Raw genomic sequence first — 144,179 nt, forward strand, 5'->3', positions numbered from 1 at the left:
CAGGTACTTTCAATAAATAAATGAATCATCAATACAATGATGACAGAGACAGTGGGACATATATTTATTATAGCTCTGTCGCCCAGGCTGGAGTGCAGTGGCCGGATCTCAGCTCACTGCAAGCTCCGCCTCCCGGGTTCACGCCATTCTCCTGCCTCAGCCTCCCAAGTAGCTGGGACTACAGGCGCCCGCCACCTCGCCCGGCTAGTTTTTTGTATTTTTTAGTAGAGACGGGGTTTCACCGTGTTAGCCAGGATGGTCTTGATCTCCTGACCTCGTGATCCGCCCGTCTCGGCCTCCCAAAGTGCTGGGATTACAGGCTTGAGCCACCGCGCCCGGCTAGAAACAAGCTTTAATCTTAGGATCTCAACTTTCTTTCAAAGAACAAATTCAAAAACAGGAAGTAAAATGCCTTTGCTGATGGGTAAAATTGTTCTTGAGGAAGTCGTTCATCGGTGAACCCTGTAAATGTAGCAGCTGTGACTTTTACCGCTGAGTTTTTGTATTAGGCCATTCTTGCATGGCTGTAAATAAATACCTGAGGCTGGGTAATTTATAAAGAAAAGAGGTTTAATTGGCTCACGGTTTTGCAGGCTTTCTAGGAAGCATGTGCTAATATCTGCTCGGCTTCTGGGGAGGCTTCAGGAAGTTTTCAACCATGGTGGAAGGCCAAAGAGGAGCAAGCACATCACATGGCGAAAGCAGTAGCAAGGTGGAGGGAGGCGCCACACGCTTTTAAACAACTGGATCTTGAGAGAACTCACTCACTGGAGGGTAGCATCAAGGGGATGGTGCTAAACCATTCAGGAGAAACCCGCTCCCATGATCCAATCTCCTCTCACCAGACCCTACCTCCAACACTGGGGATTACAATTTGACATGGTATCTGGGTGGGATAAATATCCAAACTATGTCAGCATTAATTTTCTTTTTTTTTTTTTTTTTTTTTTTTAATTTTAGGGACAGGGTGTTGCCATGTTACCCAGGCTGGTCTCAAACTCCTGAGTTCAAGCAATCCTCCTGCCTTGGCCTCCCAAAGTGCTAGGATTACAGGATGTGAGTCACCACATCCAGCCTATATCATCATTTGAGTTTTAGAATGATATAACGTTATCATTCTAAAACTACATAGGTTAGCAAAAACCTATGTAGCAGTTGACATGTGCCAGGGCTGATTTTAATGCTTTGCTGAGGTTAACTTATTCAAACTTCACAGCAACCATCTGAGATCAGGACTATTACTATTCTCATTTTAGAGATGAGAAAACTGAGGTATAGTTAGATCAAACAACTGGCCCAAGGTCACACAGCTAATAATCCAGGATTTCATCCCAGAGCTATCTAGCCCCAGAGTCCCTGCTGTCAATGATATATTTTAAATGTCCTCTCTGTAAATTTTTTCTCTCCATGTGATGACTTCTTTTAAGATTTCCTCTATCTGGCAGTAGGGTATTCAACCCCAGGCATTTTTGAGGTTCTTTCCTCATCTCCACAGGGTCAAATAATAATTTTCAGCTTGGGTCAAGGAGGTGGTTCTGAGTCCAAGATATTCCCACCTGGGCTGTGGCTTCCTGGTTCCGTAATGGTGGCCACACTCAGAGCTGTTTCTCCCCACTGGCTCCCAGCCCTCCAGAGAAGCATGCCCTCTTTGGAGCTGCATTGTGCGACAGACTCACCCTCCCCAGGACCCCCAATCCATTGGGGACTCTGTGGGCATGTAGGGCCTTGACTGTATGCCATGTGTAGACCCCAAACCCCATGGCAGGGGTAGAGTCTCAGGACATTTCCGTCTCCCTTCCCAGCCCCAGGTATCAGGCTTTGTCACCTCTTCCTGTGAACCCCCAACTGCATCCTCCTCTGTTGTGCCAAAACAAAGGACTTGTACTTAGTTCCTGGAGTTGACTGGAAGGGAGGTAAAGGCATCTTAGTGTTGAGCCCTCCTAGCAGGGTGGGGTTGTGGAAGAACATACTCATGTCATGTATGTGTTTATAAATCCATTATCCTATTGCCAAGTCTCATGAACCAACATGTGAAATGAATCAGTAGTGAAGGGAAGCAGAAGTTGGGGAATTTATGGACTAGAAAGTAAAAAAGACAAGACCTAGAATCACTTGGGGGTGATTTTTTTTTCTTTAAAAATGACATTTTTATTAAAAGTCTTAAAATGAAGAGACAATTATTAAATGCATGAAATGAAAAATTACAATTAGTTAGAATCAGTACATCACAACAGTAAAATTTTGCTCTTTGCTTCTAGAGGAACACCCTAAAACAGGTAATAAAAAATTTAAAAATAATATAAAAGGGGAGCTAAATACCCGAAAATTTAAACAAAGTGAAGCAAAAAGTAAAAGGGAAACAAATTCATTGCGAGAGATGGAAAACAAATAAAAATAAATAAATAAATAGATAAATATATGCGTGTGTGTGTGTGTATTTATTTATTTTATTTATTTATTTATTTTGAGACGGAGTCGTGCTCTGTCGCCCAGGCCGGAGTGCAGTGGCGCCATCTCGGCCCACTGCAAGCTCCGCCTCCCGGGTTCACGCCATTCTCCTGCTTCAGCCTCCCGAGTAGCTGGGACTACAGGTGCCCGCCACCACACCCGGCTAGTTTTTTGCATTTCTAGTAGAGACGGAGTTTCACCGTGTTAGCCAGGATGGTCTCAATCTCCTGATCTCGTGATCCGCCCGCCTCGGCCTCCCAAAGTGCTGGGATTGCAGGCGTGAGCTACTGCGCCCGGCTGGAAAATATATTTTAAAGGCTGAAAATAATAAAGAAATTAACTAAACAGCAGGCCCCATTGTCCTGGCTCCTTCAGAAAGATTACTGAAAGAAAACTGGGAAGTGGTTTGGGCAATAGCAGATTCTGGCACAAGGTGGAAAGTTCACAGGTTGGCACCAGCTGGAACAGCTGAGTTTTGAAGGCACTCTGCAGACAGAATCCCACTCCAAGTTTAAGGAATCAGAATTCCCCAGAGGATTTTATGCATACTAAGGTTTGCTATCCTTTGGTCTGCAGAATCCAAACATTTCTGCTTCATCCATGAACTGGTATCCTACCATTCATCAAGGAAAGCTAGGCCATCAAAGAGAGAGTTCATCAGGATGGCCAGAGAAAACCTTATGGATATGTCCCAGTTGCAATCCGTGTTTGTGGGAGGATGTTTCTGGGGTTTTACCCATGATGGTGGTGTCAGAGGGAAAGCGGGTCATGTGACTGAAGTTAAAAAATAGAAACGGTTTAGGAAAATTATCTAAAAGTTGGGAATGAAGCAAAAAGATCATTACCTGACATTTTAATACCATGCTAGAGCACTTTCTAATAAGCCTGCCTCAGGGTATTCTGACTCTTACAGAATGTAATTTTCTTTGACTGAATACTCAGAATTAATTAGCGCCCATTTGTTTTACAGCTCTGAAAAGTTAAAGATTAAGTTGCATTAAATTGAAAAGGGACTTCTTTTTGTCCAGTAGAGAAGATAATCCCAAAGATTCTCATTTTGTTGCCTTGTAGGAAATTAATTAGTGTTATATCTGACTTGTAACTCTTATTTCAGCATGCTTTTTCCACTGACCATATAAACCAGGTTTCTTTCATCCTCATAGAACTGGCTTTGTCTTTCTGCTAGTTCCTTCATTAATGAGTGGAGTAAAACTTTCCCTTGTGCTTATCTATTTGTGTGAATAATCTGGACATTATGCTTTCAGAAAGCATACCAAGTGTTTTTAGGTCTGAGGAGTAAGCTTAGTGAATTTTTCCCATTGCTGTAAAGAACTACCTGAAGCTGGATAATTTATAAAGAAAGGAGGTTTACTTTGGCTCACAGTTCTGCAGCTGTACATGCATGGCACCAACATCTGCCCAGCTTCTGGTAAGGGTTTCAGAAAGTCTGCACTCACTGTGGAGGGCAAAGGGAGAGCCCGCATAGTGAGTGGCGAGAGAGCTAGGGAGAGTTGCCACACTCTTCTTTTTCTGCTGCTGCTTCTTCCTTTTTTTTTTTTTTTTTTTTTTTTGATTCGAGACTGTCATCCAGGCTGGAGTATAGTGGCCCCATCTTGGCTCACTGCAACCTCTGCCTCCCAGGATCCAGTAATCCTCCTGCCTCAGCCTCCCAAGTAGCTGGGACTACAGGCATCAGCCACCATGCCTGGCTAATTTTCATATTTTTTGTAGAGACAGGGTTTTGCCATGTTGGCCACGCTGGTCTCAGACTCTTGGGCTCAAGTGATCCACCTGCCTTGGCCTCCCCAAGTGCTAGGATTACAGGCACGAATCACTGTGCCTGGCCCCTATGCACACTCTTAAACAACCAGCTCTTGTATGAACTCTGAGCGAAAACTCACCCATTACTCTGAGGAGGGCACCAAGCCACTCATGAAGAATCTGCCCCCATGACCCAAACGCCTCTCACTAGGTCCCACTTGCAACATTGGGGATCACATTTCAATATGAGATTTGGAGGGGACACACATGCAACCTTATCACTGAGGCAATAAACAGGAAACCAGTCAGGGGACAAGTGTCAAATTGACTAGCAACAGACTGAGAGGTGTTACTCTAGAAAGGCTGAGGTGAGCAGTTCAGACTGTTCAGTCTCATTCTGTCTGGAAATGGCCGTATCTGGGTGGACCAGGGTTGTTTTAAGCATCATTCTGGACCAACTACATAACTTGTTGTGTTTCTGTCTTGGTTGTTATTTTCCCCCTTTCTTGCTTTTTTGTTATTTGGTCTCTCCCTTTTTGTTTTGAGTTCATTATTTGAGGTATTATTGTACCTTCTTACTGTAAGCAATTTAAATTCCTCTTATAACTAGGCGGGGAAAAACAATCAAGAAAATAAAGACAGATGACTCGATATTGCAATCTGACCTAAGTTGATGTAGTTGTTCACAATTATTAGACTCTTTATTTTCATTCAAAACTAAGTTCTATGCTTAATTGCTATTTCTTTCCTTAGCCAACAGTTTTTTATTTTTTCCTCCTTTCTTGTTGCTTGGTCTCTCTTTTTGTTTTGGGTTTATTATTTGGGCTATTATTGTGCTGTCTTATTATAAGCTGTTTAAATTCCTGCTATAACAGGATTTTATAAGCAGGGAGAAACACTCAATAAAATAAAGATATATAATTCAGTATTGCAGCTTGACTTAAGTTGATGTGGTTGTTCACAATTATTAGGCTCTTTACTTTTATTTTATTTTAGTTTTTGGTTAGTATCTGTAGTGTCCAATAGTTAGTAGAGGGAGCTACAGGTCTGTTAGCTCACAATTTTGCTATCGTGTTACAATAAAGCAAGTCTCAGACTGAATTTAACCAGATGCTTACATTTAAGCCGTCGCAAACAGGCAGAGTAGGATTAGAATTAGAGTTAGTTTATAGATCATCTGTTCAGCAAGATTAAGAAAGTGTTAATAGGAGATCCGATAGTTCCCTGCCTGCATGAAATAAAGACTTGATAGAAGGCAATGAGACAATGTTCTAGGGATAAGATTTGGATCACCATCCGGGTAGAGCGAAGGGACCAAAATTCCTTCCAAATCAGGGGATGGACACAGAACCTTGGAGAATCAAGTCTTAGGCAATATTTCTAAAGTACACTGGGCTGGCCAAGTGCTTATATCCTGTTTGTGCAATGATAAGAGAGTTTCTCTAATATATCTAGCAAATCCACATATCTAGAACGTCACAGATTTCACTAAAGAAAATAAATTTCCAATGGCCATTAGGCTAATTGGAAAAAATGTTGGAGATAAAGATAGCTGTAGCACTGGTTGTAGCCATAGCTACTGTGTGGCCTTTTGATTAAATGCTGCTTGACTTTTCAGATTAAGGCAATCCACTTCTCCTAGGACACAGATGAAAGCTAAAGCCCACATACCATATTGTTTCTGGAGAAGTGTTTTAAAGAATTTATCCACCACATCGTATCCATGAAATGGGAAAATTTCACTGATGCTCTGTTCCTCTTGTGTAGGAATTAAATAATGAGTCATAAATTCTTTGAACTAACCTTGATTAAAATGAAAGTTGATTTCCATAGCAGTAAATTTGAAAAGGTGGCACTTTGTCAATGCCAGTGCTTTTGAGAAGGCAATACACTGCTTTACATAGATTAGGAAGATTGGAAAGTATTTACACACTAGTGGGAAAAAATGGGGTTAAAATTATTTTTAACCTGGATCTTGTCTAATAAAGTTGATTTTTGGGTTAAGTCAGTTTTATTAAAAGGCAACTTCTTGTGGTAGTCAAAAGTTTACTTAATATAAACCTCTGAAAGATCATTGACTAATAACCTTGAGATACTTTATTATAAGGAATTACATTGTTAGAATATTTATTATAGAGAGAAGTGTTTATTATTTTAAGTTGTAAACTATGTTTGTCATTGGAGGTTGACTTTATGGCTGACCTTGAGATCATTAATCTCCTGACATCGACCTCTTGATTTTGTTGTAATTAACTAATCATTGTATAAAAATTGAGCATTTTTTGGAGAGAGGAGTATTCATCCTTGCACAAATTCTATCTAAGTAAACATTAACTACTAAATTTAGCAGATAATGACATACAGCAAATTATCTTTTCCCCACAATGGGTTTGAAGACACACAGGAAATTATCTTTTCCCACACTGGGTTTGGACCTGTTTTCTAATGAAGTTGTGTAACAGATTACTGAACGTTCTGGGTATGGTTTTGAAAATAATGATATCATATGAATGACCATTTAAAAGCCCAGGCTTTGACTGTATAAAGTTAGCTATCTTTTATTATTGTCATTTATGTTTTGTTTCTCAGTCCTTTCTTGTTCTGCTCTTTGTCATGGGTGTGGAAACCTTGTCTCTCCAGTGAACATAGCTTTTGGATCTTGAATTCCCAGAGGCCAGTGAAGTGCCTCTTACACTGTGAATACTTAGCCAGTATTTGTTGGTGATAACTGGGGCTCTTCATTTTTCCAGGGATCCAGTTTTGGGGTGTAGGGATGGAGAAGAATGGTTTAAATGTCCTTGATGCCTTCCCCTCTGATCTAAAATGAGGAAGGACTTTATGTCTCTGTGATTTCAGGGGGTGAGGTTGGGGAACAAGACTGTATGGTCCTATGTATCTCTTTCAGCTTCCAGATCAAGAGGAATTTGAGAGGGTGACCAGGCTGATATTACCAACAGAATTTTATTCACTAATAAGCACGTCCTGGGTGGGGTCTCATATTGGCTCATGGAGTTGACAATTATCCTTCTTCTTTATGACTGCTAGTATCTTATCTCTCAAAGAGGTGCTCTGAATCACAGACTACGTTTATTGCATCATTTCTTCTTTTGCCATTTCTCACCCATGGAGTATTTGTGAGAGGTGGTACATCTTAAATTCTGCCATAGCCTGGTTTTTACACAGTTCTTATTGAATACATGATGTTACAAATTTGTGACTAGCATTGCTGGATTCATTCTATTAGGCACAAATGAAACGTAGAACTTTGTTTTAGAGCACTAGAACAGTAACCAAGTCTTAGGAATTCTTGAGTTTAGCACCAAGTCTTATCTTTCCAGCCTTAAAACTCCCTGGGTCCTCAATAATCTCTTGCCTTTTGGAGGTCACTGTGAACTTTATTTCTTGTATAAACTTCCAGGCTTTGGTAGGGTCTGGATAGTGTTAGTTTCTTGGGTAAATCTCATTATCTCTGCCCCTCTTTCCTGAGGTCAGTCCTTCATTCTCTACCCTCTGCCCTCCCATCATTGAAGATGAAAATGGAAACAGTTTTATTTGAGGCAGTTTTCAGATAAAAGAGCTGAGAGAATATAAAAAGAGCAAAGTGAGTAGTGATTTTCTTGGTCAGTTACCCAAGAAAATGACTGTTAATTGCTTATGTTTCCCTTGGGCAAATCATATCACCATTTTGGACATCAGTTTTCTCTTAAAAATAAGGGGTTTGACTAGATAATTTGTAAGATCCCTCCCAGGAATAAGTTCTGTGAATATACAGACATTTGAAGCAACTGGGTGTTGTAGTTGGCTCTAGGATTCCTGGTAGCAAAAGAAAATAGAAAATGTGGCTGAATTATATGGTGCTCATTGTCTGACAAAAAGAAGTGCAGGTTTGCATCTGCAGAGATGGAATAAAACTCAAGTAGGAGTTCCATTCAATATGGAACCCTGGAGAAAGTTTTAAATTGTGTCTATGCATAGTGATGATCCTGGATTACAATTGACCAAAATTCAAACGGAGCTAGTTTAAGCAAATAAGATAACGTCTTGATTCTCATAAACAACAATGACAACACTCCAACAAAACCAAAAACAAAACAACACAAAACAAAATTACAAGATCTACCAACATGTGGAAAGGGCAGGATACAGTTACTTGAATGTTCTCAGGATTTCATCTCTGCCTTCCTCAGTGTTTTGGGGTCAGGCTGGCTGCCCCACAAAGCTGAACAGGAAACTTCTGCACACATCTGTAAAGCTTCATAACTAGAGATGTTAGGAAAAAAACCTAAGGAAGAACTCTGATTGGCCAGTATTGGGTCAACTGTGATTCTTTATTCCTGGGTCAACTGTGGTATGTCGACTGATAGCTGAGGTTGGCAACTCCCACTGGAACTAAGGATGGAATTTTCCCATAAGCTGAGTAGTTACCATTTAAAGCATGCAAAGAATAAATGACTGTTTCACTGTTGCTGTCTTTCCTATACTCTAGGTTCAGGTCCACCACATACATTTGCCCTTTTCAAAAGTCTACCATACTCTTAAAGCCTCTTGGTCTTAAAAAATTCTGGCTTGGTTCCTGCTTGAAGCTTACCTGCCCAGCTTTCTCAGGGTCTATCTCTAAGTGCTTTTCATGGCAATGACTAGCAACTTCAATAGATTTATCTGTGTTATGAACAAATTGACTAGATGTGACGAAGTCCATCTGACGAAGACTACCAAGGACATATTTGCCATTCAACAATGTTAGGTTAACTTGCGATCAAGGGAGACCACACGTCAGAGAAACCAGCAGGCACCTCACTTGACAAAGGAAGACACAGGCTTGTTACTGTATTTGTGGGAGGGGTGGGGTTTAGGTAAATTTAAGCAAAGCAGTGTGTGCCAGCTCAAAGCAAAGCAGAGCAGCGTATAAAAGGCTTGACATCTAGCCTGGGCTGAGATGAAACTGTCCTGTTTCATCAGAAACTACAAAGTTAAGATAAATGTGGAGTGTTGTGTGCAAAACCTCTATCTGTAGCTCTGCATCTGGAAATTCAGGCTGTTTTTCTGTGTTAAAATGATTTAGCTCCTCCAGGCAAGAGTGAGATGTTTCATTCTCATTAAATGTGATTTCAAACAGTAAAGTTTCTGACGGTCTATGATTTTAGAAAACAAGTTTTCTCATGTCTTTTTGTTAATTAACAAAAGCAGTTTTTTTTTTCACAGCTTCACAAAGGAAATTCTTTTCCCTCTACAACTGTCAGATATGCTCTTGATCAGGGTCTCTCTTGAAATAATGGTGAGCTTTTGTAGTCTAACATCAAGAAGTAATTTAAGGTGGAAATGTGATGTCAATGTCAGTTACAAAGCAAAGCTGGAGAAGGTTTTTTTTTTTTTTTTTTTTTTTTTTTTTTTTTTTTTTCGAGATAGAGTCCTGCTCTGTAGCCTAGGCTGGACTGCAGTGGTAAAATCATGGCTCACTGCAACCTCCACCTGCTGGGTTCAAGTGATTTTGCTTTCTCAGCCTCCCGAGAAGCTGGGATTACAGATGCGTGCCACCACACCCAGCTAATTTTTGTATTTTTAGTAGAGACGGGGATTCACCATGTTGGCCAAGCTGGCCTTGAACTCCTGGCCTCAAGTAATCCACCCGCCTTAGCCTCCCAAAGTGCTGAGATTACAGGCATGAGCCACCATGCCCGGGCAAGAAGGCCATTTTTGAGTTTAAACATATGATTGAAGTTATTTGCTCATGGATTCACCCTGCGAATACTTGTTGAGATCCTACTATGTGCCCATGATTATAAAGAAGATATCATTTCTACCTTTGGGCAGCTCATAATCTAGTAAGGGAAACCGCAAAGGGGGAAACAAACCCAGTAAACCCTAATGAGGGCAGTAGTGGGTTTTGATTTAAATGTTTGCAAGAACGAAGAGGATGGAGTTGTGGACTCCAATCTGAGGAATTTGGTCCCACTCCTGGTGAAAATAGTCAGGGGGTGAGTGAGGTCTTGGGGTGTGGAGACATCATTTTGCGGAAGTTGGCAAGTGCGGTCGCTTCTGTTGGTCCAGGTCCCTACAGTGTGTCATTGAGCTCACCTCCTGAGGGCAGCTCCTGAGCATGCGCTCTGCCTCCCTCGGCGAGTGTCCAGGCTTCAGCGTCTCAGCCTGAGGGATTTTCCCATGGAGAAGGGAGCCTGCTTAGCCTCCTTCCTGGGCAGCTGGAATGTGCTGGGGTTTAATCCCTTCCCCGGCCCCAAAGGCAACCCTCAACCACTGAGGGATGTCAACTGTCTCTCATGGGGACGGTTCTGAGGGTCCTTCTACACAGTTTCTCCGAGGTTCCCAATGGTATTGAATCCCAGTTGTTTACAGAGGTAATACACTCATGAAAGCACACTTTTTTGGCTTTTCTTTCTTCAGGTCTTACTTTACCTATTCCTTTCTTGCTTCCTTGGATCACTTTCCAAATAAATCACCTACACCCAAGTTCTTGTCTCAGGATCAGCTTTGGGGGAGACCTAAACTGAACCAGCTAGCTTCTCCCCTGTGAGAGAATAGCACACCAGGAAGAGTAGAAAGATGTCTTGAGGGACAAAGAGAGGAGACAGAGTAGACAAAAGTGGTGAAAGTCCCGACATAATAGAAGAAATAAGGACCTTACTAATTAACCAGGATCAGTCTTAGACAGAGTTCAGGACCTTGAACCCAAGGTCATCTTGGTATCCAAGATACTCCAGATGGCCCTGGAAGAATAAAAGGGAGACTTGAGGAAGGGAATGTTATTGGGTGAAAGAGTCAGAGAAGAGAACACTGCTTCCTGAGAAGAAACGGGCAGAAGAATGAGTGCATGGCATTCAATATCTGAGCTTAACTGTTTTTGCTGGATAATTTTATGTATGATAACATTTCTTTGAGGAAATCAGAACATTTGGAGAACACACTGCTTCTTGGCTATATGCTAAGCAACGCTATTTCCAAGCAGAACAAAATTTTGCCCCTGTTATCTTTACATTATGGGTAAATTAAGGGTACATTGATGAAGAAAGAACTAGTCTATCATTTGGAAAGTTATTCTCTGAGTAGGAGGCTCTCTAGGTTTTCTGTATAAATTTAACAATCCTGGAAAAACCCAGAGAAGCATAAATTTAAACTCTGTTAATGACAGACTATCTTTCAGTGACAGTTTATTTCAGGAAACTTCATTTGACCCCATTTCCTCGAATGCTTATGCCAGAAACTAAACACCACTGCATTTCAAGTATCCATCCTCAGATTTTGAGATAGTGGTGATAAACATGTATACAAAATGTGATGGTGATGGTAGCTGACCCCCTCACTCCTAATCCATCCTCTCTCCCCTTCTTCTGTGGTAATAGAGTTGAACTGAGCATGGGCTGCCCAGCTGGAAACCAAATCTCAAGCCCTCCTTGCAGCTGGGCATGGCTGTGTGACCAAGCTCTGACTAATGAAATGGTAGTGGGAGTGATGTGAGCCACTTCTGCCTTCCTTATTTAGGAGGAAGCCTCTGGGCTTAGCCGTTTCACCCTTCCCACTGGCTACTCTGGTGATACTTGCAGGAATCTCAGATGCCATGTGTTGAATATGGCATGTCTGCATTAGCCTGGGTCTCTGGATGAATATGGAGAGAAAGCCTTCTGCTGAACTGGAATACCTACTTTTGACTAAATCATGTGAGAAAGAAACAGTTTTCTTTGTCCTTTAAGCCATACTATTGTTAGGTTTCTTGTTATAGCAGCTTAACTCTTACCCTAACTCATGCATATACATATATACCCTCAACTCTAATCTGATTGACTTGAGCTAGGTTAGAGTACCCAATATTTATGCAGACATTTGAGCTTCCCTGCCTAGGTAAAGCTTATCAATGCAGGGAACGTTTGTCATTGTTTAATTCATTAAGTTATTTCTTCATTCGTTCTTTCATCCATCAATCCATTCATCCATCAATCTATTCATCCATCAATCTATTCATCCATTATATATTGGTGTGTTGAGACTCAATATGTGCAAGACTGTTTACTCTGGGATACCTAGGGAATATGAATGACACAAAGATGAATGACACCCAGTTCCTGCTTTCAGGGGACTTACAGTCTAGAGACTTTAGATGAAAACTAAAACATTGAAATATGAATAAATATGATGAATTCTTGGGAATTTTAATTAAAATAGAATAAAGGTAGTTTCATTTATATTACTTTATTATTATTCTTTTGAACAATGCTGTCTCTTATGTTTTTGCATTCATTTTCAAGACCAGTGTTTACAGAGTGAATGACCATTTTTATTTAATGGCAATAAAGCATGTATGAGTGCGAGCAATGTGTTAGTTGCCATAAACACAGCCCTTGCTCCTCCCCTTGCTCTCCTTCCATGGTCCCGGGAGAGTATTAAACACTGGAAAAGCTGAAGTGTCATTGTGCCCTTCAGCCTTCCTGTGCTCTAGGGAAAATAGCTTCTTAAGGAATGAAGACAAGAAAGAGAAATTGAAAGGACCAGCCTGAAAGATTTTGACAGGTAAGAAGAATTTCCTTTTCCCAGGAATAGTTTTATGGGTGGGTGTTTTTTAGTTTATTTCTATTTATTTTTGCAAATGTATTTCTTATCTTTCATTCATATGCTGAAAGAGACAAAGCCATACAGAAGTATAAACAGACAGATGAGATAGAGAGTCTGAAAGAGACATCATTAATAGCAAAGAAATGGAGAGAAATTGAGATAAGGATAAAGATACAGAGAAACCACACCTCCCCCAACAAGAAAGAATATTTGTTAGATAGAAGAGAAAGAGTAATACCTAAAATGAAAACTATGGTAAAGGGGGTTTGCAACTCTTTGAACACTTATTGATCAGGAAGACATGAAATACTTGGAAATACATCCAGAATTTACCATCTGTACGGAAAGGGGAACTCGACTTATGTTATGGGGACTCATGCATGTTTTATGAGTTATTTCATTGATACAAAACCTTGGGAGACTTTAAAATTGGAGATTAGTTTACAATGATAAGGCCAAAGGAAGAAGAAAACATTAAAGATTTAATGACTAAACAGGCATAGTAGAGATATAAAACTCAGATAAAAAACTGACTCTCCTCTCAGAGTAGTCACAGAGGCTATGGGGGCAATTCTAAGTTAAAAGTGGATTTCCTCTGTTTAGTTTACCAAGATTCATATAATTTGACTACCATTCTCTTTACACTTGATTGTCAAATATCCTTTTCTTTTCTTTCTTTTCCCCTTCTTTCTTTCGTGACGGGCCTTGGATTTTTCTTCCTACAATCACTGCCTGATGTTGACTACTTCATTCCTCCTTCCTTCTTGTTTTTTCTTTCTTTTTTTTTCTTTCTTTCTTTTGTTTCCAATCCTTCCGCTCACTCGCCTCCCTCCTCCCTCCCTCCCTCCTCCTTCTTCTTTCTTCTTCTTTCTTTCTTCTTCTTCTTTCTTTCTTTCTTTCTTTCTTTCTTTCTTTCTTCTTTCTTTCTTTCTTTCTTTCTTTCTTTCTTTCTTCTCTCTCTCTCTCTCTCTCTCTCTCTCTCTCTCTCTCTCTCTCTCTTCCCCTTCCCTTCCCTCTCTGTCATCCAGGCTGGAGTGCAGTGGCATGATCACGGCTGATTGCAGCCTCGACTTCTGAACTCCATCAATTCTCCCACCTTTGCCTCCTGAGAAGCTGGGACAACAGGCACACACTACCACACCAGGCTATTTTTTATTTATTATTATTATTTTTTGTAGAGACAGGGTCTTCTTATTTTACTCAGGCTGGTTTCCAGCTCCTGGGCTCAGGCACTCCTCCTGCCTTGGTCTCCCAAAGTGCTAGGATTAATAGTCATGAGCCACCATGTCTAAAGAATGGTTTTTGAAATATGGTTCCTCAGACCAGCTCAGCAGGCAGATTCTAAGGTTGACACTACACTTACTAAATCAGAAACTCTGGAGGTAGGGTCCAACAAACTGGGTTTTAACAGGTCCTCTGGGTTACTCTGATGCAATACTGAAGTTTAAGAGTCACTGGCATAGGACGTTAGAGATGGAAACTTCATATTTTATAGTTGAGCATTCCACAGAGGAAGAACAAAAACCTTGAAGGAGACTGGTATATAAAGCATTGCTAATTTAATTAAATGAAGTTAAGAAGGTTTATTTTTGAAGACTGAGGAATTCTGCTCAGGTCCCCTCTTCTGTCCCACCTTTTAAGTTCAGTCATTTCAGAAAACCAAAGATCTCCATGAGACTTATCAAGCCTTAAGAGCTTGGACAGCATAGGTCATTAGCTCTAATGAAGGCCTAACCACATCCCCAGCACTCCTAAACCTGAGCTCCTGAATCTGTGGGTGGGCTGTATTTGGAGTGTCTAGTACCTCTCCAGTGTCCTTGCATGTACCCGCTGTTCTTCTTCCTGGAACTCCCTTTCTTCACATTCTCACTTGGAAATTTCTACTCATCCTTCAAGTCTTCACTCTGGCATCATCTGCTCTGTAAACTCTTCACCCAGGTGAACACAGGTGCTCACCCACCATATTCCTCAGCACTTTGTATAGCTTTCTATATTATTTTGCTTATCCCACAGTATTACAATTTATCCATCTCTCTTTCCACTAGTTCTCTGAGGAAAATAATGGTTTCTTTTAGTCTGTTGTTTTTAGTGCCTGAAGTTTTGTCTGGCAAACAATAAACACTCAGTAAAAAGTTGGAAATGTATTGCAATGCTTTATTCCTCTCTCTGTGAATCATTATAATTTTGCTGAGCATTTGAGAGTAAGTTGCTGATAGTACGGCCCTTTGCTCCACAACGCATTACTGTGCATTTTTAAATAAGAAGGACATTCTTTTACATGACTACAACACAATAATCAAAGTTATTAAATTTAACATTGATACAGTATATGTGTATATATATATTTTTGAGACAGGGCCTCACTCTGTTGCTCAGGCTGGAGTGCAGTGGCGCGACTACTACAGCCTCAGCCTCCTGGGCTCCAGCTGTTCTCTCACCTCAGCCTCCCGAGTAGCTGGGACTACAGGCCTATACCATCATGCCCAGCTAATATTTTTTGTATTTTTTTGTAGAAACCGGGTTTCACCATGACCTTGATACAATATTATTATATAATATTCTGCCCATATTAACATTTTGTCTACTGTCTCATTCAATGGCCTTTATAGCATTTTCCCCCCCAAATCAGGATTATGAATTGCCTTTATATGTCATGTCTCTTTAGACTCCTATAATCTGAATCAATTCCTTTGCTTTGTCTTTCATGACATTAATCTTTTTGAGACGCACATGCCAGTTATTTTTTAGACTGTCTTCAAGTTTTGGTTTATGTGATTATTTTCTCATTATCAGATTTAGGTCATGCATTTTAAGGAGAAATACTATGTAACTGGTGTTAAGTTTTCTCATGCATAACATCAGGAGGTAGATGATGTTGGTTTATCCTGCTATTATTGATGTAATTGATCACTTGGTTAAGTCATGTCCATCAGGTTTCTCCATTGTAATGGTACTTTTTGCCCTTTGTAATTTCTAGGTAGTTTTTCAGAAGATACTTTGAAAACATGTTCATATTCTGTTATGTAATAAACTTTTACCCGATGGTTTTAGCAATCTCTGATGATTCTTCCTGAGTCAATTGTTACTATGGCAGTTGTGAAGTAATTTTTAGACTGAATAAATGAAGCTTAAAAAATAGACTGTTTTAGTTAACTACTTGAGCAGTATATTTTTGAGAGAAATCCTTTCTATTGCGAAACTATTAAAGTTATTTCCAGAAAGAATCAGTATTCTATGCTATCCCTATCTAATTCCATTTAATTTAATGACTTTATTTCTTGCCTCCATAAGGAGTCCCAAGTGTTCAAATGCAAAATCTCTTTCGCAGCTTAAGATATAAAACATCTTAATGAAATAGTACGTATCATGTAGATATTAAATCCTTAATACACAGACACTTAACTCTTCATTGATATAACACAGACATGCACAGCTGTAAAATGTTTACAACTATTTATAAATGTTTATCATTTTGAGTTTCCCACTAGTTTCATAAACAGCTCTAGAGCTTTATTTGCAATTAGCTAAAAATACTTATTTTTTATGACTAATTGCATGAATAGTAATAATTGGGACATAATGGAAAATGAAAATGTAGACATAATATCTATATTTAGGTTTTATATAATAAAACCTTTACTTAAAGGTTTTATTTTTCCAGTAACTTTATTAATCCAAGTGTTTCAAACTTGGAAGTGTAATGTGTTGTTGCAATGATGATGGTGATCATGATGATGATCCATTAATTTATTTTGGATCATTTTTCACACCTTCAGACTCTCAAGCTCTTTACCCTCATACAGTTCTTAATTCACTAGGGCAATCTATTCTTTAAGATTCATGCATTTTTTTTTTTACCCTTGGGTAAAAGTTTATTGAAGGATCGGATATCTAAAGTCTTAAAGTATCTTTCCTTTAATTACTTATACACCTCCAGGAGGAGGCACTAGTGGGAGGTTATGTAGAAACTGAGGAACAGAGAAATCTAATTATAGCACATCTATTTCCTGGAAAAACACTGGACCAATTCCTAGGGACGTGTTTGTAATATAGTGGTCAATATAGTAGTTGGCTCAAATCAGTGCTAAGCCCTCTAGATTCATCACATAAAGCCTGAAAGGTGAAACAGCTTGCTCAGGTCTGCAGAGAAAATAGCCAAGCCCAAACCAGAATCAAGGCCTGTGGTCTTCCTTTAAAGTCAAGACTTCTCCCAGTATTTTCTCTTGGTGTAAATAATAAAGTGAATAAAATAAATGTGTTTATCTCAGATTTTTGAATCCCTCTTAAGGAGTAAGTTGAGCATGAACAGTAGAGATGTGTTTTTAGGGAGTTGGGGTGGTTGCACTTAACACTTTCTGGAAAGAGAAACGCAGTTTTTGGGTGCCTGCTATTCCTGGGTGTTGTGATGATCACTTCTACACAATATTCTATTTAAAGAACCCAAGACTAGAAAGTGATTTAGACATGCTAGAGATTCTTGCTTAAACTCTTTGATTTGTTTAGGAATGTGCTTTAACTATTCACAATAGCAAAGACATGGAGGAATTCTTTTGAACTTTTACAAAATATTGGGGCTCCAAGAAAGTTTACTTTATTTAACGAACACCCAAAGAGTGCTTTCTGTGTGCCAGGAATGGGTAAAGTGTTTTACAATAATGAACTCAATCCTGATAACACTGTAAGGTAGGTGCTATTATTGCCCCTATTTTACAAATGGGGAAACCAAGGCACAGAAAAGTGAAGCAATTTGGCTGAGATCCACTATTAAGTAATGGATCAAAGAGTCAAACCCAGGCAGTCTATCTCCAAGCGTCCTTGCTTTTTAACCACATGCATTCTGCAGAAGACAGCTGTGAGGTTGGCTGACCAAGATTATAAAGATGAGGTATTTCCTGTTCCACTTGGAACCGCTCATTCAATGAGATTATTACGTTCTTATTTTCAAACAAATGGACTTTCCTAGAGTAAAAAAAACAGAAATGGAATTGAGAGTAGACAATTTCCATGGACCCCTTTGGAAATGGATTTAAGCTTTGGGGAGGGAAGTCTGATGTTCTGCTATTTTTTTTTTTTTTTTTTTTTTTTTGAGAATGTATGAGTTATTTTCAGACCAGGCTTATCTGAGCAGGCAGATGTGCTCCTGAGATACTTGAATATTTTAGCATACCACAACTGTTTACCAGGTCATTCCACTCTTGCATAAATATATAAACAAAATCATTCAGAAATGTTTATGACCCACCAAATCAATGCAGTGTGTGAAATGGAAGTTCTATGCCATGTCCTGTATGCTTTCTCCTTTTATAGCCACATCTGGACAACTTTAAATAGTGAAGGCTGAGGTGTATACTCTGGGTGTTTACAAAATTCTTCCTGAGTTGGGTCAGCAAGACCATTTTCCTTGCACAATTGAAACAATGTGGGAACATTTCCCTCTTTATTTTGATAAAGCTTATGTTGATGTGGGGAAAGACATCCTTATGCTTTAAAAAAAATCAACTTCAAAAAAAATAAAAAAAATAAAAAAATCAACTTCATGAGGTATAATTTTTAGCCAATGTGATGGACACATTTTAAGCGCGTGAAGGCACATTTTTTAATTACAAGGTTTCTTCTTTTCCCTAGGTCCACATCTAGAATGGAGACTTGGAAGATATTTTGGGGGATCATCCTCCTTGAAACTGGTTTTGGCTTCATCAAGTCACAGAGTATTGGTAATACCTGGGTTTCTTTAAGCTGAAAACCATCTAGTGGTAGTGACCATCTTAAAAGGAAATATTACAGAAGCTTTGTAATTAATAAGAGGAAACCGATTCCTTGAAGGAGAATTTAGTGAGAATCTGAAAGCTTATAGTGAATGCTGGGCACTTGTTTTTTCAGTACTTAACCCCAAATGACAAAAAAATAGATATTAAAAAGTTCCATACTCTGAAATGTATTACCAGGTTCTCAAACGCTTTTGTAAACAGGAGCCTGTTCTGCATTCTGTCTTTTCTCTTTGGCAGAGATGTTCTGAGGAGTAATTATCATCACAAGATGGATAGCTTTACTGAGTGCTAGTGACACATCTGCAATTTTTTGCAGTTATTTTAATAGATTGTTGCGACTTTTCAAGATGAAAGTCTCATCAGGAGAAGATTGTTTGAGTAGCCTGAAGTCCCAGTGAGACAATATTGAGGTTTAAATATTCAAATATAATTACACAGGCTGTTATTTGTTGGGGGGAAAAACATGAAGCTCTCTCAGTTTTCCTTTTGGCTCTGGCTCCCTTCACTTGTGAACAGAAGCTGTGACAGTCTTTTCATGTTTCAAACACCTTCTAAAACTACAAAGAACTAGTGGAGGGGTTAAGAAAGTGACAATCTATGAAAGTATAGTACATCTCTCAAGTTGCATATGATGTAACTGAAACTTACTTGCCTGGAAAATATTCTACAGCTGTGTGGTTTCCTCTGATTTGAAAGATCAGGGGAACACTTCATGGTTTGCATTTGATCACCCCTGAAAGAGATGTTAAGGGGACAAGCCAGTCAGCCATCCCTGGAATGGTCATTGAATTCTCTCCTCCCAGTAAGACTGCACTTTGGAGGGTGGAAGGGAAATAAAACTTAAAGGACCTGAAGTTCATTTATTGTCTGCTTTTCCCATGATCAGGTTCCACTTGGCTTTATGGCCAACATTATGCATACTTCTGAGAGGTGGGGCCCAGGACTCCAGAAGTAACAAGTGGATTAAGTGTCCCTGGATTATACCAACCTCCCCAGACCCTCTCTGCCTAGACCCTCACTTGGTCTTTGCCTTTCTGTAGTATGGATTTCTAATTTAATCTTCATGGCAGTTCAGGGTGTGGACTAGATATGAGGAGACCTGGGTCTTAATTCTGGCTGTTTGAATGGATATACATGAGTTACTTTGCCTTTCCAGGTCTTATTTTCCTTCTCTGTGAGATAGCTGAATTGGATTCCTTATTTTATGCTTGTGTGGTTCAATACAGTGGCCACTAGCTGCATGTGACTCTCTAAATTAAAATAAATCAAAATTCAGTAAAATATGAAGTTCAGTTTCCGTTACACTAGCTACATTTCAAGTGCTCAGCTGCCACGTGTCTAGCAACTACAGTCTCACACAATTATTTCTAGCACTAAAATTTTAATTCCATTATTTGTTTTCATTAATGTTCAAGATTTCCATCCTTATAAGTGCTGTATCTTTCCTTTCTCTCTTTTCCTCTATTCTTTCCTTCCTCAGTATTTTTGGGTATCTATGCTAGATGCTCATGTGGTGAACAAACAAGCAAAATACATGGTTATCTGTTCTCATGGAGCTCACAGTCTAGTTGGGGAAATTGCCATTAATTAAATAAGCACAATCATGAACATTACATTACAAACAAAGATAAAAGAACACGATCCTATGAGAATTTACCAAAAATAAATAAAGAAATAAATAAGAGAGAGAGAGAGAAACTTGGAGGAAAGGGAGCATATTAAAGTCCAGTGGGAAGTGGGAAGATGGAAAATTGGAGACACTGGACTAGGGAGCCTGGAACTGATAGCAAGGTGGGGAGGGCAGAGAGATGAGGCTGCAAAGACAGTGCAGGGCCAGGCCAGGTAGGGAGGGCAGAGAGATGAGGCTGCAGGGACAGTGCAGGGTGAGGCCGGGTAGGGAGGGCAGAGAGCTGAGGCTGCAGGGACAGTGCAGGGTGAGGCCGGGTAGGGAGGGCAGAGAGCTGAGGCTGCAGGGACAGTGCAGGGCCAGCCTAGCTCAGTATTTTAGCCCTCCTGGCACAAAACCAAGTGCAAGACATTTTTAACCAATGTGGGAAAATAATTTTTTTGGCTTTTCAGCTACTTTGAACTAAAGCCATTTTTAGCTGGTTTCTGCTTTTGTTTTTATTCTCATTACTAATTTATATTCTCCTCCGACCATCATAGATAATCAAAGCGGGAGGTATAGGAGTGGGGAGAAATCATAGTGATTGTTGACAAATAGATTGATCATAATCACCTCTTCTTTTTATCTACACATGCACTGTACTTAATCCACATTGTACTTCTTATCATAGAAAAGCAAAGTTTGAGTTGGAAGACAGCAGGGCATCTGGTCAACTCTTTAGTCTAGAGAGACACAATTTGAGACACAGAGCATTAGAGATTTGCTCCAGTCCTGCAACCACTTGGTGTCTGATCTCTTCCATGCTGGAGGTCAGGATGGGCCCAGGTGGGGTACCAGTGGACCTGGCCACTGTTGAGATGGTGGTTTCCAGGCTTGTAGCTGGGGTTGGGGAGAAGTAGCTGCATAGTGCAGCTTGAGTTCAGGGAACCAAAAGACAAATGTGAACCATACCTACAGGAATGCCAAGGATCAAACTAAAAGGGGCTGGTGGGTGGCCAGGGAGTACAGAAATGAGAGCTGGAAAGTTGATGTCTTAGGTCAGGTTCCCTGGAAGCAGAGTTTGGAACAGGGATTTGAACGCATTATTTTGAGAAAGTACTCTTTAGGTAAAGAAGTCCGTAAAGGAGTACGAGAAGTGGGTTAGAGTAGGGGATGAAGATGACAGGTAAAGTCAAGCCTTGGCCTGAAGTCATGAGAGGTGGTGATGGAGTCTAAATAACACTGCAGGGTTGTTTCACTGAAGGCAAGTGGGCCAGGCATTTGTATCTCCATGTCGATTAGACATTGGCCACCCAGGGTGGTGGTAGTGGTGTAACTTCTCAGGTGTCTCCAATTGAGGTCACTCCCTTCAGCCAAGGTTAGGACTCTGGAGAAAGTCACAGGTAGCACTTGAAGCAGCTGGGGGATAGGTGTGCCAACGAGTAAAGGCGATCTAGGCTGGTACCAATAGCATCCACTACTGGTAGAAAATTGGGTTCTTTTGTTTAGGTCAAGGGATGAATGGAAAGCAGTATGGGTGATCTAACTGAGGGGCCACATGTCTATCAGAATGGAACAGAGAGTGGCAGGTGAGCAGGGGAAGATGGTAGCCATAGGAAGACAAGGGAAGATGATGGTGTGTCTAGGCTGCATGCTGTGCAGGCAGATCTGTGGGGAGTAAAGGCACAGAGTCTGGAGCGATGGGATTCCATCCAGTAACTGTCATTTGTGATGTTTTATCTGAAAGTGATTCTCTTTTCCAGTCTGCAGGGAGGCCTCTCTGGGAGATGTTGTGTTTCTGGTGGACGCCAACATCAAACCCCAACATGCACGCAGTATGCGGAACTTCTTATACATTCTGGTAAACAGCTTCAATGTCAGCAGCAAGACCATCCGTGTGGGTCTGGCCCAGTATAGCGATGTGCCCCATTCAGAGTTCTTGCTTTCCACCTACCACCGCAAAGCTGATGTGTTGAGACATATTCGGCAGTTTAAATTTAAGCCTGGGGGCAAGAAGATGGGCTTGGCCCTGAAGTTCATTCTAGACCACCACTTCCAGGAAGCATCAGGGAGCCGGGCAAGCCAAGGGGTACCTCAGATGGCTGTGGTGATCAGCAGTGGGCCAGTTGAGGACCATGCCCATGGACGTGCGGAGGCATTGAGGCGGGCAGGCATCCTGCTTTATGCTATTGGCGTCAGAGATGCAGTTTGGGCAGAGCTCTGGGAAATTGCCAGTAGTCCTCAGGAGAATTTTACCTCCTTTGTTCCTTACTTCTCTGGTCTCAGCAATCTCACCCAGAAGCTGCGGCAGGAGCTCTGTGATGTGTTGGCAAAGGCAGCTCCACGTGTTGACCACGTCTCTCCAGGTACAAAGGCTTTTTCTTTTTAATTTCTGATCTGGAAGTCATGAAACTCAAAGCTTGGTCTCTTATTCATCCCTCTGCCCATCCTTTTTATTTTTCATATGTGTGCATGTCTTAATTTTAAAATTAAAAGTTCATGAAGTCAACCCTATGCTCCTCTTCAATCACTGACCAAAGCCTCATCAACTCTTTTTATAAATCCTGTGGGCCTTATGCTGGTTCTATATACTGAATGAAGATTTATTTGTTTCTAGAATGACATTATTATTCCTAGGTTAACTTACCCATGTTGCCTGGATGAAGGACGAGAAGGGAGAGTCGCAGTAGTTCCCCTAGGATATTTGCTAATTTAACTGCAAATCTGTTGGTTTAATATACTGGTTAGGATGATTAATTTAGGGAAAATAAAGATCTGTGTTCAAATCTTACAAAGTAGAGAAAGGGTCACCTTAGACAAGTTATTTTACCTCTCTGAATCTAAATTTTCTCCCTAGGATGATAGTACCAGCCTCAGAGAGTTGTTAAAAGCATTAAACAAAATTGTGCAAGTAAAGTGCTTGGCACTATACCTAGCCAACCAGAGGGACTCATAAGCATTTCCTGTTATTACTTGTCATAACCTGTGATGATGATATACCTGTCATCAACCTTGTGCTTCTGTTCGTCACAGGGCATAAAATGGTGAAAATTCTTTGTAAATTAATTACTAAATTCCATAATAAAGCATACAACTTTGAGTAGAGAAAGAGAAGAATGCTTGTGGGTTCCATCAAAACCCACAAGAAGACAGACTCTTCATGATTTATTCATTATTTTGGTATTTCTATATAGGGTATGTTAATTGGAAGAAGTGCTAAAACTTTTGACCCATTGATGCAGCAGGTGTGTGGTATGTTATATATCTTCCTTTTGTACGGCACTTCAAGGTTTACAAAGAGGTTTTATATTCATAGTAATAATAGCTACCATTTGTCTGGCGCTGGATAGTTTTTAAAGCTTATTTACATTGCTCATCTGACTGATCATCTCAACTTTGTTAGATACATAGCGTAATTAGTATTATTGTTTGCATTTTTCAGATGAGAAAAACTGAGGCCAAAGGTACCTCAAGTGGATTGCAGAACTAGGGACTTGATCCCAGATCTTTTAGGGCAGACTCATTCCACTAGAGCAGGGATGTTTGGTTGTATTCCTGGGGAGCAGAGCCTGACACAAGAATTTGCATACACATGATTTGCTAAGGAAGAGCTCCCAGGGCAATGGTCAGTAAGGATGTGGGGTATTCAAGACAGAGCAGTAGAGAAAAGTAAGGAAGGGTATGATTTCAGGCAAAAATTCTGTAAAGCGTTTTAGCCTCATCCTGCAGGGGAACTTGGTGTACATTATGCCTCAACGTTGTCTTGACCCTGAATCTGGGTCAAGCAAGGATCTGGGCTTTTAAATATTGTGAGGAAAGTAGCTTCATTAGCTGGAGTGTAGTTTTCCAAAGAGCAGTGCATAGAATGGTAAAAAAGAAATCCAAAAGGACTGAGCAGAGCATGACGCTGTCTGCTATAGTAGATTATCTTATTTTATCTTCAAAACAACCTTGTGAGAGTATGAGGGTTGGTGTAAAGATTTCAGTGCTGCAGAGAAGAAAATTAAGTCCCAAAGAGGTGAGTGATAAATAGGTCATAGAGCTATTAAATGATAGAGCTGCAATAAGATGTTTCAAGGAACATGGGATATATTCTAGCTTTCTGACCTGCTGGTGCCAGCACACTCCTAGATATGAGATTTCTTTGTCAAAAGACAGGAGGCTGATGGCTTTTTCTGACTGGAAAGAATACATTCCCTTTCTTAGCATGTTGCTTAATTTACAGAGTGCTTTTCTTCTTAATAAAATTTAAGAGATTGTCTAAGTGGGTTTCAAGGTTGGAAGTATCAGTAGAGCAGGTCTGAAATCTCAGAAGGTGATGGAGCAGAGAGAAGGAAATGTATGGAGGGATGTTAATGTTATTGCTCTGAGCACACTGTCATTTGGGGTGAGGGTGGTGTCTGAGGACCACCGAGTATAGGCTGTCTGTCATTATTCTTTTCTGCATTGGTTCCAAGTAGTTTGAACCATTGGTTCAATGGTTCAAAGCATTTTGAGTGAAGATCCAGTAATCCAATCCCTTCTGCCATCTCTCTTATAGCTTGCAGAGAAGCAGCCCTGGCAGACATTGTGTTTCTAGTAGACAGTTCAACTAGCATTGGACCCCAAAACTTCCAGAAAGTCAAGAACTTCCTTTACTCCGTTGTCTTGGGGCTTGACATCAGCAGTGACCATGTCCGAGTGGGACTTGCCCAGTATAATGACAACATCTATCCAGCCTTCCAGCTGAACCAGCACCCTCTGAAGAGCATGGTCTTGGAACAGATCCAGAATCTGCCATACCGCACAGGAGGCACAAACACAGGGAGCGCCCTGGAGTTTATCAGGACCAACTATTTGACTGAGGAGTCTGGCAGTCGGGCCAAGGACAGAGTTCCTCAGATAGTTATCCTGGTGACAGACGGGGAGTCAAACGATGAGGTACAGGAGGTGGCTGACCAGTTGAAAGAAGATGGAGTTGTTGTGTATGTGGTAGGGGTCAATGTCCAGGATGTCCAAGAGTTGCAAAAAATAGCCAGTGAACCATTTGAGAAGTTTCTCTTCAACACCGAAAACTTCAATATCCTGCAGGATTTTTCAGAAAGTATTCTTCAGACTCTGTGCTCAGCAGTGGAGGGTAAGATAAAAGGTAAGAAGCTGTGTTAGAACCCAAGATTCCAACCATGCCAGCTCACTACAATATAACCCAGAATATGCTGGGTGTATGGGAGGGCAGGGAGTGCCCGGCATCACTGGAGAGCCTGGGAAGACTTCCTAGGAGAAGGCATTGAAGGCTGGATGGAGTTCTTGTGGGCGGAAAGGAACATCTTGCCATGTTGTTCAAAGGAAACAGCATGGGTTTTGAAAGCTGGAAGACCTGTTTTTTAATCCTGTCTTTTCCACTTTCTAGTTATGTGAGCAAGGACAAGTGGCTTCACTTTTTCACTTCAATTTCTTATCTGCACGAAGAAAATAATACTAGTCTAGAAGAATGGTTTATGAGGGTTGAATCAGATAAAGTGTATAAAAAGCTCTAGCATAAAGTGTGTCCTCAGTTAACTTCCCTTGCCTCCTCTGTTGTTTGAACAAGAGTAATTGAAAGGTACGTTAGTGTAATAAAACAGACAATAAGGCAGCAGGTTATACGAGAGTAAAAGCCTTGTGATAGAGTCCCACATAGAGGAAGTGAAGTACAACATACGGAGAGTTGTAGTACCTCTACCTCTCACATTGGGCACACAAAACCATCCTTGTATTCAATTTTCGTGAAAGTTTGATTTGATTCACTTTCTCCTTTTGTCTTTTTCTGGCGCCCTGGTCTCCTTTTCCCTTTACTTCCAGAATTCATCAAAGCCTATGCAGATGTGGTCTTTCTTGCTGACACATCACAGGACACATCACGGGCCAGTTTCCAGAGGATACAGAATTTCCTCTCCAGAGTGGTTGGCATGCTGGAGGTTGGCAGGGACAAGTACCAAATTGGGCTGGCTCAGTATGGTGATCAAGGTCATACTGAGTTTTTGCTCAATACCTACAAGAACCAGAATGAGATGATAGCTCACATTCATGAGCGTTTTGTGCCCCTGGGTGGCTCCAGGAGGACAGGCAAGGCACTGCAATACCTTCTTCAGACATTCTTCCAGGAGGAAGCAGGAAGCCGGTTTCTCCAGGGCATTCCCCAGTATGCAGTGGTCATTAACTCAGGCAAATCTAAGGATGAAGTCCAGGATGCTGCACAGAGACTAAGAGAGAAAGGCGTGAAAGTTATGTCTGTGGGTGTGCAGGACTTTGACAGGAGAGAACTGGAAGGGATGGGGTCTCCAGACCTTGTCTATGATATGCAGAGAGATGAAGTCAGACACATAGTAGAAGATATGAACGTGGTGATCCAAGGCACTGGACAGCAGCAGCACAGGATTACAGCCAACGAGGAGGCTGTAGGAGGTAAGGTTTCGTCTGAGGATATGTGAGTCACTGGGAGATCTCAGTGTAAGAGGAAAGTCTGGGGAAAGAACAGAGAAGGTGAGTATTCTGGATTCCTCAGTACTGGGACACTAGCACTAGGAGACAGGAAAGAGTAGGAAGCATGGGATGGCTCAGGTACAATTTTGTTTTACTTAACTATGGTCACAATGATGCTACATAACAAACCAGGTGAAAAGTCAGTGACTGAGAAAAATCATTTATTCTCACAGATGGTTGAGGAACAGCTGATATTGGCTGGGCCCAAACAAATGGCTCTACTGATATTGTCTGGGCCTCTTCACAGATTTGGGATTTGTCTGGGTGTTGGTTGATCTAGGTTTGGCTCTGCTCCACATATCTCTTATCTTATTCCTGGGATCAGCAGGCTAGTCTGGGTGTATTCTCCTGGTAATTGCAGAGGTACCAGAGAGAAAACCAATTGCATAAGCATTTCTCAAACCTCTGCTCCATCATCTGCTAACATTTCATCGACCCAAGCAAGTCATATGGCTATGTTGAAATGAGTAGAGTAGAAAAGTGTATCTTCTCATGGAATAAGGAGTAAGGAGATAATATTTCTGAGTAAGAATCTAAATTACCATATACTTTTTCCAGGAGAAGGAGCACTCAGGTTTCTCCTCATAGATTCGATAAAGTGCTTCCTTATGTTGGCATCCAAGACACCCAAGGGAGATACTGATGGCATTTTGGTTAGGACAATTCATAGTGTACAATTGTCCTGTGCATTGTCAGAGGTTTAATATCCCTAGTTTCTGCCAGCATCATCCCTGAATCATTATGGTAATCCAAAACATCCCCATACATTTCCAAAATGTCCCTTGTAGATAGGTACCACTCTTGGCTGAGAACCACTGAGACTTATCTCCTGCTAAGTCTTTGTACACATTCTATTCACCGACCAAGCTGAGCTACTCATCATTTGCTGTATGTATATCATGCTTTCCCACCTCTGTCTCTGCTCTTGAATACACTATAATATCAGCCTGTGATGCCCACAGTCAAAATTTACCCTTCAGTTCTTAAGTTACCCTCTTGATGAAGCATCCTTTGAGCCCTACAACTAGAAGTGGCCAATTTTTCCTTTCTCTGAATTGTCACACCTCTGCCCAGACCTATCAACATCTAGAGCTTGGGGTCCTTGGAAATTTATGGGCAGAAAAAAGACAAACACATATATGACAAGAAGAGGAAAATCCAAACAGAGGTAATAAGGAACTAAGAAGCATCTTATGGAGATACTACATTAAGTAGAGATAGTACAAAAGGAGGGCATACTAGAAGATGTGAGCTGGAAGGAATTGTGCTGGTCCCTGAATAACAGGTGTTATTTTAATACATAGGAGAAGGAAGGAGGGTACTCTGGACAAGGGGAAGAACCATGTAAGGGGTCTACGCTCCTGGTAAGGGTGTGGAAATGGGAATGGTCTGAATGAATGTGGAAGAAAGTTTAAAAATGGAGCCAATTTGGATCAGTGGAAGAGTATAGAATTAGTGAGATGAGATTGGATTAGGTATGATAGACCCTGACTACAGGATCCCAAAGACACTAGAAGTAATTGGAAATTACTTTTAAACAAGAAATATGACATGACCAAAGCAGTCTTTCAGGAAACCTTCAGCGGGCAGGCTGGGTTCCAAATGGCACCTCAGACTCAGAAGGACTTTAAGGCTGAGCTGTCATCTGGCCACGTGGAGAGGATGTCTGGGCCCAGCCCAAGGGTGACTCTGAAAATGAGGAAAAGGAAGGAATCCTGAAGACAATTTGAAAGGAGAATAACAGCACTTGGTACAAGAAGGTGAAGGAAGGGAGATGTCAAAGATGTCTGGAGTTTCTAGAGTCTGTGTTTTGGACTTGCTAAAATTGTGGACAACATCCTCTTTTAAAATCTAGGATTGAATTTTGATTCTTTATGAAAAAGGACCACAGGGGAAATTTCAGGACACCAAGAGACAAAAGAGAAAGTTAAAAGGTTATTCTATTGCCCCTAAACCTTGTTTCACTATATTCAGTTGTTTACACAGTGGTTTCAAGCTTCTGCATGAATGGTTTTGGCTCTCTGCTGGGGAGATTTCCTTTTTCACAGATCAAAGCAGATATGGACCTTGACACTATGTGGACACAGTGGGTTTCCCTGCAATAGGCACTGTTTCAAATAGAGAGAGTGGTGTTTGCATTCTTCTTGGCAGCAAGTTTATGTTTTATTCCTTCATATGAGGTAAGTGGAAGGGAAGGTTCTTCTGTAGCAAAATGAAACAGCCAGCTAGCCTAATATTTGGATAAAGATTTTTCATAGAAACTTGCAACATTTCAGGCTGCCTCTGTTAAAATGACATGACATTGATCAGAGAAACGTTTAGAAATTAACAGCCACAGTTAATTTTCATCTTTTGGGAGGTTTCAGGCCTATAAATGAGAATTTGACCCAGGGTCTCTTGAAACTAGAAAAATGAAGAAAAATTAGTCAAAACTCAGATTCTTCTGATGGACTTAGATAAATGGAAAAGCAATCTTGAAGCACTTTATTGTCAATATTCATATATTTAAATATTTTGCAAGTGATGTGAATACTCTTCCATGTGAGAATTTCTGAAATAAGTATGAACCCTGTGATGTTCTTTGACCGTCATGCCAAATAAAGGCTTCTATTGAATTCTAAAATGTAGAAATATAAGTTCATATGATATATATTATTATAATTATAGTAATAAATATATTACGTAACATATAAAATATATCATAATACAGCTTTTATATATTAATGTTGTCTTTATTATTCTGTTCTTATGCTAAAGCCCTTCTTTCTGATTTTGCTTGTTTGCAGCATGCACAACTGCTATCCGGGCTGACTTAGTATTCCTCATTGAGGAATTTAGCAGGGTTAGGCAACCCAATTTCCAACAAGTTGTCAATTTCCTAAAGACCATTGTCAGTTCTTTAATAAGCATTCATCCTGATACTGTGAGATTTGGCTTGGTCTTCTACAGTGAAGAACCACGACTCGAATTTTCACTGGACACATTTCAGAATCCAGCCAAAATCTTGGAGCATTTGGACAAATTAACCTACCGGGAAAGAAGAGGAAGGACGAAGACTGGTGCTGCATTAGATTTCCTGAGAAACGAGGTTTTCATTCAGGAGAAGGGTAGCCGGTCCAACCACGGTGTGCAGCAGATAGCTGTGGTCATCACGGAAGGCTTCTCCCAAGACAGTGTATCTAGACCTGCTTCTCACCTCCGAAGGGCCGGCGTCACCATCTATGCGGTGGGCACCCAGAATGTCTCAGAGAGTAAGGACCTGGAGAAGATAGCATCATATCCTCATTGGAAGTATTCACTCCCCCTGGAATCCTTTTTGCAGCTCTCTGTAGTACGAAGCAAACTTATAAACCAGCTCTGCTCTGAGATGGTGGACAGTAAAGTTTCCTTTAGAGGGATGAGCTATCCCCTACAAGAAGGTAGGAGGGTCTTTTCCAAATTTGATATTTTTAAATAAAAAACTTTTCTTAAGTTTTTAAAGTTGCTCCATGTACCCATCTCCTCTATCCTCCAACAAAGAAAAGATTTTGAAGTCAATTCATTAAAAAACCAGAAACAGAAACTTTGTTTATCTTGATGCCACACAATGCAGGAGAAAACGAAGTAAAAAGGCAACATTTCTAGCACCTCCTATCTTATCCTTCCTCCCTTTTAAAAAATATATAAATTTTGATCTCACACTGTCACTCAGACTGGAGTGCAGCGGCACAATCATAGCTTACTGTAACCTTGAACTCCTCCAGTTAAGTGATCCTCCAGCCTCACCCTCGTAAGTAGCTGAGACTATAGGCATGCACCCCCATGCCCAGCTAATTTCATAATTTTTTTTGCAGAGACAGGGTCTCATTATGTTGCCCAGGCTGGTCTCGAATTTCTGACCTCAAGTGATCCTTCATCTTGGCCTCCCAAAGCTCTGGGATTACAGGTGTGAGCCACTATGCCTGGCCCCCTTCTGCTTTAACAGTTTGATGAAGAGCTGTGTATATTTACAGTAGAAGCCCTAAGGAACCGAATGTGGACTGATCAAATCTTAAGTCATTGAAACAGGCAACTACTTTAAAAAGGATACAAACATACGTGAATTTTTAAAATGTTATTTTCTTTTTTACTTATTTTCTTCTCAGAAATTATTGTTTCTCACATACTTGAAATTTAAAAAATTAACTTAATATATATAAATGAATGTTAATTTGCCAATCTTTTGGTATAGGGCCAAGGCTTCTTTGAGTATGAGCCCTCCTGATTGGATTTCATGTATTTTCTTTATAAACTATCCAATATTATGTTATCAATAATTTCGTTTCAGTTTCTTTAAAGGAGAAAGACTTTTGAAACAATTCAAAACAGAAACAGAAATAGCTATTGATTTTTATAATCTTAAAAATGCCATCTTTTGTAATGCTATCTAGTACACTGGCAATTTTTTAAAAACAACTTTCTTTTATTGAGTCTTTTTTTAAGCAGTTAAACTGGTTTTCATAGATGCAATAAACCTCTTTTACTCACACTCAAATCCTGTTTATTTGCACAATATTTGATTAATTATGTAATTATAACAACAAGACTACCATAAACAAGCTGGGGACAAACCCGCTCATCTTGATGAGTAAGCTTGTTCTTTCACTGGGTGAAGCGGAACTTCAGGCACTCAGTGTTTTATGGGAGCATCACTCATGCTTTACAAAGGAAAGGGAGAACATTGGTTTATCTGGTGAGTCACTAAAGTGGAGGTTGCTCAGGAGAGTTCCTACTACATATGCAGTTAAACAAAAAAACACACACGCCAGAAAAAACATAGTGGTTAAGCATATGTACTTTGGCATATAAATGCCCAAATTTTAAATCCTAGATTTGGCACTTACTGGCTGTTATGAAAATCTTTGCGTCTGTCTGTCTTCTTATCTATTTTTATGTACCCATGCTAGTATTTCTTAGATTCAAATTAGAATCATAGATTTAAATTAGAGTCGTTGAAATGTACATAATTGAGGTAAAAATTCAAGGCTATAATCATGTCTTCAAGGGAAAATCACTGAGCTTTTTTCTTGTTAAACAAACACTGAGTGATCTGGTAATTTCTTGATTACTTGTGCTGAGGTCTAGAAATTTGAAACATCTAAGCAAATTTCTATCTTTCTCTTTGACCTATATTTTTAGTTCTTTTCTCTGTTCTGGGAATGAGAAACAAAATTGTTGAATGTGAGTTTCATTTCCGTATGCCTACCTGCCTATATTCTGTACATGAGAAGGACAGAAGAGGAGCACTAGTAGTTCACAGTATGAAGAGCTGAGAGTTGTTTTGTTTTGTTTTTGTTTGTTTGTTTGTTTGTTTTTTGATACTGCAGAGAAGCTAAAAAGAAACTTGCAACCAGAAAAAGCAGCCCAGAGTCTAGAAGGGTTGGGGAAAGGGATAGCCTAGAGGTAAATAGAAGCTATGATGATTTTACCAGAATTTTGTCTTGGATGATCACAATAATCATAATATCTATCATTTATTGGTCATTTGTCATGTGTCAGATACTCTGCTAAGCACTTTATGTGTATGATTGATGTGAATGTTCGGCAATCTCCAGACTGTAAGAAATATTCTCTTTCTCTTTTCCCCCGATCTGCTAAGACTGACAAGAATGTATAGTGAATGCAATATTTAGGGCCCTCAGCTCCTCTTGACAATCAAAGGGCCCTGGACTATAGTGAAGCCTCCTTGGGCTGCTCCTATAGGGGCTGGCTGCAGAGATGCCCTTTCCTGCACAGGGATCCTTTTCTCTGATGCTGGGCAGCCATCTTTGTGTCACCAGTGGATGCTGGGTCCCTGCAAAGTTTGGGTTTTTGCCTTATTTTTCCACAATTTCCCTCTACTCTCCATAATTCAGCAAACACTTACCATGGGGTAAATGACTCCTTTCTCTACCCGCTGTAAGCTATACTCCTTTCCAATGCATGCCCCTCTAGGATAACTACCAGATAAAATATAGGACACCCAATTACATTTGAATTTCATTCATATAAACAACAAGGGTTTTTAAAGTATGCCCCACATATTGCATGGATCCAGGTCCTCCCACAAGAAGACCTGAGCACGGGAGCCTAATTCTCACCTTTCAGCCAAGAAAATGAAAAGGCCCTTCCTGGGGTCAAGGGAATCCAGAGATTAACAACTCAAGCCTGGGCTGTCCTTATTGAGAGGGATTGGAGAAAAGATTTTTTTTTTTTTTAGAGGAATCTACTAGATGACAAAAATAAAACACCAGCTACTCTTAACTCTACATGTTTAATACTGAACTCTGCTCTGTTTACATGATATTACTGTCTCCTCTCAATAAGCTTATTGAGTAGCTGTCAACATTTTAATTTGATAGATCAGGAAACTGAGATGCAAGGGGGCCAAGTATGCTAGTAACAAAGGAGACAGGATTAAATGTAGAGCCACTTGCCCTGGAGGCTGGGCTTTAACACAAAGTGACTCATTTAATTCAGATCTTTTTTAAAACAATTTCTTCTAAAAAAAATGGGATACATGTGCAGAATGTGCAGGTTTGTTACATAGGTATATGTGTGCCATGGAGGTTTGCTACACCTATTGATCTGTCCTCTAACTTCCCTCCGCTCAACCCCCCACCCCTCAACAGGCCCTGGTGTGTGCTGTTTCCCTCTCAGTGTCCATCTGTTCTCAATGTTCAACTCCCACTTATGAATGAGAACATGCGGTGTTTGGTTTTCTGTTCCTGCATTAGTTTGCTGAGGATGATGGCTCCAGCCTCATCCATGTCCCTGCAAAGGACATGCTCTCTTTCCTTTTTATGGCTGCATAGTATTCCATGGTGTATATGTACCACATTTTTTTTATCCAGTCTATCATTGATGGGCATTTGGGTTGGTTCCATGTCATTGCTATTGTCAATAGTACTGCAATAAACATATGCGTGCACGTGTCTTTATAGCAGAATAATTTATATTCCTTTGGGTATATGCCCAGTAATGGGATTGCTGGGTCAAATGGTATTTCTGGCTCTAGATCTTTGAGAAATCGCCACACTCTCTTCCATAATTATTGAACTTATTTACATTCCCACCAGCAGTGTAAAATCATTCCTATCTCTCCACAACCTTGCCAGCATCTGTTGTTTCCTAATTCAGGTTCATTTAATAGAGAATGTTTTAAATTAACTTAAGTCAAGTTATTAAATTAAATTAAATTTTAGGATGTACACACTTTTGCCCATGTCCTTAAAAAGCACAACTTGGATGGGAGGCAGAGAATAATGGAATCTGAAACAATTCATAGCTTCAAATGTGCTCTGATTTTACTTTCATTTCCTTAACTTCCCCATTTGAGAAATGTCAAGTTATATTTCCTTCATGTCTTAAGTGGGGTTCATCAGAAACAGACTCTGAGACAACGATTTGGATGCAAATTATTTATCTGGGTGGTGATCCCAGGGGATGCTGACAGGAGAGTAGAGATTTAAGAACCAAGTCGGGGTGAGGAGTAACCTACATGCTATTGCTACAGGCAACTGGAGACTCAGGGAAACCATGCAGGACTTACCTTAGAGTGGTTCTATGCAAAGAACAAGGGAGCTGGGGTCTTTATCCACCAACATCTGCGAGTTATTGGGTGGTGGCTGCTTCTAGACTCACTCCCAGGCATTCTGGTCTTCCTAGTGTGCCGGCTGATCATGCTCTTAGCGAAAGAGTACCCGTAGGCGGAGTCACAGGTGCTGTCAAGGGAACAATGAGTACTGAGGAAAGATTGGGATCAATTGCTCCAGTTCTTCACCATCTCAGATTCTGTTATGATGGGTTCTTGCTTCTTTTTATTGCCTAGGTTGTGTGCACATCGAAAAGGCAGATATTTACTTCCTTATTGATGGGTCTGGCAGCATCAATCCAGAAGATTTTCTTGAGATGAAGGCGTTCATGAATGAAGTGATAAAAATGTTCCAGATTGGACCCAACAGAGTACAGTTTGGAGTCATTCAGTACTCAGACAAAATTCAAAGTCAATTTATCCTCAGCCAGCATCCCAGTGTGGCAGAGCTGAAGGTAGCCATTGATAACATCCAGCAGGGGGGAGGTGGCACCGCAACTGGTGAGGCCTTGAACAACATGACTCAGGTTTTTGCAGACACTGGCCGAATCAATGTTGCTCGGTATCTTATAGTCATCACTGACGGTAAATCTTCAGACCCGGTGCCTGAGGCTGCAGAGAGATTGAGGGAAAATGGAGTTATCATTTATGCCATTGGAGTAAGAGAAGCTAACATTGATGAGCTTAAGGAAATAGCTAAAGACAAGATATTTTTTGTGTATGAGTTTGATTTACTGAAGGACATCCAAAAAGAAGTGGTACGGGACATCTGCTCTTCAGAGGGTAAGACTTTTTCTTCTTCAATCTCCTTTCCCACCTCTCCAAGAATATGTACCTGATCTATTTAAATAAGCTTCATTCTTTTATGCATTTTTTTCCTCCAATACAGGATCTCACTGTGTTGTCCAGGCTGGTCTTGAACTCCTGGGCTCAAAGCAATCCTCCTGCCTTGGCCTCCCAAAGTGCTAGATTATAGGTGTGAGCCACCACGCCCAGACAGCTTCATTCTTTAATCATGGATTCACTGGTTGGCAGCTTAGTATTGGACACTCAAAGTGACCACAACCTAGAATGAAGCAAGATGGTCAAGTTTTATATATTTATCATACAGCTGCGTCTTATTTTGAGACTACTCTGAATTGCAGAGCAACTTTGCTGGGTTGCAGAATATTTGTTTCATTGAACTCCTCTTCCACTCCCTTCTAAAATATTTTCATGTTGTGTATATGCCATTCCAGACTGTCCCTGGGGACTTGTAACTAATTGGCTTCACATTCTTTTTTTTTTCTTCAGATTCCTAATGAATGCTCTGTTCTGTTTCCTTTTTCCCCAGCCTGTAAGACTACTAAAGCTGACATTATCTTCCTGATAGATGGTTCAGAATCTATCTCCTCAGAAGACTTTGAAAAGATGAAAAGATTTGTGGCGAGCATGGTGAACCAATCTAATATTGGTACTGATGGAATTCAAATTGGCCTTTTGCAGTTCAGCTCAATCCCCAAGGAAGAATTCAGGCTCAACCAATACTCCTCAAAGGTGGACATTTACAGTGCCATCTTTGATGTTCAGCAGATGAGGGATGGCACTCGCACTGGGAAAGCTCTGAATTTCACTCTGCCTTTTTTTGACAGTTCAAAAGGAGGGAGACCCAGTGTTCAACAATATTTGATTGTGATCACCGATGGGGTCGCCCAAGATAATGTAATCATACCAGCGAAAACCCTCAGGGACAAAAACATAATTATTTTTGCCATTGGGGTGGGAGAAGCCAAAAAATCACAGCTTTTGGAGATCACTAATGACGAGGACAAAGTGTACCATGATGTAAATTTTGAGGCCCTGCAGAACCTGGAGAAGGAAATTCTTTCTAAGGTCTGTGATCCACAAGGTGAGTGACAGAGAAATGCTCTTTGATCCACAAGCTCATTGTAGGTGTTAGAGATGCTATCGATTCTCTTAATAAAGTAAAACTATGATCCTTCTAACTAGGCAAGGAGGGGAGCAGGAGATCACCCTGTAGGGCCTGAGTTCCTGACGCTGTTGTTCACCTTCCCCTGGGGATTCTTTTAATCATTCCCATGGTTGTCATCACTTTGGCTTCTGAAGGCCTGAAGCTTCTTAGAACTCTGTCTCTAGGAAGTCCTCATAACTCCTCCTTTTGTACCTTATAGCATAGGCAAAATCAGATTGTAATGTGTAAACACAATGTGCTGAAGGTTTGGCCATGTCAAGAGGGAAATAGAAGCAGAGAATAATGTCAGTTAGACAGTCTCTCTTATGAAACAGAATACAGTGTCTTTTCTATGAGGCTCTGTACAGGGGTCTGTCTACTTTGTTGCCAATCTTCTTCCATATGACCAAGGTCATCCTTAATCCCGTTCCATCTCCTCAAGTTTTTATCCAAAGCTGCAAAGCGCAAAGACAGGGGTTGTTCCTTTTGATAGTCTGGGTCTGCTTTTCTTCCCCAAGACTTGCCTTTCAGTAGGTGATTGAAGGCATCCCAAACTTAAACACACATTTGAATCATCTAGGGATCTTGTTAAAATGCAGATTCTGAATTCAGCAGATCAGCATTCTGCATTTCTTTTTTTTTTTTTTTATTTTTTTTATTTTTTATTATACTTTAAGTTATAGGGTACATGTGCATAACGTGCAGGTTTGTTACATATGTATACTTATGCCATGTTGGTGTGCTGCACCCATCAACTCGTCAGCACCCATCAATTCATCATTTATATCTTGTATAACTCCCCAATGCAAGCCCTCCCTCCTCCCCCCTCCCCCCTCCCCATGATAGGCCCCAGTGCGTGATGTTCCCCTTCCCGAGTCCAAGTGATCTCATTGTTCAGTTCCCACCTATGAGTGAGAACATGCGGTGTTTGGTTTTCTGTTCTTGTGATAGTTTGCTAAGAATGATGGTTTCCAGCTGCATCCATGTCCCTACAAAGGACGCAAACTCATCCTTTTTTATGGCTGCATAGTATTCCATGGTGTATATGTGCCACATTTTCTTAATCCAGTCTGTCACAGATGGACATTTGGGTTGATTCCAAGTCTTTGCTATTGTGAATAGTGCCGCAATAAACATACGTGTACATGTGTCTTTGTAGTAGAATAATTTGTAATCCTTTGGGTATATACCCAGTAGTGGGATGGCTGGGTCATATGGTACATCTAGTTCTAGATCCTTGAGGAATTGCCATACTGTTTTCCATAATGGTTGAACTAGTTTACAATCCCACCAACAGTGTAAAAATGTTCCTATTTCTCCACATCCTCTCCAACACCTGTTGTTTCCTGACCTTTTTTTTTTTTTTTTTTTTTTTTTTTTTTTTTTTTTTTTATTATACTTTAAGTTCTAGGGTACATGTGCATAACGTGCAGGTTTGTTACATATGTATACCTATGCCATGTTGGTGTGCTGCACCCATCAACTCGTCAGCACCCATCAATTCATCATCTACATCATGTATAACTCCCCAATGCAATCCCTCCCTCCTCCCCCCTCCCCCCTCCCCACGATAGACCCCAGTGTGTGATGTTCCCCTTCCCGAGTCCAAGTGATCTCATTGTTCAGTTCCCACCTATGAGTGAGAACATGCGGTGTTTGGTTTTCTGTTCTTGTGATAGTTTGCTAAGAATGATGGTTTCCAGCTGCATCCATGTCCCTACAAAGGACGCAAACTCATCCTTTTTTATGGCTGCATAGTATTCCATGGTGTATATGTGCCACATTTTCTTAATCCAGTCTGTCACAGATGGACATTTGGGTTGATTCCAAGTCTTTGCTATTGTGAATAGTGCCGCAATAAACATACGTGTACATGTGTCTTTGTAGTAGAATAATTTATAATCCTTTGGGTATATACCCAGTAGTGGGATGGCTGGGTCATATGGTACATCTAGTTCTAGATCCTTGAGGAATTGCCATACTGTTTTCCATAATGGTTGAACTAGTTTACAATCCCACCAACAGTGTAAAAGTGTTCCTATTTCTCCACATCCTCTCCAACACCTGTTGTTTCCTGACTTCTTAATGATTGCCATTCTAACTGGTGTGAGATGGTATCTCATTGTGGTTTTGATTTGCATTTCTCTGATGGCGAGTGATGATGAGCATTTTTTCATGTGTCTGTTGGCTGTATGAATATCTTCTTTTGAGAAATGTCTGTTCATATCCTTTCCCCACTTTTTGATGGGGTTGTTTGTTTTTTTCTCGTATATTTGTTTGAGTTCTTTGTAGATTCTGGATATTAGCCCTTTGTCAGATGAGTAGGTTGCAAAAATTTTCTCCCATTCTGTAGGTTGCCTGTTCACTCTGATGGTAGTTTCTTTTGCTGTGCAAAAGCTCTTTAGTTTAATTAGATCCCATTTGTCAATTTTGGCTTTTGCTGCCGTTGCTTTTGGTGTTTTAGACATGAAGTCCTTGCCCATGCCTATGTCCTGAATGGTACTACCTAGATTTTCTTCTAGGGTTTTTATGGTATTAGGTCTAACATTTAAGTCTCTAATCCATCTTGAATTAATCTTCGTATAAGGGGTAAGGAAAGGATCCAGTTTCAGCTTTCTACTTATGGCTAGCCAATTTTCCCAGCACCATTTATTAAATAGGGAATCCTTTCCCCATTTCTTGTTTCTCTCAGGTTTGTCAAAGATCAGATGGCTGTAGATGTGTGGTATTATTTCTGAGGACTCTGTTCTGTTCCATTGATCTATATCTCTGTTTTGGTACCAGTACCATGCTGTTTTGGTTACTGTAGCCTTGTAGTATAGTTTGAAGTCAGGTAGCGTGACGCCTCCAGCTTTGTCCTTTTGACTTAGGATTGTCTTGGCAATGCGGGCCCTTTTTTGGTTCCATATGAACTTTAAAGGAGTTTTTTCCAATTCTGTGAAGAAACTCATTGGTAGCTTGATGGGGATGGCATTGAATCTATAAATAACCTTGGGGAGTATGGCCATTTTCACGATATTGATTCTTCCTATCCACGAGCATGGTATGTTCTTCCATTTGTTTGTGTCCTCTTTTATTTCACTGAGCAGTGGTTTGTAGTTCTCCTTGAAGAGGTCCTTTACATCCCTTGTAAGCTGGATTCCTAGGTATTTTATTCTCTTTGAAGCAATTGTGAATGGAAGTTCATTCCTGATTTGGCTCTCTGCTTGTCTGTTACTGGTGTATAAGAATGCTTGTGATTTTTGCACATTAATTTTGTATCCTGAGACTTTGCTGAAGTTGCTTATTAGCTTAAGGAGATTTTGGGCTGAGACGATGGGGTTTTCTAAATATACAATCATGTCATCTGCAAACAGGGACAATTTGACTTCTTCTTTTCCTAACTGGATACCCTTGATTTCTTTCTCTTGCCTGATTGCCCTAGCCAGAACTTCCAACACTATGTTGAATAGGAGTGGTGAGAGAGGGCATCCCTGTCTTGTGCCAGTTTTCAAAGGGAATTTTTCCAGTTTTTGCCCATTCAGTATGATATTAGCTGTGGGTTTGTCGTAAATAGCTCTTATTATTTTGAGGTACGTTCCATCAATACCGAATTTATTGAGCGTTTTTAGCATGAAGGGCTGTTGAATTTTGTCAAAAGCCTTTTCTGCATCTATTGAGACAATCATGTGGTTCTTGTCTTTGGTTCTGTTTATATGCTGGATTACGTTTATTGATTTGCGAATGTTGAACCAGCCTTGCATCCCAGGGATGAAGCCCACTTGATCATGGTGGATAAGCTTTTTGATGTGCTGCTGAATCCGGTTTGCCAGTATTTTATTGAGAATTTTTGCATCAATGTTCATCAGGGATATTGGTCTAAAATTCTCTTTTTTTGATGTGTCTCTGCCAGGCTTTGGTATCAGGATGATGTTGGCCTCATAAAATGAGTTAGGGAGGATTCCCTCTTTTTCTATTGATTGGAATAGTTTCAGAAGGAATGGTACCAGCTCCTCCTTGTACCTCTGGTAGAATTCAGCTGTGAATCCATCTGGTCCTGGACTTTTTTTGGTGGGTAGGCTATTAATTGTTGCCTCAATTTCAGAGCCTGCTATTGGTCTATTCAGGGATTCAACTTCTTCCTGGTTTAGCCTTGGGAGAGTGTAAGTGTCCAGGAATTTATCCATTTCTTCTAGATTTTCTAGTTGATTTGCGTAGAGGCGTTTATAGTATTCTCTGATGGTAGTTTGTATTTCTGTGGGGTCAGTGGTGATATCCCCTTTATCATTTTTTATTGCATCTATTTGATTCCTCTCTCTTTTCTTCTTTATTAGCCTTGCTAGCGGTCTGTCAATTTTGTTGATCTTTTCAAAAAACCAACTCCTGGATTCATTGATTTTTTGGAGGGTTTTTTGTGTCTCTATCTCCTTCAGTTCGGCTCTGATCTTAGTTATTTCTTGCCTTCTGCTAGCTTTTGAATGTGTTTGCTCTTGCCTCTCTAGTTCTTTTAATTGTGATGTTAGAGTGTCAATTTTAGATCTTTCCTGCTTTCTCTTGTGGGCATTTAGTGCTATAAATTTCCCTCTACACACTGCTTTAAATGTGTCCCAGAGATTCTGGTATGTTGTATCTTTGTTCTCATTGGTTTCAAAGAACATCTTTATTTCCGCTTTCATTTCGTTATGTACCCAGTAGTCATTCAGGAGCAGGTTGTTCAGTTTCCATGTAGTTGAGTGGTTTTGATTGAGTTTCTTAGTCCTGAGTTCTAGTTTGATTGCACTGTGGTCTGAGAGACAGTTTGTTATAATTTCTGTTCTTTTACATTTGCTGAGGAGTGCTTTACTTCCAATTATGTTGTCAATTTTGGAATAAGTGCGATGTGGTGCTGAGAAGAATGTATATTCTGTTGATTTGGGGTGGAGAGTTCTATAGATGTCTATTAGGTCCGCTTGGTGCAGAGATGAGTTCAATTCCTGGATATCCTTGTTAACTTTCTGTCTCGTTGATCTGTCTAATGTTGACAGCGGAGTGTTGAAGTCTCCCATTATTATTGTATGGGAGTCTAAGTCTCTTTGTAAGTCTCTAAGGACTTGCTTTATGAATCTGGGTGCTCCTGTATTGGGTGCATATATATTTAGGAGAGTTAGCTCTTCCTGTTGAATTGATCCCTTTACCATTATGTAATGGCCTTCTTTGTCTCTTTTGATCTTTGATGGTTTAAAGTCTGTTTTATCAGAGACAAGGATTGCAACCCCTGCTTTTTTTTGTTCTCCATTTGCTTGGTAGATCTTCCTCCATCCCTTTATTTTGAGCCTATGTATGTCTCTGCATGTGAGATGGGTCTCCTGAATACAGCAGACTGATGGGTCTTGACTCTTTATCCAGTTTGCCAGTCTGTGTCTTTTAATTGGAGCATTTAGTCCATTAACATTTAAGGTTAATATTGTTATGTGTGAACTTGATCCTGCCATTATGATATTAACTGGTTATTTTGCTCGTTAGTCGATGCAGTTTCTTCCTAGCCTCGATGGTCTTTACATTTTGGCATGTTTTTGTGATGGCTGGTACCGGTTGTTCCTTTCCATGTTTAGGGCTTCCTTCAGGGTCTCTTGTAAGGCAGGCCTGGTGGTGACAAAATCTCTAAGCATTTGCTTATCTGTAAAGGATTTTATTTCTCCTTCACTTATGAAACTTAGTTTGGCTGGATATGAAATTCTGGGTTTAAAATTCTTTTCTTTAAGAACGTTGAATATTGGCCCCCACTCTCTTCTGGCTTGTAGAGTTTCTGCCGAGAGATCTGCTGTTAGTCTGATGGGCTTCCCTTTGTGGGTTACCCGACCTTTCTCTCTGGCTGCCCTTAAGATTTTTTCCTTCATTTCAACTTTGGTGAATCTGGCAATTATGTGTCTTGGAGTTGCTCTTCTGGAGGAGTATCTTTGTGGCGTTCTCTGTATTTCCTGAATTTGAATGTTGTTCTGCCCTACTAGGTTGGGGAAGTTCTCCTGGATGATATCCTGAAGAGTGTTTTCCAACTTGGTTCCATTTTCCCCCTCACTTTCAGGCACCCCAATCAGACGTAGATTTGGTCTTTTTACGTAATCCCATACTTCTTGCAGGCTTTGCTCATTTCTTTTTCTTCTTTTTTCTTTTGGTTTCTCTTCTCGCTTCATTTCATTCATTTGATCTTCAATCGCTGATACTCTTTCTTCCAGTTGATCGAGTCGGTTACTGAAGCTTGTGCATTTGTCACGTATTTCTCGTGTCATGGTTTTCATCTCTGTCATTTCGTTTATGATCTTCTCTGCATTAATTAGTCTAGCTGTCAATTCTTCCACTCTTTTTTCAAGATTTTTAGTTTCTTTGCGCTGGGTACGTAATTCCTCCTTTAGCTCTGATAAGTTTGATGGACTGAAGCCTTCTTCTCTCCTCTCGTCCAAGTCATTCTCTGACCAGCTTTGATCCGTTGCTGGCGATGGGCTGCGCTCCTTTGCAGGGGGAGATGCGCTCTTATTTTTTGAATTTCCAGCTTTTCTGCCCTGCTTCTTCCCCATCTTTGTGGTTTTATCTGTCTCTGGTCTTTGATGGTGGTGACGTACTGATGGGGTTTTGGTATAGGTGTCCTTCCTGTTTGATAGTTTTCCTTCTGACAGTCAGAAGGACTGTCTGTTGGTCTGTTGGAGATTGCTTGAGGTCCACTTCAGACCCTGTTTGCCTGGGTATCAGCAGCAGAGGTTGCCGAAGATAGAATATTGCTGAACAGCGAGTGTACCTGTCTGATTCTTCCTTTGGAAGTTTCCTCTCAGGGGTGTACTCCACCCTGTGAGGTGTGGGGTGTCAGACTGCCCCTAGTGGGGGATTTCTCCCAGCTAGGCTACTCAGGGGTCAGAGACACACCTGAGCAGGCAGTCTGTCCGTTCTCAGATCTCAACCTCCGCGTTGGGAGATCCACGGCTCTCCCCAAAGCTGTCAGACAGAGTCGTTCGCGTCTGCACCGGCTCCGGCTACTTCCCCTGTTGGTCTTCAGCTGTGCGCTGTCCCCAGAGGTGGAGACTACAGAGACAGGCAGGCTTCCTTGAGCTGCTGTGAGCTCCACCCAGTTCGAGCTTCCCAGCGGCTTTGTTTACCTACTTAAGCCTCAGCAATGGCGGGCGCCCCTCCCCCAGCCTCGCTGCTGCCTTGCGGATAGATCGAGGCAGACTGCTGTGTTAGCAGTGAGGGAGGCTTCGTGGGCGTGGGACCCTCCCGGCCAGGATTGGGATATATTCTCCTGGTGTGCCTGTATGCTTACAGTGCAGTATTGGGGTGGGAGTTACCCGATTTTCCAGGTGTTGTGTGTCTCAGTTCCCCTGGCTAGGAAAACGGATCCCCTTCCCCCTTGCGCTTCCAGGTGAGGCGATGCCTCGCCCTGCTTCAGCTCTCGCTGGTCAGGCTGCAGCAGCTGACCAGCACCGATTGTCCGGCACTCCCTAGTGAGATGACCCCAGTACCTCAGTTGAAAATGCAGAAATCACCGGTCTTCTGTGTCGCTCGCGCTGGGAGTTGGAGACTGGAGCTGTTCCCATTCGGCCATCTTGCTCCGCCCCCCCCCCCCAGCATTCTGCATTTCTAACAAGCTCCCAGGTGATGCAGATTTTGCAGGTCCTCATCATACTTTGAGTAGTAGTATAGTATAGTATAGTATAGTATAGTATAGTATAGTATGGTATGGTATGGTACAATGAAGCACAATAAAGCATAGTATAGTGAAATACAATATGTATGGTATGGTATAGTACAGGATAGCACAGGATGTGATAGAATGGTATAACTTTGTATAATATAGCAAAGTATGGAAATATATAATGGAACCCATAAAGCCCGAAATTCCTTCAAGTGAACATGTGTACAAGGAAATCATTTTGTTGTTATGTCCCTAAATAGATGTGCATTTAATTGGATCTAGATTTTTTTTTGTGGTAGTTTTAGGCTGAAAAGAAGAGGCTGTTCACCTCTATGTTCTTACTTAACTGTGTGCCTCTGGATGAGGTCCTGCCACCTTCAGCCTTCGGCTGGGAGGCAGAATATGGACTTTTGACATTTACAGAGCACTTTCTCATCCTTTATTTTACTTGATTTCTCACAAGTCTGAGATAACAAGCAGTATTTTAAGAAAAATCCTCTTATCAGGTGGGATGCTTTTGCCTACAAGTAATAGAAAACTTAAGTAAGAAGGGCACATTTTTTTTTTTTGAGACGGAGTCTCGCTCTGTTGCCAAGGCTGGAGTGCGGTGGCGCGATCTCGGCTCACTGCAAGCTCCGCCTCCCGGGTTCACGCCATTCGCCCGGCTAATTTTTTGTATTTTTAGTAGAGGCGGGGTTTCACCGTGGTCTCGATCTTCTGACCTTGTGATCCGCCCGCCTCGGCCTCCCAAAGTGCTGGGATTACAGGCGTGAGCCACCGCGCCCGGCAAAGGACACATTTTATTCCATCTAACTGGCACACTAAAGGGCAGGCTCCAGGTGGGGCACAATTAAGATTCTTACTTGTTTTTTTCCATTATGTATGTAGCACTATCTTTTTCCTTTTTTTTTTAACTGAAGATTGAATGCAAAGCACTATTTCTAATGTGTTAGATGGTATACATTCATCTAACATGCACATCAAACCCATGTGAAGCAGGCGCTATCATTATGATACTCAATTTCAGATTAAGAAAATACAAGCAGGGAGAGATTAAGAAACATAGACAGGAAATAATAGAGGCAGGGTTTGAATTCCCCAGCAGTTTGGTGTCAAAAGTCCGACCACTAAGCATTATGTATGCCTATGAAGCTTCTCTATGAGAAACTAGGGCCATACTTGGGCCAAGATTTTTGTTGGTTTGTTTTGTTTTGTTTTTGAATTTTAAGACAGGATTTCACTCTGACTGGAGTGCAGTGGTATGATTCCAGTTCACTGCAGCCTCAACCTCCCAGGCTCAAGTGATCCTCTCACCTCTAGCTGGGACCACAGGCGAGTGGACATCGGCTCATTTTTTCTTTTAATTTTATGTAGAGACAGAGTCTCCCAGTGTTATCCAGGCTGGTTGAACTCCTAGACTCAAACAAACCATCGTCTTTGTCCTCCCAAAGTGTTGGGATTACAGGTTTGAGCCCCTGTGACTGGCCTGGGCCAGGTCTTATTTTGGAAACAGAGACTCAATTTTGGAGGACTAAGATGAGAACCCTGCATTCCACCAAATCTTTGAAGTCCAATTTTCTAGGACATTAAATTAATATCTTTGCTTATATTGACTAAAAAATATAACTACTTTGCAGTAGTCTAGCCAAATTTGAAAATCATTTGAAAAGAATGCACATAGACAATTATTTTTAAAAGAAGCATGAATTATGGTATGTCCTACATTAAGTAGTTCAGATTTTTTTAGTCATCAAAGTCCTATTTTTTGTTTATATGTGGGTAGCTATTACACTGGGGAGAAGAGATATAGGATTTAGCTTCTTTTTTCAGCTTATTTTGCCCCATATAGTAAGTTAGGATTTGTGTTTATCTTCAACTTTGTCTTTAACTTTTTTGATGAAATTAGCTAGATACTTTTATAAGGGCTAGACTCTAATTAATGATAGAATTCTAAAATCATAAACCTGAAAAAGACCTTAGAGATTACCTGGCAAGATTTAATCCTCTCCATTAAAAGGGAGGGAAATTGCTTCTTGCATTTGTCAATTACAGAACAGAGCCAGCTGGAAATGTTCCTGGTGAAAATGTGAATTAGAAATGTTGGAATAATATGCCATACTACAAAAAGGAAATTCCTTTTTTTCTGAAATTAGGTCCAATATAGAAATGGGATTTACATCTGTGAAAGCTCATTTTTATAAATTTGAATTACATATTTAAAAAACCAAACCAAACCAAGATATTTTATGTGAAATGAGGAGAGGAAGGCATTTTCTGTCTTGGCAATTACAGAAATATATCTTACCAGCTAGCGTGGAGTATGACATTTAGGGGATGGAATGCTCATGGCTCAGCTCTGATCTCAGGTTTTTGGGAAACTTTAAGCTAGTGTCCATGGTGAATGGTCTACTACATATTTATTTTTCCTCAAATTGTTCCTCCCCATCTGCAGTTCTGTTCTTGCAGATTCCGATACAGGTATACAGATTCTGTTACAGACACAGATCCTTACATCATCATATAATGTAGTGTGTGATGGTCTAAGGAGAAAATGTTTGAATGTCCTGGATTGCCTTGGACAGTCCTAAGTTATACTTGTTGTGCAGAAGTAATTAATAGGTGCCCTTTTATGATTGTTACATTTTAATTCATCCAACCAGATTCTAACTCAGATGCGTCTCTGACCATCAACTTTTGATCTTTAGTGGAATTTTGTGCATAATTTTATTATATACTGGTAAGTGTATAGGTACAGCCTGAAATATTAATGAGCCTTCAAATTCTAGAGAAAACCTTCCCAAGAGGGCTTAAATATTTTTAGACATAAGATACAGAAAATTGGGAGTGATTTTTTTCCTGACATTTTCTAATGTGCTCCCATGCTGCTGAAACAAGGTATAGGCATGGGTGGTGAATGAGGAAAAACACTTTCAGGGAAGAAGGAAATAATTCCAGTTATTGTTGAAAGAGACTCAAGGCTCGTTTATATTTTCTTTTTTGATTTTTCTTCATTGCTTTTCTTCATTGATTTATCAAACATTTAATGAACATCTGTATTGGACAATTGGAAAATTAGATGGCATAGTCCTTACTATCAAGGAATCCTTGTTTAGTAGTGAAGAAGGTCAAGTAAAGTAACAATGGACATGCAGGGGCATTTAATAACTTAGCATGAGGAGGTGGGGACAAGAACCAGAGAGTGCTTGGGGAGTGGGGTGGGGCAGGCACTTGAACTACTACTTGAAGGACGAGATTGGGGTGGGAAGATGGGAAAAGACACTTTAGGCAAAGGGAATAGGATCTGCAGAGGCATAAAACTATGTAACAGTATGTATTGTATCAGTTAGCTTTTGCTGTGTAACAAACAATCCCAAAACTGAAACGACCACTATTTAGCTTATACTACTGTGGGTTGGCAGGTTTGTCTTTTAGGGCTAGATTGGCTGATATCTTCTGGGCTCAGTTATGCACCTGCAGATGACTAATTTTATTTTCTTCACCTTCAAAGGATGCAACCTGGATTTGTCTGTAGGAATTGATATCTCAACTCATTCAAAGCAAGTTCAGCAGAAGCTTCAACGGTTACTGCCAGAGCTGATGCGACAGTTGGCTTTGCTTTCTAACATCAGCTGTGGCATTCCTGATCAGATCAACCCAAGATTCCGCTACTTGGTTCCTGGCTCAAATGGCAAACTTATCTTTGACTCAGGCTTTGAAAAATACAATGATGAGATCATCCAGAAATTCTTGGTTCATCAGGCTGCCAAGAATAACAATATGGATGTGAACTTTTTGCAGTCCTTGGGAGATAATGCTATTCATCTCTCTTCTGCTAAAGTAAAGGTAATAAATGCTGAGAACCCTTGCTATGGAGCCATCAAGTAGGGTAGAATGGACAAGGCTTTGTGACTGAGGCCAACTAAATTGTTCTTAATTGGTGATCTTACACAGAGGAAAACCATACTGTTACCCAATAAGAACCAACAAGAGATGTGTTTTCATTCAACAACAAATATTTTTTAAGCGCTAGAGATTCTATGCTCAATAATGCTAGTAGGAATATAAGAATAAAGTCCCTGCTCTCAAACTGCCCACAGTTTAGTGATTCATATTCTTCCATAACATAAATTCATTTCCAAGACAACTTGGATGGTGTTTTAAGACTCCTTAGCTTTTTATGGTCACTCATTACCATTTAGAGTAGGCTTGCTATTTTTCTAGTCAGCATCTTGAACTGTCTTCAGTGACAGCTATTTAGTACAGCTCACCCCTCAAGCCTCTCCCTCCCTTCTGCTGTCTCTGAACTATATACTCACAAAAGCCCACAGACATGGAAAGCTTTTATGTGATGTTTATTAGGAAATGACATCCCCAAACTTCATAACTTACATTTAGCTTTTCCTTTAGTCATGCATCTAATGGATGTATTTTTTGACTAGTACCATCCATGTTTTATTTTTTATTCCTGTTTTAAATTAAAAATTTCTTATGAGCAAATAAACACATTTCAATTGTAGAAAATACATTACAAAGTATAACAGAAAATAGCAATAACCAACCCCCACATCCCCTCCCCTCCACCCCCACCCACACTGCATACACCGCACATGCACACACATCTCTCTGCTAATATTTTGGTATTTTTGGTTGATAAGGATAAATATTGTAAGCATTTTTGGAAAGTATTTTTAAATAAGTTCAGCTGATTCAAATCCTCTTTTTTTTTTTCAGGGGGATGGGGAGGTTAAAATAAAGATGAATGTGTAATAAAAGAATAAGTAAAAAGGAACAGGGTGAAAGTCTAGGCATAACCAGAAAAACTCACTCTTGCATTTCAAATAAATGTACAATTTATAATATCCATTTTATGCATTCCTTCTCCCCTTCCCCTCTGTTCCCTCCCTTCTTCCTCCCTCCTTCCCTTTCTCCCTTCCCTTCCCTCCTCTTCCCTCCCTTCCCTTTTCCTGCCTGCTCTCACTCTCTTACTACCTTCCTTTTCTCTTCCTTTCCCACCCTTCCTCCTTCCTACTCCTTTTTTCTCCCTCCCTCCTTGTCTGGCTCTGCCAACCCCCTTTCTCATAAACAACAGGTTCTTTTAGTGTTTACAGATGGACTGGATGATGATTTAAAGAGACTGAAAAAAACATCAGAGTTTCTCCGCGGCAGAGGTAAGTGCATAGGGTTGCCCAGTGTGGGCCTCCCTCCTCCCACTGGAACTGAGGCACTCAGCTCTCCAGATGGCACTGGACTCTATGAAGCTTCCTGTGTGCTCACCCAGTGCGTGGGGCTCAGTGCTCATGAGGCTGATGCCCCGTCTCCTTCTTCGTATGGGCCAGAGGATGTTTTGGGGCTGAGACTCTCTGCCTTCTTCAACAGTGTCCCTGATACTGACCAGGGGTCTTCTGACTCAGACTGGTCTAGCTTTTGAGGGTGGAAGGTTGAACGTACACCTCCTACTTCAATGGTGAGAGGGGCTATTTGTTCTTTTAGGCCAATCTGGGGTCCATATGTCGTTTTCTCCTAACTCTGGAGTCAGTCTAAAGCTGGGCCCTGCTCTTTGCATTGTAGTTCCCCTCTCTGCTCTCAATTCTTCCTCCTTCTCCATCTCCAAGAGTTCCTGCTGCTAGTCTATATGGCATCTTTGTGCAATTAGAGAAAGACATCCAATACACTGCATGGATGCAAGTGTATTGGGCTCCTGGGTGGTGAGGGGTATGCTGGCTGGATTTGGCCATGCATCAGCTCTCTCAGATGGGTGTTCTTGCACAGCACAACTTGTTCAACTGTACACTATGGCTCTCACCATTCCCACTTTGTGCCATGTAAAGGCTCTAAAGCAATCTAAGGGTGAACGACCAGCAAATTGTTCAAGTTCCTTTCACCCCTTTTCCTCTTCAGTCGAGTGTATTCAACGTATTTTGCTGGGGATTATGTTTTCCATTGGTTAATCATGCGCTAGAATTTTTTTATGACAACTTACTCCCATCTTAATTCACTGCATAGATTGCCACTGGAAGTTTAAATTGTTGCATGTTTTCTGGAGGGGATTTGGGAGTATGCAACAAGAGACTAAACTTTGCTTACATGCTATGCTAGATCAAAAATTCCATTTCAAAGAATTTAGTTTTAAGGAATAATTAAGAATATGTACACAACTTTTAACCACACAATTTTCAAGCAGCTTGTTTACCACAGCAAAAAGCTGATTTGTGTGTATGTGCCAAGAACTTACTGTTCAAACTATTAACAGCAATATTTGTTTTGAAATTCGACGAACAAGGTGATTTCTAGTTGAATTTCCAAAATACCCTTGTTCATTTGTATTTTTGTTTTGTGGACAAATCCAGATGATCTCTTAATGCCTGCATTGTTAGGATAGGCTAGATTATACAGCAATAACAACCTCCAAATCTCAGTGACTTAAAGTAGCAAGAAGTGGTTCATCTTTGCCTCCTGCTCACTGTTCAAGAACCCAGACTGAAGGAGGGTATATCCCAACAGCTGTTTTTGTAATTTCTGTGGCAAGGGAAAGGAAATGGGGCAAATTGTGTACTACTCTTAAAATTTCTCCTGGGGATTAACATATGTCACTTCTGCTCACATTTAATTAGCTAGAGTGAGCCATATGGTCACTTCTAACTTTCATGAGATAGATAATATTTTACAGGTAAGGAATTGAGGCTCAATGAGTGTTGATAACCTGACTGAAGAAGTGCAGTCCTATCATGTGTCCTTAAGAAGGGGAGCCAACATATTTGTGAACAGTCACAGTGACTGCCACAATTCCTAAGTGTAAACCAAGAGTCAACTTCAGGGATAGGCTTAGAAGGAAGTAATTTAATACAATGAGGGCTGAAAACCATCTGTGAAATGACAAAATGGGGGCTATAAGAGAGCCATGGGAGTCCTTTGTGTTTCTGCTTAACTTTCAGCTGGTGGGATTGAAAGGTATCAGACCAATTCTTCAAGAAGGCATGCCACAAACTAGTTTTAATTGTAACAAAATGCAGTTTGAGGCAAGACAAGTGAAGGCTATGGGAATGGTGGAATGATGGATGAATATGTAGGGCTGAGACAAAGATAGGCCATTCAAAAGACATGAACGTAATCTCCTACCTGTTGAAATTGTGAAGGATTCTCTGGACTCCTAATCATTGGCCTGGAAGGTGTCCATAAATTAGAAGAGCTCCAGGAGCTGGAATTTGGCAGAGGGTTTGCATATAAGCAACCTCTGAGCATCACACTGCAATCCCTCCCAAGCGTCTTACTGAAGCAACTTGTAAGTACTTTTTAAAAACGCCATCCTTTGCTAAGTTCTATTAATTACAATAATTTTAAAAACATTGAGAGAATTTTGTCTTCTTAGTGTGTAATGTGATATAGACTAACACAGATGAGAAAATAGTATGTGATATGGATCTGTTTTTCAGGATACAATTGTGGAAAGAACATGCTGCAATATATATGCAAAATGTTTTGGAGAGGATGGGTACAGAGGTGATTATGGGAGTTCTGGGAGGAAGGTAAGAATTTGTCAGATGTGAATAGGGGAAAGGAGAGAGACGATATTTTAGTACCCACTACATACCAGACTGTGTTATGTACTTAACAGCATTTTCTAATTTTACCCCCCTAACAAACACTTTCAGGTAGATGTTATTTTACATGTGTGAAATTGAGGCTCAGAGAGGTGACATCACTTTCCCAAAATTGCATCATTGTGAAGATGCATTTGGGAGTTAAGCCCCTTTGTCTCCCTGACTCTTAAGTCTCACATGATTTCCACCATATTATGCTATCTTCTTGTGGTCATTTGACAAATAATGTCACAAATTCTGCCACTGTACAGGAGTTTTCACTTTTCTACCATATTTTCACTTGTCCAGCATCTGCTTTCTTTACAGTAGTAAATACCTCTTTCCCATCTAACATTCTTTTCTACAGCATCAAATTCTGAGAAAAGAGTTGCATCTCTGTTAACTCTAGGTTAATCAAGAGGAAAATTACTACTTAACACTTCTAAGGGAGAATATCTCGTTAGAAATGGTCCTCAGATATTCAGAGCTGGCAAGGTTCCATAATCACAGGGATTGAAGTTTTATGATGAGGGTATAATCACAAACACACAGGTAAGGTTAAATTACACCCGCTGGCTTTGTGTCATCTTTTTACATGTTTTCTTTGAAAGATTTTCCATGAGGTTGTTGGAATGAGCTCTTCAGGGTTTTGCAGATCAATCTTTTAAATTTAGAATAGTATAAAGTTTATAATTACTGTTTGAAAAATAAATTGTAATCATGCCTTAGCATTGGATTTTTCCCTGTCATGTTGTTATTCATTAACAGGGACAGATTGGAGAATCAGAAAATCGAGTTTGGGAAGCTTCTTGATGTGTTTCTTTGCAGCTTGTGCCTGTGCCTCTAAGGCCAAAGATGGGAGTACTTTAATTTTTTGACTTCTCTGCTGTTTCTCTTTGCAAGAATTCAGTAGATGGTCATAATGACTTTTATATCTTTGTTGATCACAAATAAAATATGCCTTCCAGGTCTTATTGACCAGCTTTTAGACTAAATAGACACATCTGACTGTAACATGGCAAGCCAAACTTCCTTGAGAGGAAATGGTTTGTGTGTTTTGGTGTATAAGAAGAAGTAAAAAACAAAACAAAACTGGACAGTTGAGTCACACAGAAATAAACAACCATTTCTCATGAATAAGATAGGCAGGAAGACCTTTGCTTACTGATGTTTTGTAAAACAAGGTTGAAAGCTTCTTTAAGAGTAACAGTTTTCCTTAAGCTTTTAACTAGAAACTAGTCTTGATTTGGATTTTTACAACAGAATGACTTAAGAAGGGATTTTGGAAAATAAGAATAGTTTGATATACTGACTATTAAGACAAACAGGTATGCATGTTTTCACTGTAACACTGGACAAGAATATTTGTTTCTGTACATCTCTGCACATTGTGCCTGATATTTAGTAGATTCTCTATAAAATGACAACTCTGTGAGACAAAGGTATCTATTAGTAACAATTTTTATTTCACATAGATTTGAGAAACAAATAATTTAGAGGTCAAGTTATTTATTTTGACTTCTTGTCTTTTCAGGGAGAGAAGGGTTTTGATGGGTTACCCGGTCATCCTGGTGAGGAAGGCAGATATGTAAGTGTTGAATGTTATTTCTTTACTTTGAAAGAACATGGCAAAATGAATCAAATATTAGCAATATTTAATTGCACCTAAGTCATTAAAGTTTTTCTCATCTATACCACTTAAAGTGGGTCTAAAAAATATATTATATATATCTATTTTTATATATCTATATATAGATATATATCTTATTATGTATAACATATATATCTATATATAGATATATATTTTATTATGTATAACATATATATATATCTATATATCTAATATATATATAAAACATTTATTATAATAAATGCCAGGCAGATCTGCTTTTTAAAGATATAGTTTCTGGAATGCATTAGTGATTCAGTATGTCTGTTTTATTTTTTAATCAGTGAATTTGAACTAACTGAAAATGTGGTCTGTGTCTAGTGTGCATGGATGTCAAAGTAATTGTTAATCATGAGCTAAATTGCAGATAATTTGTTACTATTACTAAGCTGTCTATTTTGTAAATGGTTAACAAAATAATTGGAGAGAATCTAAGACCATTCTTACTACAGGTCACTCAGATGCTTCCCTGTGTGGCTGAGAAGGTGGTGGAGTTATAGTTAGCTACCGATGGCTTGCATGTAACTCTGGACACACCCCTGGGGATATGCTTGGCAAACACAAGTTATCTATCAGTCATGTGATTGTCTGTGGAGAAAATGTATATTATAGAGAGAATTGTGAGCTAGGGGACTGGCATGTGATAGGGACCCTCTTTATTACATAATGTAAATGCCAGAAGTATTTTTAAATCCCATGGTTTTCAGTTAATTTTGAATTATGGAAAACCACTTTGCCACCGGTGCCTATTTTAAGGTTGATTCATGTATATACCACTGGTTCTCAAACATTTTGGCCTAAGGATGCCATTATATTCTTCCCCCCACCCTAACTTTATTGGGGTATGATTGACAAATAGAATTGTATAATTTAAGATGTACAATATAATGAGTTGATATATATGTATACATTGTGAAATGATACTGGAATCAAGTCAGTTAACATGTCCATCACCTCATATAGTTACCATTTTTTTTGTATGTGGCAAGAACATTTAACATCTACTCTTTTAGCAAATTTCTAGTATATTATATAGTATTATCAACTATAATTATCATCTTGTACGTTACAACCCCCAAACTTACTAACTTGTAACTGAAAGATTGTACCTTTTAACCAAAATCTCTCCATTTCCTGCACCCCTCAACCTTTACACTCTTAAAGATTGTTGGGAACCTTGAAGAGCTTTTGTTTATGTGGTTTCCATGTGTTATTATTTACCATATTAGAAATTAGAACTAAGAATGTTAAAAATTGTTTCTTATTTCAAAATAACAACAATAAACTCACTAAAGTTAACATTCATGACATATTTCTTTATGAAAAATAACTGTATTTTCCCAAACAAAAAATATTAGTGAGAAAGCAGCATTGTTTGGCATATTCAGCTTATTAGGAGGCAGCTGAATTTCTAATCTGTCTCTGTATTCAGTCTGTGGTGATGTCACTTGCCATGTGGCTTCTTGATAACTTTACCACATACTTGGGAGAGAATAAGAATGAACAAAAAAAAAAAAGGCATTTTAGTGTAATTGGAAAAATAACTTTAACTTTGTGACCCTCCCAAAAGTATCTTGGAAACAAAAGGGGCCCTTTGACCACACTTTCTGAACCACTGGTATCTACGTTGTCATTGCTCCACTTAGAGTGGCACATTGTTTTATTATTCTGAACATTTAGGGTGTTGGAAAATAAGCAGAAATCAGAGGAAAATGTAGCTGCTGAAACCCATGTAAGCTCATCCATTTCTTTTTTTTTTTTTTTTTTTGAGACGGAGTCACATTTCTTTATGTTTACAAGATAATTGTTCAACTTTTCTATTTATTTTTCCTAAGTAAGCATAGTCTTAGGTGTTAGAAATATATTCAGGAACGTGATTGATGGATTTTTGCTATTTTATTTAGAAATAATGAAAATATTCCTTCCCATTTTTATTATGTTTTAAAATGTCCTTTAAGTGTTATTTTTTTTTTCTGCCTGGTCTGTGGTTCAATGAGCCCAGTCAACTTTAGGAGAATGACGTAAGGTCCATCCCACCCATTAGGACCATTGACTCCAATTTCAGACAAACAGGATAAACCAAATTCTTGTCTGTCTAGAGTGAAAGATGGCTTAGTCCCCCTTCTTTACTGTGTCAACATTATAAAACCAAGATATTTTGTAAAGACCCTTTAGTACAGGGCTAGAAATATAATGCAAATGACATTTATAATTTAAAATTTTGTAGTAGCGGCCGGGCACGGTGGCTCAAGCCTGTAATCCCAGCACTTTGGGAGGCCGAGACGGGTGGATCACGAGGTCAGGAGATCGAGACCATCCTGGCTAACACGGTGAAACCCCGTCTCTACTAAAAAAATACAAAAAAAAAAAAAAAATTAGCCGGGTGAGGTGGCGGGCGCCTGTAGTCCCAGCTACTCGGGAGGCTGAGGCAGGGGAATGGCGTAAACCCCGGAGGCGGAGCTTGCAGTGAGCTGAGATCCGGCCACTGCACTCCAGCCTGGGCGACAGAGCGAGACTCCGTCTCAAAAAAAAAAAAAAAAAAAAAAAATTTTGTAGTAGCTATCTTAAAGAAAGTAAAAAGAAACAGGTGAAGTTAATTTTGATAATATATTTTATTTATCTCAATGTATCTAAAATATTATCATTTCATTAGTAATTAATATAAAAATTAATGAGACATCTTACTTTCTCTATACACTGTCTTCTAAATGTCACTTTACACTGAAGGCACATCTCAGTTTGGAACAGACACATTTCAAGTGCTCAATAGCCCCTGTATTTGACAGAACAACTCTAGTAGTTCTAGTTTCTTTTTAATGCATTTCTCACAAGATAAGGTGATTTCACAATGTGTTGTCCTCTGAATGGCTTTTAATGTTGTTGGCTTGAAAAGCTGGTCAGATTGGTTTACTCAACAGCAGAGACATCTCTGTGCAGGTGTAGACCAGTTTCAGAATGGGGCCCATAAATTTGTAGGTTCAAGTTGAAAGCGTACAAGGACAAATAACTAAATCATTGTTCCAGTTACCCATAACTTACAGTCCCACTGCCCCCCACAACCCTCACAACTTAGTGGTGTAAAATAATCATTTATTATGTTTATTATGTTCACAGACTCTGTGGGTGGGGACACTGGAAAAGAAGCAAAAGAGGGGCCTCTTTCCTCCATGCCTGAGGTCTCAGTTAGGTTGACTAGACCATCTGGGCTCTAGAAGCAGGAGTTGGAGAATCCACTGCCCCTTCTCTCACATGTCTGCTGCTCTGGCATCTTAGCTGGAACTGCACAAGGACAGGTGGAGCTGGAACGATAGGAAGCACTCCAGCAGGGAGGGTCTGTCCTGAGAGTGAGTGCTCCAAGAGACCAAGGCTGAAGCTGCAAGGCCTCTGACCCAGCCTCAGAAGTCAGGCTGTAACATGGCTTTCTCATGCTGTTGGTTGCAAGCCAGTCACTGAGTCCAGACCCTGTTCAAGAGGAGGAGACTTAGACTCCTCCCCAGCATGGAGGAGAGGCATGGTCACAGAGCATGTGGAATGGGAGATATTGTTGTCTGGCTTTAAAAATATATATGTTATGAATGGGTGATTTAAATAATAACTTATGCATTGGTTAAACAGCAAAACCTTACTTATAGAACAAAGTCAGATTTTCTAAGGTCACAAAAATATTTATGTAACTTTGTTGTAACAAAACATCTAACATTTGTTGACAGTTTTATATATGCCAGACACAGGGCTAAACATTCTTAGTTTCTTCTCTCTCTCTCTCTCTATGTCATATATATGTTATGTCTCTCTCTCTCTATATGTCATATATATGTTATATATGACATATATATTTATTATATATTATTATATATAATGTATAATATATTATATAATGTATTATATATAATATACAATATATTATTATATTTATATATGTTATATACAACATACATAAATATAACATATATACATATACACACATATGTATATATGCTATTATTATTATTCCCATTTGTCATAAAACCTTTTAGTGGTGTTAGTCTTTCCGTTAAATCATGGCTATTATTTATAGCTTTAAGCAAATACTGTGAGTAGATGAGAGACCAATTTTTAAACATTATAGAGTTTAGTATTTGAATTAGAAATACAATAAACTGAAAATTTGTTCTCCAAACCATTTAACATATAGGCCCATATATAAAATACAGTTCTCATTTCTTCATATGAACATCCTAAAAAATGTTTTTGCCCAATTAGAATGTATAAACTTTTAGGGATATAGGTAAAACAGGCAAATGTCTATTTTGATATAAATAAAATATTTATATTTTAATTTAATTATATGTAAGCATTTTAAAGTCTTTAATTAGGTGTAATTATATATTACATTAGAAAAACTGCTTTTCTCTCTTTCACACTGTATCAAATCAATTTATTACAAAATTTTCCCATGTAGTTTCTATATTAACTTCTTTATTATTACTAGCGCTGCATTTTGGAAACATCTCAGTTTTCTATAGTGTTTTGTGTTTACTTCTGCCTAAATTGTTTAAGATAAAATATTTTTAAGTCTATTTATGAAGTCTGTCACTGCAAATTTTATTTACAGCTCCAAAAACCCATTGCCTCATTTAGCTTGTAGAACTCTCTCTTTATGGTCGCCACAATATAATCATGAATTCAGTTGCCTATAAAAGTCACTTTTAAAAGTCCTATTTGCATGGCATTCAACATTTGCAATTGTAAGGTCTCACCCTGAAATATAATAAATACATTTCTGTTAGATATCTTTACCTCCTTTTTTTTGTAACTGACCTGAAGGGTGACCTTCATAGCATTTCATAAACATTTCAAATTGATACTGATGGTGCGTCAGTACCATGCTGTTCAAAGTAAAGTAATGGAGAGAGTACTCTGAAATACGAGAAATTGTGAAGGCTTTGTGGGGACTGTAATTTCAGACTGCTATATATATATATTTTTTCCTGAGGACTAATTTTGGGTAAACACATAATTATGTGTGTACAGCAACTGAAATTTTAGAAACTGGGAATAGAAGTCACAAGAGTGGGTTAATTTCTTTTTCTTCACAATGTTCTTTTTAATTAATTGTGGTCAAATACATATAACATAAAATTTACCATCTTAACAATTTTTAAGTGTACAGGTTAGTGGTATTAAGTACATTGACATGGTTGTATAACCATCACCATCATCCGTCTCCAGAAATCTTTTCATTTAGTAAAAGTAAAACTCTGTATACATCAGACACTTACTCCCTCTTCCTCCAGTCTCTGTCACCACCATTCTATTTTCTGTCTTTGTGAATCTGACTACTCTTGGTACTTCAGATAAGTGGAATCATACTGTATTTGTATTTTTGTGACTGGCTTACTTTACTTAGCACAATGTCTTCAAGATTCATCCATGTTCTAGCATGTGTCAGAATATCCCTCCTTTTTAAGGCTACATAATATTCAATTGTATTTATATACAGACACACCACATTTTGTTTATCCATTCATCTGTTGATGGACACTTGGGTTGCTTATGAATAATGCTACTATAAACATGGGTGTACAAATATCTCTACCAGACCTTGCTTTTAATTCTTTTGGATATATACCCAGAAGTAGAATTCCAGGACAACATGACAATTCTATTTTTAATTTTTGGAGGAACTGCCATACTGGTTTCCACAGCAGCTACACCATTTTACATTCCCACCAACAGTGGACAAAGGTTCCAATTTCTCCACATCCTTGTCAACACTTGTTATTTTCTGCTGTTTTTTCTTTTTTTAATAGTAGCCATGCTGAGTGGGTTTATTTTTAGTTTTGTTAAAAATAAATTTTTCCTTGATGTCTCTGTTTTTATCGAGAACATTTGTTTTGTATATATCAACTATTTTCTAATAAACACAACTGATAGCACTATATATTGCAATATAGTACAGTAGATATGTTAGGATCACATTTTCCAGATGAAGCTTAAACACCACACATTGAAGCTAAAAATACAGATAGACTAGGAAGAAGGGAGGAAAAGACATTTACTTAGCATCTACTGTGTGTGAAGCCCTGCATTAGGCATTTTGTATTTATTATCACATTTAATCTTCATCACAACCCTGCTAGTATGTGTTAATACTTTTGTTCTATAGATGTGAAAGTAGAAACTCAGAGAGAGTAAGTGCCTTGTTAAGGTTGGAGAGGGTTGGAGATGTGTCCAAAACTGTTTCCTGATGCCAGAAGCTGTGCTTTTCTCATTATCTATTGCTATCTAAGTATAAAACACCTCATTTGTTCAATCCATATACTTTGTGAAGTATTTCCAATACAGCATCTCGTACATTCAATGAATAATCCTATGAGATGACTGGAGTCAGTATTATCTAGATCCACATTTATAAATGGTGAAAATTGTGATTCATGACATCAGGTGCTTTTGTCTAACCTCACACAACAGGCTGGAAGCAGAACTGGAACTCAAATACACGCCCTTTCATTCTAGATCTGTAGTTCTTCTCATTTTATTGTGTGCCTTTTTACTGTCCTGAACAGCATATGTAGTTATCAACCTAATTAAGTCAAAGTTAGATATTACAAATGTAGACTGTCTTTTGATTAAAGCTCATGTGATGTGCAGTACTTTCCAGTTAATATTTAATCAACTTGGCAAAAGGCATGATATCTACCATTCCCTTCCTAATCTAATACCGAGATGAAAAGGTTATATTTATTAATATAATTCAGTAAGTAATTCTTCAAATCCTGGTTGAATATCTATTGTATGATAACAGATGCTGTGTTTGGGGCTACAAATGCAGCAATAAAGAAATGAGACATTGTCTTTGTCTCCATGAACCTCATAATATAGCAAGAGATTCTGATGTGTAAAACCACATTTCACTATGATATGTGCTGATTTGTATCTTCCAAATACTACAAGGAATCTGAAGGGACAGTTGGGTGGGGTCAACAGAAAAAGCTTCTCAGGAGAGCAGGTGACACAGGACCTATATCTTAGGAATAGGTAGGAATTCACCTGGAAGAGAAAGGGTCAAATAATGGTTTATTCCTTGAGGGACCACAATGAAACCTCCATCCAATTTCAGCTGCCTGAAGAAAATGTTCAGACAGACCTTCTGTTTTATCTGAATTCTGAAGTTTTGCCCATATGGCTTAACTGAATTGATTTAAAAATGCAGATAGCTTGAGTTTGTGTGGTTTGGAGTCATCTCTATGAGCAGATTAACAATCTGAGTGCCTTGGAGGTGTCCTGAGCAGGTCTTTGAGGTTGTAAAAGCAACTGTAAGAACCAAGTCTTTTTTTGGTCATTTTGAAGGTCCTTATTGCTGGCTTGAATTGGCTGGTGGTGACAGAGACAGTTGCTTATGTGCATTCATGTCTTCTTCTTCCACAGGGAGAACGAGGCCCCCGGGGTCTTCCTGGACTCCGAGGTGAGGAAGGATGCCCTGGTATGAGGGGACCTAAGGTGAGTGTGACCTTGAGCTGTGGGATTCTTTCTCTTTCTTGGCTTCATCCCTTGAGTTTGAGGAAAGCCATAATTCTTCAACATAGCTATGGAGTCTTAGCTCCTCCTCAGATTAAAGGTTTCCCGGAAGTAAAGCCTGAGAAAAAGAGTCAATTGCAAGTATTTTACTGGGAGATAATTCTAGTAAGCATTAGTAGGGAAGTAAGGAAGTGAGATAAGGAGGAAAGGAGACCTGAAAAGGGTACATTATCAATCAGATCATCTCTGTGGGTAGATGGAGCTTAATCCTACTGAAGAACTCTGGCAGCCAGAGTTGAACATGCATCTCAATGTACCCCAGTTAAGGGGTGAGGGAGCTGGGGTGTTTATACACCAAATCCCATCAGGAATTAGTTAATGGCAGCTTCCAGGGAGTATTAGTTCCTAGCACTTTTAGCCTGTCTTGCATGTCGGTAGAGCAGGCCCTTGTCCCTGAAAAAACCCTCGGAAAAGAGTGACAGGTGCTGGTGGTTGGAAGTAGGATTGAGAACACTAAAGGTTTCTTTGTTTTGTTTTTATTTTAATTTAAGTTCTGGGGTACAGGTTTGTTACATAGGTAAACATGTGCCATGGTGATTTGCTGCGCCTATCAACCCATCACCTAGGTATAGAGCCCAGCATGCATTAGCTATTTTTCCTGATACTCTCCCTCCCCTAACCCCATCCCCCGACAGAGGCCCCAGTGTGTGTTGTTCCCCACCCTGTGTCCATGTGAGAACACTAAAGTTTTAAAGCTTAAAGGGATACAGGTGTACTTTTTCGGCTGGTTGCATTAAATGTCCCTCAACTGCCCAGGATTGGAGAATCTTTCTTAATAAAGTAAAAAAAAAAAAATTCTACAATCTTTAAGAATCCTAAAGAGAGTTTTCCTAACCACAATGACCATGTTCTGTATACCTATCAAAAGACTCTTTCAATTAATTTTTCCTGTTGTTCCTTGAAGCCCTCTCATGCTTGCTAGCCAATGTATTTTCACTTTTGTTTGAAAAATATCATCATTTTAATAAGGGGCATTTAATAAGGGGTTGTTCCCTTTCATTCCTACTATGTGAGGAGTTGCAAAGTGCAATTTTCTCCAGGTTCCATGCAAAGGAGGGTAGTGGTAACCAGGATGCTGTAATGCCCACCACACTTGCCAGACAAGGCATCTTCATTTTGATCTAGTATTGTAATTGTATTTTCTTCAAACCAGGGAACATATGGTTTCCTAAATGAAACAAGCCTTAAAAATCTCATTCAAGCTTAATTCTTTTGATCTCTTTCTAACTTTAGGGAGCAAGAGGATTTTCAGGAGAGAAGGTAGGTTATCTCCTTTACCCTTCTTAAACTGGATAGCAGTTTCTTTGGGAAATGCAATACTTATTTCAATCACATTTCTTTGCCTGAGTGAGGTGAGGCTTCAGACTTTTAGACAAGAGAATTTGTCAGATGATATAAATAGCCAAACTTCCATGCTAATGAGTAACTATTTGTAAGACATGTATTTCAAGTTTAAGGCAGTGACATATTGTTTTCAAGCCTCGCTGACTCTGTATAAAAATTGGGCCACCGTATTCATCACATGATGGTCTAGAAGTGTTGGTCCTGAATCTAGCGTGTAGTGGGCTGGGTCTGGTCAAGATGGGTGTCAAATGGAAGAGGAGTGCTGGGATGAGGTTGTTAGGAAAGGAGTTGGCACAAGAAGGGAATGATTTACACTCAGATTCAGAACCATAGTATCCATTTGCTGATTCACTCACTTGAAAAGTATTTATTAGATACCCACTCTGTTCCCCACATTATCCTAGGGAGTGGTTACAAAATGATGCACAAGACAGACAAGGGCTCATGGAGCTTCCTTATTCATGTTTTCTGGTACCACCGATTAACCTCCTGTGGCCTGTGGCAAATATACCTTCCTTGTAATTCTAGTCCAAGAGTTTGGTGTACTTATTTTTATGTATAACTCAGCTGTGCTTTGGTTAAAAAAATGCCTGAAACTTGATTTTCTTTTGTAGACAGTAGGAGTAAATCAACTATTTCACACATGTAAATGTATTTTATTTTGTTTGTGAAACTCTGGCTTTTTCTTTAAAAGATTCTTTGTAATGAATATATTATTGGTCATTTTGGGATAGTTGGCAAAATGAAGGACCCACAATTTGAATATTTGACGAGATGTCACCATGCCACTGCCCAGTTTTACTCTCATCTCCTAATTAACCTCAGTTTTTCACTTCCTTTCTTTTTTTTAAATTTTATCTCCCAAAATGCACACACACCCATTTAGTTCCTCCTTAATCTGTGAACTACCAGGTTTCCATTAAATTAACTAATTCAGGCATATTTGCTGTCTTTTTAAAGAAGGTCAATGACAAAAAGACCGTTTTTAGCATTTGACAATCAGTGTTGCATTTGGTCTTGTGAAACAGCTACTTGCTCCAAGTGCAAAAGTTTAAAGGGAATCTTTCTTATCCACTCAAATTTTAAGGTTAAAAATTACATATACATTTTTCGCACCTGAAGCTATGAGGTAAAACAGCATATAATCCTAATAACTATTTCAGGAAGAAAATAATCATTACTTTTTAGTAACTGGGTGCAGTATGTAAGTGTTACAGAGTCTAGATTCTGTATCAATTGAAAAAATATTAGCAAAGAAATTAACATCAAAGAAATATTCGCATACACCTGTTTCTCCTCTGCTTCACAGGGCAACCCTGGTGAGGAAGGAGTTGATGGCTTGGGTGGAGAACAGGTGCAGAAGTTTCTTATTTAATGTCTTCCTCTCTATTAACCTGGCATTTATACTCCTGTAGAGAGTACAGCTTTTCATGACTAGCTAGAATTTTTAACATGTATACTCAACAATGTTTAATGTTAATCTATGTATTTTTCCTCATCCTCAAAATACAGGGACTCTAGAAACTTTAATCAACTCCCTCCCATATTACATATTATTGTACAGTATTTTATTTCCATCTTATTTTTGTTAAATTCTGCCAATTACACATTCTTATTGTTTTATATAGTCAATGCTTATCTAGCTTTACCCTCATGTTTACTCATCTGACTGATGCCTTCCTTGTAGTCACTGATACCTTCAAAAGAACATGAAAAAATCATGTTTCTTTTGCTTAAGGCACAACTTTTAGAATTTCCTTTAATGAAATTCTAAAGGTTAGTTCGTTGTAAACTCTTCTTGTTTTTGTTTTTCTGAAAATCTCTTTGAAAGATAGTTCAGTGGGTAAGCAATTCTGGTTGATGGTTACTTTCTCTCAGCACCGTGAAAATGTAATTTCAACCATGGCACGTGTATACCTATGTAACAAAACTGCACGTTATGCACATGTACCCCAGAACTTAAAGTATCATAAAAAAGAAAAAAAGAAAAGACTTGGAAAAAATACGTAAATGCTGCTGCTCAGAGTGTAAAAAAAAAGGAAAATGTAATTTCATAGTCTTCTGGCTTCTATTGTCTTCTACCTTTCATTATTGCCATTAAGAAATTATCTGTCAAAATAATTGTTCTTTTGTAAGCAACTTTTTAAACTGCATAAGGCTGCTTTAAAATGTTCTCTTTGATTTTAGTTTTTGACAGTTTCAATATGATGTGTCCAGGTGTGGATTACTTTTTATGTATTCTGGTTGGGACTTGTCAGTCTTTTGAATCTGAGTGTTTATGTTTCTTACAAATTTTGGAAATCTTCAGGACTTAATTTCGAAATTATCATTTTGAAATTTTATTTTTCCTTTTTTCTGTATTATTTCTTTGCAGAAATCTAATTAGAAATTTGTGAGAACTTCTCATTTTGCCCCCAATGTCTCTTAACTGCTCTTTTATATTTCTATTTTTTGTCATTCTGTGCTGCATTCTGTATAATTTCTGTATAGTTTCTAGTTCACTAATTCTCACCTCACTTGTGTTTAATATAATATTTAACTTGTCAATTGAATTTTAAATTTTAATTATATTTTTCACTTCAAGTAGTTCTATTTGATCCTTTCTGAAATCTACTTGATCTCCTTTTATAGTTGGTTATTTTATTCATTCTCTTCTAATTATTTAAACATACTAAATATCCTCATTTTATATTCAGTATATTATAATCCCAATATTTTCAGTCACTGCAGGTCCGATTTTGTTGTATGTTGTTTCCATTGGCTTCTCCTTCGTGGCATCTCCCTCATGTGTGTTATGACTTTTGATTTAAATTCATTTTTTGATGGAACGCTGTCTGTGAGACATCATGAGGGCCTGAGTTGAAGTTGTTTGCTTCTGTCATGTGTTCCTAGTGGCACTACATTCTGGGACCACTCTAAAATAAATTGTTAGCTTGAGGCCCTTCACACTGCTCCCCCCAACACACACATGCACACACCACACACACACACAGACGTGCACACACACACAATTACAAGAAGCTCTCAGGACTGCCATGAGCTACTTGCCTGCATATTTGCTTTCTCCTTATTATGAACCATAAGGATTTTTTAAAATCCGATTTTTTTTTTTTTGAGATGGAGTTTTGCTCTTGTTGCCCAGGCTGGAGTACAATGGCACAATCTTGGCTCACTGCAACCTCCACTTCCCGGGTTCAAGTGATTTTCCTGCCTCAGCCTCTTCAGTAGCTGGGACTACAGGCATGTGCCACCACATCTGGCTAATTTTGTATTTTTAGTAAAGACAGGGTTTCTTCATGTTGGTCAGGCTGGTCTCAAACTCCCAACCTCAGGTGATCCACCCGCCTCGGCCTCCCTAAGTGCTGGGATTACAGGCATGAGTCACCGCATCCGGCCTTAAATCAGATTTTTAATGTATACGAAATATATTTTAATTTATCTGGAATTTTGAATTTTCAGTGGGAGGGTTATTCAAAACAGCTAATCTGTCACATTGTCAGAAATAGAGTAGTAAAGGTACTTTCTACTCTTGGCTAGAATTGTGAAAATACATAAAGAAAAATTTTAGTAGGACTAATAAAAGACAGGTTGTCTGTATGTTCATTTTTCTTTTTTTAGGGTAATCGTGGAATCCCAGGGTCATCTGGAGAAAAAGGAAATAGGGGAAATCGGGTAAAGTATAATGATATTCTTTCATTTTCCTATTGAGTAACCTGATATGGATAGTTTATTTTTAAACTGTGGGAAGCTGTGGGAAAAAATCATCTAGTGGCTTAAATCCTATGGCGTTAAATGGAGAGCTAAAGGGGAATTAATATGAGATAGCTGTTTGGAAGCTTCACCTAAGGTCTGACTCTGCTGATGGTGGAATGAGTAATGTAAGTCCTGTGACTTAACCTTTTGTGCTTGAGAAGAGCGATCATGTCACTCCCTATCTCTCAAGCTTCTCATAGCTCCCTGTCGCCAGTGATTTAGTGTTACATCCAAGGCCTTTCAACCACATTCTTTACAAATCTCTGTCAAGAAATATCTTCCCAGGCTCACTGTCTTCGAAATGTTGCTTATGCATGTGCACCTCTGTGTCTTTGCTCATGCCAGCTGCCTTTTCTGGAATGCCTTTTTCTTGCTTCCATATTCAGTGCTTAATCTGAATATCACATTTTCCTCAATGCCCAGTTCCTCTTTTTCTTCCTCACAACAGCTTCCTTGGCATGTCAGTTTGTAGTGATCTTTGCCTTCTCTACATCTTTGCAATTATTTATACTATCGTTTGACAGTGATTACACACTTCCTCCTGATGGTAATTCTGTTTCCCTGTAAGGGATGGCAGATACCTAGCATATGTCCTACAACCTTCCCTTCCTGTGCCCATGGCAGACATACTAACCAATTATGGGATCCAACATGGCTGAAGGATTCATGTCAACACAGTACTATAGTCAGCTTCTATTGATTGATAGGATTAGACATAAAGGGTGTAATTTATTTGCTTATGCTTCTTTGTACTCCTCATGAAATTAGACTAATGCTTTTACTCCAAGGGTGCACAATTAGTGATGTGGATTGAATTCCTGATGGGTGAAACAGGGAGAGTCAGAAGACATGGCTCTTTATTGAGGTTTAATTTCTAACTTGAAGTTTATGGATCAGACTTTGGAAAGGTGGGAGATACCATACTTTCTTAACACTGGAGAGCCTTCAGTTTCAGCTACATTTAGTTAAATTCAATAAACACCTGTTAAGTGTTTACAGTAAGCTACAGGATGTAACAATGGTGCAAATAAAGAACCAATGGGAGCACAGTGACTTGGAGAGGAAACTAGACTCCCTTTTCTTCATTTGATCAATCATCAGAATTTATTGAGCATCTATTGTAATCAAGACATGATTCTAGAATGGGGAACAAAACAGACATGGGCTCTGTGTCTTAAGATTGGCCTCTATGGGAAAAGATAGACATGAATGAAATAATCCTGGAAATAGATATAATATTACTGCTGAGATAAGGGTATGGAGAGGAATATGACAGGGGATTTGACCCAGCCTGTGTAGTCAGAAAGACTTCACTGAGGACGTGAAGATGGGATGAAATTTTAAAGATAGGTAACAATTAAGGAAGACAGAGGGAGGCAAGAGAACAACTTCTATACTCAGGCCCTGTGGCATTTGAACAGGTGCCCAAGGGTGGGGAGGACTCCAGCTTTCCAGACAATGCAGGAAATCAAGACATTTTTCACTCAGACCTCTGTGAGAGGGACTGGGAGAGAGACACAGGTATTCTAGCTTAAGAAAAAGGCTCAAGGAAAGGGTTAGAGTTAGAAGAAATCATGATAGGTTTGGAAAAATAAGGATCCTAATTTCATAGGAGTGGAGGATAAAATAAAAAGTATAAAGAGTGGGGAGAAAGCCTGAAAGGGCAATTTGGAGTCAATTTAATGCTACGTTTGGGAGTTTTGTTTCTGCTGAGTAATCAAGGGCTATCGAAGGTTTATAGGCAAGGAAGACACATATTGGAAGCTGTAGGTTTGGAAGATTACTCTGAGAGTCCAGTGACTGGGTCAGATAAAGGGGGATCTAGAAGTAGGGTGAATCATAATGGGAACCATATGCCTAACCACTTGAATTTATTTTTCTATTTAATCCCTACACTGTTTCTGTAAGTTAGGCATATCTGTTTCATAAATGAGAAAACGGAGTCTTAGAAAAGTCAAAGAAATTTGCCTATGTAGGAAATTAAATAGCAGGATTGGAACCTAGAGTTATCTAGCTCCCTTTTACCATTATATTAGGCCAGGAAAGAGATAAGGAGGCATCTCAAGTAAGATTATGAGCTGGCTTCTTTTGGAGTCTAGAGAACATTTTATTTCCTTTGTGTCTGAAAGCTATAGAACAGTGATCCCATCTGTTCATCATGCGCACCCTCCAGCTCCAGGCACGTGATGTCATCTGAGGAAGGCACCTGTGGTGGAGCCTCTCCCCAGTTCATGGCTCTGTAGGCACTACTACACAGGAATGGCACTGATCATGGCAGGGTTTAAGGGAAGCATCATTTACCTATTATGTCACAGTCCTATGACAAGTTTCTTCACCTCTCTGGTTTCCTATCTGCAGTAGTCAGGAGGTCTGGAAACATTTTTCTCTCCTTTCTCTTTTTCATGAGATCTTGCTCTACCGCTGCTACCCATGCTCATGATGGAGAAAGCCCTGCTCACCACCCCCCCTTTTTAAACAACAACAACAACAACAACAACAACAACAACAACAACAACATGTGTTTCTGTGTGGAGCATCACCAAGGGGTGGAAAGATCAAGGAATTTGATGGTAGGGAGACCTAGGCCCAACTTCCTAGAATCTCAGGTCCTGCATAATGCAAATCGGTGAATTCCTGAGTTGTGAGGGTTAAATGAGGTAACACACATCTAGGTCCAGGCATATGGCAGATAGCCAGTAAAAGTGTGTCCTTCTTTACCTTTCAATCTCACCTCCTTGGCAATGAATGCTTTAAAATTCAAGTACTAAGTTGCTCTTTTCATTTGATTCTTATTTTCCCTCTTAATGTTCTCTTCTCCCTAGGCAATATGTCATTTTTTAAAGTGACACATTTTTTTTCTTTGTGATTTAAGGGCTTGACGGGACCGCCAGGACAACCTGGAGAGCGTGGAGAGCTTGGATTAAGGGGAGATCCTGTGAGTGATGTTGGGGGATTTCTGCTGCTTTAATTCCAGAGACTGGAGAACTGTTTGCTCATGACACAAAGGCAAAGAGCAATTAATTATTCGTTAATAAAGCATCTGCTCACCTTATCTTAGTATTGCAACAAATACAAGATTTGAGAGAAAAACTTACAGAAAAGTTGAGTTCTTAAAAAGGTTGGAATTTTAATTGCATTAAATGTCTGAGATTTTTTTAGCAGGTCCAGATAATTAAAAGGGTCCACTTTAGTTGTACCTTATTTTTTTGTTTTGCTTTGTTATAAATAATTCTTCCTATAATTTCTTTTCTTTTCTGTCCATTTGAGGTAATGAACCCTTTATTTTCTCAGGGGGATCCTGGAACTAATAGCTATGTCCAAGGCCCTAAGGGAGAAAAAGGAAGGCGTGGGCATCAGGTAAGATGGTCTGTTTCCTTGGGGGGCTACATGGGAACAGATGCTAGCTGGGGCAGAAGACTTGGGCATTCTGGTAGGATCAGCGTAAAAAACCAGAGAGCAAGCCTGTGGGAATCCACGGTCTATGGAGATAGAAGCTCTGAATGCCAGTCTCCACTGACATCCTCGTCCTTGCATACTTAATTCATAGGTTTTTTTTTTTTTCTATACGAATCCTATCTCCTACAAGATTACACCCTTTGTCCTTGGTTTCCTCATCTCTAAAATGAAAGCACCAGACTCAATAATGCCTAAGATATTTCTAGTTCCTAAATTCTCTATCTTTATAATGATGTATTGATTTAAAAGGTACTCTGGGTCATTACAGTGCTGGCTTGCCTTCTGTCACAGGCAGTGCTGATTGATGTGAACTGGGTATTAGCCATTTTTTAAGGTGAAATCCTTGCCTAGTTCTGAAGACTAGAAGAATTGTGATAGAAGGCATCACAGAAGCAAAAAGACTTGTTAACTTTGATCAATGTTAACTTCTCGGCAGCCAGTTTTAGATTTTCATGTCCTAGACATCAAAATGTATGATTCTGAAAAATGACTAAAATAACCCAAGTGCTTCAGTCCTCATATCTTTCCTAATTTCCAAGCATGAGGTCTGCATAGCAAAATGTTTGCAGTTGGAGAGGAACCTCTATTACTTTGAACTCCAGTTTTTCATCCTTTGACAAAACTATAGGCTCAAAGGACACAGGCTCTCTTCTCTAGCTAGTTTGCGTTCCTTTTATATATGTCTAGAGCCTGAGTTAAATACAGTTTATAACAAGGTCATTATTATGTTGCTTTGTGAGAAAACCAGCATGACTTGCTGCAAGAATCTCATCCTGTTGTTAATTACAGTTGTTCTGGACAAACCCCATTGAGAGGGTTTCCTGTTGAGACCCTCTCCTGTGAGTTGACATCAGACAGCCCCGTGAATAGCTACTCAATCGGCTATGGAATTGAGCTAAGGGAGTAGCAGGACAGCAACCCTTAACCCATGTGGGCCCCAGTTTCCTCATCTGGAAGGAGGGAAGGAAGATAGAGAAACCATTTCAAAACTTCCATGAGTTGTGGTTGTTGTGAGAAGAAAGATCGTGATCTGTCTATTCAGGCTGGTTCTCTGATTTGCTCAAGGTTTTACTGCTGGGAAGGAACCTAAGCCTCTAGACAAACTGTACAGCGCTGTGTACATCACAGCACCGCAGCCACAGCAACAGCTGCATGTTCACGGCTTTCTGAGGTCTCCATCACTGAGTTTAGCCAAGGGTTAACCTTGAGCACCAGATCCCTAACTTGTACATGCAAACAAAAATTGCAACCCTCTGGGGCAGTGCCGTGACATATTCCATTTGTGTTCCCTATGGTTTCTGCTCCCATGCTGGGCCAAAAAATGGTAGTAACTAAACCGTCTTTTAATAGACTTAGATAACAGAAATCACTCCCACCAGCTGTATTACCCTGCAGCTGGTATATGCTGACATTCTAGCCCAAGCTTGTCCAACCCACTGCCCATGGGCAGTACGTGGCCCAGGATGGCTTTGAATGTAGCCCAACACAATTTGTAAGCTTTCTTAAAACATTATGAGATTTTTTTCTTTTCTCTTCTCTTTTACTTTTTCTCTTTTCTTTCTTTCTTTTTTTAAAGCTCATCAGCTATCGTTAGTGTTAGTGTATTTTATGTGTGGCCCAAGACAATTCTTCTTCCTCCAATGTGGTCCAGGGAAGCCAAAAGATTGGACACCCCTGTTCTAGCCTGTTAAGTGCTGCTGGGAGATAGCTCTTCGGGGGCAACCGCTCCTTTCTGACATGAACCAAAGAGCGGATTAAATGTTGCAGTCTGGATGGAGAGGGTTTCCTGATGAAGCAGTCTCGCTGACCAAGCAGAATAATTTTATTATATACCTAATATTGGAGAAAGCTTGGAGAACCAATTATGCCAGTCAGAAGCGAGAAAGTAACACTTCTGGGAAGAAGGAAAATCAATACAACCTTTTTGGAAGGCAATAGGCAATACACATCAGTCATTAGTTAGGATTACTGTTTTTTTTTTTAGTGTTTTAAAATGTACAAATGACAGAAAGCCTGACTAGCAGTGTTTAGCTAATACACGTGTTTTATAACCCCAGGCATAGGTGATGACAACTTTGGCACATCAGTTGATGGTCCCATTGAGCCTCAGTGATGTCGTCAGGGACCTGGCGCCTTTCCTCCCACACTGCCATCCTCAGCATGTCAGCCTTCGGTCCCTAGGTTTAGCAGCTCCAAGTGTTTTTGTCTTCACCTTTACATAAAATGCCAGGAGAAAAGGGGCTTTCCTTTCATCAAATTACTCCCAGCAATATTCTCTCTACTGCTCATTAGCTAAAATAGGCCCTGTGCTCCCCACCAGCCCTTGCCCCATTTCAATAGATCCAGAGAAAGCAAGTCTCCCACAAAAGGAAATGGGATCATCACAGTTGGCTTAGGCCTGTCGTAATTCATCCCTTGGAGCCGGGTATGTTGTTGCCCCAAACAAAACTAAAAAGACCAAACAGACTTTCTTAGCACAGAGGAAGGGAGGGCCTGTTTTATAGGCCACCAACTGAGTCTGTCACAGCTTTAAGATGTGTATGTTAGCTGGGTGCGGTGGCTCACGCCTGTAATCCCAGCACTTTGGGAGGCCGAGGCGGGTGGATCACGAGGTCAGGAGATTGAGACTATCCTGGCTAACATGATGAAACCCTGTCTCTACTAAAAATACAAAAAATTAGCTGGGCGTGATGGCGTGCACCTGTAGTCCCAGCAACTCGGGAGGCTGAGGCAGGCAAATGGCGTGAACCCAGGAGGCAGAGCTGGCAGTGAACCGAGATCGTGCCACCGCACTCCAACCTGGCCGACAGAGTGAGACTCCGTCCAAAAAAAACAACAAAAAAAAAAGATGTGTATGTCATTTGATCTACCCTTTCTAGTCCTAGAAATTTATCTGGAAGCTAATCATGGTGCAACACAAAGATTTAGCTCCAAGGATCATCATTGCAGTGATTTTTAAGGTAGTAAAATATTGAAAATATTTAGGCCGGGCGCGGTGGCTCAAGCCTGTAATCCCAGCACTTTGGGAGGCCGAGACGGGTGGATCACGAGGTCAGGAGATCGAGACCATCCTGGCTAACATGGTGAAACCCCGTCTCTACTAAAAAATACAAAAAACTAGCCGGGCGAGGTGGCAGGCGCCTGTAGTCCCAGCTACTTGGGAGGCTGAGGCAGGAGAGTGGCGTGAACCCGGGAGGCGGAGCTTGCAGTGAGCTGAGATCCGGCCACTGCATTCCAGGCTGGGCGACAGAGCGAGACTCCGTCTCAAAAAAAAAAAAAAAAAAAAAAAAAAGAAAATATTTAAATACCTAATAATAAAGGATTATTTATGTAATCAATGCTCTTCCACACAGTAGAATAGTGTTAGGCCATGAAACATAATGTAGAAGACAATTTCATGATATGGAAAACATCCATGATGTAATATTAAGTGAAAAAAGCAGGTTACAACCCCATATTTAACATGAGTCCAAATTTGTAGAATATTTCTATACCACCAAAATTATGTATTTCTTTTTTATTAATTTCCATTTTTATTTTAGATTCAGGGGATACATGTACAGGTTTGTTAAAAGGGTATATTGTATGGTACTGAGGTTTGAGCTTCTATTGATCCCGTCACCCAAGTAGTAAACATAGTAACCAATAGGGAGTTTTTCACTCCTTGCCCCCTTCCTCCCTCACCTTTCAGAGTCCTCTGTGTCTAATGTTCCCATCTTTATGTCTGTGTGAACCCAAGATTTAACTCCCACTTATAAATGAGAACATGTGGTATTTGGTTTTCTATTTTTGCATTAGTTCATTTAGGATAATGGCCTCCAGCTGCATCCATGTTGCTGCAAAGGACATAATTTAGTTCTCTTTTATGGCTGAGAGTGCGTGCGCTTTACATGGGACACGGTGTCCATCGTCAGCACCCTCAGTTCCTTCAGAAGGAGTGGGTTACATTTTCTTTCAGTATTTACTAGAACTGGGTTTGCCTGTAGCTCACTTATGGTGGAGGCTGTGGATACTATCAATTGCCAGCCCGTATCCATTCCCTTGTATGGAATAAAGAAAGAGAGATAAAAAGGAAGGAACAGAAGTAAGAAAGAAGGAATGTAGAAAGGAAGAAAGGAAGGAGGGGGAGGGAGGGAAGGAAGGAAGAAAGAAAGGAAGTGAAAGGAGAGCGAAAAACCAACTCGTTTGTAGCAGCAACATGCCAGCCCCTAGTGTTTCTTTACCTTAATTTTATTCTCTGTGTTGTTGAAATAGTCCATGATTAACCTGTTACCTTTTATCCTAACTCTTCATTCTGAAAAATTTCAAATCTACAGAAAAATGTAGTTATAAGTCTAAACACCAATTTTTATCCTTTAGCTATATTTGCTTTATATCTGTCTATACAAATACTTAGGGGTATGTGTGTGTGACTGAGCTAATCGAGGATTAGCTCATGACTCATCGAGGAAAGGCTTCATGACACTTTGCCTCTAAATATTCAACAAGTAAAACAAAAGATATTCTTCTATATAAACATAATATAATCATCACCCTCATGAAATTAAACATTTATACAATATTCTCTTCTTTCTTTCTTTCCTTCTTCTTTTTTTTTTTTTTTTGAGATGGAGTTTCACCGTGATGCCCAGGCTAGAGTGCAATGGCTCACTGCAACCTCCACTTCCTGGGTTCAACGATTCTCCTGCCGAGAGCAGCTGGGATTGCAGGTGCCCACCACCACACTGGCTGATTTTTGTATTTTTAGTAGAGGTGGGGTTTCACCATATTGGCCAGGCTGGTCTCAAACTCCTGACCTTAAGTGATCCGCCCGCCTTGGCCTCCCAAAGTGCTGGGATTACAGTAGTGAGCCACCATGTCCGGCCAATATTATTTTCTGATGTGCAGTCCATATTCAAAATTTCCCACTTGCCCCATGTCTTAGGCAGTTTGGGCTACTGTAACAGAGTTAATAGATTGGGTGGCTTAAATAACAAACATTTATTTCTCATAGTCCTGGAAGCTGGGAAGTCCGAAATCAAGGTCCTGGAAGATTCAGTGTTTGGCGAGGGACTGCTTCCTGGTTCATAGCCATCTTCTTGGCTGCAACCTCACATGGCAGAAAGAGAGCTATAGTGTTCCTTCAAGCCTCTTTTATAAGGGCACTAATCCCACCATGAGGGTTCCCCCCCATGGCCTAATCACCTTCCAAAGGCCCCACCTCCTCGTAACATCACATTGGGGGTTAGGATTTCAACATATGAATTTTCGGGGGAGCACAAACCTTGAGTCCATAACACCCCAATAATGTCCTCTGTGGCTGCTGCTGTTGTTCCAGGATCCAGCTGAGGACGAAGTGGTGCCTTTAACTGTCCTGTGTCATCAGTGCGCTTTCATCACATTTGCTCAGTTATTTGTTTACATGACACTGACAGTGTACACCAGTTATTTTGCTAAACACCCCTCAATTAGGATTTGTATGATTGTTTCCCCATAACTAGATTCAGTTTGGCATTATAGCACAAACTTTTATGTACTTTAAAAACTTTTGAAGAACAGTTTTTAATTGTTGCATTCTATTTCAATAAGTGTTTCTACCATAATTTGATCAACACTTCCCTTATATTGTGGGATGTTTAAATTGTTTCAGAATTTAATCCATTATTAATAACAGTTGGGTGAACAGCTTTGCACAAAACGTTTTTGTTTCTGTTATTTCACATTCTTTCCCTATTTGTGTATTCTTATTGAGTTAGCATGTAACTTTATGAAATAATTATCTGAAGTACCCCTACTTGGGATCTCACATGGTTTCAATTTTTCTTAAAAGATAGGCTCATTTTTTTCTCTGGACAATACCCATTTTTTCACTTCTGACCCCGAAGAAGTGAGAACACTGGAATCTTTCCTCACTGTGACTATATAACCTCTTTCTCTCTCTGTCAGCATCTGTATATATTGATCACCCATGTCTTCAGAGAGACGCTTTTCTACCTTCTGTTTCTATCTGCCACTCAGGACCCTAAGTGATACAGGTAGAAAGAGAAGTGCCAATATTTTCAAATATTAAGTATGGCTTGTTGGAGACTATGTGTGACTGTGGTCCCAGCGTGGTGAACTGTAAGGAGTCATCAAAGGAGCAATCTCTGGGGAAAGATGCCTACGACACGGATATTTTGAAACATCAGAATCTAATGCCATTTGCTTCTTGGGGAGCACTGACCAACAGAACATTCTGAGATCATGGAAATATCCTGCGTCGGTGCCGTCCAATATGGTAGTCACTAGCCATATGGAATTATGGAACACTTGGAACGTGGTCAGCATAACAAAGAAACTACATCTTTAATTTAATTTGGTGCAAATTTAAGTGCTACATCTACCTAGTGCCTTCTGTATTGGACAAAAAGTTTTGCTAGCATTTGTCGTTGTTTGTTTCTGATCTTCCCTTTATTTCTTACTTTTCAGGGAAGTTCTAATTTTGATGGACCTCAGGGAGAACCTGGAAATGTTGGCCCTTGGGTAGGTGTTAACAGCTGGAGGGATGTATTTCCCCTGCCTTTGTGGAAGAGGATGGTAGGCTGGGGTGAAAATTGGTTTATATCCTTCTCTAAGGTCTCTGCTTTCCATTTTTCTTAGGGGACAATAGGAAGGCGAGGTCTGCCAGGATTAAAGGTCAGTGCTTTCTGGAAAGAGTTGCTCTTTTTTCCACACATATGACTACTGTATTTATTATTGATACATAATATCTGCATGTATTTATGGGGTACATGTGATATTTTGATACATACATAGAACATATAATGATCACACCCAGGTATTTAGGACATCTATCACCTCAAACATTTATTATTTCTTTATATTGGGAACATTTCAAATATTCTCTTCTAGCTATTTTGAAATGTACAATATATTGTTGTTAACTATAGTCACCCTACTGTACTATCACACACTAGAACTTATTCTTTCTATGTGACTGTATGTTTTACCCATTAACCAACCTCTTTTCATTCTCCCTACCCCCAACACCTTTCTCAGCCTCTGATAACTATCATTCTACTCTCTACCTCATGAGATCAACTTTTTTAGCTCCCATGTGTGAGAGAGAATTTGTGATATTTGTCTTTCTGTGCCTGACTTATCCAGTCAACATAGTGACTTTTAGTTCCATCCATGTTGCTGCCAATAACAGGATTTCATTCTCCTTTGTGGCTGAATATTATTTCACTGTGTATATGTATAGCATTTTCTTTATCTGCTCATCTGTTGGTGGAAACTTAGATTGAGTCCACATGTTTGCTATTGTGAATAGTGCTGTAATAAGCACGGGGGTGCAGGTAACCCTTTGATATACTAACTTTCTTTTCTTTGGGTAAATGCCCATTAGTGGGATTTGAGGATCATATGGTAGTTCTATTTTTAACTTTTTGGGAAATCTCTATATTGTTTTCCATAATGACTGTATGAACTTAAATTCTTACCAAAAATATGTATCCCTTTTCTCTGCATCTTTGCTAGCATTTGTCGTTTTCTGTATTTTTGATAAAAACTATTCTAACTGGGATAAGATAATATCTCATTGTGGTTTTCATCACCAGTGATGTTAAACATTTTTTCATATACCTATTGGCCATTTGTATATCTTTTGAAAAATATCAGTTCAGATATTTTGCTCACTTTTTAACGGGATTGCTTTTTTTGCAATTGAATTGTTTGTTCCTTGTATATGCTAGATATTCGTCCCTTGTCAGGTGAATAGTTTGCATGTATTTCCTCCCATTCAACAGGTTGTCTCTTCACTCTGCTCATTGTTTTTCTTGTTGTTGTTTGTTTGTTTATTTTGTTTTTGTTTTTTGGTTCAGAAGCTTTTCGTTTAATATAGTCCCATTTGTCTATCTTTTATGGCTTCTTTAAATTGTTCTCTCTGAGGTCAAGGGGAGTGCTGGCTAGGCTGTCTGAGGTTGCTTGAGGTTCACTGAAAGTTTCCATGGCGATTTTTTTTCCATGCAAAAGGGAAAGTTTGTATGGTTCTCTGCCTCCTCTCCACTCTGCTATAAAGTTTCATTTAGATTGAAAAGAAGCTAATATCCTAATATCTTAGAGTAGGGCTTTCATTTCTATTTTTTTATTTCATTTATTTCTGTTTCATTGCTCTATCTGCCTATTTTTATACCAGTATACCAGTACCATGCTGTTTTGGTGACTATGGCCTTATAGTATAGTTGATTTTTAAAATAAGAGATATAATTACAAATATTTGCAGGCTTCAGGATGAACTGGGTTTATCCACCATGTCAGTGGTTTGCTAGTTGACTCAACATTTGGAGCACTGGTCATACAGGCCCATAACTCCAAATTACAGCATTCCTTGGACTTTGGGAAAATATGGCTCAGTATTATCTACAAAATTAGATCTGCTGGCCTTTGCAAGACATATAATAAAGTAGAATTCTAAATGAACATTTATTTATGGAAAAGGTTATATTTATGCCAAACAAATTGATGCATACATTTTTTGGCAATAAGGCAAGATTTTAAATTTGCTGTTGATGATAAAATTGAGAATATTATTAATTTTTTTTAAAGGTACATAAACCCACCACCCCTGTGCAAGCGTTTTCATGTTTTTCTGTTCTTTTGTATAAAAAATAGAGGATTATTACAGTGTATGTAACATTTTATATTCTGCTTTTTCCTGTTTCCAAATCTCCCTATTATCATTTTAGAACATTATATTTTACTCTATTGAAGTACCATGATTTACTAATCTTTCTTATGTTGAGCGTTTAGGTAATTTCTGTTTTGTTGGGTATCAGGGTAATTGATGTGAAGGTCAGAGATGTGTATTATAGGTTTTTTTGTTTTGTTTTCACTTTTGCTCCACTCAAATTATTTTCTTAATATAAATGTATAAGCATAGAGTTATGATGGAGTCTGAACATTGCTATATATAGCCACATTGTTTTTATAAATGTTGCACTATAAATATCACTAATGTGATATGCAAATTAGACCACATTTCATAACCTGGTTCAAAATTTCTAGCTGTATTCCTTTTAAAATTCGGTTCATATTTATAAATCTAGAAATCAACCTTAAAGAGTGGAATAACGTAACAGGAATGATTAATAGAAGTACTGAATAGTTTCAAAAACTGATGAAGCACAAGTAATTGATACACATATTGATTGAATTCTGACTTTGAAGTTTTTGCTCTTTGCATATCTATGAATAATTAATAATCTAGTCAACATGTGAGCAACATGAAAAAGAAAGCAGAGCAATTCACAAAATAGATGTTATCCTCAATCTTGGAAAACATATCTTCTCTGCAGAAATGAAAATATTAATTTGCAGGATAAATTAAATCAGTTGTAGAATGAATCATTTTAACAACTCACCCTTTGCCTAGAGAGCTAGCTTCTTGCCATAAAGGTCTGTAGGGTTTTAAAGCCAGTTTTCTGTTATTTTCTCAAGCACTTTGTGTGCCTTTGTCTCAGTGTCATGTTTATTGCTGTGATCAACATTCTGAGTTTCCTTGTATGAAATAAAAGACCTTAGCACCCTTGAACGTTTCGTCTGTATGTCTTAAAAGGAAGGACCAGTTATTATTTAGTAACCAGTTATTACACAAAATAAGAGTTTGGGTTATTTAAACAGAGTATTTTTGCCCCCATCACTAGCTGAGACATTGGAAGGAGATGTGTAAATACTGAGAAAGGTCCTAAGAATCTGGTCTTGCCTTTTCCCAAGATAAGTGTAAACACTCACATTTCCTCTTCAACTTCATCTCCTAAGAGGATTGATCACAACCAGTCAAATATTGTTTGAGTCTTTCTGTTGTGGTTTCAAGTGATATATTGCAGAAAAAGCTGCTTTCAATATGAACACTAAAAATGGCTGGTGAACTCACTATAAGTTTCATTCATTTTGACAGGGTGTACCTGGAGAATCCGGTGGACAGGGTTACCAAGGAGAGCTTGGGTATCCAGGCTCACAGGTTGTATCTGGGAGCTTGGTTTTAGTGCTGAAGGATATTTGTTTGAAATTTTAACTTCGTTGTTTGATAATAATTTGATGTAAATCAGAATGGCTTTGGATGCCTCCTTTCCAGGGCCTTCCAAAGAAAATTGTACAGCCCCTTTTCTGAAAAGATTAAACCACAATAGCTAATATTTATTGACCTCCATGCTCTAGACACTGCCTAAAGCACTTGTATTAACTAATTTAGTTCTTCAGTGGGAGGGAGGTTATTATCCTCATTTTACAGGAGAAAAATAAAGAGGGAATGGAGAAGTTAGGTAAATTGGCAAAGGTCACACAGCTAGTGAGTGATAAAGCTGGGATTCAAACTCAGGCAGTATAGTTACAAAATCAGTTCTCTTGATTACTGCCTCTGAAGCTGTGTATTCAAATATTATTTAATTTACTAAAATTGTATTCATATCTTGGCATAGTTGTGTGCACCTGTCATCCCAGCTACTTGGGAGGCTGAGGTAGGATGGTCACTTTGAGCCCAGGAGTTCAAGGATGCAGTGAGCTATGATGGTGCCATGGCACTCCAGCCTGGGCAACAGAGTGAGACCCCCATCATTCAATTTGGTAGGAAAAATCAGCAAAGTGTTTACAGAGTATCTATTATGCACAGGGCAGTCTACTAATAGACCTGGGACATTCATATCATTAAGGCAAAGGTCCTGCCCTGGAGAAGTTCATCCAGTGGGGTTTTGTCAGGTTATCAAATGATAACTGGAAATTTAAACTTTCAACCAGTTCTTTCGGCATTGTCTAAGCGTAACCCAAATCTGTCATTCTATAGCCCTCCTGGAACACGTTTTATGTATTTATTTTAAAAGTCAAATTGTTTTTAAGTATACTCAAATTGAAGAACTTTGGAACAATAAATTTTACTAACATATCGAATCATTCCCCATAATTAAAAATCCTATGAGTGTCAGATGATAATTTCAGAGGGTATCTGCTGCTCTTAGACTTGCTAAAGGAACCAAGGGAAAAAAATGGGTAGTCAATGTGTAATTAGATAGAGACTATGCTTATTTTACAATGGAAAATAGTATCTGAACTAAGGGAAAGCAACGAAAAGATGTATATTTTTCCCTTTTATTTTTGATGACTAGCTCAGGACCCCCCCACCACAGTTGTGTCCCTGCTTTCCTGTCTATATTCACTTCATTACACAACTGGTTGGAAGGGAAGCAAGTCATGCTGGGAAGCATGAGCAAGATAATCAATAAAACCTCTCCTTAATTCTCACCTTCCCGCTGGGATGCGAGAGTGATGGTCTATTTAAATAGATGATTGTCAATACCTCACCTAGGAGAGTAGAAGCCATAATCAATCAATACTTCTAATAGGAAAGTGTTTCTCAGAAAAGCTGGAAAAATATTAAAGTGTCAAAAATCAGCAAAGTAAAATAGATTGGAGAGAAAATGAGCAAATCCCCAGCAGTGTAGTCAGAGAGATTAAGCCACTTAAATGCACCCTTGGCTCTTGATAAAACCAAAAACACAATCTCTTGTCCTTAACCCTTGTGTGTACAAGGAAAAGGTTCATTCTTCAATAGAGATCAATAGCTTCGCTGCCCTCTCACCACCCTTTTAGGATTTAAAATTAGTTGAGTGAATTCAAATATAAAAGCAATATTCTCAAACTTTAGTACTCATGAGATTCACCTGGAAAGATTGCTAAAAATAGAGGCGCTGAGGACTCACACCCTCTGCTTCAGATGGAGTGAGTTTGAAGTGAGTGTTCTGGGGCGCTTCAGAGTGCAGATGCTCCCTGATTAAAGTTTGATAAATGAGATCGTGATGGGTCAGGGCACCTTAATTTGTGCTTCCATTGGCATCCAAGATAATTTTGTGGTTACATGGAATATAAATGACTCTTTAAAAATTGGTTGAATTTTAATTTCATCTTTGGATCAGGGATCAAGAGGAAGGCAAGGACCACCAGGAACTTCTGGTCAAAAAGGCTTTGTGGGCACTCAGGTAGGTTTGTAAAACAGCTACCATGCAGCTAGTCATTAACACTGGCTGATTCATACCCCTGAGTGTTCCTGGATAAATAACATAAAGCCACACTGTTTGTTTGGGATATGGGGATATCAGGAATTTCCAGAAGAGCTAATTTGATGCAGTAGATATTGATCATCTGCTATGTGTCTCCTACTCTAGGTAAGTTGGGGGGATATAGTGACCAATGAGATATGGGTTTAAACCTCAAGGGTATGTAATACAAGTTCATATTTAGCTATAGTAAAAGATGAAATAATGGTACCATATAAAAGTATCAGTAACTAATCTGCTCCTCACAAATATGTAAGGAAGCATTACTATACCAATTTTATAGATAAGGAAGCTGAGGTTAAGGGGAATTAAATGACTTGTCATCCAGATAGTAAGTGTCTGAACTGATGACCTCCACCTTGGTTCTTTCTAGTGCCTGCTCTACTCCACACCTAATATCTTGGGGGAATGTCTTATGATTCATAAGATGCTCAGATAGATTGAGACCGATGATTAGAGTGGCTTCCTGAGGAAGTGAGCATTTGAGATGGCTTAGAAACATGAGCAGCATGATTAGAGTCAGGAATGAGTCTCCATCAGTAAACTGAAAATAGCAGCTCGAAGATGGCCAAAGCCATAGCTCTGTTCTTTTCTGTCTTGATCAGGAAAAAAAATCTAGCCTCATAACTGATTATATTGTTGTCAATCTCAGCTGAAAATATTCTCAATTTGGAGCAGGTGAATGTCTAGGCTTTTGTTTTCTGGATCTCTTAATCAAATAATGTTTCCCCTGTAGCATAGAAATGATTCCTTCAATTCTCAGTATGTGGTAGATGTGGCCTCCTGCTCCCCTATCTCAATCCCCCAGCCCATAGTGTAAGTGTGTATATTATGCATTTTGTATGTTGGAGGATAGAATTAATTAATTGTATTAAATATTAAAGGCTAAGCTTCCATCTCTAAGGTAATTCATGAGCATATTCCAGTTACAGACTATTTCAATAATAACAAGAGAGACAGACAGTTAACTTTGTGGCCCTAGTGGTGATTTTGGCCATGATCTTGTTTCAGGGGAATCCTGGGCCTCCAGGGCCAAAGGGTTCAAAAGGAAAACCTGGACCAAGAGGAGTGAAGGTAAATGTCAGAGAACCCGCTCTTTCTTGATTGTAGCTTGGGAGAACTCCTTGGGTTTTCTTAAGCAAATCTTTACTTATATCATCATTTCCAGCATACATTTCTGATAGGTTGGTGATTCTATTGACTGAAGGCAAGGCATATAGATGAACATATAGAAAAATGAATCACATGTATAAGTAGACAAAGATGTATCAACAGGTAGATACACATATGGGTTAACCACAAATGTAAATGTGCACATCCAAATTTAGAAAAAGCCATAGTAATATAAAATTCTGTAATTGATGTTACATACCTGGTGTTGCTAATTTTCAGAACCAAAATTGTGACTATCTCTGTTAGTTATTCATATTTAACAAAGCCTAGAGAAAAGTATTTACCTTGGGCTGTATGGTATGCTACCAAAACTTGAAAACAGTGACTGTAAAATCTCTGAGGAAGATGACACAAAATTGCGTAATCTCATAGAAGAAAATTAATTTGATTTTTTCTCTTTATAATAAAAGGGAGAGCTTGGTGATGCAGGCGAAAGAGGACCACAGGGTCGACAAGGACCAAGAGGGCAAACTGTAAGTCCAGTTTCTCTGTTTTGGACTCTTGATTAAATTTGTTTGCCATTTGTTCTTATTTTACATAAAATTCTAACTTTTTAAATGTATGAAACTACTTTTATTTAGTTCAGAATATAGGTACCAGAGACAAGAAATCAGGCAAATCAGGGAGATATAGTCTAAAAATATCTCAGTGTGCACCAAGCCAAATTTTGATGGAGTCATCTACCACAGCATTAAAGTGTCTTATCTATCTTTTAGATTCCAGTAAGAAATTATGAAAAAAGGTTTGATAAACAAAAATGGCATCAACTTGATGTAATAAATTGAAATGGCTTTAACATCATTGCTGTGAACACAAAATTTTAATATTCTTGATGAGTTAAACTTGTGGTTACAAATATGACATGATCACCAGAGTTCTTAAGAATTGAAATAGTCAAAGTTTCTCAGACTTCTTGTATAAATTAAGACTCCAAAGATGACTTGGAATTTATTTTGCCTTCTCACATATCGAAGAGCAAAGTGCCAATGTCTCTCATCTGTTTGACAATGATATTTTATGAGTATTTGAGTCTTTTAGGAATACAGAGATGTTCAGTGAAACATTTTTTTTTTCCAGGGCAACAAATAAGAGAGCCAGATCAGCGAACTTTTAAGAGTATGGGTTTGATTATTCAGAGCATAGAAATAATCTTTGGAGACCAAAGATCATAAAAGACTTCCTTCTACAAAACAATACTTTCAAACACAGGGCTATGCATTTTTACCTTAGTTATCACCCTGAACAGGAGAGCAAGTTACCTATTTTATGACTATTTTCAAGAGACATCTCAAAAAATACAGAGTTTGGGTCTCGGGGGTTGCAGATGCTGGAGTTTCTGCACATCCTTCAGCAAGGAGAAGATGGAGTAACAGCAAATAAACTTCATTATCACCCCCACCAGCCCCTGCCAAGAACTCGTTTTTGGCAATCTTCTTTCTCTTATTTTTCTTTCTTTTCTAGTCTTTCAGACTTTGCTGTTTAGACCATAGGAATCTTTTCATGTCTTCAAATTTTTAATTTTTCTTCTCAACTGATCTACCTGGTTTAGGGAAATTCTTTGTTTATTCAGAAAAAACACCTATAGGGTTTTGAATTTACTCGTTATTACAGGAAGCTCATTGTCTGTCTATACAGATGCTAAGCTCCTTGGTAGTATCATCATTTTCATGATTATCATCATTACCACCGCTGCAACCTCCATCATCATTATCTTCAGCAATAACATCACAATTACCAGCATCATCAATACCATCACCATCACCACCATCACCATCAATACCACCATTACCATCATCACTATCACCACCATCACTATCACCATTATCACCATCACTACCATCACCATCACCACCACCACCACTACCATCGTTACTACCACTATCACTATCACCATTGTCATCATCACCACCACCACCACCATCACTATCACCATCATCCTCATTATTACCACCACCATGACTACCACCAACACCATCATCACCATTGCCACCACCACCATTACCATCACCATCATCAGCACCACCATACTATCACCATCATCACCATTGCCACCACCACCATCATTACCATCACCATCACTATCATCAATCACCATTGCTACCACTATCACTACCATCATCACCACCACCTTCATTATTACTATCAGCACCACTACTGTTACTGCCCTCCTGCTGACACCATCACTACCACTGCTACCACCAGCAGCAGACTAATTACCATTTATCAAGTACTGCCTCTGTGCCTGACATTGTGCTAAGCACTTTTCATACACAATCTCAATCTTCCCAACAAGTATACAATGTAGATGATACTATTATCCCTATTTTACAGATCAGGAAACTGAAGTTTATAGAGGTTGTGCAGCTTCCCTAGGGTGACTCAAACAACTAACACTGGAACTGGAATAAAAATTCGGGTCTGTCTGGGTTTATAGTCTGTACATTTAACCACTAAAGTATATTGCCTATATTCCGATCTTTTTCTCCAAAGTCTGTGCTTTTTGTCTGATGATTTACCAATTCTAAAGCTTCTATTTTTACTTTATCTCACAAGGAAAGCAAGTTTAGCCCAAGGGAAACTTTGTACAGTTGTGTATAGCTTCCTACAACCAAGGTATCATCTTGCTGATGTACAGATGGGGGTTTAAAAACCCTAGAAACTTCCTTCTATTGTGGTCTTTCAAAGATTTCTCCAAATCTGAGTATTTGTCCTATGAAGGTAGTCTCCCAATCTCCATCAAGCCCCATTGTTATCCCTACTTCTTTGCATTGTTGATTTATCCAAGGGTTCAGATACTATTATCAACCAAGTGTTGGTCTACATGACTCTACAATTCATCTTATATGTCATTTTCTTAGGGTCTTCCTGGTTCTGATGGATATGGACATCCAGGAAGAAAAGGAACAAAGGTGAGGGTAACCTTACAGGACATTCTGAACTAAGGACTATAGTTTTTATTTTATTTTGTTAAAATAAGTGTTATTTTCCAAGTTGTATGCCAGGAACAGTTTGTACATATTTACAAAATGTTTTGGCCACCAGCGCTCCCTCCCTAAAAAGTAAAAATTGATTTTGTAGCTCTCTTATTTAAAAGTCAAACTTCTTCCCTCATCTTCCACATATATGTCAGATATTCCCATCTCAGCTCTGGGAGTGCCAGACCCTTTCTCAACTTCCTTGCCTTTACAAACGCTCGTGTTTTCATTTGGAATATGCTTCCTGATCTCCATCTCTTGGACAATTTTTACTCATTTTCTAAGACCCACTCAAGTACCAACTTCTCCTTGTGGAAGCAGCCTTGGTCTTCCCCAGACAGAATTTGCTGTCCTATACTCTGTGTTCTTAAAGCATGTTCATATTTCTGCAGTAGCTCCTTTCTGTCAAGGTTGTATTATAATTTGTTCTTGTATCCCCCAGGCTGTAAACCTGACAGTAGCATTGCACTTTTGTTTTTCTGGAACTGAGTCTGGCAGAGAGTAGGTGCTCAATAACTGTATTTGAATGAATGAGTGCCACTCTCATAAGAAGCTTGTATTTTAATATGCAGTTAATTGGTCACTGACATGGAGGTCACATAGAACTTGTTGAGCAAATCAAATATTAATACCCACTGTTATTCTGGATGCTTTAGTCTTCAAGTTACATGTATTGCCTCACAAAATAAGAAATCACTAGGATGTTTAGTGATGCTTAGTTGCTTAATGATGTCAGGATTCTGGGCTGGCTTCTCTGCAATTCTCTTGTTTCCCTGTGGCTGCAAGATGGCACCACTGCCATTTTATTGAGCAGAAAAATGCCTCAAACATAGTAAGTTCTTAGTAAATACTATGGAATGATGGGCTATGGGGAACCTCAGTGACCATCTAGCTTAGCTTTGTCAATTTACATTTCAGAAAATTGAGGCTTAGAGAAGTGAAGTAACTTGCCTGTGGTTGCACAGCTAGTTAGAGGCAGAGCTGAATGTGGAAGCTAGTCCCTTGAAATCCCATCCAGGTAAACTAAATTTTTCTTTGCTATGGACAAGTTTGCATAGCAGGCAAATTCTGTGTAGAATTCAAATGTGCATTGTTTGGGCTACATGTCAATTTGGAGCTAAGCACAAGGGCAGTTTTTGTTTTTTGTGATACAGCTAACATTATGGAACACAGATTCAGTCCATATTTGCATGAATTTTTCTTTGCAAGATGTAATGGCCTCATTTTAAATGTCCCATATTGCTGATTGGCCAGTTGACTACATTTTCTTAATCTGTTCACTCCCCTTCTCTCTGAATTGACTATTTTACACCCTCTCCTCTCTCCTCAAACTTCAAGATCTGCTTTGTCTTCAATACTTTTTTTTTTTCTTTTTTCTTTTTTTTTTTTTGAGACGGAGTCTCGCTCTGTCGCCCAGGCTGGAGTGCAGTGGCCGGATCTCAGCTCACTGCAAGCTCCGCCTCCCGGGTTCACGCCATTCTCCTGCCTCAGCCTCCTGAGTAGCTGGGACTACAAGCGCCCGCCACCTCGCCCGGCTAGTTTTTTTGTATTTTTTAGTAGAGACGGGGTTTCACCATGTTAGCCAGGATGCTCTCGATCTCCTGACCTTGTGATCTGCCCGTCTCGGCCTCCCAAAGTGCTGGGATTACAGGCTTGAGCCACCGCGCCCGGCCTGTCTTCAATACTTAAACTGCCTTCTCTCCTACTGCTATGGACGAGGGTCCACAGTCTTATCTAAGACTGATCCTTGCCTCCTAGACTGGATTCTACTCCCTTTTGCTTTCCGAGGCTCTCAGTCCATTTTTTTTTCCCCTGGGGGAAAACTCACTGAAGGAGCAGTCTATACCAGTGCTTCTCAACAGGAGTGATTTTTGCCCTCCAGGGGACATTTGACAATGTCTGGAGATGTTTTGGTTGTCAGAACTCAAGGAGAGAGTGCTGGCATCTACTGGGTAGAGATGCTGTTTAACATCTTACAATACACAGGACAGCCCCTCCCAACAAAGAACCATCAGGCCCAAAATATCAGTGGCGCTGAGGTTGAAAAACTAACACTTGAGCCTTCACTTCTTGACCCTCCCCACTCAACTACATTTGCTTTAGTTGAGGTAAACCCCATGTTGCTAAATTCAACGGTCACTTCTCTGCCCTCATTGTGCTCCATCTCTCAGCAGCATTTGACAGATTGGTCATAGGTTTATTCCTGATTTTTTCCCTCACTCAACTTCCAGTACATTCTATTTTCCTGGTTTTCACTGTCTTCTCTTTCTCATCCTGCTTTGCTAGATCTTCTGGATGTTCTTGACCTTTAAGTATTGGAAGACTCAAAGCTCTATTTTCATACTTTCTTCCTTCTTTACTCACCTCTCAGGTGGCATTTCTTGGGGAAATCCAGTTCCGTGTCATCAGTAACCATCTATCCTGTTATCTCCACTTTATTTCTCCAGCTTGGACCAATATCCCAAACTCTAAAAATATTTCCACTTGGTCATCTAACAGGCATCTTAAAATCGGCATGTCCCCAAACACATTTCTTCTTGTTTTTTTGTTTGTTAACCCTTTATTACAGAAAAATTCAAAAATAAATAAAAGTGGAGACTAGTATAATGACACTTTCCTGCCTCACCCCATGTTCCCATCACCTAATCCAAACAAAACAACCCCTGGCCAATTTTGTTTTGTTTTATTTATACTCCCACTCACTTATCCTCCCACCATGCTGATTTCATACCCTTCCTTCCTCCTCAAACCTCCAAGATCTGCTTTGTCGTCCATATTTAAAGCAGATGATCATGCTTCGTATTTCATTAAGAAAATAGGAGTGAGGAGAGAACCTCTACATATGTTCACCTACTGTAGGTCATGTGATATATGGGATTTACTTCAAGATAATCATATATTCCATGCATAGACATTTCAGGTTGCATCTTTAAAAGATTATTTAAAAATGTAACCACAATACCATTCTTACACCAAAGAATTAATAATAATCCTTTAATATTATCAAATATCCAGTCAGCCAAAACTGTTTCCCTTAACAACTTGCCCCTCCTCCAGCCTTTCCTATCTCAGGGACTGGGAAACTTCATCCATCCAGTTGCTCAAGACAGACACTTGCAGCTGTCATTGATAAATCTTTTTCACTCACTCCCACATTTAATCCATCAACAAATAGTGGTAAGTCTATCTTCAAAGTACAACCAGCATTTTATCATTTCCCACAACTGCACTGCCACCCTCTGGACCAAGCCAACATAATTTTCCATCTGTGTTATTGCAGTAGCCACTGAACTGGTCTCTCTGCTTCCACGCTTACCTCATATAGTTATTTCTCCATGCATCAGCTAGAGACATCTTTAAAAACATAGTCAGATCAAGTCATTCCTTTATTCAAAGCTTTTCTGTCATTCTCCATGTCACTCAGAATAAAACCCACTGTTAACATGGCCTGTAAGAATTTATAAATGTGGTCTCTGTGAACTCTTTGACTTCATCTCCTCCTGCCTGCCCTCCTCGCTCCATTCTGCTTCAGTGTTCCTCAAACATGGCAGCACATATTCTTCCTCTTACTTCAGGGTTTTTTTTTTTCCCCACGTACTCCTCCCTCCCTCTGCCTGTAATGCTCTTCTCCCAGATGTCTGCTTGTTTTCTCACTTCATGCTGGTCTTCACCCAAATGCCGCCTTTATAAAAAGGCTTTGCCTGACTACCTCATATAAAATAGTGCCTCCTCATGCTTTGATACACATAATTCTTTATTCCTTAATCCCCTTTCTGGAATAAGATTGATCTCTTTCTCACATGTTATATATTTCTTTGTTCATTTTCTTCCCCTCCAATATGTAAGTTCCATGAGAGCAAGGTCTTTGTTCTGTTCACTGCTGAATTTCCTGTACCTAGAGAAGTGCTTGGAAGATAGGACATGCAAATGGATATTTGTTGAATGCATGATTGCTTTGTAGTATGCCTTTGGTTCTGACAATGAGCACCTGCTTCCCAACACTCAATGTGGTGCCCTCTCACTTGGTTTCTGTTGGATTAAACCTTAGGTTATTTAAGCTGAGAGATAAAAATGCCCTACAGAAGAAGTTTCATTACACAATATACTAGAGAGGGGAGAAATTTGTAAAAATTATTTATAAGTTGTTTCATGTTGAATTAGAGATATGAAATACAGCCACTTGAGAGCAGCTCAAGATAACAACTGTTGCTATAGTTGTTTTTCCTGGCACTTGTTTTGAGTATATTTCCTCAAAATTATAGCGTCTTCTTTTTCCCCAAGGCATGTGAAGGAACTTTCTTAATCAGATGACATTAAACAAGACCTTATCTCATTTCTGACACTAGGGTGAACCTGGATTATAGTGTCTTCTTTTCCCCCAAGGCATGTCAAGGAAATTTCTCAATCACATGATATTAAACAAGACCTTATCTCATTTCTGGCACTAGGGTGAACGTGGATTCCCTGGCTATCCTGGTGTCCAAGTAAGAAGATATATTTCTGGTCCTGGCAACTGGTAGGCGGCATGTGTCATTTGTTTGTGCTTGTTTTTCTTTACACTCAAAATTCTGCTTTTGATTCTATTAAGGGAGAAGATGGTGACCCGGGCCATCAAGGAGAAAAGGGGGCAAAGGGAATAAGAGGGAAGAGGGTAAGAATCAAAGAGACTTCCTAAGATCTATAGAAGCCCATATCATTACGGAAGTACATTTTCACTGGGTTAGGACTTCTTAGCAGGAACCCTATTCCTGCTCAGTCAATGCTCATTCCACACCTTCCTTTGGCTATCCCACTCCCCACTTAATCCCACTCTCATTTATCTCCTGAATACGAATACAGTTTACCAAGCCATAACAACAGAAAATCCAAGTTGGGAGTTTTGGTTTTACAATACCAACCTTTTAAAACCAAGTTTGGGAGCACTTCTGTCTTTGGTAAGTCTAGACATCATGTGGAAGGATATTGTTTTAGCTGTTGAGCAAACATTGCTGTTTCTTTAGGATTCTTCAAAGCCTTAACTTTCTCTTGCTATTTTTAGAAAAGATTCTTGAGAATGTAGTTGCCATCTTGGTGGACTTTGAGTCCACTGTGCTTTATACAGTCTCTGATTAAAAACCAATTTCTTTATGTTCTGAACAGTTAGCCTTGAACAGCCACAATCACTGGCAGGTCTTTTTGAAAAGAGTAAGCCTGTGGATATCTAACATCTTGGTAAAGTTTAGTTGATCATCGTTAGACACCAAGGTCTTCTAGGAAATGGACTGGTGTTTACTGCAGAAAAGAGGAAAGAGAATGTATGTTTTCTAGGTACTCAAGAATTAGTATTTTCATACATTGGCAAGGAGGTAAAGAAATATTTGATCTGTGCCTAACTTGGCTTGCTGCTGGCTATGGTTGCTCTAATCAACTAACTTTTATTTACAGTTTCAAATAAAAAAAGATAAAGGAATCACTGTATTTAGATAACACTGTGTCATTTCAAATACTTGGAAGATGAGCAGTGAACCTATGGCCACCATATGCCTTTTCTGAAACACTAAGAATCAGGAGGTGGTAGGGAAATTTTTCCTTTTTCCTGATGACACCTTTAATGTAGACGTCCTGCATTATTTTTATTGTATAACCTCAAGACTCAACAGAGTGTATTGAGTCATCTTTTAGGGATCTATCTAGAAGTGTGTATTTGTGTGTGTATGTACACATATGCATGACTGAGGTTGGGCATACAGGGGGGAATTTGGATGGTTCCCATAAAATGACCTCCTTCTCTTTCTATTCTCTACGTCTTATCCCACAGATATATAGTTTATAAACTAACTGGTCAATAGCAGACTCATTGGCATTAGGAATAATAACATGTCAAAGTGGATCTGATGGTTGTAATCAAGGAGGAATCTTATTCTTCTGGCTTGGTCTTTTTTTAGGGTAATGCTGGCTTTCCTGGATTAGTTGGAACTTTAGGTTACCAAGGCCCACCAGGACAAATGGTAACATGTACCCTTCTTTTTCCTTTTGTTTTCAACTGTTGTATAAAAATAAATAAAGATTTGATAAGAGGCATCTCTTAAGAAATGAACATTTGGGACATACAGTGGGATTGACATAGAGAATGGGGCAAATTTTCCTACGGCATATTAGCTTCAAGTCATTATGCAGTATATTTATTCAATATATATTTTTACTTGAACATGGGGAAGATATTAGAGTGGCTGGAGATTTATGAACCTGTCTAAATAAATAAAATGATTCGTAAAACTCACTGGAGAGTGAGTTTATCATTGCAAACAAGATGAGCAACAATATTTATGCAAAAACCAGCAGGAAAGCCTAACAAAATACAGTATTTATATAATCTTAACTAACAATGTTGCAAGTCCATGAATATTTTTAAAATTCCCTGGAACATCATTTGATATGAAAGGAAAGACTTTGAGGCTGTGATTCTTCTGCTCTATGCCTTGTCCTAGGAGGCCAGACTATCAATCCACGAGGGATGGCACAGTAGGTCAGCCATGGATTGAACCTGGTGGTCTCAATGCAGTCTAGGGTTTACTGGAGAGGTGTGACAAAGTCAGAAAATAAAAATTTTAGTGCTAAAAGGACCATTCATGGTATTTCTACAGAAGAGGAAACAAAGGCTGAGATGCTGAGATAATTATAGTGACCTGCCTGAGGTCACAAATTACAACCTTGTAGATTCTAAATAAGAACAATGATCTCTAGACTCCCAGAGGTTGGAGCCATGAAGCTCTAATCTGAAGTTTTCCAGAGAAGACTTCTTGTTCAGTATTAGGGCCGAAAAAGGGTGGTGCTGGATGGCCTGAAGAGAAGATAAGGGAGGAACTGAGGTCTACTTTAGAACTATTGATGAATGGTCCTGGGATCTGGGATAATCCTTTTTCTGAGTGTGATCCTAAGCTATGCTTTCAAAATAACCTGGTCCTCTAAAAGTGTTTCTGTTTAGGCCTTCTGGACTCAGAGGTCTTGGATACACCTCTTAGGCACTTCCTAAAGGAGTCAGACAGAACTCTGGGGCTGGGAGTGAAGGACAGAAGATGGTCTATGTAGTGTGGTGGAGTTATTTTGCCAACTCTGTAGAAGAATGTGTTGGATCTCAAAATTTTGCATTTTAAACTCAAGTTTACATTCTTTCCAGGGTATCAAGGGCCCCAAAGGTTTGGTAGAAATGACGGTAGGTGAAGATTTTAATTCCAAATGTTATTCCTTTTTTTTTTTTTTTTTTTTTTTGAGGTGGAATATCGCTCTGTCGCCCAGGTTGGAGTGCAGTGATGCAATCTCGGCTTATTGCAATTTCTACCTCCTGGGTTCAAGAGATTCTCCTATGTCAGCCTCCCAAGTAACTGGGGCTACAGGCGTGTGCCACCATGCCTGACTAATTTTTGTATTTTTAGTAGAGACAGGGTTTCACCATGTTGGCCAGGCTGGTCTTGAACTCCCGACCTGAAGTAATCTACTTCCCGCAGCCTCCCAAAGTGCTGGGATTTTACAGGCATGAGCCAATGCACCCAGCCAAAACTTTATTCTTCTTAGAACACAAAGCTTTCCACTGTCACAAAATAGAAATCTGTTAATCTTAAAGATTCTTTAGTTTTTTCCTCTTACAAATTCTGTTAGTACTTTAAGTTTATAGACTTTACTTTGAAATGTTATCACCAAGTCAAATAAAAATAGTAGAATGATATTTTAAATCCAGCAGGGAATTGGGATGTTTTGGAGCAACACTAGTTGATGTTAGAAAAGACTTTGAGGCTACTACCTTTCTGTAATGTGACTTTTTGTAAAGCTCAAAAACTGCTTATAAAGTATTTATAAACCCACACACAGGCTTTTGTATAGCACAGGTTTTTGTGTTTCATGGAACACTTGAAAACAGTCTCAAAAGTTATGATAGTGTTTCATCTCCCAAGTACAAAAATACTATTAGGCAGGCGGTGGGGGGTGTGGAGGCAACTGAGGAGCAGGAAGTGATGAGGTCTGGGATGGAGGGAAGAACAGAACAGAGAGGAAGGGATCAAAGGAAAGAAGAGTAATGACTAGGTGAGGTGTTAGGAGTGCCTGTCTTGGCAGTCATTCTAAAGAAGTGATATAGGAATTGCTACTATAATACAGAGTGCCAAGAATTGAAAGCATTTCCCTGCATTCTCTGCTGAGATTCTTTGATTTCAACTTCTTCAAAATCAGGTTTGATTCCATTACTTTGTAAGGCAGATTTAAAAAATGGGTACCCCTTATCTACCTGTCTCCAAAAGTATGGGCACTATATTGCACACACATCTTTTAAATCTTTTAAAATATCGACTGGATTTGGAAATGTAATTGTAGAATAGTCTCATCTGCTCTGACAATTTTGGGGTTTTCTGTTGTAGATTAAAAAGCTTCAGATAGGCACTGATAACATCCATATGACATTCCTAAGTGACAAGTGTGAATAAAACTATGCTTCAAGTTAAATACTTTTTCCTTTTTCCTGTTTTCCCACATCTTTTTAACAGCCTTGCAAAATTGTTGATTTCACACGTGAAAACTGCCGTAAGTTGTTTTGGAAAGGCCTAAAAGGAACCAGTGGTATGAGCTGGGGATGGATTACGGATTAGGGGCATAAGTCACCTGAGGCTTTGGCTGAGGTTTGGAAGATGCCTTATTCATTGTGAAAGGCTCTTATAAATTCATACAGTGGGCTCAGTTCCCCTTTAGGTAAGTAGTCTTTCCCAATGTGGTCTCAGAAAGAAAATGGATTGAGAGCATGCCATCTCAACAATGAAGAGAAGCTCCACTGAGCAGTGCTGTGCCCCAGGAGATGTTGTAACTGCACACCTGTGTGCCTACATCTCGCTGCTGCTTATCACAAAACATAACAGAGGAGCTTTGTTCTTTTAATGTAACCCTTTTAAATAAGAGGGATCAATAGTCACCCTTTGAGAAGAAATCTATCTTGTTTTATTTACAGTTGTGTTTGAAAAATGGAATTATGAACAATCCAATCTTAAGTAATGTTTTGTCACATTACTTAAATAAATTCCCCAAGTTGGAATTTATTTACTATGTTCAATGCATTCCAGGATATTTGTGTCCTAGGATGTGTACATTTATCTACTTAACGGCCATGGGGCGAGAATGTTGAATTGGCAAATTGCTTAGTTTGGAAGTTTGGGTTTTCTCTACAATCATCCCGCCTTTCTTACCCTAACCCTTCGATGTTCTCTCTGTTCCCATCCAGTGGCTGTTCAGGGAGATTCTGGAATTTTTTTTCCTCAGAATCATAAAGAATAATATCATCAGTGTAATTATGAATTAAAAGAGTGTCAGAGTTAACCATATAAAAAGTTAAAGCCCTTTTACACTGAGGGATGCCATGAAGTCAAAAGTAAACAGAAAAGTGGGAAAAAATAATTTGCAATATAAGCAAAGGACACACACAAAGGAACTAACTTCCTTACTATATCATGCTGAAATACAAAAAAATTGCTACTGCTCAATCATTTTTATCTACAAACACAGACATTGCATAATGGCTAAACCTAAAAGTAAAAACAAAAAAACGAACACCACTTTTAAGTTGAAAATGGGCAAAAGACAGAAAAGAAAATATACAAATGTACAATAAACCTGTAAAAATGTTCAATTTCACCAGAAGTCATAGAATACAAATTAAAACAATGAGATACCCATTTTGTTTATCAGATTGGAAGTGTTTAAAAATGCCAGAAAAATCCCTATTCAGATTGAGAAATGTATAAGATTACACATTGCTGGTGTAAGTATAAATTGATACAACTTTTCTGAAGAGCAATTGGCTGGACCATGCATATAAAATCAATACTTATAGAGATTTCTGTAGGGCTATGATTGGACAAATGTGCACAGATACATGTACAGGTATACTCCTCATAAAGGATCATCTATATAGTAGAATAGATGATATTGCTCTAAATTTATTGATGGAAAAAATCATTACATACTAAGTGAATAAAGATTCAGAATAAATATATCTTAAGCTCCAAGTTTTATAAAATGAAATGAAATAATTCTATATTTATTATTTACATACATACATACACATGATGAATTAAGGGTAATTCTAATTTTTTGTTTTTTTAGTATTTTTTGAAAATATGTTACTTGTATACACACATGTAATACATATAGTTTATAATTAATATATGTGTAATTTTATATGTGTATATATTATATACATGTATATAATATAGTTTCAGAATAGCTCGATGTATTTGTTAGGTTTAAGTTCAGTTGAATGTGACCTAAATCCTCAGTAACAGTGGTACAAATGTTATTTCTGAAACCATAGGCTGGAACTAGTCAGTTCAGGTTGATATGGAGCCTGTGGTGGTCAGAGATCAGTCCCTTTATATTTTCCTGCTTTGCCATTGTGTGTATATGGGGTGTTCTATTCCCCAAATCACTTCATGGTCTGAAAATATATCAGGCTTCAGTCATCACATCTATATTTCAGCCACCAGGGAAAGGAAGGGAAAGGAGAAGAATATTTTTTCAAAGTTTTACCTATCATCTTTCCTATTCTCTTACCTAGAACTTGTAAGATGAATAAGTTGGGAAATGTTGTCTTTGTCCCAGGCATCCATAGGGCCAATCCAAAATTGGGGGTTCCGTGACTATAGAAAAAAAGGGAGAATGGATTCTGGGGGACAAGTAGAGGTCTCTGCCATACTCAGCAGGAGCCTGAGAAGGCCACGCTTGAATTTCTCAAAGGAGATGGCTTTTCCTATTGAAGCACACACATGGGAAAGGTGCCATTGCCTACATAAGCTAACAATGTCTTCCTTTCTCTCCAAAATAATTTCCCTTCCAGCTTGTTCAAGAGGTAAATAATATTCCTTCTTACTCACTTTAATCCTTACCGTTTTTGAGGCATTACAGAACATCTTAAATCTGTATATCTGTTGTCTCAAGGTATTTCCAAATGCCCAGTGTTCCCAACCGAAGTGGCCTTTGCCTTGGACATGTCAAATGATGTCTCCCCGTTGGATTTTGAGAGGATGAGAAACATTTTATTGTCTCTGTTGATGAAGATGGAAATAAGTGACAGTAACTGCCCAACAGGTGCCCGTGTGGCCATTGTTTCCTACAATGCCAAAACCAATTACTTGGTTCGTTTCTCAGACTACAAGGAGAAGGCTGCACTCCTGGAGGCTGTCAGGAACATCCCCCTGGAGCACTCATCTGGCCGCAGGAACCTTGGGGCCACCATGAGGTTTATGGCGAGACACGTGTTCAAACGTGTACGCTCAGGTCTTCTCATGAGGAAGGTGGCTGTGTTCTTCCAGGCGGGCTGGGCCTATGATGCAGCTGCCATCAATACAGCCACACTGGAATTTGCTGCAGTGGACATCATCCCCGTGGTCATCACCTTCACAAAGGGGCACAACCTCCCAGACACTCTGCTGGTATGTAGGGGGAACCACAAGTGGGCAGGGAGCTGGGGGCCCTAACACTTGGTTTCTACCTCTCCATCAAGGACCACATGAGGAATGAGAGGTGTTCAGGGAAAGAATTTCCCTGGAATTGATGTGTATGCCAGGAGTGAGGGCTCTCAGTATAGCCCATATACTGGTACTACTCCTAGTACCCACTGGCTGTTCTTGAGCACCTATTCTGTGCTATGTGCCTCATAAATATTATCTTACTTAATGAGTCCAACTCTGTAATGTAGGTGTTATTGTTTATTTCCATTTCAGGGATAAGAAAACCAAGGCTTATGGAGGTTAAATATATCATCAAAGGCCAAATAGTTAGTTAGCAGCAGATATTGTCTGCCTCCAAAGCCTGTGCTTAACCACTATATTAAACTGTATCACTGGGGGTCAGAGAATATAATTTTCTTCCTTTTTAAAAACTAGAGTATAACATACATACTCATGTAACAAAGTGGACAAAGTGCAGCGATTTTAAATATATAGATGGATTAATTTTTATGTATGTTTAAATCCCTGTGACTGATATGTAGTTCAAGATATAGAACACATTCAGCATTCAGTGCCCTGTAAGTTTTCTTCAAGTTCTTTATGCAACCATATACTCCCCATGGTAACTGCTTCTCTGAGTTCTATCACAATCAAGTACTTTTTGCCTGTTCTGGACCATCATATACATTGGGTCATACAGCATGTGCTTGTTTGTATCTGGCTTCTTCCAGCCGACATGGCATGTCTTCTTGTTCCTCCATGTTGTGTGTGTGGGAAGGTTGTTCTTTATTATTTCTGTGCAGTATTCCATTGTATGTATACATAACCATTTATTTACTTATCTATTCTCCAGACTTTACTTTCCTAATTGAAACCCATGCAACACACTTTCATGGAATATCTGGGATGATTTATCAGAACGAAGGGCGATTTTCTTCTTAAGAGATTCCAGGCAGCTTATGAATGTTAGGTTGGATTATGGGACATTGACAATATTTCACCAGTTTTGAGCTGCAGAAATTGAAATGTTATGTGGCTCAACATAATAGCTAATCAATTCAGCCCATTTAATTTTCTCTGAAGGTTCAGTGTGCAGCAGAAGTGGTAGGTGAGAGATTTTGTTGCGACAGCTTTGAATATGCTTCTAAGAATCAATAAAGTTGTGACAGCTTGCAAACTGTGGGGAAGGATGGACAAAATATCTTGAGCTGAGGAAGCTAAAATGCAGAGGATGAGTTCCTTTTTCATCCTTACATCCCTGTTGCTTAGTGTGATGTTTGTACAGGGTGGGTTGGTAGGGTACATCCTCAACAACTGCTAGAATGGATTTATAAAGACAGGATATAAACAAATAACTAATTAAATTACAGATGTAGCTTTTGTCTTTGGTTCTTTCGTCAATAATGAGGTGCCTTTGGACAAGTCTCTTCATCTTTCTTGGTCTTATTTTACTCAGCTCAAAAATGGAGAGGGGGTTGCAACTAGTTAATATCCAGGCTCCCTTCCAAGTGTAATTATCAAAGCGTTTATTTCTGAGGAAGGGATTTCCTTAACATTTGGAGAGTGACTCCTGGGGTGTGATCACATCCCTCCAATGCTCATCAGTGCTGCTCTCTGAGAGGGGATCCTGGGCAGACAGTGTTGGGATCTTGCATATAGATGATCCTTTGTTGTGATGCTCTTGCCCTCTTAGTTGCTGTAGGTTCTGAGTAAAGGGATATAATGGTATGTGAGAAGGACATGCCAGTTTGTGTACTTCAATCTCAGTTCTGTCATTTCTTTTTTCTTTTTTTCTTTTTTGTTATACTTTAAGTTCTAGGGTACATGTGCAGAACGTCCAGGTTTGTTACATATGTATACATGTGCCATGTTGGTGTGCTGCACCCATTAACTCGTTATTTACATTAGGTATATCTCCTAATGCTCTCCCTCCCCCTTCCCCACCCCACAACAGGCCCCGGTGTGTGATGTTCCCCTTCCTGTGTCCAAGTGTTCTCATTTTAAAATTCCCACCTATGAGTGAGAGCATGTGATGTTTGATGTTCTGTTCTTGAGATAATTTGCTGAGAATGACAGTTTCCAGCTGCATCCATGTCCCTACAAAGGACACGAACTCATCCTTTTTTATGACTGCATAGTATTCCATGGTGTATATGTGCCACATTTTCTTAATCCAGTCTGTCATTGATGGACATTTGGGTTGGTTCCAAGTCTTTGCTATTGTGAATAGTGCCACAATAAACATACGTGTGCATGTGTCTTTATAGCAGCATGACTTATAATCCTTTGGGTTTATACCCAGTAATGGGATGGCTGGGTAAAATGGTATTTCTAGTTCTAGAACCTTGAGGAATTGCCGCACTGTCTGCCACAATGGTTGAACTAGTTTACAGTCCCACCAACAGTGTAAAAGTGTTCCTATTTTTCCACATCCTCTCTAGCACCTGTTGTTTCCTGACTTTTTAATGATCACCATTCTAACTGGTGTGAGATGGTATCTCATTGTGGTTTTGATTTGCATTTCTCTGATGACCAGTGATGATGAGCATTTTTTCTTGTGTCTATTGGCTGCATAAATGTCTTCTTTGGAGAAGTGTCTGTTCATATCCTTTGCCCACTTTTTGATGGTTTTTTTTTTTTTTTTTTTTTTGTAGATTTGTTTGTGGTCTTCATAGGTTCTGGATATTAGCCCTTTGTCAGATGAGTAGATTGCAAAAATTTTCTCCCATTCTGTAGGTTGCCTGTTCACTCTGATGGTAGTTTCTTTTGCTGCACAGAAGCCCTTTAGTTTAATTAGATCCCATTTGTCAATTTTGGCTTTTGTTGCCATTGCTTTTGGTGTTTTAGACATGAAGTCCTTGCCCATGCCAATGTCCTGAATGGTATTGCCTAGGTTTTCTTCTAGGGCTTTTATGGTTTTAGGTCTAACATTTAAGTCTCTAATCCATCTTGAATTAATTTTTGTATAAGGTGTAAGGAAGGGATCCAGTTTCAGCTTTCTACATATGGCTAGCCAGTTTTCCCAGCACAATTTATTAAATAGGGAATCCTTTCCCCGTTTCTTGTTTTTGTCAGGTTTGTCAAAGATCAGATGGTTGTAGATGTGTGGTGTTATTTCTGAGGACTCTGTTCTGTTCCATTGGTCTATATCTCTGTTTTGGTCCTAGTACCATGGTGGTTTGGTTGCTGTAGCCTTGTAGTATAGTTTGAAGTCAGGTAGTGTGATGCCTCCAGCTCTGTTCTTTTGGCTTAGGATTGTCTTGGCAATGTGGGCTCTTTTTGGTTCCATATTAACTTTAAAGTAGTTTTTTTCCAATTCTGGGAAGAAAGTCATTGGTAGCTTAATGGGGATGGCATTGACTCTATAAATTACTTTGGGCAGTATGGCCATTTTCACGGTATTGATTCTTCCTATCCATGAGCATGGAATGTTCTTCCATTTGTTTGTGTCCTCTTTTATTTCATTGAGCAGTGGTTTGTAGTTCTCCTTGAAGAGGTCCTTCACATCATTTGTAAGTTGGATTCCTAGGTATTTTATTCTCTTTGAAGCAATTGTGAATGGGCGTTCACTCATGATTTGGCTCTCTGTTTGTCTGTTATTGGTGTATAAGAATGCTAGTGACTTTTGCACATTGATTTTATATCCTGATACTTTGCTGAAGTTGCTTATCGGCTTAAGGAGACTTTGGGCTGAGATGATGGGGTTTTCTAAATATACAATCATGTCATCTGCAAATAGGGACAATTTGACTTCCTTTTTTCCTAATTGAATACCCTTTATTTCTTTCTCTTGCCTGATTGCCCTAGCCAGAACTTCCAACACTATGTTGAATAGGAGTGGTGAGAGAGGGCATCCCTCTCTTGTGCCAGTTTTCAGGGGCAATGCTTCCAGTTTTTGCCCATTCTGTATGATATTGGCTGTGGGTTTGTCATAAATAGCTCTTATTATTTTGAGGCATGTTCCATCAATACCGAATTTATTGAGAGTTTTTATCATGAAGGGCTGTTGAATTTTGTCAAAGACCTTTTCTGCATCTATTGAGATAATCATGTGGGTTCTGTCTTTGGTTCTGTTTACATGCTGGATTACATTTATTGATGTGTGTACGTATCTGCTCTTCTCTTCATTTATTGGATATATTCTTACCCCAGGATGCTGGGAAACAACTTCGTGTTCTTTAAATTTACCAGTTTACAAAGGATGTTAAATGATACTTGCCAGCTCAGCTGTAATGAGTAACCTCATTTCTGGTGACACTGGTAAGGAGAGAAACTGTAAGAATGACAACTGCATTCTCAGGACCTTTCAGAAAATCCTCATTTCTTCACAACTGGGCAGAAAATTCACCACTTAACCTCCCCTACTCTGTTCCTCAGCCTTAGGGGAATTCAGTTAGAAGAGTGGAAATATCTTGTAGTTTTTCTTCTGAATTATCTGCCTGAAGGCTTTGTTTGATTATGTGTGGGGTTTTGTCTTTCACCTCTATGTGATTTTGATTTTCCGAACAACACCCACATGCTGCTTCTGGAAAAATGATGGTTGTTCAATTTGAAGCAATTATGTAAACAGATGTCCTGACTTCCCAGTCCATTTAAACATGCTTAGAAGCTGTGGTGCATGTTGAAAAGGTTTATAAAGCCATCCGTTGAGTTGTCTCAGACCTAAATAAAACTGCATTATAACATTTGAACTTTCTGTGCCTAGTACCCGTGTTAAGAAATGTCAAATTGCCTTATGTGTCAAAATAAGACTTCATTAGACCCATTTTTTTTTAAAGTTAAAAAGCAGAGGATTACAAGGAAAATGCAATTTGCAATTTGTGGGCCAGGTTTCAAATTTTGTTTTTCTTTATAAAAAGTCTAGCCCATGTTCCCTTGAAACAATGCCCAATAGCTCACATTTATTGATCTAGGCACTGTTCTAAGATCTTATTGATTCATTTAATCCTCACAGCAGTCCAATGAGATAAGTATTATGATGAGCCCATTTTTCAGATGATGAAACTGAGACATAGAGAAATTAAATAACTTGCTCAAGGTCTGGAATTCTCATTAGCAATGGGATTTTCAATTCAAAAATCAAAAACAGGAAAAGAAGAGAGACTTTAGAAGATTTAAGTTATTTCCCTGTATTTATGCATTTTATCTTTACAATAACACAATGATACAGGTCTATGAATTGGCCCTATTTCTATTTATGTGTATTGCTCTTAAAAAAGAAGGCCAAGCAATGGAATTACAGCTATAATGGGAAGCAAAAAAAAAAAAAAAAAAAAAAAAAAATCACCTTTAGAAGATGAAAACATTAAGAGAAAGGCTAAATGAATTTTTGGGGTATTTTTCTATAATTTCAAAATTCAGATAATTTCAGTAGGACATTCTTTTCTATTTTGGGGAGACAATAAATATATGTATTTATTTTGTTTTTACAAATAATAATTGCATATAATTATGGGGTATAAAGTGATATTTTGATACATATATACATCGTGTAACAATCAAATCAGAGGAATCAACATGTCTAAAGTTGGAAACATTTCTTCTGAAGAAAGATGGTTTTGGGTTATGCAGTTAGGCCCTTTCAGAGGAGGCCTATGGCTGCTCTGTTCTCTGCTAGACTGTTAATGCCCTAAGGCCAGGACCAGCACCAAAGGAAAGAATTAGGCAATGAGGCTTCAAACCCTGGTTTTGTCCCTTGTGTAATCTGGGTATGTTATTTGGCAATGGGGCCCCCTTAATTTATTCTCTGTAAAATGGGGGTAAACTCACAGGATTGTTGTGAGAATTATAAGGCATGGTACCCACAGGGATATCTGACACTTGCTATGTGTTTACTCAGTTGGGTCACTCTATTACCATCTTCCTGAGTTCCTTAAGAATGCCCTTTGCCCACTATTTATTAAATCTGATAGTGAGTGCCTATGGAGTTCCAGCCACCATGCCACATGCTTTCCATGCCTTATCATCCCAACCCCTCCCTATTCAAAGTGTGGTTCAGGGACCAGCAGCAGCGGCAGCAGCATCACCCAGAATGTGATGCCTTTCCCCTGATGTAAGCAATCAGGATCTGTATTTATAACAAGAGCCCCAGATGGTTTGCCTAAATGTTAAAGTTTTAGGAGTATTGGTCTGAGCCTCATAGCTATGCTACAAGTTAATAATGATAATTGTACATTTCCCAGATATGTGAAGGCCAGAGGTGAAGTTACTTGTTCTCAGCTACACAGTCCTCAAATTTGCGTTCAGATATGGCTGGTTCCTAAGTCTCACTATGCAACCTACACCCTTAACCCAATGCTGACACCTAATGTTTTCCAAGGAATCTAGGAAGAGTTGGCTGTTTCATAGCAGTCTTTGGTGGGATCATGCCAACTCGAAGGAACCGAAACTGGACTCAAGCTCCTGGGGTCAGTGACGGGTTACCTGGCTACTCTCTCACTCTGCCTCCTTCCCCCTACTTTTTCCAGTTTGCTGTCCTTGTTTCTCAAGCCCTTACTTAAACTTGATGACAGATGGTTTCTAATTCTCTCTCTTTAGGGTCCAGTTAGCTCTTCCTCTGTCCAAGGCAAATCCTCCTTTCTAGCACTTGCTTCTTTCCACTCCATTCCCATCTTTCCAAGCCAAGAGACTCCCACAACTCAGTCCCAGAGATCAACATTATCCCATGGCTTCTGGCAGCTTAGTACAACAGCTGATGCATTGACTTTAACCCACAGGGTTAAGTTTGAGTCAGGGATCATGGGGAGGTATTTAAATATTGAGAGTTGAAGTTTGAGAGTCATCCTTGTACTCCTTGAGAAATGTCTTTCTGACTATCAAACAGAAAAGGATGTTAATATAACCACCTTTGCCATATCCTCTCTCCTCAACATACTCCTGTCTTTAGTACACAACTAGTCCCAACAAACCACAACTGGACGTTTAGGAATGAAGTTGGTTGAGAGAATTGCTATAGGTGCTGATTCAAACTATAGTAACGTCAAGCAGACTTCTTGGTTTATGTTAAAAATACTCTACTGAAATTTCCTTCTCTGGTGTTGATGGGACTTTGCAGTAGGAATCATACACAGTTTTCTCCTCTCCTCTATGCTATCTCTGTGCTTGAACTTTCTCAGGAAGTATCTTGTCTATTTTATCAGTGACAAGGACCATGCTGGCAAGTCCAAAGTCAAAGTAATTAAATGTTTATTAATAACCACTAGGTACAGATTAATCTATACTGAATCATAGCTTCCCTGTGGACTTTTATTGTGCTTTTGTTCCCACAATTTTGTTTTTGCAAGAACAGTACACATTTTAAACATGATCATAAAATTATTGTTAGAAAAGTTTTTAAAAAGATAAGTGTTCAAATTCAGTTGAATCTGACAGTTTCCCAGCAAATATTAATAGAATAAAGATAGAAGAGTTATGTGCTCTGAGCTGCTCAAAGTGGAAAAGTTGGCACATTGTCCTGATCAAGAAGCAAATAGAGAAGGTAGTAACCTAGGACCAGGCTGTGTCGGAAAAGGGAGAGAACTCAGGGGCATTGACTCTTTCCCTAACACTCTGTTGCTGAGGAAACTGAAGCCAGAGGTTTATCCAAGGCCACATAGCCAATTATGGCAGATGAAGGACTAGCACCTAGGTTCCTGACCTCTAATCTGTTAGTGCTGCACAGAAGTTTCCCTATGAACCATCTCTAAGACAAAGAAGAATGAATTTACGCAGACTTGGGGGAATGTTCAAATTTGTTTGAAGTCTTTCATACTACTTTTAAAAGTCACCGAAATTTTGCACTTGATAATATACTTCACCCATGTGAAGTAAATTTTGCATTTTATAATATACTTCACCCATGTTTCCTGTGCTTAAAAAATAATGTACACTAACTTAGCATTTCCCTACAACTGTTGGAGTAAAATTGATGCACCCAGAGTTATCGCAGCCTCTTCATATCTCCTGACACATTGCCATGGATTCTGGGTTCAGAAGCCTTCCAGATTGCCTTGTGTGATTTCCAGTATGGCTAGCAATGTGTCATATTCCTGCCTACACTGTTTTCTCAGTCCTTGGTGATTGATTAGGTCCATTTGGCTTGGTCAGTACTCAGATCCGATAATCATGTGAAATAGATCTGAGTGTTGAATGTTGGCAGCGCTGCACTCACTTTCCATGCCAGCTTTCTCCACGTGGCAAGGAGTTCCACAGATGTGCGCCATGCAGCTGCAGGTTGGAGGTGGGTGTACACTAAACTGTGGGAGCGAGAACATTGAGCAGAATTCCAGAGATAAGCACAGTCCGCCTCTGGGCCTTTGTACATGCTGTTCCTTCACACTAGAATGCATTTCCCTGCCTCTTTGCCAGTTAAGTATCTGACTTATTATCTCAAAAGTGCCAGATGCCATAATTTTCATTAGGTTCCCTCTGTTCCTTTCCCTTGAAATGAATCTCCTCTTCCTGTGCTCCTAAAATATATTGTTGGAGCTCTTTCTTGTCTGAAAATCATTTATCTATCTTTCTACTTGGATTTTAATCTCTTTGAAGATGTAGCCATGTCATCTTTGTATCTCCAAATGGCTTGTTAATGCTTTCATGTAGTATCTGTTTCATCAGTCTTGATTGATTTGGATTTCTAAGTTAGGAAAAAGCCTAATTTAAGGTTGCTTTGGCCATATGAGGAACAAGAGAGGATGTTTTTTGCTTTTATTCTTAGGAGACTTAGGACTGTTCCCATGGTTTTTTGTGTTACGTTAGCATAAATATTGAACTCTTCATATTTCATTTCCCACTAGGATTTTTTCTTCAAGTAAGTTGACTCTGAAAAACAATGTTTGGGATACACATTATTGTTTGTTAGAAAAGTTTTTAAAAAGATAAGTGTTCCTGAACAGCAAGAGTGAAGAGCTCTGTAATGTTAAGAAAATTTATTTGCAGATTAACCCTTGACTATCTATCTTGCTGAGGTCTAGCCTAACATCTTCATATCCTCAGCATCTAACATCTTCACATCCTCAGCATGTTGCTACCTGGAGGAGGGCCCAGAGCCTCCTTGTTCCTGCTCACACAGATGAAGGAGGAGAAGCTGACCCTCAGTGGGGCTTTTTTCCGCATGCTTTGGCAGAGAGTAGATACAAAGATGGACATGACTAAGCTCAGACATCCACCTCTTTGTAAACCACACCTCAAATCCTGAGAGAAGCATTCTGAAAGCATTTCTAGTTTCATCATAAGTTTGACATTCTGCAAATTGTCTGTATAAGTCAGGGCAGGTTAACTGTGAAACCATTCTTTTCCAAGTCTCAGTGTCTTAACATAATAAGTGGTTATTTCTGCCACCTGTCATAAGTGGATATGGGCCCTTGCATATGTTTGTGTGGGAGAAGGCATGTTTTGCGGCATGCCACTGTTTTGGGATGTGGGCTGCTTCTGTCAGTGGCCCCATTATACCCTAGGGCCTCAAAGCCTTTTTCTGAATCCTCTACACCTGACTGGCAGATGAGGGGAGAGGGAGTAATGGAGTACAGTGCATGCACTGGAAATGACATACGTCACTTCCACCTGCATCCCATTGGCCATTGGCTAGACCCCAGTCAGTAGGCACCACCTTACTGCAAGAGGGGTTGGGAAATATAGTCCAACTGTGCCCTAGGAAGAAGAAGGAAGGGGTTTGCTGATCATCTAACTAGTTGATCCATGGACCTTGTTGGATTTATTGTTAATATTTCACTTTTAAGCATTGTTATTAGTTATTAAATTGATCATAATTGAAAAGGCTAAGTAAAGGATGCAAACTAAGTAAAGGAGATAAATTTGTATCTCTATAAAGCCTTCCCTGATCCCTCTTCACTCTTACATTCTGGTTGTGATATGTCTAGCTCTGACCACCAGGAATTCTCTAGAGGGGATTCCCACATGGCATCTACTGTTTCCGTTCTAATGGTGTTTGACATTTATGACTGCCCCTTGAAGAGTCTGCCACTCAGGTCAATAGCTCCCACCACACTGCATCCTGTGAACAGTTAATAAAGATTTATGAAGTTTACAAATGATTTAACGTTGTCTCCTTACTCCCATTCCGATGCATGATGTTGGCTGAGTTTTACACTTATTGGGAGCCTGAAGACCCACGATACACATAGCCCACACCAATGACAGTCCAACCTCCAGGTTAGAACTAGGGAACTAAATAGCAATAAATAATTGGAATGTATAATGCTGAGTTATTTGTGCATATATTTATATAATTATATATCCTTTAAAATCATATTCATGTTTTTCTCATCTGAATGAGAAAACACATGAAAAAGATGGCCTGAAATTACTCCAGCTAATCATAAACTTGTGTGTGTGTGTGTGTGTGTGTGTGTGTTTGGATTAGATGGATGGAACCAACAGATTTTACTTGTTCATCTGGGAGACAGAGCGCCAGCAGGATGTGGAGCACATGGCCCACTGCATTCTCTGCTACGGTAAGCCAGGAAAGCCTTTAGAACAGGATTAATTCACTGGTGGCCACAGGCTAGCTCTGCTCAGCAGATGTGTATTTACTTGGCATGTGCAGGGTTTTAAAATCTAGAGAATTTCCTATGAAGTCTGGATTTCTGGTTTTTCTTAGGAAGTCATACTTGTCTTGAGGCTCACGGACACTGCATTCCCATTAGGCACAGTCAGCAGAGCTGAGTTAGGCCTGACCTCTCTTAATGGGGTGAGGAGTCTCACAGTCCTCACCCCACCCTATCTTACTTCTGGCATGCTCTGCTCATTTATCTGTCCTGCTAGCTGCTGGGGTCGGCTGGGCTTGTGGTTCCTGCCTTAGTGCACCTTATTGTGATGGGCAGGCCACTGAACTAAGAATTAAGAGTGATGGGTTCTAGGCCTGGAACCACCATTGACCAGCAGTGGGATACTGGCCAGTCATCCAGTTTGTCTTGGTTCCCAAGCCCATGGCTATATCCCACACCAACCTGTGCTGGAGAGAAGTTTCTGCTGAAATGCATGCATGCCCACATGTGAAGAGCTCCTGTCCACATCCATTTTACCCAGCATCAGAGTGGGTGAACTTGAGGGGATGTCATGGTTTTCTCTCCTTGATCCACACTAAGCCTAGTACTACCACAAGATACTCAGCTATGACAACTTGGTCAAGTCAAGTGTAGTAACTGCCATTTGTGAGTATGTCACAAGTGATGAACTGCTTTCACATCCATCATCTAATCTGACATATTGCTTTTTCGGGCCTCAGTTCCCTGTCCTCTAGAAACCTAAACCTAGCTAGTGTTCATCGAGGTTTTATTATGCATCAGGCATTGTTTTGAACACTTACATATATATGAACTCAGTTTTTCTTTTAAACTTCATAAACAACCTCAAAAGGAAGTACTATTATCATTGTCATCATTACCTCCATGAGTCAAATGAGAAAACTGAGGTTCTGGGGAGACTAAGTAATTTACCCAAGGTCACACGCTGAGTAAAGGAATAGACCTGGACTAAACTAGGCAGCCAGGTTGCTGAACTCTTGACTATTACCCCTGTGCTTTGCTAATGACTGAATTAGGAGTTTTTAACCTTTCTTGGTATTATAGATCCCTTCTGTATCTGGTTAAACCTATGCTCTCCTTAGAATAATGTTTTTCAATGCATAAAATAAAAAACAAAGGATTACAAAAGAAAATGATTACATTGAAATTATCAAGATACTTAAAAATTTTGATATAGTAATATATATACTTTTAAAAGTTTTATTTTTAATTGACAAATAATAATTATATAAATTTATGGGGCACAGTGATGTTTCAATGCATGTATACATTGTCGAATGATCAAATCAGGCCAATTAACATAACAATTGCTTCAAATACTTATCATTTGTGTATGGTGAATATGTTTAAAATCCACCTTTTAAAGCTATTTTGAAATATACAATACATTATTATTGACTATAATACTATGCTGTGCAACAGACCACCAGAGCCTGTCCTTCTGTCTAACTTAAACTTTGTACTCTTGACTAATGTACCTCCTTTCCCCATTCACCTTCCTCCCCCCTCCCTGCACTCTATTTCTATGAGTTTGAACTTTTTACATTCCACATACAAGTGAGATCATGCAATATTTGTCTTCCTGTACCCGGCTTATTTCACTTAGCATAATGTCCTCTACATCACAAATGTGATCCACATCACAAATGACAGAATTTCCTGCTTTTTTAAAAGTCTGAATAGTACTCTGTTGTGTATATATACCACATTCTTAACCCATTTGTCACGTGCTTCTTTATTAGCATTTTAAACAATAAGATCTAGCAGGTCTAATAGCTATTAGTTCAAAGTATTATTGAGTTCAAATAATATTGAGCCATTTGCAACCACTGATAAGGAAATCAGTGATTTCTATTGGTGTCAGAATCACTAGTATTATAGTTGCTTGTTGTCTTTATGCACAGTGAAAAGAAATGTTAAATTTCATTTCAATAGAGGTAGTGAAAATAAAGATGTAATTTTTTCTCATCCTCATTCACAGACACCTTGGGGGACTGTGGTTCCCAGGTTAAGAACACCTGCCCCCACCAGTTCTAAATGAAAGATTTTGCCCCAGCAGTGGGTCTCTAACACTGTTGTTCATCAGAATACCTGCGTACACTTCAATGATAGATTCTGAACACCCTCCCAGCACTACCAAACCAGAATCTTGGCATGGCTAGAGCCTGGGAACCTACAGTAAAAAAAGAAAAAAAAAAATCCTACATGCCATTTTAATGCTGAACCAGCTTGAGAGCTCTAAGACTACTATTAGCTTCTCATTTAAAATTGGCAATGTTTGATCTTTTTTTCTTAACCTTAAAAAAAAGGCACTTTCATGTGGTTGTTAAGGTCTCTTCCAGTTCTAGCAATCAATGTTTTTTTAGGTGGTTTCCCCCTACTCTTGATTTATCTATTGTTAGATTATAATCTATTATTAGGTTACAATTATTTTCTGGAGGAGGAAATAGAGGTGATGTCTGTGAACACAGAGACTGGGAAGCCATATGGCCTAGTGGTTGAAAATATTTAGTGTGCAATCGATCTCAATACTTCTTATGAGAAATGAGCTCATTTACAGTGCCCATTGGCTTGCCACGTCACCACAATGCCTGGAAGATAGTGCTCAGAGACAGCTGTCCTTATTGAGGTTCTGGAACTGTGTTTTACATGGAAAAGAAGGTGATGCGCGGTTTAACTCCGGCCTCTCCCTGCACTTCCTTCCTAGACAAATGCAGACCAGACCCAGAATGCCCGGCTGGCGTGCCGGGGCCCCAGCAGGTGGACGTGGACTTGGTGTTCGTGGTGGACAGCTCCTATGGAGTGGATGCCGACGTGTACCGCGGGTCTTTGAGTCTAGTGGATGCCGCGCTGGAAGACCTGGAGGTGGCTGAGCAGCCGAGCGCGTCCCACCGTGGGGCGCGCGTGGCCCTGGTGACGCACACGACACCCAACTTCTGGCCCGGTGTGGGTCGCCGCCCTGTGCTCGAGGGCTTCCACCTGACCACCTTTAGCAACCGGAAGCAGATGCAGAGACATGTGCGCGAGGCTGCAGCCCGCCCCTTACAGGGAACCCCCGCCCTGGGCCACGCCCTGGAGTGGACGCTCGAGAATGTGCTCCTGGCAGCCCCTCTGCCACGGAGGGCACAAGTCCTCTTCGCCATCGTGGCCAGCGAGACAAGTAGCTGGGACAGGGAGAAGCTGTGGACTCTGTCCCTGGAGGCCAAATGCAAGGGCATCACTCTCTTTGTGCTGGCCTTGGGTCCGGGTGTGGGGACGCATGAGCTAGCCGAGCTAGCCGAGCTGGTCAGTGCCCCCTTTGAGCAGCATCTACTGCGCCTACAAGGGGTCTCGGAGCCAGAGGTTAACTACGCTCGGGGATTCACTCGGGCCTTCCTGAACCTCCTAAAAAGTGAGCAGTCCCCGGGTACTGGGGCACCTTGGGTGGAGTGGGGAGAGGAATTTACAGAGCCTGGCATTTGGGCATGCAGGTGCCTGTTGCACATTCACTATTGCCTAATGTTTTTAGCCCAGCATCCCTGGGAAGGGCCAGGGAGCACTCCATTTTCTGAAAAGCCTGCTCTATTATTGCCCTGACATTGTGTCAAGCCTAGTGATGGTTTCTTGTCCCGAACCTCTTATTTGGTGGCTGAGAGCCTCAGACTTCCACGTAACTTTTCAATTTTCTCATTTGTCAAAATGAGAATTGCAGTCTTTTCCCTAATTGTGAAGCCATATGTTCAGGGAGGGGCTTTGAAAGCACCAATATTGTACACATGTAAGGCATAGTTACTGCTATTACTATTTATTACTACAGTTTCCAATAGTATTTGACAGTACTTCTCAAATTTTTACATGTATGTGAATCTCCTGGGGATCTTGTTAAAATGTAGATTGTGATATGGTAGGTCTGCGTTGGAGACAAGAGTCTGCGTTTCTTATAAGCTTGAGAGTGATATCAATGATCCTAGTTTATTTGATGTTTATTTTAAAGTAGAGGTTGACATGGCAGTGTGGAGTCAGGGATTTTCAGGGACTCACTAGAAAGTAAGGGAGACAGGACAAAAGTCTAGGGTCTTCCATCTCAGGTTGGGTGGATGAAGCCAACCGTGAAGACTAAGGGGCAAGGGCTGTGCCAATGGGTCCTAGCCGGAATTCTTTCCCATTCCCCTGCTTGAGCATCCTCACCTCCAATTAGAACTACTGGAATTGTTATTGTTTTTTCTCTTAGAACTAGACGAATTACAGTGGCTCAAGCCTGTAATCCCAGCACTTTGGGAGGCTGAGACGGGCGGATCCCAAGGTCAGGAGATCGAGAGCATCCTGGCTAACACGGTGAAACCCCGTCTCTACTAAAAAATACAAAAAACTAGCCGGGCGTGGTGGCGGGCACCTGTAGTCCCAGCTACTCAGGAGGCTGAGGCAGGAGAATGCCGTGAACCCAGGAGGCTGAGCTTGCAGTGAGCTGAGATCAGGCCACTGCACTCCAGCCTGGGCGACAGAGCGAGACTCCGTCTCAAAAAAAAAAAAAAAAAAAAAAAAAAAAAAAAAAAAAAAGAACTAGATGAATTAAATTTGTGGGCAGCCAAATCTGTATCCTTAGCATGATAATGGAGATTTAGAATTGGGATGGTGAGGGTATTATCCTGGTCACATTGTTAGTAGTTTGTCTTGGGTTTCATCCTCCTGTGCATAATTCAACTTATGTGCAGGGTGCTTTGCTGTAACATGTGAAGCCCCCTTGCCCTCCTTGCTGGGAGACATTAGTTTCTCAGTTTATAGGTGGTTGTGATAGCCCATTGGGAGCCCTGAGGGACACCTGTGCCTTCATCACTACAAGAATAAAGGAGTTTGATGGACATCTTAGAAGTACTAACACAGCATTTGTACCTCTCCAATTTGAGAGGTACAAAGATCAGTGAATTGGTTCCAGTCCTAGCTCTGCCACTAGTGAACTATGTGATCCTGGAAAAGTCCATGAATGTCTCTGAACCTTAGATTTCTTACATATGTAGGGAGTGGTAACAGAAGGTTGATGGCTTAGAGATTCTTTGAAGGAGAAGCAGCCTGAAGGAATCACTTTTCTAATCTGTTTTAATTTAATTTTACTTATTTTTTATGTTGTATTATGTTAGATTGTATTTTGTATTTTGTTATTCTTTTAGGTTGGATTTTACTTTGCATTATTTACATAATAGGGTACATTTTATGTTTTTATTTTGTTTTATTTGCTTTTACATTTATATTTATTTTATGTTTTATGTGAATATATTTTATGTCTTTTTGATTTTATGTCTTCCAGGATTAAAAAAATTAATGTTTTATTTGCTTTTATTTTTATATTGTTATGTTTTATTACATTTTGTTTTATTTGTTATATTTTATACTTTATTTTAGTTGATTTTATATTTTGAATTTGATGTCTTTATGAACAATATTTTGTTTTATTTTAGAATTTTATATTATTTTATATTTGACTTGATTTTTTATTTTACTTTTAGGTGGGACAAATCAGTACCCACCCCCAGAACTCACTGAAGAATGTGGGGGCCTACACCGTGGGGACACTCTGCTGCAATTAGTCATGCCTGTCAACAGGTGGGTTAAGGACAGGATTGAGATTCGTCCATACTTCTGCCCCAAGGCAGAAGAGACTTTCTCCCTAAAGACAGGTTACATGCAATGCTAGTCCTCAACTTGACCTAAACCACTGGGCCTGTGTTGCTTCTGGGTTTGACAGTTCTTACATGGATTGTCTTTCTTTTCTTTTCTTCAGACAGGGTTTTGCTTTGTTGCCTAGTGCAGTGGCATAACCTCAGCTCACTGCAGCCTTGATTTCCCAGGCTCAAGTAATCCTCCTGCCTTAGCCTCTCAAGTCACTTAGACTACAGGCGTATGCCAACACACCCTGCTGGTTTTGTACTTTTGTAGGGATAGTTTCACCATGTTGCCAAGGCTGGTCTTGGCATTCTACCAATTTCTACCAATTTCCATTCTACCATATCACCCCAAGCTTGAATTTCATATCCCAGAGGTAAAAATAATAATGCTAAACATATCAGTCTGATTTTTCAAACATGTCTACAAAGCTAAGAAAATAGTTAATGCAATAACACAGTCATTAGGAAATGCCCACACATAAGGCTTACAAATCACAGCAATAACAATTGGGAGTTGAGCCTCTTAGTTCTTGAGATTTTTTCATGCAGTTTGACATGAAAAAATTTTCTATACAGGTTGCCCAGGCACCAGTTTGGTATGTCTGGCTTGGCTGATGATTTGGAAGCATTTGAAGCAACAGGCGTTTTTCTAGAAGAGAAGAGAAAAGACATGACAACATCTATAACTCAGCAAGAAGTGCTTGAAAATTATGAATATAACAAATATGACATTGAAGAAAACGAACAAGAAACACCAGCAAAACAAAAAGAAACTAGAAAAGAAATAAATGCAGGCACTACCTATGGTAAAAACCAAACTACTTCTTGGCCCAAGTTGGATTAATTTTTTTCATTTTTAACTTTTTCTTTAAAAAAAATCCTGTGCACTGTGTTAGCATGCAATTTTTTTAATTCACTTTGCTTACAAATCCACAGGTTCATGTATGCAGCTAAGGAAAATAGCTTAAGAAGGCAAACAAAGGCTAACTTTCACCTGCTGTCAAACTGGAGCTGGATGGAAATTATTTCAGGGCATATTATGAAGGCACACTCTATGAAGTGTCTGCACTACCTTTGCAGAGAAGCAATGAGTTATTGCAGAAGTGGTGAAGCTACTCCTGACCTTGAAATGCACCTACCTGGAGAAAAGCTCTACATTTTGGATACATCTAAAACAACTGTAGCTTCAATTTTGGATTACAGCATGCAGTAATGCAAATGCCAAGTTCCTTTTTTTTTTTTGAGGTGGAGTCTTACTCTGTCACCCAGGCCGGAGTGCAGTGGCATGATCTCGGTTCATTGCAACATCTGCCTCCTGGGTTCAAGCAATTCTCCTGCCTCAGCCCCCTGAGTAGCTGGGATTACAAGAGCCCAGCTAAGTCTGGCTAAGTTTTGTATTTTTAGTAGAGACAGGGTTTCACCATGTTGGCCAGGCTGGTCTCGAACTTCTCACCTCAGGTGATTCTCCTGCCTCAGCCTCCCAAAGTGCTGGATTTACTAGCATGAGCCACTGCACTCGGCCACCAAGTTACTTTTTATATGTCATCAACAAATTAAGCAGAACACTAAACACATGAGAAAGAGATACAGGAAAACTCTGTGAAGTTTTGGAAAGTGATTCAAGATAGCTGAAAGAGTTTCTAGTGAGGGTTGTGGTTAGTCCTGGTGACTTTAAGGGAGAGATCATTTATCTGAGGTTTTGAATGTGCCTAGATGATTCTCCATCTGGGGCTACTAGCTAAGTGGCCATGGGAGTTATTTACTCTCTCGGTGACTCGGTTTTCTGCTCCGTAAAGTGGGGATTATATGAGTCCCTACCTCATAGGTTTGAGAATACAACTTGATAATTCATGTGTTTGCCACATAGTATATATACACACAAGTTAGTTGTTAAGATGCTGATGATACATGCAACCTTTCAGATTTCAAAGCAAACACATGTCCAAAATAAATAACAAAATTAGACAGACATAGGAATACCACCTCCTTAGGCTAGAATATTAAACACAGAACTTACCTTGTTGGTTCTTATGTTTTCGGTATAGAATATCCTCAGGTAATCTTACTAAGGTAGTAATTTTCCGTCTTGATTGTACATTAGAGTCACCTGGGGATCTTTAACGATTGCCCTCAGCCCAAATCAGTCAATCTCTGGGTGTGGGACTTACCCAGTGATTCCACTGAACAACCAAGAGTGAGAACTACTGCTTTAAGGCATTCTTTCTCATAAAAATCATGATGGAAAGGATGGGGGAGGGCTTCCCAGTCAACTAATCCAATCCCATTCACAGACAAAAACAGGTTTGAAGGCCCCTGATACTCAGCTGCTCTGTTGTTATGTGGCTCTGGCCAGTTTCTTTTCTGTTTTCATTCCAAGGCCATTCAAAACCCTCACTACCTCCTCAAGGTCCTTCCTCCACACCTCTTCCTCTAGCAGATATGCCCCCCTCTTTTTTTATTCTTTTCAAAAGAAATAAAGGTGACCAAGTACAACGTCCTGCAACTTCCGGTATTTCTGCAAGCCTCTCTTCCTGCCCTCCCATTGGAGAAAAGAACAGGCTCTTCTCTTATTCTGAATTGTCAAGAAAGACCAAAGGGCTCTTCCAGACCTTGTTGACTTGCGCTCCTTGGGATTTGGCACTGTTGGCCACTACCTTCCTCATTAAACCCTCTCCTCTCACAGCTTTGGAGACAACATTTTCCTCTTGTTCTTCTATTCTGGCCAGTCTGTCTTTGTGGGCTCCTCTTCCCAGATTCACCTTCACAGGCGGATTCAGGTTTTGTGGAATTTATACAATTTTGGGGCCCTCTTTAAGAAAAAGATTAAAAATTTATTAAAATTAAGTGAAAAGTGAATATTCATTTAGAAGAGGCTTATGCAAATGATTTACTCTGAAGCCTGGGCTTTATTAATATCACAATCAATCTGCCACACCCTTCCCCACGATTCTTTCTTCAGTCCTCCAAACGCTCTGCACACACCACACTACTTAGGCATGCTTCCCCTTCTCCACCCACAACATCAACTATCCCCTCTGTGCTGGTGACTCTCAAATCTATATCTTCCACTTTAACTTTCTCCTGTGCTACAGCCTAGTGTATTCAATTACCCTCCAGATCGTTCCACTGGACTTGCCTGCAGTTACATCAGACCAACTTAGTTCAACCATCCCAACTCATTGTCTTTCCCATTCAAATCCCCTTCTCTTCCTTTACCAACTATCTTTATTGGTATGAACCAACACTGGCCCAGGAATGGAAAGCCAAAACTCAGTATTATTTAAAAAAAATTAATTAATTAGATTTAGGAGTGCAAGTACATGTGAATATATTGCCTACTGGTGAAGTCTGGGTTTTTAGAGTACTCATTACCCAAATAGTGTACATTGTACCCAAAAGATAGTATCTCATCCTACACACCCTTGCCCCCACCCCCATCCTCCCACCATTTGGAGTCTCCAATGTCTTATTCCACTCTGTATGTTCACATATACCAATCGTTTATCTCCTACATATAAGTGAGAACACACAGTTTTTGACTTTCTATTTCTGTATCATTTCACTTAGGATAATATCATCTAGTTCTATCCATGTTGCTGCAAAAAACATGATTTCATTCTTTTTTATGCATGAGTAATATTCCATGGTATATATACCACATTTTTAATACAATAATTCATTGATAAGCATTTAGGTTGATTCCATGACTTTGCTATTGTGAATACTGCTCCCATGAGCATATGGGTGTAGGTATCTTTTTGATAGAATAATTTCTTCTCCTTTGGGCAGATACTCAGTAGTGGAGATGCTGGATTGACAAGTAGTTCTATTTTTAGTTCTCTGAGAACTCTTCATACTGTTTTCCATAATGATTGTACTAATTTACATTCCCACCGACATCTGTTGTTTTTTGACTTTTTAATAATAGTCATTCTGACTACTCTAAATGCTATCTCATTGTGGTTTCAATTTGCATTTCTCTGATGATTATTGATGTTGAGTATTTTTTTCACATTTGTTGACTGCTTGGATGTCTTCTTTCAAAAAGTGCCTGATTGCCCAATATTACTCTAGTTGACCTCTTCTCCCTTGCCTCCTGCTGTCTAACTGGTCTCCTTTCTTCCAATTTGTCCTCCTTCCAATTCCATTCTAAACAGCTGATTGACATTTCTAAAATACAAATATGGTTGTGTCACTTCTCCTCTTCTATGGTTCCTCATTGCTTATAAGATAATGTCTTCTAGGTACAGTGCAAAGTCATAGCTATAACTATGTTGCACCTTTCACATATGTTATATGACACTTTATGACATACTTGTGATATAGAAGTTTTTTAAAATATTGCTTTTTTTTTTTTTTTTTTTTTAATGAGACGGAGTCTCACTCTGTCGCCCGGGCTGGAGTGTAGTGGCCGGATCTCAGCTCACTGCAAGCTCCGCCTCCCGGGTTCACGCCATTCTCCTGCCTCAGCCTCCCGAGTAGCTGGGACTACAGGCGCCCGCCACCTCGCCCGGCTAGTTTTTTGTAATTTTTTAGTAGAGACGGGGTTTCACCATGTTAGCCAGGATGGTCTCGATCTCCTGACCTCGTGATCCACGCGTCTCGGCCTCCCAAAGTGCTGGGATTACAGGCTTGAGCCACCGCGCCCAGCCAAAATATTGCTTTTATAGCTGAGGAAATTGAGGCTCTGATGGGTTAAATTACTTGCTCAAGGTCATAGAACTAATTGGTGGTGAGGCTGAGATTCATTCTCATGCCTGTGACTCCAAACCATTGCTCTTTTTCTGTCATGCTTATGCAGGAAATTCAGCTCTCTCTCTGTTTTGTTGCAGGTCCTTGTTCCATGGATCCAATAGAAGGTGAGTGCCAGGATCACACCCTGAAGTGGTATTACAACAAGGAGGAACGGGTTTGCCAGCAGTTCTGGTATGGCAGCTGTGGGGGTAATGCCAACCGGTTTGAAACCAAGGAAGAATGTGAGGCTCAGTGTGTCCCAATACAGTAACAGTCCAGGCAGAGCCCTGTTACTGCTAAAGGCAGAGCTTTTAATGCTGATGAAATGGAGATTACCCTGGCTGAGGCAGGACCTCACAGCTCAGAAGTGACACAGCCCGTTCCAACACCTTGGACATCAGATTCCTAAGCGCCTGAATGTTTTCCTGCCAGCAAGAACTTGGGCCAGATGATTTGTGACTTGAGGACTGAATTCTAATAGTTAAAAAAGTAACTGAAAGATATTTAAATGAATTAGAACTGAATGAAAAAGAAACTTGAACTTGACCTATAATATTTTAAAAAAATTTTGGGGTGCTATGTGGTAAAATAAAAATCAGTGTAAGGAGTGAGAAAAACCTAATTCAGAAATGAATTGAAACTTGTTTTTTTTTTTTTTCACCAGAGAATAGGGAAATATTAATCAAAGACAGGGCATGGAGAAAGGGACATCTAATGTGAATGAACGTCATCCTTACTACTTAATGCAGATAAATAAAGGCATTCTTTATTAAATCATTTGGCATGAGACTGTGTGATTTTTGCTCACTGCAATCTGGGCTATGCTTTGTGACATAGTGGTTGATGAAGAGACAGCAGTGATTTTTCCATGAGACCAACCCTTTGGCATCCATTATAGTGATCACTGTCCTTCAAAACATGGTGACTAAACAATTGAGGCTGACATTATTAATGAAAAGTGAAATGAAAGTTTTGCATTCACCACGGATGAAACATTTTGCAGCAAATACATTAAGGACAACTGTGTTTTTTTGTGAGATCTTCCTCTGCCTCGTGGCTTGATTCTCTGGGCCTCTAACCATGGGCCCAGCTTCCAGACAGAATTGGGAACTACGCGGAGGAGATCTGTGGGGCATTGAGGATGCATGGCTTGGGGCCTTTGTAAGATCATACATTAATCAGCTGGGGCTGACATAGCAAAATACCATGGGCTTAAACCAGAGAAATTTATTTCTCACAGTTCTGGAGGCTAGAAGTTCAAGATCGCAGCACCGAGGGCGCTCTTCCTGGCTTGCCAATGACTACCTTCCCGCTGGGTCCTCACATGGCCTTTCCTCAGTGCATGCTCATAAGGACAGCACGAGAGAAAAGACCCAAGCTCTTTGGTGTCTTTTTTTTTTTTTTTTTTCATTTGAGACAGGACCTCACTATATCAATATTGCCTTGGCTAGCCTCAATGTCTTGGGCTGAAATGATCCTCCTGCCTCAGTCTCCTGGATAGCTAGGACTATAGGTAGAAGCCACTGCACCTGGCTCTGGCGTCTCTTCTTATAAGCACATCACTCTTATTGGACTAGGGACCATTCTTATGATCTCATTTAACTTTAATTACCTCCTAAGGCCCTAAATACAACTATAGCCACATTAGGGGACCATGTGAATTCTGGGGAAACACAAACATTCAGTCCATAACTGATCACAAGCAGCTGGTTGTCCCCCAGGGACACAGGGTGGAGTTGCTGTCTGGTAAGTTCCTGGTTCCGTAAGTGTGATTGCTATAATCCGTGTGTTCCTCCGCACAGTCTGGTAACATAGCAGGTGGGATGGAAACAGCTTTATACAAAGTGTTCAAAGAAGCACACTTTAAATTCTATTTTTACAACAATCATTTAAATATGATCACGAAAGGATGACTGTGTTCATTGTAGCAAATCTGTAAGTTACAGAAATGCACCTGGAAAAAATAAAGATCACCTATAATCTTTTCTCTCAAAGGTAACCGTTTTGATATAATCCAGGCTTTTTCTAATGAATGAATACACTATCTTCATTGTATTCTTTTTCTTCCTTAACACAGTCCATGTAACTGATTTTCGATGGGAATTAAATGGCAGATGCTCCATCCTCCCACAGAGCCACTCATCATATGAATGGGTATATGCATTTCTCTGTTTTAGGAAAAACTTCAGCTGCCTGAGCATAAAGCGGCCAAAGTGATCTATCCTGAAGACGGTATTTGATTTGAACTGTGATTTATTTTCTATTTCTTATTCCCACTCTTCCCTTCCTATGTCCACGAGTTGGGAACACCAAGGCAAAGGTTCAATAATGAGAGGATCATTGGAAGGAAACATTCAAGTGTGTTGATTGTCCTCATTTGTTAACTGAAGAAAACACATAATTTATAAATTTAGAAGAGAGGAGGATTTAATTCTTATAAAAGGTGACAGCCTGCAAGGTGGTTGTCCCACAGGCTGGGAAGCCTGCCTCTAGCCAAGACCACAGATAGGTGTTTGGAAGGAGGAGGGGTTGGGGTAGGAGTTTTATGCTGAACAGGTTGGCTAAACATACATGTTCAACAAGTTACAGGAGGAGCTGAGTATTCAAGAAAGTGGTCCTGACACAGGCATATTAGATAAACATACACATAACTTATGACCAATATTTACTTTGAAATGAATAGATGAAATGTATTACATCTATCCCCTATATGTCAAAAGGTCTCTTCAGGACATGAAGGCACACAGGTGTGCAGTCTCTGTAAACCAGTAAGAACCAGTCCATGGCTGGGTGGTCTTCTCATCAGCAGAAAGTTACTGAAATCAACCTCTTGCCCAGTCAAAGCTGTTTCTGGTTGGTGGAACAGGGGTTCAGTGAATCAGCACCTGTGAGCTGGATGAGTTGTAATTGTTTTAATGCTGTTTATCTGGAGGCCAGTGCTTGTTTAGCTGCTAGAGAAAAAGCGAAATCTTGTGGCAGTTAGAACATAGGTGATTCTTTAAGTGCAGTAGTGTGTGACTTAACCCTTCCTTGGCATGGTCTTAGGTCCTGTTTATAATTTGGTATCCTATTGCCATGAAAATCTCTGTCAGTCTTATGATCCCTATTTTAACATTAATGCTGGTCAGTTGTGTCTAAACTCTAAAAGGGAGGGGGTATAACGAGGCATGTCTGACTTTCCATCCCGTCGTGGCTGGGAATTCAGTTTTAAGGTATTTCTGGGGTTCCCTTTGCCAAGAGGGAGTGCATTCAGCTGATAGGGGCTTAGGATTTTAAAGTTTACACATCCTTGGAACATGCACGAGATCCAACTGCAGTTCTCCCTGTGTTTACTAGGTGGCGGTATAACCCATTCACGGAGCTCCTCTGACTCTCACCATAAACCTTACACCATAAATTCCGAGGTAGCAACAATATAGCCAAGGGCATAAACAATTGTCTATTGTTTTAATATTCATACCCACTCTGGTATACACAGTTTATATAGCATTTTCCCATGTTATGTCAGGTATTTGCCCAGCCCCACCACTAAATCTGGGATGTTGGCATTGTTCTTCCCCTTTTAGGGATAAAGAAATTATCTTACAGAAGTGATGTGACTTGACTCAAACCCGTTACAGAAACTGGCCTTGAACTCCTTTTTATCCTGAGACTAGGGCTCCTTGAGCTATACTGCATTTGTTCCAAACCATTAGCTGCCACCAAAGAATTCTGAAAGTCAGAGCCACAGGGGTAGGAGGATGGGCTTGATCTCTGCCTCAAATTCCCTGCTCTTCCATCTGCTGCCCCCACCCCACCCCACCCCACCCCACCCCATCCCACCCTACCCCACCCCTGTGGTTCTGGCCTGGGTGGAAGTAGGAATGGACTGAAAGAGAAGTTGAACTGCAGTGCAGGTCAGTTGTGATGGCAGCTTCAGTCAACCCCACAGTGATCTCTGGACCTAAGTGGGCTTGTGTGAGTTGCCCCAGTGTGGACTGACTTTGCTGGGTCTGTATCCCCTGCTTCCATCACCCAGAAGGGCATACCTGTGGACGAGGCAGCTCTGAAACTGCGGCAGGCTCTAAAGGGGACCAGCTGAAGGCTTTCTGCTCACAGCACTCCTAACAGGTAGGGCAACAAGTTCTTCCTTGAAGCAGGAACTGCAGAGCACAAAGCACACTCATCATAGTCCCTTTACCTGGAATATCCTTTTGCATTGTTTTCAAATTTTCCTAGCTTCCAAAATCCAACAGGACACAGTGAAAATCATTTTTGTGCCATCCAAGTTCTCAGAGATCTAGCCTTTGCATTCATCTCTAGCCTCACCTATGGTGGCGGTTGTTCTGACCCTCCAACTTTTCATTTGAGCAATACCATTTCCTGGAAATGCCATATTCCGTCCACCTATGCTGTTGCCCTTCTGTGGTACGTCTGTGGGAAACGCCTTTATTTATTTAAAAATATTTAATAGGCATCTATTATGTACCATATCCATTATCTGTGTCAAAACCCAGCTCAGCTCTCATTGCCTCTCAGGAAAACATCTCCCATTGCCCCCTTTCAAGAAAGAATTAATCAGTAGCTCCTATAGGCTGCCTTGTATCCCCTTATCTTTTTGCCCTTTTCCCTCCATTTCACACCATTTGCCAATTAGTCTCCTTATTACGCCATGAGCCTCTTCACCTTGGAATCCCCTGCCCAGGACAGGGCCTGACACATCTCCCTTTAGTTCTGATATTTAAACTCCCTGCCAGTTTTCAGACTGTTAGAAATGTCCCACAGCCATCCTAACAGTTGGTTTCCTTCTATATCTCTTGCTCTAGAACAACTCTTTGCTTTGTAATTCTGCATTTATTTTTGTTCTGCATTTGTTTCAGACACCAGGGCATCTGCCTCCATCAGTCAATTGTAAAAAGGTTCACGCGTTTTTAAATTCCTCCTTGGATCTGTTATTTCATTAATTATAACCTTGCACTGCTTTGGGGATATTAATTTATCTGATGAAAGAATTGAGACCCAGAAAGGTCAAGTGGCATCAAATCTTACACAATGATTCAACTGGTAGCCTAAAATTAGAATTAAAATGTGTTTTGAACTGATTTGGCATCTGCTTGTTTCGCTCTGCAAAGTTTAAGGGGTTTAATCATATGAATTGACTGCTTTGCACTTTTAAACATGTAGTGGATTTCACTGATCCTAGAAAAGTGGAGGGTTTGCGATTGCTAGGCTCAGAACTTGGTTCCCAGCCATGTATCAGAATGTATAAATATATACGGGGATTTTCCCTGAGCTCTACTGAGTGGAGATCATGCTGACTGTGTACTATTTATGGTTCTTCCTTTAATTTCTTTCCTCTTGTGATCTTATGGTAGATTCTTCCTTTAACTTTTGAATAATCTCAAAGGTATATTTCTAATACAGCTGAAGGGTCCATAATCCCCAGATTACAGTGCTGAGGGAAATACCAAGACTGGGACATGTGAATTCAGCATCTGGTTCCCTTCCTGCCTTTCCTGGTGACTTCACAGAAGATACTCTATTTTTTGGGGGGGGCTTTGGCCTTTTCTGTGTGAGGAGACTGGAGAGGAGAGAAACATTACTTGCTCCTTTATGCTCTCTCTAAATTCTGCAAACAAAACCATTCCTTCTTTAGCTAATCTCTTAGGAAGCTAAAAGATATAAGCCCAGCCAAGGACAGGAGAACCACCCAGCTGAATCCAACCCAAATTTATGGCCCACAGAATAATGAACTAAATAGATGGCTGTTGTTTTAAAACACCAAGTTTTGGGGTAATTATTACTTCAAAAAGTTGTGGCTGAGTTTGCTCATGTGTCTAGTCAGCTACCAGTCTGTTGGTCAGTTGGCTGGCCTAGGGTCAATTCCTAATGATAAAAAAAATTGTATATTTGTATTCATGTAATAATGCAGCCTCAAAATACTTAAAACACCAATGTAATTAGAATAGAGAAAGCATTTAGAAGCAGAATAATTGGAAAGGAAGACGTAATATAGTTTCTATTCATACACAATATGAATATATATCTAGAAAAGTAAAACATCCTAACAGAACAGCCATGTTACAGAAAGAGTCTTCTCCATCAGCCTGGAGCCTGCGGTGATCATTCAACAGCTGACCGTGATGGACACCAAATATGATTGAGAAAGAAACCTTTGTTTTTGTAATCCACCAAAATTAGGGGGTTGTTACTGAAGCACTTCCAGGCCTTTCCCCAGAGATACAGATATAGAGAAATGGGGACTCTCAAACATGGCTTTTGGAAGCAAATACTGGAAAATGTTTTGGCATTTTCTAGTAAAATTAAAAATTTAAATGTTATGAACCAGCCATTTTACTCATAAGTATATTCCCTAAAAACTCATTTGCTTGATGACCAAGATACAACCACATTCATGAATGATGTTCACAGCAGCATTTTTTTTTTAAACCCCCACGTTGTAAACAACTCATATGTTCATTAAGAGTGAAATGTGTAGGCCAGGTGTGGTGGTTCATGCCTGTAATCCCAGCACTTTGGGAGGCCAAGGTGGGCGGATCACTTGTGGTCAGGAGTTTGAACCAGCCTGGCCACTATGGTGAAACCCCATCTCTACTAAAAATACAAAAATTAGCTGGGCATGTTGGCTGGTGCATGTAATCCCTGCTACTCGAGAGGCTGAGGCAGGAGAATCACTTGAACCTGGGAGGTGGAGGTTGCAGTGAGCCAAGACCGTGCACTGCATTCCAGCCTTGGTGACAGAGTGAGACCTTGTCTCAAAAAACAGAAAAAAAAAAAAGAGTCAAATGTGTGAATATGCTGTAGTACGTTAAAATAAGGTGTACGACAATGAAAATGAATGAATGAATGAAATTGAATTAAGATTAAGCCGGCCGGGCGCGGTGGCTCAAGCCTGTAATCCCAGCACTTTGGGAGGCCAAGACGGGCGGATCACGAGGTCAGGAGATGGAGACCATCCTGGCTAACACAGTGAAACCCCGTCTCTACTAAAAAATACAAAAAACTAGCCGGGCGAGGTGGCGGGTGCCTGTAGTCCCAGCTACTCGGGAGGCTGAGGCGGGAGAATGGCGTAAACCCAGGAGGCAGAGCTTGCAGTGAGCTGAGATCCGGCCACTGCACTCCAGCCTGGGCGACAGAGCGAGACTCCGTCTCAAAAAAAAAAAAAAAAAAGTTTAAGCCACATTGACTAAATCTTAAAAGCATGAATTTGAGAAAGACACAGAAGTATGCATACATTAGGATTTCATTTATGTAAGCTCCAAAATAAGGCAAAATTAAAATTATATTGTTATCCTTCATGTGGTAAAACTAGAAAAAAATATGTGGTGACCATTGAAGTCAGGACAGCAACACGGTAGACGCTGTGATGTGTTGCCTACATCCCCCTTCAGGAATGAAGAATGTGTTCTTCAGCTGCTGTGAGTGCTGCTGGAAGGTGACTCTCAGAGGTCAGCCCTCACTGGGGATTTCCTCAGAGGAAGAGAAATTCACCTTCCATGGGCAGATGCATCCAGTGACTGGTCAACACTGAATTGTAAAATCCCAGCCCAACAACTTGGGATAACTCTGCAGGCCATCCCAGAGCTGCTTGTGGGGTTGACAGGCCTTCCACTGGACTGCACCACAGCCCAACTTCTCTTGCTGTCTAATTTTGCTCGCTTCTTCATTCCACCGGTGTTGATTTTAAAGACACTCCCATATAAATGTCTTATGTACTAATCTCTGTTTCAGAAACTGTTTTGTGGGAACTCCAGTCTGGAATATTCTTGTGGAGGGAGGTGGCTAGGACCAGGAAGGAAAACACGAATGCTAAGAATGTTCTGTTCTTCTGTCGAAGTTGTATTTTCACAGGGGTTCACTCTGTATGTATTCACTAACGTGTACACTTATATTTTATGCTGTTGATTTATGTTTCATGCATCATAGTAATCCAGAAATTCCTCAGAAACACAAATCTAGGACAAGTGAGCTGATGTCATCCTCATATGACTCCTGATTCAGGAAAATAAAACATATTATTTTAAGATATGTGTCAGCCTGAGTGAATCTGCTTTTTTTGGAAGGGGCAGGGGACTCTTCATTATGCATCTATGAGTGGACACATTTTAAAAGCATATTTTTTTCATTAATCAGAATGTAGAAATTGTGTCGGAATTCCTTCTGTTAGGAAAAGAAAATCCCAGACTGGTTCCTGGTCTTGTCTTCTTAATCACTTTCCTCAGGGAAAACTGAAAAGTGATCTCAGAATGTTGGTCTCATTTTAATCCCGTGGTCTTTTGGACATAATTTTGTTTTGACTCAGAACTGTACAGGGGCTTAGAGAGAAACTTACAAGTGTAGATGTAAGAGGTGATATATAGCTATTCTGTCAACACGTATTTACTAAGCACCTACTGTGTGCTAAGAACTCTTCTTGTAGCTCAGGAAATGGCAGTGAAGAATAATAGTAATAAATAAAAAACCCTGCCCTCATGGAGTTTACATATTAAAAGCATGGCTGGGGATCTTAGAGATAGTAGCACAGTAAATAAGTAAATTGTCCAGTGTGTTATAAGGTGAAAGCGCTATGAAATAAAAATGAAAGTATAAGAAGGTAAGGGTGCCTGGAGTGCCAGTGGGAAGTTTTGGGCAAGTATTAAAAAGATGGCCAGGGTTTGCCAATGAGGGGCTGACACTTGAGCAAAGATTTGAAGGAGGCAAAGGAAAAGCTTGTCCTTGAAAGGCTATGTAGGTATCAGAGACAAGGTCATTCCAGGCAGAGACGGCTAACACAAAGAAAGGCTGTGGCCGGGCACGGTGGCTCACGCCTGTAAACCCAGCACGTTAGGAGGCCGAGGTGGGCGGATCATGAGGTCAGGAGTTTGAGATCAGCCTGGCCAACATGGTGAAACCCTGTCTTTACTAAAAGTACAAAAATTAGCCAGGCATGGTGGCGGACGCCTGCAATCCCAGCTACTCAGGAGGCTAAGGCAAGAGAATTGCTTGAACCTGGGAGGCAGACATTGCAGTGAGCCAAGATCGCACCACTGCACTCCAGCCTGGGCAGCAAGAGTGAGACTCCATCTCAAAAAAGAAAGGCTGCAAGGTGAAAATGTACCTGGTTTGTTTGAGGAACAGCAATGATGATACCAGTATGCATGAAGTGGTATGACAAAGTGAGTCAAAGAAATGAAGTTAAAGAGGAATTGAGGAGGAGAATCACATTGCATATGGCCTTATAAAGGATTATGTTTAAGTTATCTATTGCTATGTAACAAATTATTCCAAACTTTATGGCTTAACTCAATGAAAACACTTACTTTGTTCACTAATCTGTGATTTGGGCAGGGCCCAGTGGGGAAGTACATCTCTGCTTTACTCGGCATCCGCGAGTATGGCTTGAAGGCTGGGGCTGGTATCATCCCTAAGGCTTCCTCACATGTCTGGTGGTTGATGTTGGTTGGGACTTCAGCTGGGGCTGTGGCCAGACCACCTATATGTAAACCCTCCATGTGGTCTGGGTTTCCTTACAATATGGTAATTGAGTTCCATGTCTAGAGAGAGACAGAGCCAGCTTTTGAAGTCATGCCCCATCACCTCCACCCCATTCTAGTCATTAGAAATGAGTCACTGGTCACTGAGGCTGGTCCCTAACCAAGGTGAAGGAGATTCAGCTCCACCCTGAAGTGTGAGGAGTATCCCAAAGTTTGCAGATATGTTTTAAAACTACCTTTTAAAAAGTTCTCCAGATTTTATTTTGAGTAAAGTCTATTGCAGGGTTTTGATAGAGGAGTGAGATGATTTGATTTATATTTTAAAAGTATTACTCTGCTGTAGTGTTGTCAATAGAATATAGGCCTGCAAAGGTAGTAGTGGGGAGATGAATTAAGATTCAAGGGTTAAGCCTGTAATCCCAGCACTTTGGGAGGCCGAGACGGGCGGATCACGAGGTCAGGAGATCGAGACCATCCTGGCTAACACAGTGAAACCCCATCTCTACTAAAAAAATACAAAACCTAGCTGGGCGAGGTGGCGGGCGCCTGTAGTTCCAGCTACTCGGGAGGCTGAGGCAGGAGAATGGCAGAAACCCAGGAGGTGGAGCTTGCAGTGAGCTGAGATCCGGCCACTGCAGTCCAGCCTGGGAGACAGAGCGAGACTCCGTCTCAAAAAAAAAAAGATTCAAGGGATAATGATGGCTTGGATATGATGGGCAAGAAATGGTGATATTTTAGATATATTTTGAACTTACAGCCAATATTGACAGATTGAATGTGGGATATGAAAGGAAAACAAGAGTCAAAGATGCCAGAAAGGTTTTTAGCACAGTCAACTTAAAGGATGGAGATGTAGTCAACTGAAATGCGGGACAGTCGTGAGTAGAACAGGTTTGATGAGTTGTTAAAGACCAAGAGTTCAGTTTGAGACAGCAGTTGGACATGCAGCTGGGGATGTTGAGTAAGCAACTGGATATGTGAGTCTGGAATTTAGAAAAAGGCTGGGGCTAGAAATATGTATTTTAAAGTCATTAGACTACAGATACTATTTAAAGTTCTGAGATTGGATAAGATTCCCAAGTGAATGAATGCAGAGAGAAAAGAGAAGAGGACAGAGGACTGATTCCTGGAGCACTCCAGCATTTACAGGAGAAGCCAGGGAAAAGAGGAGAAACCAGGGAAAGAGACCAAACAAAGGGACCAGAGAACTAGGAGGAAAATCAAGATATTGTGATGTCCTTCCTGGAAGCGCCAAGAGAAGAAAGTGCACTGAGAAGGAAGAAGTCTTGGCAAGCCTGTTTTTATTATAGTTCTTTTATTATGAGTACTGTAATCATCTTTTAAGCTTTGGGGAGCGTTATTTTGGGTTCTTTTTCTATAAACTTTCTATTTATATCTTTCAAGTCAAATTTTCTACTGAGTTGGTTATCTTTTTCTTACTGATTTTAGGATTTCTTTGCAAATAAAGGAAATTATCTGTCATATGTGCTACTGATATTTTTTAGTTTGTCATTAGTATTTAGACATGGTTTAACATATGTGTATATTATATAAAATATATACTGTAGCACTCTATATACATATAGTATTCTCTCTCTACATATACATATATATACATATATATATACCTTTAAAGTAATAACATTTCATGAATTATATTTGTAACTATCACTTGCCTTAATAGCAAGAGCTCCCCCGATCCACATTCTGTCCCAGGAATCTTCAAAATTGGTTGTGGGAGGAGGATTTTTCAGTTTATAGGATGGCTGACAAACAGAACAAACTCTGTTTCTTGGGCTTTGTCTTCCTTTCTTACTGCCTCCTTTACTCACTGGCATCACCTTGTCTCCTTGGGTTTTAACCATTCCAACCCTACTCCACTATGAACTTTAGAAAGCTGAAAGCTGAATTTTCCAGACTCCCTTGTACCTAAGGGGGCCTTGTGAATGAGTTATGACTAATGAAAAGCAGGTGGGAGACTGCTGGAGCTGTATTTCCACTTTCTTGTCTGTTTTTTAACCTACAATATAGACATGATCCTGGAGATCCAGGAAGGTTCACTTAGGATGGCAGAAAGATAGAAAGAGTCTAGAGTCTTGAGGGCATAGACTTTCAGTCTACCCGCCTTGGTCTGCCTGTCCCAGACTTCTTGTCATGTAAAACAAATTACTTGTTTGGGCCATTGTTTATCAAGTTTTCTGGAAACAGCAACCCAACAGTACCCTAACTGATACATAGGCATTCAAAGCTCCTCCTTTAAATCCCTAGCTCAAGTGTAGAAAGGCCCTTCCTCCCCTGTGCTTTAGTCAAGATTCTTTTGGAAGTGACAGAAGTGAAACTCAAAATAGTTAGGTCAATAAAAATTTGTTGGCTCATGCATCCTTCTTAGGAAATGTATACAGTTGTGTTTCTGGAACGAGAAACTCAAATACTGACTAAACTCTTTATTTCTATGTTTAATTCTTTTTCTCTCTGTGGGTCAGTTTCAGTTTTTCAGCCCAGATGTCTCTAGGAGTCTTGAACCACCGTTGTGACAGTTCCTTGGCCACTTCTACCCAGCTAAGCCACCAGAAAATAAGGGTCTGAGGGCTGGGGACTTTCTCAGTCTCAGGTCCCCACACCTGGTGGATGACGTCCAAAATCTGCCACTAAGAAATCTCTTCTTTGACACTCTGAACAATCAAAATTAGCGTCTCCCCTGGATGCTACCTTGGTAATCCCCTCTCAGTCCTGATTTTCTCAGAAAGACTTCCGCTCTTCAGTTACACCTATAAGAGGGTAGCTTTAATCTTGAAATATTATGAGCACATCTTAAAAATATATAAGCATTCCTACAAATGTAACTATATATTTAGGTATGAGGAAAAGAGAAGAGGAGGTTATTTTCTCATGGGTGTCACCCCCACTGCCCCTGTTCCAAATTATATGAGAATGTAACTTTAAAAGGAAAACCATAAAACTCAAACCAATTGTCATAAAATGAATTAAAGTTCAAAAGACTCGCAAGAGTTGTGTAAGTCATAATGTGATCGGATTCAGGTTAGGGAAAGAATGGGTGCAGCACACCAACATGGTGCATGTATACATATATAACAAACCTACACGTTGTGCACAAGTACCCTAGAACTTAAAGTACAATAAAAAAAAAAAAAAGAATGGTTGAATTTCAAGAATTTCTCAGATTTCTCCATCTTTCCTACATACAGAATGATGGCAAAGAAGGAAAATAGAAAGGACTGTTACACTACAAATCACCATAACTTATGCAATAAATACATTTATACAAAAGGAGGTGGTAGGGGCCTTCCAGTTAAGTATTGCAGAATCAAGATAAGCCAACTTCATTCTCCCTTCTGAAACAACAAAAAGAGCAGAGACCATATGAGAAGAAAATCTCAACCCACAATCAATGAAGAACAGCTGCCAAATGCAGTGAAATTTAGACCATTATCTTTTAAATTGCAATTGTTTATCTTCTACCACTCCTGATTCCTCCTTTCTGCACTTCTCCCCAATATGTTTATCAATTTTTATAATTTATGACATTACTTTTCATTGTCTCTCCCCCTCTCCCTGCTCCCAACAAGGCAAATTCAGCAAGGACTTAGAACAGTACCTGCAATGTGGTGTCCACTCAATAAATATTTTTTTGAATAAATGAAGTTGCTTCTTCAGACCCAACCAGTACATAGAATTCTCCATGAGGGTACAAACTGTCAACCTCTGATCTTGGAACAGATGGTTTACTGGAATATCCCTGAGCCCCATTTAATATTAAAAAGCAGTAAGAAAGTTCAGAGGTAAAGAGTAGCAGACATGTCATCTCATGAGAGTCAAGCTGTGGTAGGGTAGAGATGTCACGGGGCAAGGTCATTTGAAGAGAAGTAAGCACAAAATCACTACATGAAGAATCTGGGATACTGGCCTCATGGAGACCCATGTCTAAATCCAAAAGATAGAGCTTCAAAGTAGAAAGTTGGTGGGAGAATATTTTGAGGCAATAGATCTAGAGCCTATTTACCAGCTCGGCCAGCTCACCTAGACTGATGTCTGTTACATACACTGTTCTTCAGGAAGCAGCTGACCAAGAAAAACTAGCTCCCATTAAAAGATAAACAATAATTTAAAAAACCAGCATGAAACTATGAGAAAAATATTAAAAGATAAAAATGAAGAAACTCATTATAACAAGAACATCAAAATAATTATTTTACAAAGCATTAAAAAATTGAACACTTTCCTTGAATTAAAATAAGATACATTAAAATAAATCGCTTTGCATCAAGAGCTCAAAGAATAGAGAAAAGTGTACAAATAAGATAATAATAAAAAAATGCTAGAAAGAGATTTTAAAAATGAGAAAAAAATTAGAGGAGAGACTGAAGCCATTATATAAAAGACAGCCATGTTAGAAATAGCAATAAAAGGAGAAACGGTAGTACCAAAAATACAGTTAGAAATATTGATAGGTTTCAGAAAACTGAGCAAAATAAAATGGAAAAGCAAAAGAGCATTTAAAAGGATCACAGAGAAAATAATAGAAAAATGAAAAGGATTTTATTTATACCTGATTAGTATCCTTGAATAAGAGTAAAGAACAGAGAAAGTCAAATTATCCTTCTTTGCAGATGACATAATCTTATATACAGAAAACTTGAAGATGCCACAAAAAGCCCTTAGGAATGATAAGTGAATTCAGTAAAGTTGCAGTATACAAAATCACTAGCATTTCTATACACCAATAATGAACTAGCTGAAAAAGAAGTCAAGAAAGCAATCCCATTTACATACCTACAAAAAACCCGAAGTACCCAAGAATAAATTTAATCAATTTATTGATTAAAATAAATCAATTTTACAGGCTCATGCCTGTAATCCTAGCACTTTGGGATGCCAAGTGGGGTGCATCACTGAAGTCAGGAGTTCGAGACCAGTCTGGCCAACATCGTGAACTCCTGTCTCTACTAAAACTACAAAATTAGCCGGGCATGGTGGCGGCACTACTCAGGAGGCTGAGGCAGGAAAATTGCTTGATCCCGGGAGGCGGAGGTTGCAGTGAGCCGAGATCGTGCCACTGAACTCTAGCCTGAGCAACAGAGCGAGACTCGTTCCCCCGCCACCCCCCAAAAAGGTGAAAGATCTCTACGATGAAAACTACCAAACACTAATAAATGATGCTGGTTTCTTCTGGTTTTTAGTTTCTTTTTGGTTTTGTTTTGGGGATTCCCCTCACTTTCTTTAAACTCGGGTATAGAATTAAAAGACTGTTAGTGAGTTTCACCCAATATTACTAGATGCTTTTTAGTGAGAGATTTTTCCCTTCAGTGTATCTAGCACATAATGTTGATAGAAATGGAAATCTGCCACATAGTATTTCTTTTCTCTGTTTAAAATTTAACTTTAATTTTTAATAAGGCTTTCCATGTACGTAGATTAAAAAGTCAATTGATTCTACTAAGGTTGCTACAGAAGATAAAATTGTCTTGCCTCTTGCTCTCCAGTTCATGCGCTCTAAAGACAACCATGCTCAACCCTTTCGTTTTTGTATAATATTCTCATGCATCTCTTTGTTGCTTTTCTAGTTTTAGATATTCTCTACAGAATTTCTTTACAGGCTGTCTTAACCACATCTGCATTTCCCTTATCATCCTCCAAATAATTTTGTCTATTTAAATGAGATCAATGTTTAGTGTCTATATCACTATGACTATGCAAATATTGTTCCTAACAGAGCCTTTTTTTTATACATTGTGTGCAATTTATTGTTTTCTTGGGAGTAATAGTCACTTCTATTTTTTGTTTTGTTTGACTGTCATTTATACATGCATCGCCATTTCATTGCCAAATTTTGTATGAAGTGTAACTCTCCTCTCACTTTATTAAATACATGAGTTACTCTATCAGGTTTGTCTCTCCTCCATCTCTCCTGAAGACTTTCTGCTCTACTCGGGGCTGCTCTTGCTGTATAGCTCTCTCCCTTCACCATCATACTGGGAATACTTTGGCTCTGTCTTATGTTGATGATCTGTCTTCTGGATTCCATGGTTTTCTATTCGTTAGTTTCTTCACGTGTTTTAATGGAATACATGCTTCAGCAGATTTTTTGGGACTATATTAACATCTAATGGCTTTATTTATGTGTTAGCTTTTAAAATAGTATTTCTATTTCCAGGAAGTGGTGTTATTTTATTAGTAATGGCTTTACTGAGACATAACTAACATGCCATATAATTCAGCTATTCAAAATATACAACTCAATAGTTTTCAGTACATTCACAGAATTGTGCAACCATCACCACACTCGATTTTTGAATATTTAAATCACAATCATCCAACCAAAAATATCTGTACCCATTAGAACCCACTCACCATTTTGTCCCAACTTCCCCACCCTCCTACCTTGGGTAACCATAAATCTACTCTTTGACTCGATAGTATACGTGGTGCTTTGTGAATGGTTTCTTCACTTAGAATGTTTTCAAGATTCATCTGATTAAAATAAGTATCAGTATTTTATTACTTTTTACTGTTGAAGAATATTCCATTGAATGAGTATTATATTTTGTTTATCAGTTTCCCAGTTGATGGACATATGGATTATTTCCATTTCTTGGATATTATGAATAATGTTGCTATGAACATTCATGAAAAGGTTTTTGTGTGTAATACATGTTTATTTTTCTTGGGTAGATACCTAGTGCTATGGTCTGAATGTTTGTGTCCCTCCCAAATTCATATGTTGAAACCTAATCACCATTGTGACGGTAGGAGGAGGTGTGGCCTTTGGGAGGTAATTGTCATGAGAGTAGAACCCTCATGAATGGGATTAGTGCCCTAACAAAAGAGGCACCAGACAGCTGCCTTGCCTCCTCCACCATTTGAGAATGTAGTAAGAAGGCTTCACCTATGAACTAAAAAGTTGTTCCTCACCAGACATCAAATCTGCTGGCATTTTGACCTTAGACTTCCCAGCCTTCAAAACTGTGGAAAATAAATTTCTGTTGTTTATAAGCCACCAAGTTTATGGTATTTTTTAAATAGCAGATCAAACAAATTGAGACACTTAGGAATGAAATTGCTGGGTCATACAGAAACTCTGTCATGTACTAAGTTGTGTCCTCTCCAAATTTATATATTGGAGTCCTACTGCCTTGCACCTTAGAATGTGACTGTATTTGGAGATTGGATCTTTAAAGAGGTAATTAAAATAAATGAAGCCATTAGGATAGGTTCTAATCCAATATGACTGGTGCCCTTATAAGAAAGAAGATTAGAACACAGATAGATACAGAGAGAAGGTTATGTGTAGACATAGGGAGAAGACAGTCATCTGCAAGCCCAAGAGAGAGAGGTCTCAGAAGAAACCAACCTTGCTGACACCTTGATCTCAGACTTCTAGCCTCCAGAATTTGAGAGTTGTTTATACCACTCAATGTGTGGTGCTTTGTTATGGAAGACCTAGAAACTAATATTCTCCATCTAGGTTTAGCCTTTTGAGGAACTGCCAAACTATTTTCCAAAGCAGCTCTGTCCCAGGCAATCCCACCAGAAGTTTACAAGGGTTCAATAACTTGTCATTAACTTTTTGGCATCCTAGTGAGTGTAAAGTAGTATCTCATTGTGGTTTTAATGTGCATTTAGTTGATGGCTAATGACATCGATCATTTTTTCATGTACTTACTGACCATATGTATATCTTCTTTGGAGAAGTGTTTATTCAAATCCTTTGCCCATTTTTAATTGGGCTTTCTTTTTATGATTGAGTTGTAAGAGTAAGAGGTGTTGTGTATTTTAGATACAAGTCCCTTATCATAAATACGATTTGCAAATATTTCCCCCTCTTCTGTGGGTGTCTTTTCACTCTTCTGATGGTGTCTTTTGTGGCACAAAAGTCTGAAATTTTTATAAAGTCCAATTTGTCTAGTTTTTTCTTTTGCTGCTTGTACTTTTAGTGTTATGCCTAAGAAACCAGCCTATTCTAAGTTAATAAAAATCTAGAGCTATATTAACTTCTAAGAATTTTATAACTTTTGCTCATATGTCTATGACTTTGATCAATTTGAGTGTATTTTTGCATGTATTTAGTAGTATGAGGTAGGGGTCCAATTTTACTATTTTGCATGTGGACATCCAGTTGCTTTAGCACTATTTTCTGAAAAGACTATCCTTTAGTCACTGAATTGTCCTGGCACTTTTGTTGAAAAAAAATTTACCATAAATGAGAGGGTTTTTTTTGGACTCTCAATTCTATTCCATTGATATATGTCTACCCTGATGCCAGTACCATACAGTCTTGATTTCTGCAAGGTTAGAAATCAGGATGTTTAAGCCCTCCAACTTTGTTCTTTTTCAAAATTGTTTTTTGCTATTCTAGGTCTCTTGAATTATCATACATATTTTAGGATCAGCTCATCAATTATTACAGAGGGGTCAGCTAGAATTTTGATGAGGATTGTGCTGAAAGTATAGATTGATTTGGGGAGTATTTCCATTTTAATAAAATTAGATCATCCAGTTGACGAACATGGGACCTCTTCCTATTATGTATTGATAATATTCAGACATACAATTTATCTTTTTTGTTTTTTTGAGACAGTGTCTGGCTCTGTCACCCAGACTGGAGTACAATGGTGTGATCTCGGCTCATTGCAACCTCTGCCTCCTGGGCTCAAACCATCTTCCCTGCTCAGCCTCCTAAGTAGCTGGTACTACCTCAGGTGCATACCACCATGCCTAGCTAATTTGTGTGAGTGTATTTTTGGTAGATATGGGGTCTCGCCATATTGCCCAGGCTGGTCTCGAACCCCTGAGCTCAAGTGGTCCTCCCACCTCGGCCTCCCAAAGTGCTGGGATTACAGGCATGAGCCACCACTCCTGGCCTGATTTTTTATGTTGATCAGTTGAAACAATGAATCTATCTTTTATCCTGCAATGTTGCTGAACTAATTTATTATCTGATTATCTTTTAGTGGATCCCTTAGGATTTTCTATACATAATATCATCTGCAAATATATATGGTTTTCCTTCTTCTTTTCCAAATGAATACTTTAAAAAAAACTTTCTTAATTGCCCTGACTTGAACCTCCAGAACAAAGCTGAATAGAAGTTGAAGACAGAGCGGACATTCATGTCTCATTCCTGAGCTTGGGATAAAAGTTCTCAGTCTTTCACCATGAAGTATGTTAGTTATGAGACTTCTGAAGATGCTTTTTATCAAGTTAAGGAAATCCCATCTTCTACTTATTATTTGTTGCATATTTTCTTCATGAGGTACTGTCAAATTTTGTCAAATGTTTTTCCTCTGTATTTATTGAGATGCTCATGTCGTTTTTGTCCTTTATTCTATTGACATGCTGTATTACATTGACTCTTGGATGTTAAACCAACTTTAAATTGCTGGTATAGATCTTGCTCAGTAATGGCGTATAATCCTTTTCATATGTTGCTGAATTGGTATGATTGTACTTTGCTGAGGATTTTTGCCGTTGCACTATTAGGGGTTATTGATGTAAATTTTTATTTTCTTGTAATATGTTTGCCTGGTTTTGGTACTAGGGTAATACTGGGCTCATAGAATGAGTCAGAAAGTGTTCCCTCCTTTGGAAGAACTTGTGGAAAATTGGTGTTAATTTAGCTTTAGGCATTTGGTATAATTTAAATGAAGCCATATGGGCCTGTTTTTATTTGTGGGAAGTTTTAAATGTCTAATTCAATCTATTATTAAATCTATTCAGGATTTTTACTTCCTCTTGTGTCTTCTAGGAATTTGCCCGTTTCATCTAAGTTATCGAATTTGTTAACATATAGTCACTGCTTATCATATCCCTTATAACCCTTTTTATTTCTGCAAGTTCAGTATTATGCTCTGTCTTTTATATCTTATTTTAGGAATCTGTCATGCCTCTTTTTTTTTTTGGTTGGTCTAGCTTAAAGTTTGTTAATCTCTTTAAAGAACAATGTTCAACTTCATTAGTTTTCTACATTTTTTCTGTATTCTACTTCATTAATTTTCATTATAATCTTTACTATTTCCTTCATTTTATCAGTTTGAGTTTAGTTTATTCTTTTTTCCAGTGATTTGTATTAGCTTAGGTTATAAATTTGAGATATTTCTTCTTTCTAAAGATAGGTTTTTACCGCTATAAATTTCCTTCTAAGCATGGTGTTAGCTTCATTCCATACTTTTGAAATGTGTTTTTATTTTAATACATCTCTAAGTATTTTTAATTTTGTATCTCACCCATTGAATATTTAGAAGTCTAATGTTTCATTTCCATATATTTGTGAATGAAATTTTTTTCTTTATGTTTTTGATTTTTAATTTGATTCGTTTTTGGCTAGAGAATGCACTTTGTATGATTTTAACCCTCCTTAATTTATTGAGGCTTGCTTTATGGCCTAACAACAGGGGCTATTCTGGAGAAAGTTCCTTATGGACTTGAGAAGAATGTGTACTCTGCTATTATTTCGTGGATTATTGTACAACTGCATGTCAGGTATAGTTGGTTTACATTGTTGTTCAAGTCTTCTATTTTCTCATTCACCTTCTGTGTGGTTATTCTATTCATTATAGAAAGTGGAGTATTGAAATCTCCAACTATTATTGTTGAATTATCTATTTATTGAATATGTCAGTTTTTGCTTCATGAATTTGGGGGTTCTGTTACTAGGTGCATATATGTTTATAATTATTACACTCTATAAATAATGCCTCATCATTATCAAATGTATCTCTTTAGTAACAGTTTTTGTTTTAAAGTTGATCTTATGTTAGGATTGACACTTCAACTTTCTATTTGTAATAGTTTTTTTTTTTTTTTAATTATACTTTAAGTTCTAGGGTACATGTGCATAACGTGCAGGTTTGTTACATATGTATACTTATGCCATGTTGGTGTGCTGCACCCATCAACTCGTCAGCACCCATCAATTCATCATTTATATCATGTATAACTCCCCAATGCAATCCCTCCCTCCTCCCCCCTCCCCGGTCCCCATGATAGGCCCCAGTGCGTGATGTTCCCCTTCCCGAGTCCAAGTGATCTCATTGTTCAGTTCCCACCTATGAGTGACAACATGCGGTGTTTGGTTTTCTGTTCTTGTGATAGTTTGCTAAGAATGATGGTTTCCAGCTGCATCCATGTCCCTACAAAGGATGCAAACTCATCCTTTTTTATGGCTGCATAGTATTCCATGGTGTATATGTGCCACATTTTCTTAATCCAGTCTGTCACAGATGGACATTTGGGTTGATTCCAAGTCTCTGCTATTGTGAATAGTGCCACAATAAACATACATGTACATGTGTCTTTGTAGTAGAATAATTTATAATCCTTTGGGTATATACCCAGTAGTGGGATGGCTGGGTCATATGGTACATCTAGTTCTAGATCCTTGAGGAATTGCCATACTCTTTTCCATAATGGTTGAACTAGTTTACAATCCCACCAACAGTGTAAAAGTGTTCCTATTTCTCCACATCCTCTCCAACACCTGTTGTTTCCTGACTTCTTAATGATTGCCATTCTAACTGGTGTGAGATGGTATCTCATTGTGGTTTTGATTTGCATTTCTCTGATGGCGAGTGATGATGAGCATTTTTTCATGTGTCTGTTGGCTGTATGAATATCTTCTTTTGAGAAATGTCTGTTCATATCCTTTGCCCACTTTTTGATGGGGTTGTTTGTTTTTTTCTTGTATATTTGTTTGAGTTCTTTGTAGATTCTGGATATTAGCCCTTTGTCAGATGAGTAGGTTGCAAAAATTTTCTCCCATTCTGTAGGTTGCCTGTTCACTCTGATGGTAGTTTCTTTTGCTGTGCGAAAGCTCTTTAGTTTAATTAGATCCCATTTGTCAATTTTGGCTTTTGCTGCCATTGCTTTTGGTGTTTTAGACATGAAGTCCTTGCCCATGCCTATGTCCTGAATGGTACTACCTAGATTTTCTTCTAGGGTTTTTATGGTATTAGGTCTAACATTTAAGTCTCTAATCCATCTTGAATTAATCTTCGTATAAGGGGTAAGGAAAGGATCCAGTTTCAGCTTTTTACTTATGGCTAGCCAATTTTCCCAGCACCATTTATTAAATAGGGAATCCTTTCCCCATTTCTTGTTTCTCTCAGGTTTGTCAAAGATCAGATGGCTATAGATGTGCGGTATTATTTCTGAGGACTCTGTTCTGTTCCATTGGTCTATATCTCTGTTTTGGTACCAGTACCATGCTGTTTTGGTTACTGTAGCCTTGTAGTATAGTTTGAAGTCAGGTAGCGTGACGCCTCCAGCTTTGTCCTTTTGACTTAGGATTGTCTTGGCAATGCGGGCTCTTTTTTGGTTCCATATGAACTTTAAAGCAGTTTTTTCCAATTCTGTGAAGAAACTCATTGGTAGCTTGATGGGGATGGCATTGAATCTATAAATAACCTTGGGGAGTATGGCCATTTTCATGATATTGATTCTTCCTATCCATGAGCATGGTATGTTCTTCCATTTGTTTGTGTCCTCTTTTATTTCACTGAGCAGTGGTTTGTAGTTCTCCTTGAAGAGGTCCTTTACATCCCTTGTAAGCTGGATTCCTAGGTATTTTATTCTCTTTGAAGCAATTGTGAATGGAAGTTCATTCCTGATTTGGCTCTCTGCTTGTCTGTTACTGGTGTATAAGAATGCTTGTGATTTTTGCACATTAATTTTGTATCCTGAGACTTTGCTGAAGTTGCTTATCAGCTTAAGGAGATTTTGGGCTGAGACGATGGGGTTTTCTAAATATACAATCATGTCATCTGCAAACAGGGACAATTTGACTTCTTCTTTTCCTAACTGGATACCCTTGATTTCTTTCTCTTGCCTGATTGCCCTAGCCAGAACTTCCAACACTATGTTGAATAGGAGTGGTGAGAGAGGGCATCCCTGTCTTGTGCCAGTTTTCAAAGGGAATTTTTCCAGTTTTTGCCCATTCAGTATGATATTAGCTGTGGGTTTGTCATAAATAGCTCTTATTATTTTGAGGTACGTTCCATCAATACCGAATTTATTGAGCGTTTTTAGCATGAAGGGCTGTTGAATTTTGTCAAAAGCCTTTTCTGCATCTATTGAGACAATCATGTGGTTCTTGTCTTTGGTTCTGTTTATATGCTGGATTACGTTTATTGATTTGCGAATGTTGAACCAGCCTTGCATCCCAGGGATGAAACCCACTTGATCATGATGGATAAGCTTTTTGATGTGCTGCTGAATCCGGTTTGCCAGTATTTTATTGAGAATTTTTGCATCAATGTTCATCAGGGATATTGGTCTAAAATTCTCTTTTTTTGTTGTGTCTCTGCCAGGCTTTGGTATCAGGATGATGTTGGCCTCATAAAATGAGTTAGGGAGGATTTCCTCTTTTTCTATTGATTGGAATAGTTTCAGAAGGAATGGTACCAGCTCCTCCTTGTACCTCTGGTAGAATTCAGCTGTGAATCCATCTGGTCCTGGACTTTTTTTGGTGGGTAGGCTATTAATCGTTGCCTCAATTTCAGAGCCTGCTATTGGTCTATTCAGGGATTCAACTTCTTCCTGGTTTAGCCTTGGGAGAGTGTAAGTGTCCAGGAAATTATCCATTTCTTCTAGATTTTCTAGTTGATTTGCGTAGAGGCGTTTATAGTATTCTCTGATGGTAGTTTGTATTTCTGTGGGGTCAGTGGTGATATCCCCTTTATCATTTTTTATTGCATCTATTTGATTCCTCTCTCTTTTCTTCTTTATTAGCCTTGCTAGCGGTCTGTCAATTTTGTTGATCTTTTCAAAAAACCAACTCCTGGATTCATTGATTTTTTGGAGGGTTTTTTGTGTCTCTATCTCCTTCAGTTCGGCTCTGATCTTAGTTATTTCTTGCCTTCTGCTAGCTTTTGAATGTGTTTGCTCTTGCCTCTCTAGTTCTTTTAATTGTGATGTTAGAGTGCCAATTTTAGATCTTTCCTGCTTTCTCTTGTGGGCATTTAGTGCTATAAATTTCCCTCTACACACTGCTTTAAATGTGTCCCAGAGATTCTGGTATGTTGTTTCTTTGTTCTCATTGGTTTCAAAGAACATCTTTATTTCTGCCTTCATTTCGTTATGTACCCAGTAATCATTCAGGAGCAGGTTATTCAGTTTCCATGTAGTTGAGTGGTTTTGATTGAGTTTCTTAGTCCTGAGTTCTAGTTTGATTGCACTGTGGTCTGAGAGACAGTTTGTTATAATTTCTGTTCTTGTACATTTGCTGAGGAGTGCTTTACTTCCAATTATGTGGTCAATTTTGGAATAAGTGCGATGTGGTGCTGAGAAGAATGTATATTCTGTTGATTTGGGGTGGAGAGTTCTATAGATGTCTATTAGGTCCGCTTGGTGCAGAGCTGAGTTCAATTCCTGGATATCCTTGTTAACTTTCTGTCTCGTTGATCTGTCTAATGTTGACAGCGGAGTGTTGAAGTCTCCCATTATTATTGTATGGGAGTCTAAGTCTCTTTGTAAGTCTCTAAGGACTTGCTTTATGAATCTGGGTGCTCCTGTATTGGGTGCATATATATTTAGGAGAGTTAGCTCTTCCTGTTGAATTGATCCCTTTACCATTATGTAATGGCCTTCTTTGTCTCTTTTGATCTTTGATGGTTTAAAGTCTGTTTTATCAGAGACAAGGATTGCAACCCCTGCTTTTTTTTGTTCTCCATTTGCTTGGTAGATCTTCCTCCATCCCTTTATTTTGAGCCTATGTATGTCTCTGCATGTGAGATGGGTCTCCTGAATACAGCAGACTGATGGGTCTTGACTCTTTATCCAGTTTGCCAGTCTGTGTCTTTTAATTGGAGCATTTAGTCCATTAACATTTAAGGTTAATATTGTTATGTGTGAACTTGATCCTGCCATTATGATATTAACTGGTTATTTTGCTCGTTAGTCGATGCAGTTTCTTCCTAGCCTCGATGGTCTTTACATTTTGGCATGTTTTTGCGATGGCTGGTACCGGTTGTTCCTTTCCATGTTTAGGGCTTCCTTCAGGGTCTCTTGTAAGGCAGGCCTGGTGGTGACAAAATCTCTAAGCATTTGCTTATCTGTAAAGGATTTTATTTCTCCTTCACTTATGAAACTTAGTTTGGCTGGATATGAAATTCTGGGTTGAAAATTCTTTTCTTTAAGAACGTTGAATATTGGCCCCCACTCTCTTCTGGCTTGTAGAGTTTCTGCCGAGAGATCTGCTGTTAGTCTGATGGGCTTCCCTTTGTGGGTAACCCGACCTTTCTCTCTGGCTGCCCTTAAGATTTTTTCCTTCATTTCAACTTTGGTGAATCTGGCAATTATGTGTCTTGGAGTTGCTCTTCTGGAGGAGTATCTTTGTGGCATTCTCTGTATTTCCTGAATTTGAATGTTGGCCTGCCCTACTAGGTTGGGGAAGTTCTCCTGGATGATATCCTGAAGAGTGTTTTCCAACTTGGTTCCATTTTCCCCCTCACTTTCAGGCACCCCAATCAGACGTAGATTTGGTCTTTTTACATAATCCCATACTTCTTGCAGGCTTTGCTCATTTCTTTTTCTTCTTTTTTCTTTTGGTTTCTCTTCTCGCTTCATTTCATTCATTTGATCTTCAATCGCTGATACTCTTTCTTCCAGTTGATCGAGTCGGTTACTGAAGCTTGTGCATTTGTCACGTATTTCTCGTGTCATGGTTTTCATCTCTGTCATTTCGTTTATGATCTTCTCTGCATTAATTAGTCTAGCTGTCAATTCTTCCACTCTTTTTTCAAGATTTTTAGTTTCTTTGCGCTGGGTACGTAATTCCTCCTTTAGCTCTGATAAGTTTGATGGACTGAAGCCTTCTTCTCTCCTCTCGTCCAAGTCATTCTCTGACCAGCTTTGATCCGTTGCTGGCGATGGGCTGCGCTCCTTTGCAGGGGGAGATGCGCTCTTATTTTTTGAATTTCCAGCTTTTCTGCCCTGCTTCTTCCCCATCTTTGTGGTTTTATCTGTCTCTGGTCTTTGATGGTGGTGACGTACTGATGGGGTTTTGGTATAGGTGTCCTTCCTGTTTGATAGTTTTCCTTCTGACAGTCAGAAGGACTATCTGTTGGTCTGTTGGAGATTGCTTGAGGTCCACTCCAGACCCTGTTTGCCTGGGTATCAGCAGCAGAGGTTGCCGAAGATAGAATATTGCTGAACAGCGAGTGTACCTGTCTGATTCTTCCTTTGGAAGTTTCCTCTCAGGGGTGTACTCCACCCTGTGAGGTTTGGGGTGTCAGACTGCCCCTAGTGGGGGATTTCTCCCAGCTAGGCTACTCAGGGGTCAGGGACACACCTGAGCAGGCAGTCTGTCCGTTCTCAGATCTCAACCTCCGCGTTGGGAGATCCATGGCTCTCCCCAAAGCTGTCAGACAGAGTCGTTCGCGTCTGCACCGGCTCCCGCTACTTCCCCTGTTGGTCTTCAGCTGTGCGCTGTCCCCAGAGGTGGAGACTACAGAGACAGGCAGGCTTCCTTGAGCTGCTGTGAGCTCCTCCCAGTTCGAGCTTCCCAGCGGCTTTGTTTACCTACTTAAGCCTCAGCAATGGCGGGCGCCCCTCCCCCAGCCTCGCTGCTGCCTTGCAGATAGATCGCGGCAGACTGCTGTGTTAGCAGTGAGGGAGGCTTCGTGGGCGTGGGACCCTCCCGGCCAGGTGTGGGATATATTCTCCTGGTGTGCCTGTATGCTTACAGCGCAGTATTGGGGTGGGAGTTACCCGATTTTCCAGGTGTTGAGTGTCTCAGTTCCCCTGGCTAGGAAAACGGATCCCCTTCCCCCTTGCGCTTCCAGGTGAGGCGATGCCTCGCCCTGCTTCAGCTCTCGCTGGTCAGGCTGCAGCAGCTGACCAGCACTGATTGTCCGGCACTCCCTAGTGAGATGACCCCAGTACCTCAGTTGAAAATGCAGAAATCACCGGTCTTCTGTGTCGCTCACGCTGGGAGTTGG

At 39.6% G+C, this 144,179-nt stretch overlaps 1 protein-coding gene across 4 annotated transcripts; it reads left to right on the forward strand.

The window, feature by feature from the left end:
- The first annotated feature begins 12,646 nt into the window (after positions 1-12,646).
- LOC104656442 (collagen alpha-4(VI) chain-like) lies at positions 12,647-118,525 on the forward strand. Of its 4 annotated transcripts, XM_010356043.2 has the most exons (38): positions 12,647-12,726; positions 18,394-18,482; positions 21,906-22,508; positions 24,683-25,270; positions 25,963-26,565; positions 29,430-30,062; positions 34,472-35,017; positions 35,568-36,122; positions 47,333-47,667; positions 48,914-48,992; positions 50,958-51,103; positions 51,255-51,347; positions 52,936-52,989; positions 60,481-60,552; positions 61,864-61,890; positions 63,284-63,328; positions 65,593-65,646; positions 68,600-68,662; positions 69,019-69,084; positions 75,631-75,684; positions 75,802-75,837; positions 79,100-79,162; positions 81,108-81,170; positions 82,260-82,322; positions 82,832-82,894; positions 85,280-85,330; positions 89,845-89,880; positions 89,985-90,047; positions 91,321-91,383; positions 92,553-92,588; positions 93,910-93,946; positions 96,246-96,257; positions 96,347-96,840; positions 107,219-107,309; positions 110,089-110,772; positions 112,862-112,958; positions 113,597-113,826; positions 117,853-118,525. In XM_010356043.2, the coding sequence occupies exons 2-38, from the start codon at positions 18,407-18,409 to the stop codon at positions 118,023-118,025; spliced, it is 7,047 nt and encodes a 2,348-aa protein (XP_010354345.2). In that variant the 5' UTR covers positions 12,647-12,726; positions 18,394-18,406; the 3' UTR covers positions 118,026-118,525. The 4 variants fall into 4 exon arrangements, with proteins under 4 accessions (XP_010354345.2, XP_010354347.2, XP_010354348.2 ...); XM_010356045.2 differs by lacking the exon at positions 63,284-63,328; XM_010356046.2 differs by lacking the exon at positions 113,597-113,826 and having other exon boundaries at positions 117,853-117,978.
- Positions 118,526-144,179: the final 25,654 nt, after the last annotated feature.

Source organism: Rhinopithecus roxellana, chromosome 1, assembly GCF_007565055.1.
Source record: "Rhinopithecus roxellana isolate Shanxi Qingling chromosome 1, ASM756505v1, whole genome shotgun sequence".
Lineage (NCBI taxonomy): Eukaryota > Metazoa > Chordata > Mammalia > Primates > Cercopithecidae > Rhinopithecus > Rhinopithecus roxellana.

Bases quoted from the DNA above. Each gene is read 5' to 3' on its own strand.
- LOC104656442 (XM_010356043.2), top strand. From the start codon at position 18,407: ATGGAGACTTGGAAGATATTTTGGGGGATCATCCTCCTTGAAACTGGT. The intron at 79,163-81,107 runs GTTGTATCTGGG...TCTTTGGATCAG, and splicing joins TTGGGTATCCAGGCTCACAG to GGATCAAGAGGAAGGCAAGG. The intron at 92,589-93,909 runs GTAGGTGAAGAT...TCTTTTTAACAG, and splicing joins AAGGTTTGGTAGAAATGACG to CCTTGCAAAATTGTTGATTT.